The sequence below is a fragment of the Lampetra fluviatilis genome, chromosome 51, assembly GCF_964198595.1.
Source record: "Lampetra fluviatilis chromosome 51, kcLamFluv1.1, whole genome shotgun sequence".
NCBI classification, from domain to species: Eukaryota; Metazoa; Chordata; class Hyperoartia; order Petromyzontiformes; family Petromyzontidae; genus Lampetra; species Lampetra fluviatilis.
In genome coordinates, this window is record NC_136325.1 from 5,684,144 (window position 1) to 5,793,926 (window position 109,783).

The 109,783-nt window shown below is 54.0% G+C and overlaps 2 protein-coding genes across 2 annotated transcripts; both read right to left on the reverse strand.

The window, feature by feature from the left end:
- Positions 1–6,779: 6,779 nt before the first annotated feature.
- LOC144948832 (dedicator of cytokinesis protein 9-like) lies at positions 6,780–78,625 on the reverse strand (the record flags this gene model as incomplete). The annotated part of the gene is made up of 51 exons (XM_078878483.1): positions 6,780–7,174; positions 8,178–8,316; positions 9,308–9,408; positions 10,423–10,613; positions 12,804–13,014; positions 14,796–14,942; positions 19,816–19,929; positions 20,418–20,540; positions 22,753–22,862; positions 23,954–24,073; positions 24,781–24,838; positions 25,175–25,390; positions 27,866–27,979; positions 29,438–29,614; positions 30,069–30,206; positions 30,841–30,950; positions 32,097–32,239; positions 32,739–32,789; positions 33,782–33,848; positions 36,018–36,147; positions 36,660–36,748; positions 38,262–38,355; positions 41,242–41,361; positions 42,250–42,440; positions 42,736–42,847; positions 42,968–43,051; positions 43,850–43,996; positions 44,680–44,751; positions 45,592–45,717; positions 45,956–46,025; positions 46,524–46,765; positions 48,246–48,335; positions 48,850–48,936; positions 50,263–50,384; positions 57,155–57,263; positions 57,487–57,579; positions 57,946–58,011; positions 58,627–58,841; positions 60,175–60,254; positions 64,088–64,267; positions 64,695–64,777; positions 65,425–65,547; positions 68,113–68,349; positions 70,020–70,163; positions 71,275–71,358; positions 72,006–72,073; positions 73,508–73,691; positions 75,058–75,192; positions 75,626–75,721; positions 77,959–78,028; positions 78,438–78,625. Coding segments are annotated over 51 exons (6,384 nt in total), but the record flags the coding sequence as incomplete, so codon positions are not given.
- A 1,184-nt stretch (positions 78,626–79,809) lies between these two features.
- On the reverse strand, positions 79,810–102,604 carry LOC144948833 (dedicator of cytokinesis protein 11-like). Its single transcript, XM_078878484.1, has 3 exons — positions 102,263–102,604; positions 81,845–81,967; positions 79,810–79,992 (listed from the first exon to the last, which is right to left on the reverse strand). The coding sequence occupies exons 1-3, from the start codon at positions 102,365–102,367 to the stop codon at positions 79,810–79,812; spliced, it is 411 nt and encodes a 136-aa protein (XP_078734610.1). The 5' UTR covers positions 102,368–102,604.
- Between the last annotated feature and the right edge of the window lie 7,179 nt (positions 102,605–109,783).

Consider the following 109,783-nt stretch of genomic DNA (forward strand, 5'->3'; position numbering starts at 1 on the left):
GTAAAGTTGCACTTACGAACAAACCGACTTACGAACAGACCTCTGAAACCTAACTCGTTCGTAAGTCGAGGAGTCCCTGTACTGCAAACTTGAATCATTGTTTCTCGCGTCACTCCTCCCAACCTTACCGCCTCCCCCCCCCAGCAAAGAATAAACTCTTGAAAGTGTCCCTGTAATGTGAAAGACAGATTTCGCGAGACAACGGTGACCGTTTCTCGCTGAAAACGTCAGGAGCCTGTTGCCGAGTGCTCCTGAAGGCAGTTTGTACGATGCAATGGACGGTTCAATGTCCCAACTTACAGGCGTCCAGTTCTGCCGGGAGAGCATTCTGCCGTGAGAGCATTAATCAATGCGAACTGTCAGGCGTATTACACTACGTCAGTGTCGCAGAGATATCGCAATAATATCAATATCGCAACGTTACGCTGGCATTGTGTCATAAGCCATGAAACGAATGTAAAAAACAACTTCCATTTACATCGAAAGAAAACAAATAGCTGCTGCCACGCAACGAGACGGATGTTTTATCTCCTTTGCAAAATAAATAAATATCAACAGACTCCGCAGGAAATTAAATAACAAGAATCACCGCCCACTATTGCAATCGCAATCACGGTCGTCACCTCCTTAAAGGACAACTCGAGAAATATTAAAAGTTATTCAGATTGAGAAACTGGTCTGTAATCCGATTAACTAAAAAAAATTACATCGGAAACCGGTATGACAGTCTGTTATAGAGACATCATCAAAACTGGTAATTGTTTTTTTACCCTTTTATCTGGCAACAAAACTGACACCTTTTTTACAAGGAGTCATGTTTGCATAGACCACAATACCTGCAGTCATAATGCAAACAAAAAAACATAACTCTGATAATTATGTATGCACTGTCCTTGAAGTTGATTGGTCCACACCCGAGACAGCTTTCCTTAGAGCCTAGTCTCACGTGGTGTTGGACCAGATGACGCCAAATGGCGCAGGTGTCAGTTTTGTTGCCAGATAAAAGGGAAAAAAAACAATTACATTTTTTACTGGCAAATGCGGTTCCAATCATCAGAACTCTTTCAAAATTATCATTGCCAGCTCAGTGACGCAAGTACATCATTGAGATATCCCCATCAGAGATCGCCCTGCACATTATTGCATGTAGACCCCCGTCGCATACGAGTCAAGTCTGTGGTCTCTGTGTAGCAGGGAATATCAACGCAATTGATTCTACTCTGGTTCGTGTCGTGATGGTTACATCGTTTTCATCTCTGTGGGTATATGCATAACGCGTCGGCGTCTGAGGACGTCGATTTAGAAGGCGATTAAAGTTTGTTCTCCGGAGAATTCCGCCCTTGAAAAGTGACGTTTCCCTTTGTGCCCGAACACATTTATCGTCACTGACACACAAACACAAAGTCAAAGATCCCCCGTATAGCCTTGACAGACTGTAAGGGCAAGTGCTGTTAGCGATCACCTATAAAGGCCGGCACGGCACACGAGGGGGTGGGTGGCCAGCACCACGCCCGACCGCCTTGTCTCCCTAGCGGCGATGTTTACACATCGCACCAGGTACTCATTTGAGGCCGAGTCGACCTAGGGGACGCCCAGGACCGGTTTAGATAATCGTCACCGGTGTTGGCCGTGACCGGGAATCGTACCCGGGTCGCCAGGTTCGTAGCGCAGCGCGCTAACCGCTACACTACCGCTCCCCACAAACGCACACACACAAACAAAGACAAAGATCCCCCGTATAGCCTTAACAGACTGTAGGGGCAAGTTCTGTTAGCGAGCACAAACACACACATGCAAATCGACCCTGAGAAGCACAGAACGCATTAACAAAAAACGGCGACTGACGGCTTTACCTCGGCTGTGGAGTTAAATAACGAATCGAGAGCCCGAGAAATTGCGGTCACAATTAAGTAAAAAAAAAACATGGTGCCCCCCTCGGCAAGAACGTGGCATCGATGAGGGATGAAAGGAAAGGAGGCGTGGGAGCCAACTTGTGATAATAACAACAACAACAAAACCCCACGGCGCACGGCAAAACGTACGAATGATGAAATATTGGCAAGGGTCCCCCTGGCATGGACGTGGGGTTGGTGGCAGGTCAGTAGGAGGGAGAGAGGGCAGTGTTAGCGGCTGGCTTGATACGTGGCGCCTACCGTGGCGAGGATATGTTAACTACCTTTCCTCGTATGCAGGAGGTCGTGGGTTCGATCTCGACCCTGACAATGCCTGCGGTATGTTTGGAGTCTGCGTGTTTCTCTCTCTCTCTCTCTCAACCGTGGGGATTTTTTTCTCCAGGTCCTCCGGTTTTTTACCTCCATATTTAGACTCAACAACGTGCGTTTAGAGTATTTGGCTGATATACATGTTGACGCGATAATGAGTCACTTCGTTGACCTATCATTTGTGGCCAGGTCGCTTCCAAAAAAAAGAGTTACGCAGTCCAGCTCAGTGAGCCTTACCTGGTAAAATACAAAAATAATACTCTTAGGTTGTTTCGGTAAAGTCACGTAGGAAAAAAATATAAATAATAAAAATTATAAAAGAAATAATAGAAATACAATAATAAATCACGACGTTTCGGAGGCAACACAAGCTTCCGTCTTCAGGTGTAACCGTCACAGCACGATTGCTGTATTCTATTATTTAAAAAATGTATATATTATTATTTATTTATTTCCCCTACGTTACTTTACCGAAAAAACCTAAGAGTATGAATCCTTGCAGTCACGAAAGCTTCAAATCCGAGAACTAAAATAAGAGTTTACAGTTTTAGTTTAGACTCGGGGTCAGGGTTGGCGAGTGTGCTCCACCCCTGCACTGATCACCCTCTCCACATCGCTCGCCCCTCCTTTCCGCACCTCCGATTAGCACGGTCGGCGACGTACGGTGCGAAAGAAGTTCAACATACTAACACACACACTGCGCAATGAATCACCTTCTCCGATTGACCACTTTTCAGCGACTGGAGCCCACAGACGACGCGAGTAGCACTGAAGGCGATGTAAATGTTTGAATGAAGATGCTCGCTTTTTGGTTCTTTCGGTAAAGTCACGTAGAAGGGAAGTAATAAAATAATAAAAATAAAACATAATAAAATAAATCTCACGACGTTTCGGCCACAACGCAAGCAGCCGTCCTCAAGTGAAGACCATATCTGTCGGGGAGACAGACCTGGTCTTCAGCTGTCTCCCCGACAGACCTGGTCTTCACCTGAGGACGGCTGCTTGTGTTGTGGCCGAAACGTCGTGAGAATTATTTTATTATGTTTTATTTTTATTATTTTATTACTTCCCTTCTACGTGACTTTACCGAAAGAACCAAGAAAATGAATCCCTGCAGTCACAAAAGCTTCAAATCGAAAAAGATGCTCGCTATTGTTGAAGATGATTGATGATGACACCAGTGATGGTTGGAAGACGGTGGTGGTTGTGATGATGGTGATGATGACAACGACGATTACTTCGAGGGCCGTATTCCTAATCACGGATCGGCTCTGGTTTTCCACTTCGAATGACACGGCTCGGATCAGGCTCAGCTCATGGAGCTACGCTCATTCAAGGCCGGCTCGATTGAGCCAAAGCGAGGTTAGAGCCGAGCCGTGACCCAGCACAGAGGGCCCAGAGATGGCTGTTGACGATCGTGCGTGATTGCCATCAACGTTCATTGTGTAATATAAGTTGCTAATTGTTGAGCGACGTTTGTCTTCGTAGTGAAGATTGTTGTTGATGATGATGATGATATTTACAGGGCATATAAATGTGACCACATCTGGAGGGGCTGCTCTTATCAACGTTGAACGTGTAATATAAGTTGCTTATTGTTGAGCGATGTTTGTCTTCGTAGTGAAGATTGTTGTTGTTGTTGATGATATTTACAGGGCATATAAACCAAGGCGCTGTGCAGTGAACTATGGGACAAGACGGTGGGCGAGGTGAAACGAGATGAGTGGATGGGATATATGTAAAAATAAAAAATAGGTGGTGGTGACGACGACGACGATGATGACGATCGATGCTCGTGACGGTGGCTTCCCGTCGTCACAGTACCAAGTTGTGTACGAAACAACTGAAAACGGCTCGCGAGGAGGAACCACTCACGCGTGAAGTTCGCAACCAGAGGGAACGAAACTGCCGCAGTATCCACAAGTCACACGCATCCTTGGGGAGCCACGGTGGCTAGGAGATGTGAACTCCCTCGCCCGGCGTGCAGGAGGTCGTGGATTCGATCCCGACCCTGGCGCCTGCTGCTGTATATTTGGAGTTTGCGTGTCTCTCTCTCCGAGTCCTCAGTTTTTTTTGTTCTCCCCCCCTCCGCATTTAGAATCAAACCTCACGCGTTCAGATTATTTGGCTGCTATAACTTTGCACACGGCATGAGCCACTTCGTTGGGTTATCATTTGTGGCCAGGTAGCTTATGAAAAAGAGCTATACAGCTCAGTGGGCCTTACTTGGTAACATAAAATAAAATAGTGTAAAATATGATAATTGGGTTTTTACCCTTCTATCTGGCAACAAAACTGACACCTTTTTTACAAGGAGTCATGTTTGCATAGACCACAATACCTGCAGTCATAATGCAAACAGCTTTCCTTAGAGCTGTCTCTGGTGGGACCAATCAACTTCAAGGACAGTGCACATTATCAGAGTTATGTTTTTTGTTTGCATTATGACTGCAGGTATTGTGCTCTATGCAAACATGACTCCTTGTAAAAAAAGGTGTCAGTTTTGTTGCCAGATAGAAGGGTAAAAAAAACAATTATCATATTTTTTACTGGCAAATGAGGTTCCAATGGTAGTTTAAAATAGTTTTCTTATACTGCTGCTGTGTAACCTCTTTTTCTGAGTTTACAATCGGACACTTGTAACTCTTTAAGCCCGCAACACTTCGACACATTCGCAATCGCGACGATACGCGTAATACAGTATTGTGTATCCTCGTACACGTCACTTGGTTTCTGGACGGAAAATGCTACTTTCCACATTCCCGCAGCAGAGCCAGGCCCATTCTGTGCCCCCCCCCTACCCCCACCAATATCGATGGTTAATCGATATGAATCGTATCGAGTGGTCGATAGCCTCGGTCGACGCCACCTATTTGCCTGAGCTTTTATGGCGATGGGTCACGACGGACGGACAAGGGGGGGGCGGGGGGGGTTACATTTCAAGCTGCCCAATTCCTGGGAGCCTCAACGACGACACGTGGCGAGATGGCAGTCGTCGTCCCTCCACCCGTCTCCCCCTCGTCAGCCCCGGGGTCACGCCCGTCAGCCCCGGGGTCACGCTCGTCAGCCCCGGGGTCACGCTCGTCAGCCCCGGGGTCACGCCCGTCAGCCCCGGGGTCACGCTCGTCAGCCCCGGGGTCACGCTCGTCAGCCCCGGGGTCACGCTCGTCAGCCCCGGGGTCACGCTCGTCAGCCCCGGGGTCACGCTCGCCAGTCCCGGGGTCACGCTCGCCAGCCCCGGGGTCACGCCCGTCAGCCCCGGGGTCACGCCCGCATCGGGCCGCATTGAGGCCAGAACATTTACAATCGGGGAGAAATCTTGCCGATTTTACACACGCGAGGTGCTTGCCACAAATGAGCCGTGACACCTTGGTGACATTATCCAGGAGCATTAACCATTGCTCGAGCTCCCGGTCATCCTTAGCAGCGGCGGCTTTTGACTGGCCACCGAACAGAGACGGTCACCGCATCGCACGCTTTTAGATGCGCCTCCGTGGCCGTCTGGAACGCTCTTCCCTCCGATATGAGGAAGTCGCTGGAGCTATGCCACTTTTAAATCATCTCGAGCGAAGACCCATTTCTTTAGAACTGCTCGTTGTCGCGTTCAGTATGTTGTCCTTTCCCCAGCACCTCCCATTAGCACGGTTGGCAACGTACGGTGCGAAAGAAGTTCAACATACACACACGCGTACGCACGCGTGGCTGGAAGCGCCATTTCCTTTGCTGGCAGTGGTCACGTTTCGTTATTTACATCGTACATCGAGGGGTGGCATCCTCATCATCGGCCACTCACGTCACACGATCCGGACTCCTGATTACATCACGCCTGTGATTCTGTGATGACATCACGCCTGTGATGACATCACGCCCATGATTCCGTGATGACATCACGCCTGTGATTCTGCGATGACATCGTGCCTGTGATTGGCACAGGTGCCGCTCGACTATCTTTGGGCAGATTATCTGGAATCATCCCTCCTCCCTCTTTGTCAGGGGAGCCGATATGCAACCGTACCATTAAAAATCACATTTATTTACGTCATTCGACGATTTACGGACGTCCATTTTTGCTGCTTCGCAATGGGAGCCAAGACACCGGGGCAGTCGACGGCCATGCTCCCTCCTCCGTAAACGGTGCCACAGACTCTCTGCTTAACCCTCACCCGCGCTGCAGGTTCACACACGCGGCAGGAGGTTGCCGGGCGACCCAGCGGGAGACGCGGAGGAACGCTGCCCTCGTAGCAGCACACTGCACAGGCAGCAGCACGCTGCACAGGCAGCAGGCAAACACCGCCTCTGGCCTCGGATGCAGCAGATGTGCTCGGAGGCATCTTCATTCATTCATCGCCGGGGTTCATTGCCACTGGTTGTGGCCAATGAGCTTGTTGGTTGTGTTGTGGTTGGTGGTGGTGATTGTGACAGTGGAGTAGTTGGTGGTAGTCGTGATAGTTGGTGGTTGTAGCGGCGGTCGTTGTTGGCGGTGTTAACAGCGGTAGTGATGGCTGTGGTTAGTCGTGAGTGGCGGCAGCGACCGTGGTAGTGGCACGTGCAGCGCGGTTGGCAGTGGCGATGATGGTGATAGTTGTAGGGGAGGTGGCAGTGGTGGCGGTCGTGGCATTTGTGTTGGTGCTATTGCTGCGAGCGCTGTTGCTGATGCTATTAGCAGCTGGTGGTGGCGATGATGGTATTGGTGCAGGTGTTCCTGGCGCGGTCGCGGTGGCGCGCTGCTGGCGCTCCCGGTGGTGGTATTGGTGTCACTGCTGCTGCTGCCGCTGCTGCTGCTGCCACCGGCGCTGCAGGACAAGCCGGCGGGGACGGTGCCCCCGGCCTCACGCGCTGGACGATGACCCCGTGACCCCGCGCAGGCTGGCCGGCTGGCTCACCGCGTTGAAGTACATGTGCACGGAGCCCCTGACGGCGCTGTTGCGCAAGGCCTTCCACTGCGGCATCACCTAGCGAGGGCGCGGGGGGGGGGGTATGAAGGGGGGGGGGCACGGGTGAAGGTCACGGGGCGCGGATGAGGGTCAAGGGGCGGGGGTGAGGGTCAAGGGGCGCAGGCAGCCACCGTCGCGGCTTCGAAAAACGTCGCAACGCCGATGCCGGAGATTGTTTCGGATCGTTTGGCTGCTCCTCTAAATTCCCGCGTGTAATTCCCGCACCTCCGATTAGCCCGGCTGGCAACGTACGGTGCGAAAGAAGTTCTAGATACATACACGCATAGGTGCTGCTCGCGAACAGCTCTTGCCCCGACGGTCTGTCAGGCTACACCGCTGCTACACACTAACAGCACTTGCCCCGACAATGTGTTTCTCGAATGAATGGATTTCTTTAGAGCAGCTTTTTCAACGGATTTACTTAACTTCGACGCCTATGTTTGTCGTGGTCAAATCTTGTAATCAAAAGTTCGTCTACTTCCTGTTGTCCAATGAATTCCAAATTTTGCACACGTACTCAGATCCGGTGACACTGCTGTATCAAAATCGGCATAATTTACTCAATTAATCGGCTCTTTTCAAGCAATTAACATTTTGTATGGACGGCTTATTAATTAAATATTTATTTGGCTACGTCAAAAACGCCGCTGTCCCTAAACTCTGGAATCGCCTCGCCCAAGAAGCAGGCGGCAAGCGTTGATGTGGGAGCAGGTGCCGCATCATTGACGTGCTTATCGACGGAGAGTTAAACGAAGTTGTGAAAAAAAGTTATTCAACTTAATTCCTCTGTTTGCATGTCGTGGTCAAATCTTGTAATCAAAATGTTGTCCACTTCCCGTTGTCCAATCGACTTATTTACTTTTTTAAAGGAGTTTTTTACGTGTTCATTTGTTGCCGTTCACCACCGCGTCTCCGATTTGACGCGGTTGGCCACGTACGGTGCGAAAGGAGTTCAACGCACGAGCACACGCACACACACACACGCATGAGCACATGCGCACACGCACACGCGACGTCTCACCATCTCGCGCAGGATGCTGGACAGCTCCTGCACCATCTCGCCGTACTTGAGCTTCAGCTCCTCGTGGTACTCCTGCTGGTCCTCCTTGATGAGCGTCTCGTTGAGCTCCAGCGCGGAGCCGCACACCACCACGAACTGCCTGCAGGTCGCACGATGATCACCGTCGTCGCCGTGGTTAGCACCAGCGTCGTCACGGTCGTCGTGGTCACAATCGTCGTCATTATCGTCGTCGTCGTCGTCACCGTGATCACCATTGCCGTTGTCACCACCACCATCATCATCACCATCGTCACGGTCGTCGTAATTATCGTAGTCGCCGTCGTCGTCGTCGTCACTGTGATCACCGTCGCCGTTGTCACCACCATCATCATCATCATCGTCACTATCACTGTAATTATTGTCGTCACCGTTGTTACAATCATCGCCGTGGTCGCCATCGCCATCGGCACCACCATCATCACCATCATCGTCAGAATCATCATAATTATCGTCGTCACCATCACTGTCGTCATCATTGTGGTCATCAACATCATCACCGTCAAAGTCACCGTCATCATCGTCGCCATCATCACCACCATCGTCGTCGTCACCATTGGCGTCAAAGTCATCACCACCATCATCCTCATCGCCATCATCGTCACCATCACAATCGTCATCGTAACAATGCTTGGCAAACATCAGCGCCACGCCGCGGCGATCCAAGCGCACGCAAACACGCCAACTAACACCGCGCTGGCCAGAGGCGTAGACCCGTGACCTCTCCATATCATCATTGTTGGCGGTAGGGGGCGAGGCAGTGGGGGGGGCCATCCCGAGGAACTCGTGGGTTCGTTGGGTCCGTCGTGACGCCGACTTAACCTTGCAGGAGGCCTCCTCCGTGTTTCCGACGACGACGATGACGATGATGATGATGATGGACGACGACTACGACAGCACAACGCTTGATAACCACCGCTTTAAGAGTCTTTCTCACCCGCGAAGCTTCAAACTGCAGTTAGACGGCGTGGGACGCACGGCCAGGCTAAGTGTCAGCCGCTAGGCCAGGCTAAGTGTCGGCCGCTAGCTCGGTCCGCTCTACGCGATTCTCTTAACGCGTCCGTGCGTGCGCGCTGCTGCTGCTGCTGCCGCACCTGAAGAGGTCTCGGAGCTCCTCGACGCTCTCCTCCGGGTACTTTGCGCAGTTGCTCTCATCCAGGAACGCTCTGGCGTACGCGAGGGGTCCCGCGTTCACCTGGGCGAGACATTGCCGTGTCAGCAGATCGTCATCATCTTCGTCGTCGTCACACACGATGCTGGGATAAGGACTTCCCAAGCCGTTGTCATCTCTCATGCACCTGCACGACACGCACCTGGCACCTGACGTCTCACCTGCATCATACACACCTGGCACCTGACGTCTCACCTGCATGACACGCACCTGGCACCTGGCGTCTCACCTGCGTCATACACACCTGGCGTCTCACCTGTGTGACACACACCTGACACCTGGCGTCTCACCTGCGTGACACACACCTGGCACCTGACGTCTCACCTGCGTGACACACACCTGACACCTGACGTCTCACCTGCGTGACACGCACCTAACACCTGGCGTCTCACCTGCGTGACACACACCTGGCACCTGGCGTCTCACCTGCGTGACACACACCTGGCACCTGACGTCTCACCTGCGTGACACGCACCTAACACCTGGCGTCTCACCTGCGTGACACACACCTGGCACCTGGCGTCTCACCTGCGTGACACACACCTGGCACCTGACGTCTCACCTGCGTGACACGCACCTGACACCTGACGTCTCACCTGCGTGACACACACCTGACACCTGACGTCTCACCTGCGTGACACGCACCTAACACCTGGCGTCTCACCTGCGTGACACACACCTGGCACCTGGCGTCTCACCTGCGTGACACACACCTGGCACCTGACGTCTCACCTGCGTGACACGCACCTGACACCTGGCGTCTCACCTGCGTGACACGCACCTGACACCTGGCGTCTCACCTGCGTGACACGCACCTAACACCTGGCGTCTCACCTGCGTGACACACTCCTGGCACCTGGCGTCTCACCTGCGTGACACACACCTGGCACCTGGCGTCTCACCTGCGTCATACACACCTGGCACCTGGCGTCTCACCTGCATCATACACACCTGGCACCTGACGTCTCACCTGCGTCATACACACCTGGCACCTGACGTCTCACCTGCGTGACACGCACCTAACACCTGGCGTCTCACCTGCGTGCTGACGCTGCCCTGCAGCTTGAGCTGCAGCTGGATCATGTTGGCAGGCGACTCGGAGCAGAGGGTGCTCAGCTCCTCCACCTTGCTGCGCATGCTGTCCACCGCCACCTGCACGGGCCCCAGCTCCTCGTGCAGGCGCGCCACCACGGGCACGCGCTTGCGCACGTGCGGGAACGTGTGCGACGCTGGGGAGAGTGCGCGGCGGGGAGAGTGCGTGGCGGGGAGGCGTGGAAGTGGGAAGGGTGGTGGTGGTGGACATGGTGGTGGTGGTGGTGATGGTGGTGGTGGCAATGGTGATGATGATGGTGGTGGTGGTCGTGATGGTGGTGGTGGCGATGGTGGTGATGGTGGTGGTGATGATGATGGTGGTGGTGATGATGGTGGTGATGGTGGTGATGATGGTGGTGGTGATGATGATGATGATGGTGGACATGGTGGTGGTGGTGATGGTGGACATGGTGGTGGTGATGATGATGGTGGTGGATATGATGGTGGACATGATGATGGTGGTGGTGGACATGATGGTGGAGGTGATAGTGGGGGACATGGTTTTGGTGGACATGGTTTTGGTGGACATGGTGGTGGTGGTGGTGATTGTGGTGGTGATGGTGGTGGTGGTGGATATGATGGTGGTGGTGGTGGACATGGTGGTGATGATGATGGTGGTGGTGGTAATGATGGTGGTGGTGGACATGGTGGTGGTGATGGTGAATGATGATAACGATGTTGGTAGTGTTGGAGGTTATAGTGTGGGTGGGTGATGGTGATGATATTGTGGTGGTGACATTGGACACGTGGTGGTGGTGTTAGTGGGCATGGTGTTGATGGTGCACGGAAAGAGACAAAGAAAGGATATAAGATTGATATCCTTCAAACTGCACGCCGCCGATACCATGCGAGTACTCTTGACTACAGAAGTATCAAGGCCAACATCCACTTGCATAACCGAGGAATAGATCCGCACGACGCTGTTGTGACGATGCACTTCCACGGCACCACGGCGCGCACACAGCCCAGTGTCCGTGTGTTGGCATCGCGGCAATTTTTGCCGACTGCTGGCAAAAAAAAACAAATGTCACCGCTGCGAAGTTGGCCAATGTTGTTCTTGTGTGCGCGCGTGTGTCCTGTGGGGAGCGGTGGTGCAGCGGTTAGCACGCCGAGCTTCGAATCCAGCGACGCGAGTTCCATTCCCGTTCGCGGCAACAAACACCGGTGGCGATTATCTGAACCGATCCTGGGCATCCCTTAGGGCGACTCAGCCTGAAATTAGTACCTGATGCAATGTGTAAACATCGCCAGTGGGGAGACAAAGGCGGCCGGGCGTGGTGCTGGCCTTCATAGGTACTACTCGTGAACAGCACTTGCCCCAACAGTCTGTTAATGCTATAGGGGGGATCATTCGTTTTTGCCCTGAGCCTCAGCTAGGTCGACTCAGCCTCAAACGAGTACCTGGTGCGATGTGTAAACATGGCCCAGTGGGGAGACAAAGGCGGCCGGGCGTGGCGTTGGCCACCCACCCCCTCGCGCGCCCTTCCGGCCTCCACAGGTGCCGCTCGACAACAGCACTTGCCCCAACGGTCCGCGAAGGCTACATGGGAGATCTTTGCAGTGCACGGGGTGGCGTGGGGCCCTGGTGCAAAGCCATGAATTGAGACTCCCCCTCCCCCCTCCCCCTGTCTGACTCCTCCCCCTCTGCTCGTAGCCCGGCACCTGGGGCCCTCTCCACCGGCCCGTGGGGGCCTCTGTGCAGTTGCACCGCCTGCGCACTCGATGGCCACACCACTGACGAGGAAGCGACCGACGAGGAAGTGTCGCCCCTCGGCTACACCTTGGGGGGTGGTGGGGGGGGTGGTGGGTGGTGGGTGGGTGGGTGGGTTGGTGGGTTGGTGGGTGGGTTGGTGGGTGGTGGGTGTTGGGTGGTGGGAGGGTGGTTGGTGGGGGGGTGGTTGGTGGTGGGTGGGTTGGTGGGTGGGTTGGTGGGTGGGTGGTGGGTGGGTGAGGTGGTGGGTTGGTGGGTGGGTGGGTGGTGGGTTGGTGGGTTGGTGGGTTGGTGGGTGGGTGAGGGTTGGTTGGTTGGTGGGTTGGTGGTTTGGTGGGTGGGTGGTGGGTGGGTTGGTGGTGGGTGGGGTGGTGGGTGGGTTGTTGGGTGGGTGGGTTGGTGGGTGGGTTGGTGGGTGGGTTGGTGGGTTGGTGGGTTGGTGAGGGTTGGTGGGTTGGTGGTTTGGTGGGTGGGTGGGGGGGTGGTGGGTGGGTTGGTGGTGGGTGGGGTGGTTGGTGAGTGGTGGGTGGGTGGTGGGTTGGTGGGTGGGTGGGGGGGTTGGTGGGTTGGTGGGTTGGTGGGGTGGTGGGTTGGTGGGGTGGTGGGTGGCGCTCACTGGTGAGCACGGTGCGGCGCTTGCACTGCTCCGTGACGTCGCCGTGCTTCCGCCCCGAGGCGGTGTAGGGCGTCTCGAACACGAAGCGCCGCACGTTGTGGCCGCGCTCGAAGTCGGTGCGCCGTGCGGCCTGCTCGGCCCCGCTGAAGAAGGGCTGCACGAACGTGATCTGGATGTAGGCGAGGCGCGGGTCCAGCTCCGACGCGTCCACCTGCGGCGGCCAGGAGATGTTAACCGCCTCGCCTGGTACGCAGGAGGTCGTGGGTTCGATCCCCGACCCTGACGCCTGTTGTATGTGGAGTTTGTGTGTTCTCTCTCGCTCATCATCATCACGGTGGCCAGGAGATGTGAACTACCTCGCCTGGTACGCAGGAGGTCGTGGGTTCGATCCCCGACCCTGACCCCTGTTGTATGTGGAGTTTGCGTGTCTCTCTCGCTCATCATCATCACGGTGGCTAGGAGATGTTAACTACCTTGCCTGGTACGAAGAGGTCGTGGGTTCGATCCCGACTCTGACGCCTGTTGTATATATGGAGTTTCCGTGTTATCTTTCTCTCTTATTGTGGTCGCATGGATTTTTCTCCGGACCCTCCAGTTCTTTCCCTCCAACATTTACAACCAATGTCATGCGTTTCAGAGTATTTGGCTGCTATAAATTTCCACCTGAAAAGCCCCTTCATTGAGCTATCATTTGTGGCCAGGTCGCTTCTGAAAAAGAGCTACATAACTCAGTGGGCCTTACCTGGTAAAACGTTTTTTTACGATTTTTTTTTGTAATATAGTATATATAATATAGTATACAGTAAAACCTTGGATTGCAAGCATAATTCGTTCCGGAAACGTGTTTGTAATCCAAAGCACTCGTATATCAGTTGTGATCACGTGACGCTCGGCAAACAAAGCGTGTACACGTACTACTCGTATTGCAAGACCTCGCTCGGTTATCAAATTAAAACACTCGCAGACCAAGTTACTCGCAATCCAAGGTTTTACTGTACCTCCAGAGAGCCCCTGTCCCTGGACGATGATGTCTTAGATCGATTTAAACAACGGGGGAGCGAGTTTCTTAAGCCCCTTTGTCCCCACCCCTGTCCACCCGAGCAAGGCATTCCAATTCAAGTGGGTTAAAACCACGGCGAGTTCCATCGGCGAGTCGCGCGTGTGTTGGGGTAAAGTGGGGCTACTCCCACCTCTACGGAGACCCCCTTGGCCGGCAGTGGAGAGCGGGACCCAAATGCCCTCCTCCAGAGGGGACCTCTGCCCGGCATTGGCGTGACGGAGTCAGAGCGAGGCGGCACTTTTACCTTTCCCCAGACGGTGAGCGAGAACTTGATGCGATTGTCTTGAGCGGTCCATCGTCGTCATCATCGTCATCATCGTCACCATCGTCACCATCGTCACCATCGTCATCATCATCACCAATGTCATCATCGTCATCATCGTCATCATCATCACCATCGTCATCATCGTCACCATCGTCACCATCGTCACCATTGTCGTTATTGTCAATATTATTGTGACACATCCTGACGAGAAGACTCGTGGTGCCCTGGCCCACACAGCGGGAGCGGTGGACGTGCCGCAATGACGATGATGATGAGAATAACGATGATGATGACGATGATGATGACGACAATGATGATGATGATGAAGACAATTGTGATAATGATCATGTTAATAACGATGATCATAATGATGACAATGATGATGGTGTCGATGATGTTGAAGATGACGACGACGATGACAATGATGATGATAATCACGACGATGATGACATTTATGGCTATGATCATGACGACAACGATGATGACGACAACGATCATGATGACAATGATGGCGATGATCATAATGACAATGACGATGACGACCACAATCATGACGACGGTCACAATGATGGCAATCATCATGACGACGATGACGTTGACGACGATGATCGTGACGATGATGACAACGATGGCGATCATCATGACGACGACGACGACGACCTCTCACCGGGTTCGAGTCCTGGATGATGCGCACGTTCTGCGAGCCGAACTTGTCGGCGTAGAGCAGCTGCAGACGCTGGGAGATCTCGGAGAGGCCCGTGAGCTTGGGCTCCTTGTAGATGTACTCCTTCCACTCGTCCTCCTCGAAGTAGCCCTGCGTGGGGGGAGGTGGCCAGAGGGGGTGGACACGGCAATAGACCACGGAGCAAACAGCAACAGCGGCCGCTCGCCACCTAAGGTCAACGTCTCCCGACCATAAAAGTTAATGCTACTACTACTCCACGACATCTGCGCCATCACCTCCCCTGAAGGGCTTCTTCCCCAGTTTCCATATCTAATGTCCAGCTCTCTGACCTGCCGAGTAGCGCTGGCGTTACTCCGGCCACACGCGTGCATCTGCCAGCAGTAAAGTTGCCGTTTTACTCTTTCACAGCAATAGCGGTGTAACATTTCGCCCCCCCCCCCATCCCCCGGAAAATCGATGCAAGCTGACACGGCGACTGGACTGGTGACACAAGCTGACACAGCGACTGGACTGGTGACACAAGCTGACATAGCGACTGGACTGGTGACACAAGCTGACACAGCGACTGGACTGGTGACACAAGCTGACACGGCGACTGAACTGGTGACACAAGCTGACACAGCGACTGGACTGGTGACACAAGCTGACACGGCGACTGGACTGGTGACACAAGCTGACACAGCGACTGGACTGGTGACACAAGCTGACACGGCGACTGGACTTGTGACACAAGCTGACACAGCGACTGGACTGGTGACACAAGCTGACACAGCAACTGAACTGGCGACACAAGCTGACACGGCGACTGAACTGGTGACACAAGCTGACACGGCGACTGGACTGGTGACACAAGCTGACACGGCGACTTGACTGGTGACACAAGCTGACACGGCAACTGAACTGGCGACACAAGCTGACACGGCGACTGAACTGGTGACACAAGCTGACACGGCGACTGGACTGGTGACACAAGCTGACACGGCGACTGGACTGGTGACACAAGCTGACACAGCGACTGAACTGGTGACACAAGCTGACACGGCGACTGGACTGGTGACACAAGCTGACACAGCGACTGAACTGGTGACACAAGCTGACACAGCGACTGGACTGGTGACACAAGCTGACACAGCGACTGAACTGGTGACACAAGCTGACACGGCGACTGGACTGGTGACACAAGCTGACACGGCGACTGAACTGGTGACACAAGCTGACACAGCGACTGGACTGGTGACACAAGCTGACACAGCGACTGGACTGGTGACACAAGCTGACACAGCGACTGGACTGGTGACACAAGCTGACACAGCGACTGAACTGGTGACACAAGCTGACACAGCGACTGGACTGGTGACACAAGCTGACACAGCGACTGAACTGGTGACACAAGCTGACACGGCGACTGGACTGGTGACACAAGCTGACACGGCGACTGAACTGGTGACACAAGCTGACACAGCGACTGGACTGGTGACACAAGCTGACACAGCGACTGAACTGGTGACACAAGCTGACACAGCGACTGGACTGGTGACACAAGCTGACACAGCGACTGGACTGGTGACACAAGCTGACACAGCGACTGGACTGGTAACACAAGCTGACACAACGACTGGACTGGTGACACAAGCTGACACAGCGACTGGACTGGTGACACAAGCTGACACAGCGACTGGACTGGTGACACAAGCTGACACAGCGACTGGACTGGCGACACAAGCTGACACGGCGACTGGACTGGCGACACAAGCTGACACGGCGACTGGACTGACGACACAAGCTGACACGGCGACTGAACTGGTGACACAAGCTGACACAGCGACTGGACTGGCGACACAAGCTGACACAGCAACTGGACTGGTGACACAAGCTGACACGGCGACTGAACTGGTGACACAAGCTGACACAGCGACTGGACTGGCGACACAAGCTGACATAGCGACTGGACTGGTGACACAAGCTGACACGGCGACTGAACTGGTAACACAAGCTGACACAGCGACTGGACTGGCGACACAAGCTGACACGGCGACTGGACTGGTGACACAAGCTGACACAGCAACTGGACTGGTGACACAAGCTGACACGGCGACTGGACTGATGACACAAGCTGACACAGCGACTGAACTGGTGACACAAGCTGACACGGCGACTGGACTAGTGACACAAGCTGACACGGCAACTGGACTGGTCACACAAGCTAACACAGCGACTGAACTGGTGACACAAGCTGACACGGCGACTGAACTGACGACCCAAGCTGACACGGCGACTGAACTGGCGACGCAAGCCGACACGTCAGCTGACACAAGCAAGCGCGGCGACGGTAGCATTGTCTGGGATCATCGGTGCGGTACGGCTATGCAGCTTTGTTGCCCTGGCTGTAACCGGGGCTGCAAATGTAGACGCTGGGATCGAGCTTCATTCAGACGATTGCTTTGCTCAATCGCATCCGGGTCACGACGCTGGAGAGATCATTCACACATTCCCATCGAAAACGTCTCTCGCAGCGAGCGACGCGCCACTTTGTGGCAGAGAACAGCGGCCGGGAAGGTGACGTCACCTGGACAGACCCACCCGGAGCACGTCGTCGCTAGGGCTGGCAGATAAGTGGCAAAGCGGTACGATGGGTTATTCTGGGTCTCGTGCAGTCGTCGGCGACACAGCTGAGACCATCAACTGCCTACGCTGGTGGCCAGGGTAAAACCCGGATTCGAACCCGGGATCTGGATCAGCGGTTGCCGGCCCGGTGCCCCGATGTGGTACCTAGGACTCTCTCATGGCCTAATTACCGCCATTCTTACTCCTGAGTGGTCGGTCAGAAGAAATGAACTACAATGCCTTGCTGATCGCGTTAAGGAGTATAAACTCCGGTCATCATCGCAGCAGCAGCAGCGGCTTTTGGATAGCCGTCGAACAAAGTCACCGCATCGCACGCTTTCAGATGCGCTTCTGAGGCTGTCTGGAACGCTCTTCCTTCCGAACCCACTGGAGCTACGCACTTTTAAATAATCGAGATTGAAAACGCATTTCTTTAGAACTGCCATTTTGCGTTTAGTTTGTTGTCTTTCCCCCGCACCTCCGATTAGCACGGTTGGCTACGTACGGCGCGAAAGAAGTTCAACGTACTCTTTGGGTCTTTCGGTAAAGTTACGTAGAACAAAAACATTTACAAAAAACTACGACGTTTCGATTGCAACACAAGCAATCGTCACCATTTGTAAAAAAAAATGTTCCACGTGACTTTACCGAAAGACCCAAAGAATATGAATTCCTGCAGTCACGAATGCTTTAAGTCAAGATTTAAGTTCAACGTACATGCCCTCCCCATGCCCCGCACTGCTGCACACAAGAAGCGGGAAGCTGTTAGCGGTACAAGCACTCGGCGGTAGTTCTATGAAGCCCGTGAGAAAAAAAAAAGCTTTAGTGTGTTTTGTCGCCAGATTTGTAAAACATTGACCTCACTCCTCGGTGAGACTTACGTACCACGGCCTACACACACGAACGATCACAGAGGAGGAGAGAAAATGAAACGTGAAAATACGCACACAACTTACATCGATCGTGCTCATTGTGAAATGGGAATAGAGTTTGTAGAAACAGATGGCCGGTGGGGAGACCACCATCACAGTACTGGGATCATAGTAATACAGTAAAACCTTGGATTGCGAGTAACTTGGTCTGCGAGTGTTTTGCAAGACGAGCAAATTTTTTAAATAAATATTAATTTGATAAACGAGCGAGGTCTTGCAATACGAGTAGTACGTGTGTACGCTTTGTCTGCCGAGCGTCACGTGATCACAACTGATGTACGAGTGCTTTGGATTACAAACACGTTTCCGGAACGAATAATGCTCGCAATCCAAGGTTTTACTGTACATCATACGAAACAATATTTATTGACATTCCTTTATCGATCCACTGCTGGATGAAGGCCTTCTCCCACACCGTCTGGGACGTGGGGAGGGCGGTATTTGACTATACTTCCCCACGCTGATCAGCGACAGTTGTGTAAATCGACGTGGGACCATACGAGTACAGTACAACAATATATTTTGTTACGGTGCCCTCTGTTGCTGTACGATACATACATGTATATACATCCATAATGGAGATAGTTTTTGCGTTAGATCGCATTAATATAAATGTGTCGTTAAACCCGCCACCACCCGCGACAGCCAATTAGTAAGTTTTGTCACATAAACAGAACGTGCCAGTTCGTTACTAGCTCACCACAGCGGTTGTGGGTTGGCGAGTAAACCCACAACATGTACAATTCGAGTACCGTGATGGCTCATCAGTAATTACAACCAGCATCATCAGGCGATCTTAAATAGACGAGGCTAAATGTGACGCCGTCACTTGTGAGCCAATCGGGTGGATCGTATTTGTCGCGACAGCCTACGTGTGAAAACGTACGTACGTATACAGTACGTAGAATTCTATATCTAATTTGATATGTATAAATATAAATGCAGTTGGGTAGCAGGGGCTCATGGGCAAGCCTGGTGCTGCAGCTTGACCGTGTGTCAATGGGGGGGGGGGGGAGGAGGGGGGGGGAATGGGGGAGAAGGGTTACGGGTGGGGGGCCCCGGCACGACACGGTCAACGTTCAACAAACGTCACACGAACGTCGAGCGAGTAATGCACACAGCCTGCCTTGGCCGACCGTGCGCTCTCTCTCACGCCCGGTGCGCTTGAGCCAAAGCTGGGCAAGCCCATCGCTTAACAACACTTGACTGAAGGTGGGGGAGGGGGGAGGGGGGTGACCGGGGGGGGGGGGCTAGCCCCCTCCAGCACTCCTCCCTCCAATGCTACTACTGTGGCCGCCCCACCGACGCCAACGAGGAGCTCACCAACAACCACGGAGACCCGCACCACCAAAAGCCAGCCCCCTCCTGCCCCCTCCAGCCCCCTCCAGCCCCCAATGCTAGGGCGCTGGCTGCCGACTGCTCGGTGCGTCGAGGGCGAGCGACCGGTTGTGGATGTTGCCTCTCACCTGCCCGAAGAAGGCCACGCGGAAATAGGTGCCCAGCAATCGTCGGCACGTCCGCGTGGCGTCCAGGATCTGGTCGTAGGCCTTGTGCAGGGCCATGTAGAGATCGCTCAGTTTCTGTGCACACCAAGACAAAGATCCCGCCCCGGGCCGCCGTGTAGCCTTTAACGGACTGTCGGGGCAAGCACCGTTCGTAGCAAGTAGCGGGACCTACAAAGGCCGGCGCTGTGGCACGCGAGGGGCTGGGAGGCGGCCAGCACCACGCCCGGCCGCCGCCGTCTCCCCAGTGGCGACGTTTACTATGCGCCGCACCCAGGTACTCAAGGTGGAGGCCCAGGACCGGTTCAAATATTTGTCACCGGCGTTGGCTGCGAGGGGGGGATCGAACGCGGCTTGCCACGGTTCGTAGCGCGGCAGGCTAACCCTTTGCGCCGCCGCTCCCCACCCTGTTCAGACGCGCGCACAGCCACAGGCGTATGTTGCAAGGGGAGTGGTGGGGGTGAGCGTGGGGGTGCCCCCCCACCCCACCCCCCCCATTCTAAAGCTTTGTCTCGGTGGCAGCCGTGTCTGTGTCCTCTTGCGCGACGCGGAGCACCGCCGGGCACCTGGAAGTCGCGGCGGTGCTCGTAGATGGGGATGATCATCTTGTAGATGTCGGCCATGAGCTCGAAGCGCTCGGCACGCTCCAGCATGTGGGCGCAGGTCTCCAGCTGCTCCACCAGCATGTCCTGCGGGCACAGCGGGAAGTCCTCAACGCCAACCACGATGACCTCACCACCAACCACGATGACCTCACCACCAACCACGATGACCTCACCACCAGCCACGATGACCTCATTACCAGCCACGATGACCTCATCACCAGCCACGATGACCTCATCACAAGCCACGATGACCTCATCACCAGCCACGATGACCTCATCAACGACCACGATGACCTCATCACCGACCACGATGACCTCATCACCAACCACGATGACCTCACCACCAGCCACGATGACCTCACCACCAGCCATGATAACCTCACCACCAACCACGATGACCTCACCACCGACCACGATGACCTCATCACCAACCACGATGACCTCACCACCAGCCACGATGACCTCATCACCAACCACGATGACCTCACCACCAACCACGATGACCTCACCACCAGCCACGATGACCTCACCACCAACCACGATGACCTCACCACCAGCCACGATGACCTCATCACCAACCACGATGACCTCACCACCAACCACGATGACCTCACCACCAGCCACGATGACCTCACCACCGACCACGATCACCTCACCACCAGCCACGATGACCTCACCACCAACCACGATGACCTCACCACCAGCCATGATAACCTCACCACCAACCACGATGACCTCACCACCAGCCACGATGACCTCACCACCGACCACGATAACCTCATCACCAACCACGATGACCTCACCACCAGCCACGATGACCTCATCACCGACCACAATGACCTCACCACCAACCACGATGACCTCACCACCAGCCACGATGACCTCATCACCGACCACGATGACCTCATCACCAACCACGATGACCTCATCACCAACCACGATGACCTCACCACCAACCACGATGACCTCACCACCGACCACGATGACCTCATCACCAACCACGATGACCTCATCACCAACCACGATGACCTCACCACCAACCACGATGACCCACCACCAACCACGATGACCTCACCACCGACCACGATGACCTCACCACCAAACAACGATGACCTCATCACCAACCACGATGACCTCATCACCAACCACGATGACCTCATCACCAACCACGATGACCTCACCACCGACCACGATGACCTCATCGCCGACCACGATGACCTCACCACCAACCACGATGACCTCATCACCAACCACGATGACCTCACCACCAGCCACGATGACCTCATCACCAACCACGATGACCTCACCACCATCCACGATGACCTCATCACCAACCATGATGACCTCATCACCAACTACGATGACCTCATCACCAACCACGATGACCTCACCACCAACCACGATGACCTCATCACCAGCCACGATGACCTCACCACCAACCACGATGACCTCATCACCAACCACGATGACCTCATCACCAGCCACGATGACCTCATCACCAACCACGATGACCTCATCACCAACCATGATGACCTCACCACCAACCACGATGACCTCATCACCAACCACGATGACCTCATCACCAACCACGATGACCTCATCACCAACCACGATGACCTCACCACCGACCACGATGACCTCACCACCGACCACGATGACCTCATCACCGACCACGATGACCTCATCACCAACCACGATGACCTCACCACCAACCACGATGACCTCACCACCGACCACGATGACCTCATCACCGACCACGATGACCTCATCACCAACCACGATGACCTCATCACCAAACCCTGCAACTACCTGCGTTTGAAGCGGTAGATCTCAGCCGTTGCCAAATTAAAATAATAACGTTAACAACTATTCTTGCTACAACTTCTACAACTTTCGATTTAAAGCTTTCGTGACTGCAGGGATTCATCTTCTTGGTTCTTTCGGTAAAGTCACGTAGAAGGGAAATAATAAAATAATAAAAATAAAACATAATAAAATAATTCTCACGACGTTTCGGCCACAACGCAAGCAGCCGTCCTCAGGTGAAGAACAGGTCTGTCAGGGAGACAGCGTCTGAACGAGACCTGTTCTCCACCTGAGGACGGCTGCTTGCGTTGTGGCCGAAACGTCGTGAGAAGTATTTTATTATGTTTTATTTTTATTATTTCATTATTTCCCTTCTACGTGACTTTACCGAAAGAACTTCTACAACGCTGCGCGTAATGAAAGGGGGGGGGGGGGGTGGGGGGGCCTGCGACGAGGCGCGTTGTGCGTAGCCATCCCCATCACGACGCACCTCGCTGAAGTGCACGTCCTGGGTGCCGCACTCATCGTCCTCGGCCGTCTCCTCGTCCGTCACGTTGGGCGTGATGCTCTCGAACGCCGCGACGCCCTGCATCAGCACGCCTGGACACACGCACGCACGCCGACAACGACGACGACCGCCATTCACCACCGAGTGCCGGGGGGAACGTAACCGCGATCGCTGCACTTTGGGGCCTACGCGGAGTGGCAGGCGCCCTGCATCAGCGCACACAGGCACTACACGCGCGCACCACACGCGCGCACCACACGCGCACCACACGCACACCAACAACGACCGCCTGCCGGCCAATCACCACCGAGTGCCGGGGGTATCACCGCGATGGCTGATCTTTGGGGCTACACAGAGTGGCATTATACCCGCTGGCAAGTTACGGGAGAAATCCGTGCGTTGTGGGGGTTTAACTAGCAGATGCTAGCAGATGCACCGCCTACAGTCCTCACTGTGCCACCTGGCTTCCGGGCGCCACGGTGGCAAGATGTTAACTCCCTCGCCTGGTATGCAGGAGGTCGTGGGTTCGATTCCGACCCTGACGCCTGCTGTATATCTCTCTCCCCACATGTAGAATCAACATTTGGCTGCTATAAATTTCTACTTGATAAGCCACTTCGTTGAGCTATCATTTGTGGCCAGGTCGCTTCTGAAAAGGAACAACATAGCTCAGTGGGCCTGACCTGGTAAAATATAAATTAGAGCTTAAGTGCAAATAGTTTGTTTTATATGCCCGGCGCACCGCTCGTTGTTGCGAGCGTCGCTCCTCCGCCCTCCGTTGTTAGCTGGAGGGCGGCTGCCTCAAACCGTGCAGAAATATCCTTCAAGAGCCTCCCTCTGCAGGGGGCCGATCTTGACACCGCTGGCACCAGCCATCGGCAAGTCCACTCAGCTCGACATCCTCCAGTACCGCAGCAACCCATCTCTTCTGTAGCCAGTGCCACTCGCTCGCCCCATAGACTCGCAAACTCACTCACCCCCTGGCTCACACATCAGTCCGCCTCTTCGCTCGCGCTGTGCTGCTTGGGCTATGCACGCAGCCTCGCCTGCCGGAGACACTCGCTTGATACGGGGGGCCGTGCCACGCCATCAACTCGCGCGCCGCGCTGATAATAAACGTGCGCTCGCTGACGGCACTTGACCCCCCCCCCGCCCCCCCCCCCCCCCGTTGTTTTGCACTCACTCTGGGTGTCGTGCAGCGTGTTGTTGCTGCTGCTGCTCTCGTCGGGGTCGTCCGCGTTGACGTCGGGGTTTGCGTCGGGCTCCGGCGGTCTCTCCACTCGCCCCTCGGCGTCGCACACACCTGCGGTGAAATGAAATTAAAGTAAAAACGTTTTATTTTTACTACACAAGTAAGCCCTCACTGAGCTGCAGAGGTATTTTTTTTTGTTAGAAGCGACCCTGGCCGTCACAAGATGAGAGATCTACGAAGTGGCTTACTCTTAAACGCACGTTGTTTCTGAACGTGGAGGTGAAAAACTGGACGACCCGGAGAAATTCCACGCGACAACGGGGAGAACACGCAAACTCCAAATATACAGCAGCAGGCGTCAGGGTCGGGATTGAACCCACAACCTCCTGTATACCAGGCGAGGTAGTAAACATATCGCCTCCGTGCCAAGCTTCATAGGTGCTACTCGCTAACAGCACTTGTCCCAACAATCTGTTAAGGCTACACGGGGGAACTTTTTGTCTTTGTGTGTATCTGTGTGTGTGTGTATATCTGTGTGTGTGTATATGTCATCTCAGTCAGTCGACCCGTGGCACCTGGGTCTGCCCCGTGACCTCCTGCCAGCGGGCGTTCGACACTTCACGTGGCCTCAAGGTGCACATAGCCTGGCACAAGCGCCGTGGTGACGTCACCGCCACTTAGTGGCGAATGGCGGTTGTTGCTGTGTGTATTTGTGTGTGTATCTGTATGTGTGTGTGTATCTGTGTGTGTATCTGCATCTGTGTGTGTATCTGTGTGTCTGTGCGTATCTGTGCGTCTGTATTCGTGTGACCGCTCACCTCTCCTCTTCAGATATTTCGCCATGAGTGCCGCGATGTGGATGTGACACATGGCAGCCTGCAGGACACACGCGGCGCCACCGTCATCGCCAGGTCACAGGACATTCAACGCACAAAGCCCACCCCCCCGAGTGACGATAACGAGACCCCATTAAGTCCGACACACGGAGCACCTACGCCGGACCACCTTTGTGTGTTAGTGCTGCTGGTGCTACTGCTGCTGCTGTGTGTGCGAGTACGGCTGCTGTGTGTGTGTTAGTGTTGCTGGTGCTGCTGTGTGTGCGAGTACGGCTGCTGTGTGTGTGTTAGTGTTGCTGGTGCTGCTGTGTGTGCGAGTGCGGCTGGCGCTGCCGGCTATGCACGCAGCGAGCGGCGGCGCCGTCGGCGGCGGCACCTCGGAGAGGTCTCCGTTGCGCTCGTGCATGCGCGCCATGCTCTCGAGCCAGGCCTTGCGCAGCTCGGCCATGCCCGCGTAGGAGGTGGCGAGGCTGTGCTGCAGGTCGACCATCATCTCGGGGTCGCGCTCGTGCTCCTTCATCTGCAGCGTGGCCGTGAGGACGGCGCGCACGCGCTTCGTCAGCTCCTTCACCTGCCCCGCAAACGCGCTGCCCTGCGCACACACACGCGCGCACGGGCGTACATACACGTGCGCACAGAGATCCCACCCCCCACCCCGCATCCCGCATCCCACACCACCCCGTTTAGCCTTTAACGGGCTGTTGGGGCCAGTGCTGTTAGCGAGCAGCACCTGTGAATGTGGGCATGGCACGCAGGCAGGCGGGTGGCCGGCACCACGGCCGGCCACCTTTGGGATGGTGGCGACGGTGACGATGATGATGGCCATGGTGGTGATGACGGTGACGATGACGGTGGTGGCGCTGGTGATGACGGTGGTGGCGGTGGTGATGACGGTGGTGGCGGTGGTGATGACGGTGGTGGCGGTGGTGATGACGGTGATGACGGTGACGATGACGGTGGTGGTGATGACGGTGACGATGATGGTGGTGGCGGTGGTGATGACGGTGGTGGCGGTGGTGATGACGGTGGTGGCGGTGGTGATGACGGTGATGATGATGGTGGTGGCGGTGACGATGACGGTGATGACGGTGGTGATGACGGTGACGATGATGGTGGTGGCGGTGACGATGATGGTGGTGGCGGTGACAATGACGGTGGTGGCGGTGGTGATGAAGGTGACGATGATGGTGGTGGCGGTGGTGATGACGGTGGTGGCGGTGGTGATGACGGTGGTGGCGGTGGTGATGACGGTGGTGGCGGTGGTGATGACGGTGGTGGCGGTGGTGATGATGGTGATGACGGTGACGATGATGGTGGTGGCGGTGGTGATGACGGTGGTGGCGGTGGTGATGACGGTGGTGGCGGTGGTGATGACGGTGGTGGCGGTGGTGATGACGGTGGTGGCGGTGGTGATGACGGTGGTGGCGGTGACAATGACAGTGACGATGACGGTGGTGGCAGTGGTGATGACGGTGGCGATGACGGTGGTGGCGGTGGTGATGACGGTGGTGGCGGTGGTGATGACGGTGGTGGCGGTGGTGATGACGGTGGCGATGACGGTGGTGGCGGTGGTGATGACGGTGGTGGCGGTGGTGATGACGGTGGTGGCGGTGGTGATGACGGTGGTGGCGGTGGTGATGACGGTGACGATGACGATGGTGGCGGTGGTGATGACGGTGACGATGACGGTGGTGGCGGTGGTGATGACGGTGGTGGTGGTGGTGATGACGGTGGTGATGACGGTGGTGGCGGTGGTGATGACGGTGACGATGATGGTGGTGGCGGTGGTGATGACGGTGACGATGATGGCGGTGGTGGTGGTGGTGATGACGGTGGTGGCGGTGGTGATAACGGTGACGATGATGGTGGTGGCGGTGGTGATGACAGTGGTGGCGGTGGTGATGACGGTGACGATGACGGTGGTGGCGGTGGTGATGACGGTGACGATGACGGTGGTGGCGGTGGTGATGACGGTGACGATGATGGTGGTGGTGGTGGTGATGACGGTGGTGGCGGTGGTGATGACGGTGGTGGCGGAGGTGATGGTGGTGGTGGCAGTGGTGATGACGGTGACGATGATGGTGGTGGCGGTGACGATGACGGTGGTGATGACGGTGGTGGCGGTGACGATGACGGTGATGACGGTGGTGATGACGGTGACGATGATGGTGGTGGCGGTAGTGATGACGGTGGTGATGACGGTGGTGGCGGTGACGATGACGGTGGTGGCGGTGGTGATGACGGTGGTGGCGGTGGTGATGACGGTGGTGGCGGTGGTGATGACGGTGGTGATGACGGTGGTGGCGGTGGTGATGACGGTGACGATGATGGTGGTGGCGGTGGTGATGACGGTGACGATGATGGCGGTGGTGGTGGTGGTGATGACGGTGGTGGCGGTGGTGATAACGGTGACGATGATGGTGGTGGCGGTGGTGAGGACAGTGGTGGTGGTGGTGATGACGGTGACGATGACGGTGGTGGTGGTGGTGATGACGGTGACGATGACGGTGGTGGCGGTGGTGATGACGGTGACGATGATGGTGGTGGTGGTGGTGATGACGGTGGTGGCGGTGGTGATGACGGTGGTGGCGGTGGTGATGATGGTGGTGGCAGTGGTGATGACGGTGACGATGATGGTGGTGGTGGTGACGATGACGGTGGTGATGACGGTGGTGGCGGTGACGATGACGGTGATGACGGTGGTGATGACGGTGACGATGATGGTGGTGGCGGTAGTGATGACGGTGGTGATGACGGTGGTGGCGGTGACGATGACGGTGGTGGCGGTGGTGATGACGGTGGTGGCGGTGGTGATGACGGTGACGATGATGGTGGTGGCGGTAGTGATGACGGTGGTGATGACGGTGGTGGCGGTGACGATGACGGTGGTGGCGGTGGTGATGACGGTGGTGGCGGTGGTGATGACGGTGACGATGATGGTGGTGATGATGACGGTGATGACGGTGGTGGCGGTGGTGATGACGGTGGTGGCGGTGGTGATGGTGGTGGCGATGACGGTGATGACGGTGACAATGGAGGTGACGGTGGTGGCGGCGGTGGCGCGTACCCTCACGGTGGTGTCGCTCGCCGCGTACGCGTTGAGCGTGGAGAGCGCGCGCCGGAAGCGGGGGCCGCCCAGGTCCCCGGCCTCGCTCATGAGGCGGCTCACGGCCACGATCACCTGCACGCACGGCGCCGGCAACATCGTCGCGTGTCGGCTCTCGCACCGGAGCCTCGCTTGCAATGGCATCTCGCGCGCATCTCCTCGCCAGTTTACGTGTCGCTCTGTTGCTATATGTGTGCGCATGGTGTGTGTGTGTGTGCGTGGTGTGTGTGGTGTGTGTGGCGTGTGTGTGTGCGTGGTGTGTGTGCGGGGTGTGCGGTAGTGAGCACCTGTGTGTGTGTGTGCGTGTGTGTGCGTACGTGGTGTGTGTGGTGTGGTGTGTGCGCGTCGTGTGTGCACGTGGTGTATGTGCGTGGTGTGTGCGCGTGGTGTGTGTGCGGGGTGTGCGGTGTGAGCACCTGTGTGTGCGTGGTGTGTGTGCGTGGTGTGTGTGTGTGCGTGGTGTGTGTGCGTGGGGTGTGTGCGTGGTGTGTGTGTGCGTGGTGTGTGTGCATGGTGCGTGTGTGTGTGTGTGCGTGGTGTGTGTGCGGGGTGTGTGTGCGTGGGGTGTGTGCGTGGTGTGTGTGTGCGTGGTGTGTGTGCATGGTGCGTGTGTGTGTGTGCGTGGTGTGTGTGCGTGGTGTGTGTGCGTGGTGTGTGTGCGTGGTGTGTGTGCGTGGTGTGTGTGCGTGGTGTGTGTGCGTGGTGTGTGTGCGTGGTGTGTATGCGTGGTGTGTGTGCGTGGTGTGTGTGCGTGGTGTGCGGGGTGAGCACCTGCGTGTGTGTGCGTGGTGCGTGTGCGTGGTGCGTGTGCGTGGTGCGTGTGTGTGGTGTGTGGCGTGTGTGTGTGTGGTGTGTGTGCGTGGGGTGTGTGTGTGGTGCGTGTGTGTGGTGTGTACGTGTGTGTGCGTGGTGTGTGTGCGTGGTGCGTGTGCGTGGTGTGTGTGCGTGGTGTGCAGGGTGAGCACCTGCGTGTGTGTGCGTGGTGTGTGTGCGGGGTGAGCACCTGTGTGTGTGTGCGTGGTGTGTGTGTGTGGTGTATGTGCGTAGTGTGTCTGCGTGATGTGTGTGTGTGGTGCGTGTGTGTGGTGTGTACGTGTGTGTGGGGTGAGCACCTGCGTGTGTGTGCGTGGTGCGTGTGCGTGATGCGTGTGCGTGGTGCGTGTGCGTGGTGCGTGTGCGTGGTGCGTGTGCGTGGTGCGTATGTGGTGTGTGTGTGTGTGTGGTGTGTGTGCGTGGGGTGTGTGTGTGGTGCGTGTGTGTGGTGTGTACGTGTGTGTGCGTGGTGTGTGTGCGTGGTGCATCTGCGTGGTGCGTGTGCGTGGTGCGTGTGCGTGGTGCGTGTGCGTGGTGTGTGTGCGTGCTGTGTGTGCGTGGTGCGTGGTGTGTGTGGGTGGTGTGTATGCGTGGTGTGTGTGCGTGTGCGTGGTGCGTGTGCGTGGTGCGTGTGCGTGGTGCGTGTGCGTGGTGCGTGTGCGTGGTGTGTATGCGTGGTGTGTGTGCGTGGTGTGTGTGTGTGGTGTGCGGGGTGAGCACCTGCGTGTGTGTGCGTGAGAACGCGACGCGCCCCGACATCTCGAAGTTGAGGCGCATGAGGAGGTGCAGCAGCAGGCACGCCTGCGCCCAGCCCAGGCGCGACCCGCAGCAGCGCAGCGCCTCCAGGCACAGCGTGCCGCACAGCTCGCTGCGTCCTCGCAGGAATGCCACCTTGAACTTCGCACAGCACATACCACGCACAGAACATAGTGCACACACAGCACACACACAGCACATACAGCACACACAGAACACACACAGCACGCACAGAACATAGTGCACACATAGCACACGCAGAAAGCACAGCACACACACAGCACACACAACACACACAGCACATACACAACACACACAGCACACACAGACACAGCACACACAGCACACACACAGGACACACAGTATACACAGCACACACACAGCACACAGCACACACAGAACATAGTGCACACACAGCACACACAGCAAGCACAGCACACACACAGCACACACAGCACACACAGACACAGCACACACAGCACACACACAGCACACACAAAAGATAGCAAACAAACATAGCATTCACAGCAGATAGCACACACATAGCACACACGGCACACACAGCACACAGCACACACAGCACATAGCCACGTACCTTGTTGAGGAAAGTGTGCAGGGAAGCGAAGACGTGTCCGAGAGCGACGGCCGACTGGCCAGTGCGCAGCGCCGTCACGTAGACCCCGAAGGCGCGCTGCATCAGCACACCGTCCCCACCGCCCGCCAGCAGTCGCTCCTGCAGACGCGCGCACGGGCACGCACAGGCACGCATATACACACAGACACACACACACACGCATATACACACATAGACACGCACAGACACGCACAGACGCGCACACACGCGCACAGACACGCACACACGCGCACAGACACGCATATAAACACAGACACGCACAGACGCGCACACACACGCAGACACACACAGACACACACAGACACGCACAGACACACACAGGTGTTCGCTAACAGCACGTGGCTCAACAGTGTGTGTAGGCTACAACCGTGGATCTGTGTGTGTGGCAGTGTCTCGTAGGGGAGCGTGCTTGTTCTGGTTAGCGCGCTGCACTGCAAACCCGGCAAACTGAGTTCGATTCCCGCTCACTGCCACCAACACCAGTGACAATAATCTGCAACGGTCCCGGGCCCTCCCCTAGGTCAACTCAGTCTTAAACGAGTACGTGGTGCAGTGTGTAAACATCACCACCGGGGAGACAAAGGCGGTCGGGGGAGTGTTGCTTGCCACCCACCCCTCCGTGAGCCGTGCCGGCCTTCATAGGTGGCTGTTCGCTAACGGCACTTGCCCCAAGAAACTGATTGAGGCTATGCGGAGCGGCAATCTTTGTCCCCGCGTTGGCGACGCGCCGTACCTTGTAGTTGTGCGTGTAGAGCTCCATCGTGTCGAGCACGGTGAGGCAGACCTCCGTGGAGAGGTTCGCGGCTAGCAAGCACTGCTGCTGGGCCTCGACCTCCGAGCCTGCTAGAGGGACAGAGGGAGGGTCACGGGGGGTCACAGAGGGGAGAGAGAGAGGGGTCGTGGAGGGTCACGGAGGGGAGAGAGACAGTGAGGGGTCACGGAGGGTCACGGAGGAGAGAGAGAGGGAGGGGTCACGGAGGGTCACGGAGGGTCACGGAGGGGAGAGAGGGAGGGGTCACGGGGGGGTCACGGAGGAGAGAGAGAAAGAGAGAGGGGTCACGCAGGGTCAGGGAGAGAAAGAGGGAGGGAGGGGTCACGGAGGGGAGAGAAAGAGGGAGGGGTCACGGAGGGTCATGGAAAGAAAGAGGGAGGGAGGGGTCACGGAGGGGAGAGAAGGAGGGAGGGGTCACGGAGGGGAGAGAGAGAGGGAGGGGTCACGGAGGGGTCACGGAGGGGAGAGAAAGAGGGAGGGAGGGGTCACGGAGGGGAGAGAGAGGGAGGGGTCACGGAGGGTCACGGAAGGGTGAGAGATGTTCCACGTGAAGGCAAAAACGCATCCCAACAACAAACTCCTCACGTCCGCACTTCGCATCCCTCGTTCCCAGCCTCAATAGCTGCTCGCTAACAGCACTTGCCCCAACAGTCTGTTAAAGGCTATACGGAGGCATCTTTGTATTTAAGTCTCGACCGAAAGCTTTCCTGACTGCAGGAATTCATAATCTTTGGGTCATTCGGTAAAGCCACGTCGATATCTACGTAGATATCTAAGTGGCATTATATCTTTGTATTTATATTTGTGAATGCATATGCACGAATATCTGTATGTGTGTGTGTGTTTATGTTTGGATGTGTGTCTGGCTTGCAGAGCCCGAGCGTGTGAGTGTGGGGAGCGGTAGTGTAGCGGTTAGTGAGCTGCACTACGAACCTGGCGACCCGGGTTCGATTCCCGCTCACGGCAAACACCAGTGACGATTATCTGAACCGGTCCTGGGCCTCCCCTAGGTCGACTCAGCCTCAAACGAGTACCCGGTGCGGTGTGTAAACATCGCCACTGGGGAGACAAAGGCGGTCGGGCGTGGTGCTGGCCACCCACCCCCTCGCGTACCGTTCTGGCCTTCATAGGTGCACGCTAACAGCACTTGCCCCTACAGCCTGTTAAGGCTATACGGGGGATCTTTGTGTGTGAGTGTCTGCGCTGGCGAGCATTACCCATGCTGTTGCCCAGCAACCCTCCGTGCTGTCTCAGCTGCAGCAGCGTGTGTGGGGGGCGACGCGCTGGCAGCGTCTGAGAGCGCTTCACCTGCGCCCCCGGAAGGGGGGCACACACCTGTGCCGGCGGGCCCTCCCCTGCACTGCACACGCACGCACGGAGACAAAGACAAAGATCCCCCGTGTAGCCTTAACAGACTGTCGGGGCAAGTGCTGTAAGCGAAGCACCTGTTAAGGTTGGCACGGCACACGACGGGGTGGGTGGCCAGCGCCACGCCCCAGCCCAGCCCGCCTTTGTCTCCCACGTGGTGATGCTTACACACCACGCCTGGTACTCATTTGAGGCTGAGTCGACCCGTTCGGATAACCGTCACTGGCGTTTGTGGCCATGAGCGGGAATCAAACTCGGGTCGCCGGGTCCGTAGTGCGGCGCGCACACCGCTACACTGCCGCTCCCCACACGGTTACACACAGCACATGCACAAAGACACACACACACTGCCGTGTAACTCCTGTGACTTTGAAGAATCCTGTTACGGCGCGCAGTGCATTCTGGGAGCCTGCACTTCAGATACATCACATCACACTGTGCACGCTGTGACCCTGACTCGGTTGAATGAGGTGAGTAATGCAGGGAGTTACCTGCTGAGGTAGTGGCGCTTGCCCAGGTATTTAAACTGGTGCAGACACAACCTGCAAGAGAGCACAGGGAGAGGCATCACACACACAGCACACACAACACACAGCATACACACAGCACACATACAGCAAACAGCACACACAGCATACGTATACAACACACACAGCACACACACAGCACACACACACAGCACATACACACACACAGCACACACACAGTTCACAAACAGCTCTCACATATAGCACACGCACACATACACAGCGCACACATGTACACAACACACACAGCACACACACACAGGACACACATGTACCTAAACCCATTTTTTTTAACGAAACCTATTTTGTATTTTACCAGGTAAGGCTCACTGAGCCATGTAGCTTTTTTTCAGAAGTGTCCTGGCCACAAATGAGAGCTCAGCGAAGTGGCTTATCATCACGTGGACATTTATAGCAGCCAAACAGTCTAAACGCGTGTTTCTAAATGCGGAGGGAAAAACAGGAGGACCCCCAAAAAAAATCCACGTGACCACGGGGAGAGAGACACGCAAATTCCAAATATATAGCAGGCGTTAGGGTTGGGATCGAACCCACGACCTCCTGTGAACCATCTCACCACCGTCGCACCCTACACACAGCTCACACACAGCTCTCACATCACATACAGCAGACACACAGCACGCAGCTCGTGAAGGACACTACTGGACAATTGGAGGTAGCCGACCTCCAAGACCATCGGAGGGCGGAGGAACGATGGTCAGAACAACGAGCGGAGCACCGGGCGGCTAAAATGCATCTGCCAGTCATCTCAGGAAATTAACCCAAAACACCTGGGTCTGTACCACGACCTCCTGCCACCAGCGAGTCTTCCACACTTCCCGTGGCCTCAACGTGCACCCAGCCTGGCACAAGCGCCGTGATGATGTCAACGCCACGTAGTGGCGAATAGGGGCTGTTGTTATTGTTGTTTGTGTGGACACGTGTTTCTGTACGGCATACGTATTCTGTCTCAGGGTAGCCTGTGGGCTGCTCTGATTGTTACTCACTCTAGAATCCCGAAGAAGTCCAACATTTCATTGCTGGAGGTCTTCCTCCAATAGTTGAGCAGGGCATCTGTGGGACAAAGACAAAGATTCCCCATGTAGCATCTAACAGACTGTTGGGGCAAGTGTTGTTTGCGAGTAGCACCGATAAAGGCCGACACGGCACACAAGGGAGTAAAAGTTGGTGGCCAGCATCACGCTCGACCGCCTCATTATGTGTGTATGTTGAACTTCTTTCGCGCCGTGCGGAGCCAATCGTGCTAATCGGAGAAGCGGAGGGAGGAAGGACAACAAACTAAACACTAAAAGCACTTCTAAAGAAATGGGTTTTCAACTCAGATTTCAAAGTGGCATAGCTCCTGTGGCTTTCTAATATCGGAAGAAAGAGCGTTCCAGACGGCCGCAGAAACGCATCTGAAAGCACACCATGAAGGACCACTGCCCAAAACCTCGCCGATTACATATCCAGTAATACCTCGTTATTTCGGTATTTGAGCATTCGTAATTGGGGATAATTCGGCATGGCTACGCTTTCGGCATATATAAGGTGTGTTAGCAATTCGCCACGAGCCGAATTTCATTAGCGAACGGTCCAATTTCGGCATGCACGTGGAGAGACGCAGCACGCCACGACCAAAACAACGACTCTGTCTGGTGACGGCACGCGTGGCGAGCGTGGTGAGCGTGGTGAGCGTGGTGAGCGTGGTGAGCGTGGAAAGCGTGGTGAGCGTGGCGAGCGTGGCGAGCGTGGTGAGCGTGGCGAGCGTGGCGAGCGTGGCGAGCGTGGCGAGCGTGGTGAGCGTGGCGAGCGTGGCGAGCGTGGCGAGCGTGGCGAGCGTGGTGAGCGTGGAAAGCGTGGTGAGCGTGGCGAGCGTGGCGAGCGTGGCGAGCGTGGCGAGCGTGGTGAGCGTGGCGAGCGTGGTGAGCGTGGTGAGCGTGGTGAGCGTCAGTGCCGACCCGTCGATTTGGACTTCACTTCGTTGGTGCACTCCGCGCAAGCCAACCCTCTCAGAAATGTCGTCTACACCTACATCGAGAAGTAATAGAGAGAGATTGAAGTATAGATCCATGAGTCTGCGAGACACTTCCAAAGTGTTGGATATAATTGATGCAGGGTGTGTGGCGATGCGTATAGTGCGTGAAGAGTTTGGAAAACAAATGTGGGCAGGAGGCACAGGAAAGTATCATTGGCCATAATTCGGAATATTGGATAATTCGGTAACGCCAGAGCCCAACATGTGTCGAATTAACAAGGGTTTAATATTCTTTGGGTCTTTCGGTAAAGGTACGTAAATAGGTTCACAACACAAGCAATCATTATCCTGATGACGATTGCTTGTGTTGCGATCGAAACGTCGTAGTTTTTTGTTCTTTTCTTTGAACCTATCCAGGTGACTTTACCGTAAGACCCAGAGAATATGAATCCCTGCAGTCACGAAAGCTTTAAGTCAAGGTTTAACAAGGGGTGACTGGATATCGTTCCTCTTCAGGCCACGTGCAGCGTTATTGACGAATATGTTGAGACATTTGGTTAACCGTTTTCAAAAGCTTGTCACGTGCCATTCGGGCAGTAGGTGGTGGTGGGGGAGGCTGGGTAGGGGGGGTAGTGAAGGGAGGGGCTAGGTAGGGGGTGGCTAGGGGAGGGGCTGGATATGGGGTGGCTAGGGGAGGGGCTGGGTAGGGGGGGTAGTGAGGGGAGGGGCTGAGTAGGGGGGTAGTGAGGGGAGGGGCTGGGTAGGGGGGTAGTGAGGAGAGGGGCTGGGTAGGGGGTGGCGAGAGGAGGGGCTGGGTAGGGGGTGGCTAGGGGAGGGGCTGGGTAGGGGGTAGTGAGGGGAGGGGCTGGGTAGGGGGTAGTGAGGGGAGGGGCTGGGTAGGGGGGTAGTGAGGGGAGGGGTTGGATAGGGGGGTAGTAAGGGGAGGGGCTGGGTAGGGGGTAGTGAGGGGAGGGGCTGGGTAAGGGGGTGGCGAGGGGAGGGGCTGGGTAGGGGGTGGCGGGGGGAGGGGCTGGGTAAGGGGGTGGTGAGGGGAGGGGCTGGGTAAGGGGGTACTGAGGGGAGGGGCTGGGTAGGGGGTGGCGGGGGGAGGGGCTGGGTAGAGGGGGTAGTGAGTGGAGGGGCTGGGTATGGGGTGGCGGGGGGAGGGGCTGGGTAGAGGGGGTAGTGAGTGGAGGGGCTGGGTAAGGGGGTGGCGAGGGGCTGGGTAGGGGGGTGACGAGGGGAGGGGCTGGGTAGGGGGTCACCTGGGGGGGCGTGCTTCAGCACGTGCAGGAAGCACAGCAGCAGCGTCTGCACATCCACCACGTGCAGCACGTCCGGCCGCAGCACGAGCGCCGCCGCCTGTGGACGGTGACGCACACCACCACACACACGGCACACACACACGCACACCACACACACACGACACACATACAACACACACACGACACACCACCACACACGATACACACACACACGCCAGCCCACACACACACACGATACACCACACACACACGACACACATACAACACACACGACACACACGCACATGGCACACGCACATGGTACACCACACACACGACACACACGCATGCCACACCACACGACATACCACACACACACACACACGACACACACGCGCACATACGCCACACACACGCACGATACACACGCACAATACACACGCATGCCACACATGCCACACGCACGCCACACACGACACACACATGCCATGAGAGTGATGAGTAGAGTGAGCGTTAGGGCAGGGCTGCAGCTGAAGGAGTCAACTGATCCACGGTGTTGATGATGAGAGATGATCATGAGAGATGATGATGAGAGATGATGATGATGATGATGATTGGTGAGTAGAGTGAGCGTTAGGGCAGGGCTGCAGCTGAAGGAGTTACCTGATCCATGGTGTTCCTGCGTTCGTGGAGGCTCGAGTTGGAGTCGGAGCTCGCGACCGAGAGGCGAGAATCTCCCCTCTTGGCTCCCACTGAAAGACAAAGGTCCCCCGTGTAGCCTTAACAGATTGTCGTGGCAAGTGCTGTTAGCGAGCGCCTATGAAGGCCGGCACGGCACACGAGGGGGTGGGCGGACAGCACCACGCCCGGCCGCCATTTATCTCCCAGGTGGCGGTGTATACACATCGCACCAGCCACTCATTTGAGGCTGAGTCGACCTGGGGGAGAGCCAGGACCAGTTCAAGTAATCGTCACTGTGGTGCTCGCCGTGAGCGAGAATCAAAATCGGGTCGCCGGGTTCGGAGGTCAAATGAAGCAATATTCGAAAACGTTCCCAGTTTCACGTACTTAGGCAGCCATCTCTCCAGCAATGTCTTGATTGTGAAATCCAGCATCGGATTACCCCAGGGTCTTTGAAGACCACGACATCACCACCACCAAGGCCAAAGTAGCTGTGAATAATGCTGTGATCATTCCAACCCTCTTATGTGGTGGTGCTAAAAAACCTGGACCGCCTATCGTAAACACGTCAAATCTCTCGAAATGTTCCATCAATGCTGTCTCAGGAAAATACTAAACGTCGCCTGGGAAGAAAGACGAACTAATATCGGTGTCCTGGATCGATCCAACTCATCCAGCATAGAGGCCATCATCATGATGAAGCATCAACTCAGATGGGCAGGTCACCTTGCGAGGATGAATGGCTTCCTAAGCAAATCTTCTATTCCCAGCTCAGCGATGGATCACGTTGCCCCCGGAGATCAAATGAAGCGTTTCCGTGACAACCTTAAAATGCACCTCAAGCGAAGCCACACAAATCCAAACAACTGGGAAATCCATGCTCTTGATAGACCATCATGGATGGCCAATATTAACAATGGAACTCAGCATTTTGAGGCCAAGCGAAGAGAGTTGATAGCCAGGAAAAGAGCGCGCCACAAAGCAACATACACCAGAGACAGAGACAACAACGAGTGTGAGCTCCAGGATGGAACATCCTGGTGCCCCCCCCCACTGTGCCCAGATCTGCAGGTCACGGATTGGCCTGTTCAGCCATCTCGGGACCCATGGACAGCCAGGTCCACCTCACAACACGGACAAGTTGAGACACATGGAGGGGCATCTTTACTCGACTACGAGGAATCCCAGAAGAATGTAAAGCACCACCACTCCCCCACACATTGATACAAGACAAAGACAAAGATCCCCCGTATAGCCTTAACAGACGGTTGGGGCAAGTGCTGCTAGTGAGCACCTATGAAGGCCGGAATGGCACACGAGGGGTGGGGGCGGCCAGCATCACGCCCGACCGCCTTTGTCTCCCTAGCGGCGATGTTTACACCCCACAGCAGGTACTCATTTGAGGCTGAGTCGATCTAGGGGATGCCCATGACCGCTTCAAGTAACCGTCACTGGTGTTGGCCGTGAACGGGAATCGAACTCGGGTCACCGGCTTCGTAGCGCAGCGCGCTAACCGCTACGCCACCGCTCCCCAAACACAAACACACGCACAGGGAGGTGCACTGCTCACTGAGCTCTGCTCACCGCTCAGTGTGGAGGGGAAGGTGAAGGCTGCCACCTCCAGGGTGTTGGAAGCGCTCTTGGGCAGCGCGTGATTCAGAACGTCTTCCCTGGGGCTCTGCAATTGGCATCACCGTAGCATCAACGTCAACGATGAATGTGTGAAGGCCTCACTGCTGTGTCAAGGCTCCGTGCACAGGAGGGCCCTGCAAGATCCGACGGTATCCCTCCGGTGCTCGCCGAGCTGTACTGGATTTATTTGGATTTAAAGCTTTCGTGACTGCAGGGATTCATCTTCTTGGTTCTTTCCGTAAAGTCACGTAGAAGGGAAATAATAAAATAATAGAAATAAAACATAATAAAATAATTCTCACGACGTTTCGGCCACAACGCAAGGACGGCTGCTTGCGTTGTGGCCGAAACGTCGTGAGAATTATTTTATTGCGTTTTATTTTTATTATTTTATTACTTCCCTTCTACGTGACTTTACCGAAAAAACCAAGAAGAAGAAGCTGTACTGGCTTCCTCTTGCCGAACGAATACGTCAATAGGTGGCACTGATTACACACGAAGTGCTTGCCACAAATGAACCACAATTCCTCGCTGATCTCGTCAAGGCAACCAGCAGCGGCTTTTGGCCGGACATCGAACAAAGGCGATGGTCGCCGCATCGCGTGGCAGAGGTGTGGACTCGAGTCATGTGACTTGGACTCGAGTCAGACTCGAGTCATGAATTTGATGACTTGCGACTCGACTTGGACTTGCATAACAATGACTTTGTCCCACCTATGAGATGTGGACTCGAGTCATATGACTTGGACTCGAGTCAGACTCGAGTCATGAATTTGATGACTTGCGACTCGACTTGGACTTGCATAACAATGACTTTGTCCCACCTATGAGATGTGGACTCGAGTCATGTGACTTGGACTCGAGTCAGACTCGAGTCATGAATTTGATGACTTGCGACTCGACTTGGACTTGCATAACAATGACTTTGTCCCACCTATGAGATGTGGACTCGAGTCATGTGACTTGGACTCGAGTCAGACTCGAGTCATGAATTTGATGACTTGCGACTCGACTTGGACTTGCATAACAATGACTTTGTCCCACCTATGAGATGTGGACTCGAGTCATGTGACTTGGACTCGAGTCAGACTCGAGTCATGAATTTGATGACTTGCGACTCGACTTGGACTTGCATAACAATGACTTTGTCCCACCTATGAGATGTGGACTCGAGTCATGTGACTTGGACTCGAGTCAGACTCGAGTCATGAATTTGATGACTTGCGACTCGACTTGGACTTGCATAACAATGACTTTGTCCCACCTCTGTCGCGTGGCACTTTCAGATGCGCTTCTGTGGCCGTCTGGAACGCTCTTCCTTCCCATGTTAGGAAGCCACTGGGGCTATGCCACTTTTAAATCATCTAGATTGAAAACTCATTTCTTTAGAACTGCTTTTTATGTTTAGTTTGTTGTCCTTCCCCCGCACCTCCAATTTGCACGGTTGGTTATGTACGGTGCGAATGCAGTTCAACATACATTAATAACGACAACAATAATAGTCAGAGCCAATGACAATGGTTTATTAAGGCAAGCGTCACTGAGTGGGGCTTTGTTGTTGAGGTCTTCTGTATGTTTACCAATGTCTACCTCTCCCCTCTCATCTCACTCGGCTCCCCTCCACGCACTCTCCTACCTCTCCCCTCTCATCTCACTCTACTCCCCTCCACACACTAACCTACCCCTCTCATCTCACTCTACTCTCCTCCACACACTCTCCTACCTCTCCCCTCTCATCTCACTCTACTCTCCTCCACACACTCTCCTAACTCTCCCTCTCATCTCACTCTACTCTCCTCCACACACTCTCCTACCTCTCCCCTCTCATCTCACTCGGCTCCCCTCCACGCACTCTCCTACCTCTCCCTCTCATCTCACTCTACTCCCCTCCACGCACTCTCCTACCTCTCCCCTCTCATCTCACTCTACTCCACTCCACACACTCTCCTACCTCTCATCTCACTCGGCTCCCCTCCACGCACGTTCCTACCTCTCCCCTCTCATCTCACTCTACTCCCCTCCACGCACTCTCCTACCTCTCCCCTCTCATCTCACTCCACTCCCCTCCACGCACTCTCCTACCTCTCCCCTCTCATCTCACTCCACTCCCCTCCACACACTCTCCCACCTCTCCCCTCTCATCTCACTCTACTCCCCTCCACGCACTCTCCTACCTCTCCCTCTCATCTCACTCAGCTCCCCTTCACGCACTCTCCTACCTCTCCCTCTCATCTCACTCAGCTCCCCTCCACGCACTCTCCTACCTCTCCCTCTCATCTCACTCCACTCCCCTCCACGCACTCTCCTACCTCTCCCCTCTCATCTCACTCCACTCCCCTCCACACACTCTCCCACCTCTCCCCTCTCATCTCACTCTACTCCCCTCCACGCACTCTCCTACCTCTCCCTCTCATCTCACTCAGCTCCCCTTCACGCACTCTCCTACCTCTCCCTCTCATCTCACTCAGCTCCCCTCCACGCACTCTCCTACCTCTCCCTCTCATCTCACTCCACTCCCCTCCACGCACTCTCCTACCTCTCCCTCTCATCTCACTCAGCTCCCCTCCACGCACTCTCCTACCTCTCCCTCTCATCTCACTCAGCTCCCCTTCACGCACTCTCCTACCTCTCCCTCTCATCTCACTCAGCTCCCCTCCACGCACTCTCCTACCTCTCCCTCTCATCTCACTCCACTCCCCTCCACGCACTCTCCTACCTCTCCCCTCTCATCTCACTCTACTCCCCTCCACGCACTCTCCTACCTCTCATCTCACTCGGCTCCCTTCCACGCACGCTCCTACCTCCCCCCTCTCAATGGCTAGCCAAAAGCTGCTGTGATTCAAATCTCTGGGGATCGTGGTGATGGCTTTGGAGGCTTCTCCACTGCACTGTGGAGGCTGGTAGAGCCTGGTGCTGCTGCTGCTGCTGGTACCGGCTGTGGGATGGGGTTGCTGTCGGAGGTGACCACCGCCTGGAAGCACATGCGGGTGTAGTTGTCGTGCAGGATGGAGAGGATCGGCAGGTACAGCATCGCCACACGGGATTGCTGGGCCTGCAAAAGACAAAGATCACCCGCGTAGCCTCAACGGACTGGTTGGTGCAAGTGCTGCTCAGTGAGCAGCGGCTATGAAGGCCTGCACGGCACACCGGTGGGTGGGTGGCCAGCACCACGCCCGACCGCCTTTAATTTTACACACTGAACCAGGTACTAATTTAAGGCTGAGTCGACCTAGGGGAGGCCCAGGACAAGTTCAGATAGTGCAGCGCATTAACTGCTGCGCCACCGCTGAGTTTGCAGACACACACAACTATGTGATGGGAACGTCACCACAGTGCTTGCGCCAGGCTAGGTGCACTTTGAGGCCGTCACGTGACACGTAAACGTCTCTCGCTGCTGGCAGGAGGTCACGGACACAGACCCAGGTGTTATGGGTTGACCGATGTGCCAGCCTAAGTGCAGGACGTCACGACACAAACTCAGGTGTTATGGGTTGGACTGATGTGCCAGGCTGGGTGCAGAAGGTCACGGGCACAGACCCAGGTGTTATGGGTTGACTCCTATGCCGTGCTGGGTGAGTGAGCGAGCGTGAGGGCGAGCGAGCGAGCGTGAGGGCGAGCGAGCGTGAGGGCGAGCGAGCGTGAGGGCGAGCGAGCGTGAGGGCGAGCGAGCGTGAGGGCGAGCGAGCGTGAGGGCGAGCGTCAGAACGAGCGTGAGGGCGAGCGAGCGAGCGTGAGTGCGAGCGAGCGGGGGAGGAGCCCTCGAGCCGGAGCGCGACTCGCGGCCGCTCACGAGGCTCGCCGGAACAGCAGCGACCTCCCGGTGACCTTCAATGCGAGAGACACGGAACCTCGCCGCGTGGGCCTGGGTGGTGGCGGCGGGGGGGAGGTGGCGGGGGGGGGGGGGCGGTGCGGTGGCGGCATGAGGACGACGCCGACTCACGGGCTGCGCGTAGCGGTCGTCCAGCGAGTGCTTGGCGAGCAGCGAGCGCACCACCCCGAGCGCCGCTCGTCGTGACGACTCGCCCCCCAGCGTCTCCCCCGCCGCCACCGCCGCCTCGCGCAGCAGCATCCCGGCCAGCACGCGGCGCCGGCAGAAGTCGTCGCCCGCGCGGAACTCCCACGGAGCCAGCACTGGGAGGGGGGGGGGGGTGGGGGGGGCGGCGGGGGAGGGGGGGGAATGGGGGGGGGGGTATGGTTGAGATGGGGGGGATACGGGAGAGACGGGGATAATGATGATGGGTATCGTCATTAAAACATTTCCCAAGCTCTGTGTTTTGCGGTTATTTTTCGACGCGGGACGTTGCCCGCGATGCCGAGCGAGCCTAATGACGACCGCCCCCCCCGCCTGCCCCCCCCCCGCCTGCCCCCCATCCCCCGCCTGCCCCCCACTTAGGCGAGCGGTGCGAGGCTCCGGCTGCCCCCCCACCTTGTGGGCGCTGCGCTGGTCCGGGCTCCGCGTGCACCGGCAGGTTGAGCGGCACGTAGTGCTCGTAGTTGCACACGATCTGCAGGAACTCGATGCGGAAGTCGAACGTCCTCTGCGGTGACGGCACGACGGAGACGGTGTCAGCTGGGGGGGGGGGGGCGGGAGAGGGGGGGGGGCGGGAGAGGGGGGGGGGGCGGGGGAGGGTGGGGGGGTGGTGGAGCGACGGTCTCACCTTGGAGTCCATGATGGGGAAGCTCGTGATGTAAGAGTTGATGAGGCGGAAGACGAATCCGCGGTCCATGAGAGTGAAGCAGCGCTGTGGGGGGCACACGCGGTCTCGGATCGTCACCGCGGCACTGGAGTCACGGGGTTAAGGTGCAGCCCTGCAATTCCCTGCTCACGCCGCGTGCTCGGGGATGTGGCCTACATCAGATGGGGGCTCTAAAGAGCACCACTTTCGAGGGTATGGAGACGCAGTGAAGGTGATGGAGACGCAGTGAAGGTGATGGAGACGCAGTGAAGGTGATGGAGACGCAGTGAAGATGATGATGAAGGATAAACAGTGAAGATGATGGAGACGCAGTGAAGATGATGATGAAGGATAAACAGTGAAGATGATGGAGACGCAGTGAAGATGATGATGAAGGATAAACAGTGAAGATGATGGAGACGCAGTGAAGATAATGATGAAGGATAAACAGTGAAGATGATGGAGACGCAGTGAAGATGATCGAGACGCAGTGAAGATGATGATGAAGGATAAACAGTGAAGATGATGGAGATGCAGTGAAGGTGATGGAGACGCAGTGAAGGTGATGGAGACGCAGTGAAGGTGATGGAGACGCAGTGAAGATGATGGAGACGCAGTGAAGATGATGATGAAGGATAAACAGTGAAGGTGATGCAGACGCAGTGAAGATCATGGAGACGCAGTGAAGATGATGGAGACGCAGTGATGATGATGATGATGAAGGATAAACAGTGAGGATGCAGTGAAGACACTGATCACCACGATGACGATAAGACACAGGGCGACGACGACGGAGACGCAGCGATGATCACGGCGACGCAGCGGCGGCGACGACGGGCACGCGCACAGGGAAGCGCCACTGACCATCAGGAAGGCGGCAAGGCTGACGTTGGCGCTGCGAGCCTCCTCGCCCGTGTCCCGGTGAATCCTCGGCACATGCTTGCTCAGCTGCGTCACCATCGAGTCGAGGTTGCGGTGGAACGAGGCCGGGAAGCGCTCGCTCCGCTTCAGCTGCGACGCGCGCGCGGGCAAACACAAGTAGGGCGCAGCGGTTCGGTGCCGAGATCGGCAGACAAGCCACCGCCTCCGGCGTTGCGGTGAAGCAGCCTCGCTCAGGATGACGGGGGTGGCCGGGTAGCGGCTCGGAGAAGGCAAAATGCTGAGCCGCCGCCGCTGGCGGTTAAGGACCTCGAGGTTTCAAACATCCGCGAGTTTATCCAATCAGAACCGGAATGTTTATTCGCAGGAGAAATCCGTTTAGCTGTGAAGGCGCTTTTCGCACAGATGTGCAGTAGGGGCACGGGGTCAGATCGTCACAGCGACAAACGATACGAAAACAGGGAGAAGTAAAGGTAAGCACATCACTAAACACATTTAACAACAAATATTTTAACCAGGTAAAGCCCAGCGATAGCTCAACGAAGTGGCTTACCACGTGGACGTGTATAGCAGCAGCCAAATGCTCTAGAGAATCTATGAACCTAAAGCAGAGATGAAGGGGGGTAGGGTGGGGGGGGATCTCCATGTTCGTTCATGTCGACCAGCAGCCGTGGGTTTCACATCGGGGTGACCGAGCCGGACGATTGCGTGTGGAGTAGCTGAGTGGGGGGGGGGGGGGGGTTATGAGGAGTAGTGAGTGATGAGGGGGTTATGTGGGCCGAGGTGTGACCGCGAGACGCTCGTCAGCTGCTTACCGACAGCCGCTGGTTCTCGATGACGTGCTGAGCCATGGACTTGCTGATGATCCCGAAGAAAAACCACAGGTGCTGTTGGACACGGAGGAGAGAAGTCAAAAGGAACACCGTAAGATACAGTGAGCGAGTGTGGGTGAGTGTGGGTGAGTGTGAGCGAGTGTGGGCGAGTGTGAGTGAGTGTCAGTGTGAGCGAGTGTGAGCGAGTGTGGGTGAGTATGGTGAGTGTGAGCGAGTGTGGGTGAGTGTAGGTGAGTGTGAGCGAGTGTGGGTGAGTGTGGGCGAGTGTGAGCGAGTGTGGGTGGGTGAGTTTGAGCGAGTGTGGGTGAGTGTGAGCGAGTGTGGGTGAGGGTGGGTGAGTGTGGGTGAGTGTGGGTGGGTGAATGTGAGCGAGTGTGGGTAATTGTGGGTGAGTGTGAGCGAGTGTGAGTGAGTGTGGGTGAGTGTGGGTGAGTGAGGGTGAGTGTGGGTGAGTGTGAGCGAGTGTGGGCGAGTGTGGGTGAGTGTGGGTGAGTGTGAGCGAGTGTGGGTGAGTGTGGGTGAGTATGGGTGAGTGTGGGTGAGTGTGGGTGAGCGTGGGCGAGTGTGTGTGTGTGGGTGGAAGCAGTAGTGTCGCGGTTAGCGCTACGCTGCGCTACGAACTTGGCCACCCGGGTTCAATTCCCGCTCACGGCCAACACCAGTGACGATCATCTGAACTTGTCCTGGCCCTCCCCTAGGTCGACTCAGCCTCAAATGAGTCCGTGGTGCAATGTGTAAACATCGCCACCAGGGAGACAAAGGCGGCCGGGCGTGGTGCTGGCCACCCACCCCCTCGTGTGCCGTGGCGGCCTTCATAGGTGCTCGCTAACAGCACTTGCCCCTACAGTCTGTGAAGGCTACACGGGGGATCTTTGTGTGGCTGGGCGAGCGTGCCTTCAGCAGCTTGCTGTTGAGCTGCTGGTCCACGGAGGAGCCGAGAAGCAGCTCCATGGTCCTCACGAGCTCCTCGTGCGTCGTGCGGCCACTCTGCTCGTCCCACGGCTCCGCCTTGAACACGTACTGCGAGCACGAGGCCATCGGCACCGTCGTCATCACCATCGTCATCACAACCGTCTCCATCGTCATCATCTCCATCATCATCACCACCACTATCATGTTCATCATTGCCGTCATCACCAGCATCATCATCACCAAACATCACCATTGTAATAGTCACCATAGTCATCGCCATTGCCATCATCATCATCACGACCATCGCGGCTTCTGTGCATGCGGTGAGTGGCAGGCGCATCCTCACCCGAGTGTACGAGTGCAGGTGGTGGTCCTGCTCCTCCTCGTGGCACCGGTCCACAAAGTGCACCAGGAAGCTGCGCGGCCACACACACGGCACACACACATGGTACACACACACACGGCACACACACGCGGCACACACACACACGACACACACACACACGGCACACACACACGCGGTACACACACACGCAGCACATACACACACACGCGGCACACACACGCGGTACACACACACGCAGCACATACACACACACACGGCACACACACGCGGTACACACACACGCAGCACATACACACACACACGGCACACACACGCGGTACACACACACGCAGCACATACACACACACGCGGCACACACACGCGGTACACACACACGCAGCACATACACACACACACGGCACACACACGCGGTACACACACACATGGTACACGTGCATGCAGCACACACAGACACGGCACACAGACGCGGCACACACACGCGGCACACACACACGCGGCACACACACACACGCGGTACACACACACACAAATGGCCCATTACTGAGTGACCCATTACTGAGTGACCCACCCATTACCGAGTGACCCATTACTGAGTGGCCCATGACTGAGTGGTCCAGTGAAAATCAGTGGCCCATTGACGAGAGGCCCATTACCGAGTGCCCCAGTGTAGGTGAGTGGACCATTGCGGAGGAACCTGGTGGTGGTGAGCAGAATCTCCTCCTGGGCGGTGAGCGTGAGCAAGCGGAAGAGCTGTGTGAGCAACGTGGGCATGAAGCTGATCATGGCGTGGCCTTCGATGGCGTTGAGGCTCTGAGAAGGGTAAGTGAGGTGAGGGCAGAGCGGTGGGGAGGTGAGGGGAGAGATCGCAACATCACTGCAACATCCGACATCTCCACAAATTACCACCAGCCACGCTGCGAACTCGGGCCAAACGAGTTCCATCCCTGGCCGCAGCCAACGTCGGTGGCAGGTGAATGATATCTCAACCGGCGTTTTGACCCCCTGCTCCGTCAACTGGGCCTTCAATGAGGACCCGGCATGAAGTTCAATAATCGGCACAGTGGGAGAGGACGATGAGCGGGTGCGGTGCTGACTGCACCACGAAGGCCTCGATAGACCCCCTAACTACACCACGCTGTGCCCATGCAAGGCCCCAATAGGCCGCTAGCTACACCACGGCGTGCCCATGCAAGGCCCCAATAGGCCGCTAGCTACACCCGCTGTGCCCATGCAAGGCCTCAATAGGCCGCTAGCTGCACCACGCTGTGCCCATGCAAGGCCCCAATAGGCCGCTAGCTACACCCGCTGTGCCCATGCAAGGCCTCAATAGGCCCGCTAGCTACACCACGGCGTGCCCATGCAAGGCCTCAATAGGCCGCTAGCTACACCACGGCGTGCCCATGCAAGGCCCCAATAGGCCGCTAGCTACACCACGGCGTGCCCATGCAAGGCCTCAATAGGCCGCTAGCTACACCACGGCGTGCCCATGCAAGGCCCCAATAGGCCGCTAGCTACACCACGGCGTGCCCATGCAAGGCCCCAATAGGCCGCTAGCTACACCACGGCGTGCCCATGCAAGGCCTCAATAGGCCGCTAGCTACACCACGGCGTGCCCATGCAAGGCCCCAATAGGCCGCTAGCTACACCCGCTGTGCCCATGCAAGGCCTCAATAGGCCGCTAGCTGCACCACGCTGTGCCCATGCAAGGCCCCAATAGGCCGCTAGCTACACCCGCTGTGCCCATGCAAGGCCTCAATAGGCCCGCTAGCTACACCACGGCGTGCCCATGCAAGGCCTCAATAGGCCGCTAGCTACACCACGGCGTGCCCATGCAAGGCCCCAATAGGCCGCTAGCTACACCACGGCGTGCCCATGCAAGGCCTCAATAGGCCGCTAGCTACACCACGGCGTGCCCATGCAAGGCCCCAATAGGCCGCTAGCTACACCACGGCGTGCCCATGCAAGGCCCCAATAGGCCGCTAGCTACACCACGGCGTGCCCATGCAAGGCCTCAATAGGCCCGCTAGCTACACCACGGCGTGCCCATGCAAGGCCTCAATAGGCCGCTAGCTACACCACGGCGTGCCCATGCAAGGCCCCAATAGGCCGCTAGCTACACCACGGCGTGCCCATGCAAGGCCCCAATAGGCCCGCTAGCTACACCACGGCGTGCCCATGCAAGGCCTCAATAGGCTCTGGCCAGTAAGCCCTTCCTCTCGGCAGTACATAACGCTGCACGGGGGACGCGCGTGTGCATGCGTGCGTGCGTGCGTCTGTGCGTAGCGCGCACCTTTATGGAGTTGAGCAGGTCTCTAGGTGCGGTGAGCGTGCCGTACTTGGTGAACTCGCACTGCTGCATGAAGTTGTGAAGATATTGATCCTGTGCACGCAAACATCATGGTCGGTTATCGTATGTGCACAACGTGTGTGTGTACATGTGCGCTACGAACACGGCGACCCGAATTCGATTCCCGCTCACAGCCAACACTGGTGACGATCATCTGATATTGGTTCTGCAGGGGAAGGACAACAAACTAAGCAGAAAAATTCTACTGAGTTTATATTTAAAAGTGCATAGCTCCAGTTGCTTCCTAATATCGGAAGGAAGGGCATTCCAGACGGCCGCAGGAGTGCATCTGAAAGGGCGCGATACGGTTACCGTCTTTGTTGGATGCCTATGTACACATGTTGTATGTTTGTCGAACTTCTTTCGCATTGTACATAGCCAACCGCGCTAATCGGAGGTGCCGGGGATTTAAAAAACGGGCTCGGAAGGTGTTTACTGTAACTTAAACAGCGCTAAGGCGTTCGCGAGGCCGCCTATACGGCCGAATGAAAGTGTGGACTGCCGCACGCGTGGCAGGGAAGTGCGTGAGCCCCGAGCGTGGCCACACCTTGGTGTAGATGCTGGAGACGAGGTGCGTGCTCACGGTGAGGAGCCTCTTCCCTCCCTCCACCCACTTCACCTCCGGGCCCACAAACTGCACAGAGACAGCGACACAACGACAACAGCAACAGCCGTCACCACGACGCTCCTGCCAGGCCGGGTGCGCCCACGGGAATTGTAGAACAGCTCTCTGCTGGCAGGAAGTCACGGGCCAGAACCGGGTGCCATGAATTGACTGACTGAGATGACCGGCAGATGCACTGCCTGCGCTCCCCAATGTGCCAATTCTCTGCGTATTATCCGCCCGGCGCTCCGCTCGTGTTGAGCTCATCGTTACGTGTGCTTGTTCCTTTGGATATGATGCATGGCATTGTGGTGCATAAGTTATCTCTCCAGCTGTCTGGTTATGGCAGGCAAGAGTTTAATATCCAACACATACAATAAATATATCCCTCCTTGCACCCCTCCACTGGAATCAACTTACCCTGCACATCGAGCAGCACTGCCCATAGACTCAACAATGCACCATAGACTCAACACTGCCCATAGACTCAACAATGCACCATAGACTCAACACTGCCCATAAACTCAACACTGCCCACAGACTCAACACTACCCATAAACTCAACACTGCTTATAGACTCAAAACTACCCATAGACTCAACACTTACCAAAGACTCAGCACTGCACCATACCATCAGCACTGCACCATAGACTCAGCACTGCCCATAAACTCAACACTGCCCATAGACTCAGCACTGCCCATATACTCAACAATGCACCATAGACTCAACACTGCCCATAGACTCAACACTGCCCATAGACTCAACAATGCACCATAGACTCAACACTGCCCATAAACTCAACACTGCCCACAGACTCAACACTACCCATAAACTCAACACTGCTTATAGACTCAAAACTACCCATAGACTCAAAACTTACCAAAGACTCAGCACTGCCCATAAACTCAACACTGCCCATAGACTCAGCACTGCCCATAGACTCAACACTTACCAAAGACTCAGCACTGCGCTATACCATCAGCACTGCACCATAGACTCAGCACTGCCCATAAACTCAACACTGCCCATAGACTCAGCACTGCCCATAGACTCAACACTTACCAAAGACTCAGCACTGTGCTATACCATCAGCACTGCACCATAGACTCAGCACTGCCCATATACTCAGCACTGCCCCTAGACTCAACAATGCACCACAGACTCAATACTGCCCATAAACTCAGCACTGCCCATAGACTCAACACTACCCATAGACTCAACACTTCCCAAAGACTCAGCACTGCACCATAGCATCAGCACTGCACCATAGACTCAGCACTGCCCACAGCTGTTGGAGGAGGGCGGAGGGAGAGGAGGGTGAGAGGAGGGGGCTAATGTCGTGCGGGAAGCGCTACCTTGCCGAGGCCGATGTTCTGGCAGGAGAGGTACCCGGCGGGCAGCGTGACGCTCACGGCGAGCTGGGAGACGCCGGTCCGCACGCGGCCCTCACGCAGCAACGGCAGCCACGCATAGCCCACTGTGCACAGCGCACGGGGGGGGGGGGGGCGCACACATGATGCTTACAGCACATGGAGCTCACAGCAAAGCACACAGTGCAAACAGCTCACCGTGCTCACAGCACATGATGCTTACAGCACCCAACACTGACACACGGCATGCTGACACACAGCACTGACACACGGCATGCTGACACACAGCACTGACACACGGCGTGCTGACACACAGCTCTGACACACGGCATGCTGACACACAGCACTGACACACGGCATGCTGACACACAGCATTGACACACGGCATGCTGACACACAGCACTGACACACGGCATGCTGACACACAGCACTGACACACGGCATGCTGACACACAGCACTGACACACGGCATGCTAACACACAGCACTGACACACGGCATGCTGACACACAGCACTGACACACGGCATGCTGACACACAGCACTGACACACGGCATGCTAACACACAGCTCTGACACACGGCGTGCTAACACACAGCACTGACACACGGCATGCTGACACACAGCACTGACACACGGCATGCTGACACACAGCACTGACACACGGCATGCTGACACACAGCACTGACACACGGCATGCTGACACACAGCACTGACACACGGCATGCTGACACACAGCACTGACACACGGCATGTTGACACACAGCACTGACACACGGCATGCTGACACACAGCACTGACACACGGCATGCTGACACACAGCACTGACACACGGCATGCTGACACACAGCACTGACACACGCAATGCTGACACACAGCACTGACACACGGCGTGCTGACACACAGCACTGACACACGGCGTGCTGACACACAGCACTGACACACGGCGTGCTGACACACAGCACTGACACACGGCATGCTGACACACAGCACTGACACACGGCATGCTGACACACAGCACTGACACACGGCATGCTGACACACAGCACTGACACACGGCATGCTGACACACAGCACTGACACACGGCATGCTGACACACAGCACTGACACACGGCATGCTAACACACAGCTCTGACACACGGCGTGCTAACACACAGCACTGACACACGGCATGCTGACACACAGCACTGACACACGGCATGCTGACACACAGCACTGACACACGGCATGCTAACACACAGCACTGACACACGGCATGCTGACACACAGCACTGACACACGGCATGCTGACACACAGCACTGACACACGGCATGCTGACACACAGCACTGACACACGGCATGCTGACACACAGCACTGACACACGGCATGCTAACACACAGCACTGACACACGGCATGCTAACACACAGCACTGACACACGGCATGCTAACACACAGCACTGACACACAGCATGCTAACACACAGCACTGACACACGGCATGCTGACACACGGCGTGCTAACACACAGCACTGACACACGGCATGCTGACACACAGCACTGACACACGCAATGCTGACACACAGCACTGACACACGGCATGCTAACACACAGCACTGACACACGGCATGCTGACACACAGCACTGACACACGGCATGCTGACACACAGCACTGACACACGGCATGCTAACACACAGCACTGACACACGGCATGCTGACACACAGCACTGACACACGGCATGCTGACACACAGCACTGACACACGGCATGCTGACACACAGCACTGACACACGGCATGCTGACACACAGCACTGACACACGCAATGCTGACACACAGCACTGACACACGGCATGCTAACACACAGCACTGACACACGGCATGCTGACACACAGCACTGACACACGGCATGCTGACACACAGCACTGACACACGGCATGCTGACACACAGCACTGACACACGGCATGCTAACACACAGCACTGACACACGGCATGCTAACACACAGCACTGACACACAGCATGCTAACACACAGCACTGACACACGGCATGCTGACACACGGCGTGCTAACACACAGCACTGACACACGGCATGCTGACACACAGCACTGACACACGGCATGCTGACACACGGCATGCTGACACACAGCACTGACACACGGCGTGCTAACACACAGCACTGACACACGGCGTGCTAACGCACAGCACTGACACACGGCATGCTAACACACAGCACTGACACACGGCATGCTAACACACAGCACTGACACACGGCATGCTAACACACAGCACTGACACACGGCATGCTAACACACAGCACTGACACACGGCATGCTAACACACAGCACTGACACACGGCATGCTAACACACAGCACTGACACACGGCATGCTAACGCACAGCACTGACACACGGCATGCTAACACACAGCACTGACACACGGCATGCTAACACACAGCACTGACACACGGCATGCTAACACACAGCACTGACACACGGCATGCTGACACACAGCACTGACACATGGCATGCTAACACACAGCACTGACACACGGCATGCTGACACACAGCACTGACACACGGCATGCTAACGCACAGCACTGACACACGGCATGCTAACGCACAGCACTGACACACGGCATGCTGACACACAGCACTGACACACGGCATGCTAACGCACAGCACTGACACACGGCATGCTGACACACAGCACTGACACACGGCATGCTAACGCACAGCACTGACACACGGCATGCTAACGCACAGCACTGACACACGGCATGCTGACACACAGCACTGACACACGGCGTGCTAACACACAGCACTGACACACGGCGTGCTAACACACAGCACTGACACACGGCATGCTGACACACAGCACTGACACACGGCATGCTAACACACAGCTCTGACACACGGCATGCTAACACACAGCACTGACACACGGCATGCTGACACACAGCACTGACACACGGCATGCTGACACACAGCACTGACACACGGCATGCTAACACACAGCACTGACACACGGCATGCTGACACACAGCACTGACACACGGCATGCTGACACACAGCACTGACACACGGCATGCTAACACACAGCACTGACACACGGCATGCTGACACACAGCACTGACACACGGCATGCTGACACACGGCATGCTAACACACAGCACTGACACACGGCATGCTGACACACAGCACTGACACACGGCATGCTAACACACAGCACTGACACACGGCATGCTGACACACGGCATGCTAACACACAGCACTGACACACGGCATGCTGACACACAGCACTGACACACGGCATGCTAACACACAGCACTGACACACGGCATGCTAACACACAGCACTGACACACGGCATGCTAACACACAGCACTGACACACGGCATGTTGACACACAGCACTGACACACGGCATGCTGACACACAGCACTGACACACGGCATGCTGACACACAGCACTGACACACGGCATGCTGACACACAGCACTGACACACGCAATGCTGACACACAGCACTGACACACGGCATGCTGACACACAGCACTGACACACGGCGTGCTGACACACAGCACTGACACACGGCGTGCTGACACACAGCACTGACACACGGCGTGCTGACACACAGCACTGACACACGGCGTGCTGACACACAGCACTGACACACGGCGTGCTGACACACAGCACTGACACACGGCGTGCTGACACACAGCACTGACACACGGCATGCTGACACACAGCACTGACACACGGCATGCTGACACACAGCACTGACACACGGCATGCTGACACACAGCACTGACACACGGCATGCTGACACACAGCACTGACACACGGCATGCTAACACACAGCACTGACACACGGCATGCTGACACACAGCTCTGACACACGGCATGCTAACACACAGCACTGACACACGGCATGCTGACACACGGCATGCTAACACACAGCACTGACACATGGCGTGCTAACACACAGCACTGACACACGGCATGCTAACACACAGCACTGACACACAGCATGCTAACACACAGCACTGACACACGGCATGCTGACACACGGCATGCTAACACACAGCACTGACACACGGCGTGCTAACACACAGCACTGACACACGGCATGCTAACACACAGCACTGACACACGGCATGCTAACACACAGCACTGACACACGGCATGCTGACACACAGCACTGACACACGGCATGCTAACACACAGCACTGACACACGGCGTGCTAACACACAGCACTGACACACGGCATGCTAACACACAGCACTGACACACGGCATGCTGACACACAGCACTGACACACGGCATGCTAACACACAGCACTGACACACGGCATGCTAACACACAGCACTGACACACGGCGTGCTAAGACACAGCACTGACACACGGCATGCTAACACACAGCACTGACACACGGCGTGCTAACACACAGCACTGACACACGGCATGCTAACACGCAGCACTGACACACGGCATGCTAACACACAGCACTGACACACGGCATGCTAACACACAGCACTGACACACGGCATGCTAACACACAGCACTGACACACGGCATGCTAACACACAGCTCTGACACACGGCATGCTAACACACAGCACTGACACACGGCATGCTAACACACAGCACTGACACACGGCATGCTGACACACAGCATGCTAACACACAGCACTGACACACGGCATGCTAACACACAGCACTGACACACGGCATGCTGACACACGGCATGCTAACACACAGCACTGACACACGGCATGCTGACACACAGCACTGACACACGGCATGCTAACGCACAGCACTGACACACGGCATGCTGACACACAGCACTGACACACGGCATGCTAACACACAGCACTGACACACGGCATGCTAACACACAGCACTGACACACGGCATGCTGACACACAGCACTGACACACGGCATGCTGACACACAGCACTGACACACGGCATGCTGACACACAGCACTGACACACGGCATGCTAACACACAGCACTGACACACGGCATGCTGACACACAGCACTGACACACGGCATGCTAACACACAGCACTGACACACGGCATGCTAACACACAGCTCTGACACACGGCATGCTAACACACAGCACTGACACACGGCATGCTAACACACAGCACTGACACACGGCATGCTGACACACAGCATGCTAACACACAGCACTGACACACGGCATGCTAACACACAGCACTGACACACGGCATGCTGACACACGGCATGCTAACACACAGCACTGACACACGGCATGCTGACACACAGCACTGACACACGGCATGCTGACACACAGCACTGACACACGGCATGCTAACACACAGCACTGACACACGGCATGCTGACACACAGCACTGACACACGGCATGCTAACACACAGCACTGACACACGGCATGCTAACACACAGCACTGACACACGGCATGCTGACACACAGCACTGACACACGGCATGCTAACACACAGCACTGACACACGGCATGCTAACACACAGCACTGACACACGGCATGCTGACACACAGCACTGACACACGGCATGCTAACACACAGCACTGACACACGGCATGCTAACACACAGCACTGACACACGGCATGCTGACACACAGCACTGACACACGGCATGCTGACACACAGCACTGACACATGGCATGCTGACACACAGCACTGACACACGGCGTGCTGACACACAGCACTGACACACGGCGTGCTGACACACAGCACTGACACACGGCGTGCTGACACACAGCACTGACACACGGCATGCTGACACACAGCACTGACACACGGCATGCTGACACACAGCACTGACACACGGCATGCTGACACACAGCACTGACACACGGCATGCTAACACACAGCACTGACACACGGCATGCTAACACACAGCACTGACACACGGCATGCTGACACACAGCACTGACACATGGCATGCTGACACACAGCACTGACACACGGCATGCTAACACACAGCACTGACACACGGCATGCTAACACACAGCACTGACACACGGCATGCTAACACACAGCACTGACACACGGCATGCTAACACACAGCACTGACACACAGCGTGCTAACACACAGCACTGACACACGGCATGCTAACACACAGCACTGACACACGGCATGCTGACACACAGCACTGACACACGGCATGCTGACACACAGCACTGACACACGGCGTGCTAACACACAGCACTGACACACGGCATGCTGACACACAGCACTGACACACAGCATGCTAACACACAGCTCTGACACACGGCATGCTAACACACAGCACTGACACACGGCATGCTAACACACAGCACTGACACACGGCATGCTAACACACAGCACTGACACACGGCATGCTAACACACAGCACTGACACACGGCATGCTGACACACAGCACTGACACACGGCATGCTGACACACAGCACTGACACACGGCATGCTGACACACAGCACTGACACACGGCGTGCTGACACACAGCACTGACACACGGCATGCTGACACACAGCACTGACACACGGCATGCTAACACACAGCACTGACACACGGCATGCTGACACACAGCACTGACACACGGCATGCTGACACACAGCACTGACACACGGCATGCTGACACACAGCACTGACACACGGCATGCTGACACACAGCACTGACACACGGCATGCTGACACACAGCACTGACACACGGCATGCTGACACACAGCACTGACACACGGCATGCTGACACACAGCACTGACACACGGCATGCTAACACACAGCACTGACACACGGCATGCTAACACAACGCACTGACACACGGCATGCTAACACACAGCACTGACACACGGCATGCTAACACAACGCACTGGAGGAGGAGGAGGTGGAGGGGGCGAGCGCTCTCACCTTCGGCCTCGGCCGTGTCCCTGCGCTTGCCCAGGTCGCAGCTGATGTGCGAGAAGGTGAACAGCAGGTGATGCTTGCCGTGCAGGTGAACCGGCAGCTCCAGCTTCACCTGGGCACAGGGAGACGACGCCCGGCGCACCGCGGGTGAAGCTAGCGAGCGACTATTTTACGTCAGGACGCGTCGTGAGAACAGCTGACAGAGGAGACATTGAGCAGCATAGTGGAGGTCGAGAGAAGGCGAAATGGGCAGCACCCCCCCCGCCACCCCCCCCCCGCCACCCCCCCCCCGCCCCCCCGGCCGACGACTGTGTAACAAGCATGACGGCACTGACCTCGTCACAGAAGTCGGGGCACTGCTGGTGGTGCAGGACGGCCGTGTTGGCGCTGCTGATGAACGCCGGCTGCCCTGCCTTGCCGTAGATGCACTGCGCCGCAAACACAGACGCCACGGTGGCCAGGAGATGTTAACTACCTCGCCTGGTACGCAGGAGGTCGTGGGTTTGATCCCTACCCTGGCGCCTGCTGCTGTATATTTGGAGTTTGCGGTGTCTCTCTCTCTCTCTCCCCGCGGTCGCGTGGATTTATCTCCGGGTCCCTCCGGTTTTTCTCTCCACATTTAGAATCAACACCACTCGTTTGAGAGTGTTTGGCTGCTGTTCTCTAGGGTTTGGGGTTGCGTCACGCTGCCCGCGGTCACCGCCGCTGTGCGTGAAAGCGGTGACGCCACCATGGTCGCGAGCGATGGGGGTGGGCGGTGGGAGGGTGTGGGGGGGTGGGGGGGACGATCGCACCTTGAGCGGCAGTGTCCCTTCTTCGTCCGAGTCCCGGAACTCCACGTGAATGGCGATGTTCCTCGCCTGCACGTCGCACGGTCACGGGGTTAGACAGCGGCAGAGCTACAATCCCGTGAGCACCAGAGGTCGCAACCGGGTACCCGATACCCGTACCCTACCCAATACCCGTACCCTACCCGATACCCGTACCCTACCCGATACCCGTACCCTACCCGATACCCGGCTACCCGTACCCGGCCGGGTATCGGGTAGGGTACAGGTAACCCGTATGCGGCCGGGTACGGGTATGGGAACCCGTTTGCGACCCTGGTGCGGCCGGGTACGGAATCAAAACCCGTTTGCGACCTCTGGCGAGCACCCCTCCCTCCCCCATCCCATGAGCCCCCCCCCCGCTTCCCATGAGCCTCCCCCCTCCCATCCCGTGAGCGCCATCAAGAGGGGCGAGCTAGGAGAGTGCGTGCAGTGGAGTTAGAGCGAGATGAGAGAGGAGGGGAGAGGTAGCAGAGTGGAGCTCGTGGAGAATCTTGAAAGACGGCGAGCGAGATCTTGACATTGCAGGCGGCGCGGGCTGCCTAGCGCACAGGCTGCCTAACGCGCGGAGGAGGAGTAGGTGCCTGGGGTTCCGTGCGGCGACGCAGCCTCCGCAGGTCCGCTCCGAACGAGTCGACGGGGACTCACCTTGGGGAAGATCTTCTGCGCGTCGTACTTGAGTCGCTGCGGGTACACGTAGAGGCGGTTGGCGTACTCCGAGTAGGGGTGAGCGTGCCGCGCTGTCTCCGCCGGGAAGTCGTCCACCTCCCGCACGCACGGCCGCTTCCCGACGCCGCCGTTGCTGCCGGTCTCCGAGAGACGCCACCCGGCCGTGACGGGCGACAGCCCCGGTGTCAGCATGTCTGAGGGACCAGACATCGGGCCGTGGCATCGTTGTTGTTGTTGTCGTCGTCGTCATCTACATCATCGCGATCTAAACTAAAACTCAACTGTTTTATTTTACTAGCTTTAACCCACTGAGCTCTTTTTCAAAAGCGACCTGACCACAAATTATAGCTCAATGAAGTGGCTTATCGCGTGGACATTTACAGCAGACAAATACTCTGAATGCACATTGATTCTAAATGTGGAGGGTAAAAACCGGAGGACCCGGAGAAAAATCCTCGTGGCCACGGGGACAGAAACGCAAACTGCAAATATACAGCAGCAGGCGTTTGGTTCGAGATCGAACCCACGACCTCCTGTACACCAGGCGAGAGAGTTAACATCTCTTAGCCACCGTAATGATGATAAGAGAGAGAGACACACAAACTCCAAATATACAGCAGGCGTTTGGGTCGAGATCGAACCCACGACCTCCTGTACACCAGGCGAGAGAATTAACATCTTGCCACCGACTATCCGTACAAACTCGGCATCTGCGGCTGGTGGTTTATATTAGGACTGTCCACGTTGCTGGAACACCGTTACCCGCTCACCTTCACTCACCCTCTTCATTATCACTTTATCCAAAACACAGCGCCTACTTGCACCTGTACCTAAACGTCTTCCAGCGTCCCTTGCTCCCATATGTCTGCGCTGTCTTTCACTGTTAGACTAGGGGGGGGTGGGGAAGCGGTAGTGCAGTAGCGGTTAGCGCTGCACTACGAACCCGGCCATCCGCGTTCGATTCCCGCCCACGATCAACATTGGTGACAAATATCTGAACCGGTTCTGCCTCAAACAAGTACGTGGTGCGGTGTGTATACATCGCCACTAGGGAGACGTACGGTGAGAAAGAATTCAACATGCATAGCATGGTTGACTACATACGGTGCGAAAGAAGTTCAACATAGGACGGGTGGCTATGTACGATGTGAAATAATTCAACACACATAGTATGGTTGGCTACGTACGGTGCGAAAGAGGTTCAACATAAATTTGTATTTAAAGCTTTCGTGACTGCAGGGATTCATCTTCTTGGTTCTTTCGGTAAATTCACGTAGAAGGGAAATAATAGACGTTTCGGCCACAACGCAAGCAGCCGTCCTCAGGTGAAGAACAGGTCTGTCGGAAACGTCTATTATTTCCCTTCTACGTGACTTTACCGAAAGAACCAAGAAGAGGTTCAACATACGTACGTACGTCTCCCGTTTAAAAATATCCGGGAAACTGGCAAATCGGGACCCTCCGTGTAACAAAACCAAATGAAACTTAAACAAGTGTGATATGAATGCATTTGAAAGCAGGTCTTACTGGGCTGTTCTGCCGGCAGACTCTCCACAGTAACTTTGATGCTGCCTGGAATCGTTTGAAGTTTCGACATTTTTTCTGACCTGCAGACAACACACGCAGAGCAAAGACAAAGATCCCCCGTATAGCTTTAACAGACTGTTGGGGCAAGTGCTGTTAGCGAGCACCGATGAAGGCCGGCACGACACACGACGGGGGTAGATGGCCAACACCACGCCCGGCCGCCTTTGTCTCCCTAGTGGCGATGTTTACACACCGCACCAAGTACTCATTTGAGGCTGAGTCGACCTAGGGGAGGCCCAGGACCGGTTCAGATAATCGTCACTGGTGTTGGCAGTGAGCGGGAATCGAACTCGGGTGGCCGGGTTCGTAGCGCAACGCGCTCCCCACCAACAACACACGCAGAACACACACACACACAGTCTCTCTCGGCACATTCACGTGTGCGCACATACGTACTTAGACGCAACACCGATATGCAATCACATCACAAAAATGACATAAGCAGAGGACGCTAAAGCGTGCACAACAACACAAACAGTCGCCCCTCACCCCCTACGTCACCGCAGCACCTGTGCCAGGCTAGGTGCACTTCGAGGCCACGTGGAGTGTCAAAAGCTCGGTGCTGGTAGGAGGGGGTCCCGGGACAAGGCCTGGTGCCATGATGTAAACTGACTGAGATGACGGGCGCATGCACCACCTGTGCTGCCCACTGTGCCACCCCGCCGCATGTGTTCATCATCCACCCACGCTCCGCTCTTTATTGCGAGCGTCGCTCCTTCACCCGTTTGTGAGAGACGGACGGAGACAAGGCATCGACGCTTTTCACCTTCGTTGTAAAACAACAGGGAATTCCCTTTTCGCGATTTTGGGTTGAAAACATTCTATACCTATTTGTGACATGGCCACAAATTATAGCCCAACGAAGTTGCTTGTGATGGGGACATTTATAGCAGCCAAATACTCTGAACGCACGTAGGGAAAATCGTAGGGAACCAGAGAAAAATCCACAGGACCACGGGGAAAGAGACACGCAAACTCCAAATATCCAACAGGCATCAGGGTCGGGATCGAACCCACGTGCAGACTCAGATTCACGCGAAGACTCGTAGACTCACGAGGAGACGCATAGACTCACGTAGAGACTCATAGACTCACGTAGAGACCCATAGACTCACATAGAGACTCATAGACTCACGTAGAGACTCATAGACTCACGTAGAGACCCATAGACTCACGTGGAGACGCATAGACTCACGTAGAGACTCATAGACTCACGTAGAGACTCATAGACTCACGTGGAGACTCATAGACTCACGTAGAGACTCATAGACTCACATAGAGACACATAGACTCACGTGGAGACTCATAGACTCACGTAGAGACTCATAGACTCACGTGGAGACTCATAGACTCACGTAGAGACCCATAGACTCACGTGGAGACTCATAGACTCACGTAGAGACTCATAGACTCACGTAGAGACCCATAGACTCACGTAGAGACCCATAGACTCACGTGGAGACTCATAGACTCACGTAGAGACTCATAGACTCACGTAGAGACTCATAGACTCACGTAGAGACTCATAGACTCACGTGGAGACTCATAGACTCACGTAGAGACTCATAGACTCACGTAGAGACCCATAGACTCACGTAGAGACTCATAGACTCACGTAGAGACTCATAGACTCACGTGGAGACTCATAGACTCACGTAGAGACTCATAGACTCACGTGGAGACTCATAGACTCACGAAGAGACCCATAGACTCACGTGGAGACTCAGACTCACGAAGAGACCCATAGACTCACGTGGAGACGCATAGACTCACGTAGAGACTCATAGACTCACGTGGAGACTCATAGACTCACGTAGAGACTCATAGACTCACGTGGAGACTCATAGACTCACGTAGAGACTCATAGACTCACGTGGAGACTCATAGACTAACGTGGAGACTCATAGACTCACGTAGAGACTCATAGACTCACGTGGAGACTCATAGACTCACGTAGAGACTCATAGACTCACGTGGAGACTCATAGACTCACGTAGAGACTCATAGACTCACGTGGAGACTCATAGACTCACGTGGAGACTCATAGACTCATGTGGAGACTCATAGACTCACGTGGAGACTCATAGACTCACGTAGAGACTCATAGACTCACGTAGAGACTCATAGACTCATGTGGAGACTCATAGACTCACGTGGAGACTCATAGACTCACGTAGAGACTCATAGACTCATGTGGAGACTCATAGACTCACGTGGAGACGCATAGACTCACGTGGAGACTCATAGACTCACGTAGAGACTCATAGACTCATGTGGAGACTCATAGACTCACGTGGAGACGCATAGACTCACGTAGAGACCCATAGACTCACATAGAGACTCATAGACTCATGTGGAGACTCATAGACTCACGTGGAGACTCATAGACTCACGTGGAGACTCATAGACTCATGTGGAGACTCGTAGACTCACGTGGAGACGCATAGACTCACGTGGAGACTCATAGACTCACGTAGAGACCCATAGACTCATGTGGAGACTCATAGACTCACGTGGAGACGCATAGACTCACGTGGAGACTCATAGACTCACGTGGAGACGCATAGACTCACGTGGAGACTCATAGACTCACGTAGAGACTCATAGACTCACGTGGAGACTCATAGACTCACGTGGAGACTCATAGACTCACGTGGAGACTCATAGACTCACGTGGAGACGCATAGACTCACGTGGAGACTCATAGACTCACGTGGAGACTCATAGACTCACGTGGAGACTCATAGACTCACGTAGAGACTCATAGACTCACGTGGAGACTCATAGACTCACGTGGAGACTCATAGACTCACGTGGAGACTCATAGACTAGCGTAGAGACTCATAGACTCACGTAGAGACCCATAGACTCACGTAGAGACTCATAGACTCACGTGGAGACCCATAGACTCACGTAGAGACTCATAGACTCACGTGGAGACTCATAGACTCACGTGGAGACGCATAGACTCACGTGGAGACTCATAGACTCACATAGAGACTCATAGACTCACGTGGAGACCCATAGACTCACGTAGAGACTCATAGACTCACGTGGAGACTCATAGACTCACGTGGAGACTCATAGACTCACGTGGAGACTCATAGACTCACGTGGAGACGCATAGACTCACGTGGAGACTCATAGACTCACGTGGAGACTCATAGACTCACGTGGAGACTCATAGACTCACGTAGAGACTCATAGACTCACGTGGAGACTCATAGACTCACGTGGAGACTCATAGACTCACGTGGAGACTCATAGACTAGCGTAGAGACTCATAGACTCACGTAGAGACCCATAGACTCACGTAGAGACTCATAGACTCACGTGGAGACCCATAGACTCACGTAGAGACTCATAGACTCACGTGGAGACTCATAGACTCACGTGGAGACGCATAGACTCACGTGGAGACTCATAGACTCACATAGAGACTCATAGACTCACGTGGAGACCCATAGACTCACGTAGAGACTCATAGACTCACGTGGAGACTCATAGACTAGCGTAGAGACTCATAGACTCACATAGAGACTCATAGACTCACGTGGAGACCCATAGACTCACGTAGAGACTCATAGACTCACGTGGAGACTCATAGACTCACGTGGAGACGCATAGACTCACGTGGAGACTCATAGACTCACGTAGAGACCCATAGACTCACGTAGAGACTCATAGACTCACGTGGAGACTCATAGACTCACGTGGAGACTCATAGTCTCACGTAGAGACTCATAGACTCACGTAGAGACTCATAGACTCACGTAGAGACTCATAGACTCGCACAAATACCCAATGGTCGACTAAGCGGTCGGCAGCTCTGTGCCGGTGAGCGCCGTGGCACCGCGCTGGGGGCAAATCGTCCGCGTCGCGCCACCGTGCGCCCCTCCGCGTCGCGTACTTGTGCACGTCGACGAGCGCACGGAGCCAGTCGTCGCTCGACGTCCTGCCCGCGTCCTGGCGGAAGAGCGGGGAGAAGGAGGCGGCCTTGTCCAGCGCCCCGTTGACGTCGCGGAAGAGAGGCCTGCGGCGCGCGCGCGGGAGGGTGGCGGGGGGGGGTACGAGGAGGGGGAGACGGAGGGGGCGGGTGGGTGCAGGAGCGCACGCGAGCGGTGCCCAGCACGGTGACGCGAGGCTGCGACGACGACGGTGATGTGTGCGTGTCGAACTTTTTTCGCGCCGTGCGTAGCCAAGCGTGCCAGTCGGAGGTGCGGGGGAAGGACAGCAAACTAAAATTAAAAAGCAGCTCTAAAGAAATGAGTTTTCAATCCAGATCATTTAAACACGCATCGCTCCCAATGGTTTCCTAATATCAGGGGGAAGAGCATTCCAGACGGCCGCAGAAGCGCACCTGAAAGCGTGCAATGCGGTGACCGTCTTGATGATGACAATGATGATGATGACGATGGCGGTTATGACGTTGGTACGAGTGCGTGTGCGTGTGAGCGCACCTGAACGCCCAGCTGAATGGCATGTGATACTGGCCCATACGGCCACAGTACTGCCGCATTTGCTTCACCAACTTCTGGGCAACCTGGACGGGCAGGGAGTGGGGGTGAGAGGGAGAGGATGGTGCAACTATTGTTGATGTTACCAGCTAAGGCCCCACTGAGCCATGTAGCTCTTTTTCAGAAGCAACCTGGCCCCATATAGCAAACACACACAGCACACACACAGCACACACACACAGCACACACACAGCATACACACACAGCACACACAGCACACACAGCACACACACACAGCTCACACACAGCACACACAGCACACACACACAGCTCACACACAGCTCACACAGCACACACAGTTCACACACAGCACACACAGTACACACACAGCACACACAGCATACACACACAGTTGACACACAGCACACACAAACAGCTCACACACACAGTTGACACACAGCACACACAGCACACACACAGCTCACACACACAGCACGCACACAGCACACACACAGCTCACACACAGCACACACAAACACAGCACACCACACTTGCCGTCCAGAATTCGCCCGGTTTGGTTTGACCTCCCGGCGCAGCGCGAGCGAACCGCGTGGGGTTGTCCGACGACGACGCGCCAGTATCGGTCGACGGCAAAATAAAAAAAAGTGTTTGAGAGATGGCGCAGCGTGCCCGGCAGGGTCGGGGTGGGGAGCGGTGGGGGGGGGGTCACCACCTTGCCCGTGTCGTCGGCGCGGAGGTACGGCTCGGTGCACTGCGCCACGCTGCCCTGCAGCACCTTCTCCACGCGCACGAGCAGCAGCACGTCCGGGTGCGGGTCGCACACCGTGAACACGGCCTGCAGCGCACGCACACACACGCGCGCGTTACACACACACGCACACGTTACACACACGCACGCGTTACACACACACGCACACGTTACACACACACACACGCGTTACGCACACACGCACACGTTACACACACACGCACGTTACACACACACACGTTGCACACACACACACACGTTACACACACACACACACGTTACACACACACACGTTACACACACACGCGTTACACACACACACGTTACACACACATGCACACGTTACACACACACACGTTACACACACACGCGTTACACACACACGCGTTACACACACATGCACACGTTACACACACACACGTTACACACATACACGTTACACACACAGACGTTACACACACACACGTTACACACATACACGTTACACACACAGACGTTACACACACACACGTTACACACACACACGTTACACACACAGACGTCACACACGCACACGTTACACACACACGCGTTACACACACACGCGTTACACACACATGCACACGTTACACACACACACGTTACACACACACACGTTACACACACAGACGTTACACACACACGCGTTACACACACACACGTTGCACACACAGACGTTACACACACACACGTTACACACACACACGTTACACACACACACGTTGCACACACAGACGTTACACACACACACGTTACACACACACACGTTACACACACACACGTTGCACACACAGACGTTACACACACACACGTTACACACACACACGTTACACACACACACGTTACACACACAGACGTTACACACACACGCGTTACACACACATGCACACGTTGCACACACACACGTTACACACATACACGTTACACACACAGACGTTACACACACACACGTTACACACACACACGTTACACACACAGACGTTACACACACACGCGTTACACACACATGCACACGTTACACACACACACGTTGCACACACACACGTTACACACACACACACACGTTACACACACACACGTTACACACACATGCACACGTTACACACACACACGTTGCACACACACACGTTACACACACACACACACGTTGCACACACACACGTTACACACACATGCACACGTTACACACACACACGTTACACACACACACGTTACACACACACTACACATACACACGTTACACACACGTTACACACACGTTACACACAAACACGTTATACACATATTACACATACACACGTTACACACACGTTACACATACACACGTTACACACATGTTACACACAAACACGTTACACACATATTACACATACACACGTTACACACACACAATACATTCATTCTAGATTTGAAGCTTTCGTGACTGCAATGATTCATATTCTCAGGTTTTTTCGGTAAAGTCACGTAGGTAAAAACATTAAAATTAATGAAAGTAAAATAAAACAAAACAAAATAAAATTCACGACGTTTCGGAGGCAACACAAGTCTCCGTCATCAGGTGGGACCGTCACTTGTGTTGCCTCCGAAACGTCGTGAATTTTATTTTGTTTTGTTTTATTTTACTTTCATTAATTTTAATGTTTTTACCTACGTGACTTTACCGAAAAAACCTGAGAATAACAATACATTCACACATTACACACACATTAAACACACACATTGCACACACGCGTGCATTACACATAGACATTACACACACACACGTTACACACACACGCGTTACACACACACATATTACACACACAGACATATACAAAGACAAATATCCCCCGTATAGTCTTAGCAGACCGTTGGGGCAAGTATTGTTCGTGAGAACCTATGAAGGCTTTGCACGGGACACGAAGGGGTGGGTGGGTGGGTGGCCAGCACCACGCCCAAACCGCCTTTGTCTCCCCAGTGGCGATGGCCGTACCCAACAGAGCTCAAGAGTGAACTGGTCAGGGTCGGTCATGATCCAGCCCTCACCGAATCACTCAGTGGCTCGCTGGGTTAGTCTCCACCTATCGATAACGTGTTTACACACCGCACCAGGTGCTCATTTGAGGCCGAGTCTTCGTATCGGAGGCCCAAGAGCTTTTCAGATAATCGTCACCGGTGTTGGCCGTGAGCGGGAATTGAACACGGGTCGCCGGGTTCGTAGCGCAGCGTGCTAGCCACTACACTACCGCTCCCCACAACAAAGATCCCCCATATAGCCTTAACAGACTGTAGGGGCAAGTGCTGTTAGCGAGCACCTATGAAGGCCGCAACGGTACACGAGGGGGTGGGTGGCCAGCACCACGCCCGACCACCTTTGTCTCCCTAGTGGCGATGTTTACACACCGCACCAGGTACTCATTTGAGGCTGAGTCGACCTAGGCGAGGCCCAGGACTGGTTCAGATAATCGTCACCGGTGTTGGCCGTGAGCGGGAATCAAACTCGGGTCGCCGGGTTCATAGCGTAGCACAGCGCGCTAACCGCTACACCACCGCTCCCCACAACAGACACACACACTCACTCATACACAAAGACACGTTACACACACACGCACATTACACATATCACCGGCGCTCCCACCGCGAGCCCAAACTCGCCTGAGTGGGGTACAGCAGCGCCTCGGTGGGCAGGCTAGGCGGGGCAGGCTCCCCGGGCCGCCGGGCCTGTCCGCCGGCGGCCGTCGCCACGTCGCCGTTGGCCTGCACCGCGGGCGACGCGCCGCCGCCCAGCAGCTCCCGCACGGCCGGGGGGTTGAGGTCGGCGTGGAAGTCGGCCGAGATCTTCCTCGCCGTGCGAAGGTCGTACAGGGCCAGCGTGATGAAGAACGGCTCCACCTGGGGAGCGGAGGCGAGATGTTAACTACCTCGCTCCTTCTTTTTGGTTCTTTTGGTAAAGTCGCGTAGAAGGGAAATAATAAAATAATAAAAATAAAACATAATAAAATACAATTCTCACGACGTTTCGGCCACAACGCAAGCAGCCGTCCTCAGGTGAAGAACAGGTCTGTCGGAAAGACAGCGTCTGAATGAAACACCACCAGGCTTGGCAGCGTATATTTAAGCTGGGTTGGAGGGGGAAAAGCGCCTTGACAAAGGAATTTACATATCAAGAGGAATTTAGCATATTTATGGGAAATGCAGATATGGGATTAGTCACTACTTATGGAATGCGTAGGAGGTGGGTAGGGGGTTTCAAAGTCATATTATGCCCGTGCATTATGCAGTATGCAGGATTAGCAGCATCAAAGGGAGGGAGTAGGGTTAGCTTAATAAAGGGAAGGAATGTTAATAGTATGGAGCTGCAGCAGCTATACCACCACGTAAAAAAATAAAATATAAACTACATCTGTGTCATCAATATACTAAATATACTCTCCAATAAGCTGAGCTACTAACAGTTAGTCATACATTACAATTCTATGTCGCAAAAAATATAATATGCCTCCAGCTAAACTTTTTTACCTCGCTCCGTATGCAGGAGGTCGTGGGTTCGATCCCGACCCTGACGCCTGTTGTATGTTTGGAGTTTGCGCGTTCTCTCTCTATCTCTGCCCGTGGGCGTGCGGATTTTTCTCCGGATCCTCCGGTTTTTCCCTCCACATTTGGAATCGACGTGCATTTAGAGTATTTGGCTGCTATACATTTCCACGTGATAAGCCACTTCGTTGAGCTATCATTTGTGGCCAGGTCACTTCTGAAAAAGAGCTACATAGCTTAGTGGGCCTTACCTGGTAAAATAACATTCTTTCTATTCGTTTTAGTTTTACTTCATCCTGTACTCAACTAGCCAATGAGTGACCAAAGAAGAAGTTAGAAAAAGTTTTGACTTAATACTTTCGTGACTGCAGGAATTCATATTCTTTGGTTCTTTCGGTAAAGTCACGTGGAATAAAAAATATTACAATTATAATAAAATTAAAATAACCACGACGTTTCGGTCGCACATAGAAGACCACCTGATGATGCAGGTGGTGATGAGAAGGAAACTGGCACTATTTGTAGGGTGGACAACAACAGAAAAAATAAAAGTGTGTTTGTTGTTGTTGTTCGGACAAAATGTAAGGAATCGGAAAGAGAGGAAGACCTGACGGAGAATGGCTTGAGGAAGACATGACAGGTTGGTGCCAGAAAGATGTGGCCACTACTTGAGCCATATTGACGCAAAGGCCGAGGAAAGTGGAAGCAAATGACGAAATGCACAGTGGACACCTACGGGGTGTCCACTGTGAGTGACAAGTCGTAAACAGCAGTGGCCTGCAAGTGAACATAAGCCTGCCAGTAGCTGGGGGGGGGGCAATGCTGTAATTCTTTCCTTCCCAAATACATAATTCAGGAGTTATAATTTTTTTAGAACCGCAACTCTCCGCGTCGCTGGGTCCCTCTCACGGTGATCTTGCCAATGGCGCAATTTTTTTATTTTTCATAACAAAAAAAATTACATATACAAGTTTATTTTTGATGTGTTTTTTGTTGTTGTTGTTTTTTTTATGTGGGGTGATCCGTACGTTGCTCTTGACGCCTCCGCTGTCGGAGAAGCAGGCCTGCACGGCGAGGTTGAAGCCCAGGCAGGAGACGAGAAGCCGCGTCGCTCTCTTCTCCCGCGGCGGCCTCGCCTCCCGCTCCGCCTCGCCCACCATGGGGCTCATCCTCTGCGGGCAGGATGGAGGGGTGGGGGGGCGGCACCGGTGCAGCGAGGTCACAGGGGAGGCGTTAAAGAGCAGCTCAAGCCAACAAGCAATCCCGCTCGGCACAGAAGCTAAACGACTGAATCGTTTTTATTTTTTTACCGGTAATGTTCAACGTGTTTCGCACCGGAGGTGGAGTGGAAAGGACAACAAACTGACACCCAAATAGCGGTTCTGAAGTAATTCGTTCTCAATTAAGATTATTTGAAAGTGCATAGCTCCAGCGGCTTCCTAATATCGGAAGGAAGAGCGTTCCAGACGGCCGCGGAAGCGCTTCTGAAAGCGTGCGATGCAGTTGCCGTCTTTCGTGCGATGGCTAGCCAGAAGCCGCTGCTGTGAGGATGATCGGATTTAGCGTGATGGTGATTGCTCCTTGACGAGGTCAGCAAGGGTATTGTGGTTCATTTGTGGCAAGCACTTTGTGTGCAATGAATGTGACCTTGTAAAATAAAAGGTAAAGACCACTGAGCTGTATAGCTCGTATTCAGATGCGACTTGGCCACAAATAATAGCTCAACAAAGTGGCTTGCATCATGTGGAAGTGTATCGCGGTCAAGATAATCGAAGCCCATATATCTCCAAACGTGGAGGGAAAAACCAGAGGCACCCGGAGAAAAATCCACACGACCACGGGAAGAGAAAAATATAACAGCAGCGGTCAGGGCCGGGCTCGAACCCACGACCTCCTGCATGGCAGGAGAGGTAGTTAACATCCCGCCAAATTCCTCAGAGCACGGTAGGCCTCGGCAAGGTAAGGTAAAAGTGTAAAAACAACGAGCCTACCTTTACCCTACCTTTTACCTTACCACAATACAATCACTCTACCCTACCTTTAACCCTTTAGCAGTTAAGGTAAAAGGTAAAAAGCAACGAGCCTACCTTTTACCCTACCTTTTACCCTTACCCCTTGGCATGTCGACACCTTTACCCTTTACCCTTTTACCCGGTAAAAAGGGTACAATTACCTTACCTTGTCGAGGCCTAGAGCACGGCAATACCAGTAAACAGCTGGACGAAAACGTTCGCGACACGAACCCGGCGAGCGATCGCGGAGTGAAACGATCGTTGGGACTACCTGCATCTCGGGGGTGAGCACGAACACGTTCAGCCGGCCCTCCTTCCTGCTCACCCTCGTCGTCTCCTCGTGCGTCTTGGCATCCTGCGCGCAGGAGACATCGCACCCCCGACATGATCCCCCCATTCCGCCGGGCTACTCGGCATCTCGCCGCGCAGAAACCACCCCGGTCTAGGTGGAGCTCTCGGGAGGTGCACCACTTTGCCGCCGGGGGAGAATGGCCCTGGCAGACGAGCGGGCGGCAGCGGGCCTAACTTAACGGTTAGTGGCAACCGGGAATGACCGGTGGAGAGCCGAGTCTGGTGCGTGTTAAACATCGACATGTGGCCGGTGATAGAATAAGAATGGTCACTGTAGCAGCTCTGTACCATGACCGGCAGTGAGACTCACCCTGAGACTCACCCTGAGACTCACCCCGAGACTCACCCTGACACTCATCCTGACACTCACCCTGAGACTCACCCTGACACTCACCCTGAGACTCACCCTGAGACTCACCCTGAGACTCACCCTGACACTCACCCTGACACTCACCCTGAGACTCACCCTGACACTCACCCTGACACTCACCCTGAGACTCACCCTGACACTCACCCTGAGACTCACCCTGAGACTCACCCTGAGACTCATCCTGACACTCACCCTGAGACTCACCCTGAGACTCACCCTGACACTCACCCTGATACTCACCCCGAGACTCAGCGTGAGTCTGGTCAGTACGCGAGACTCACCGTGACGAGCTGCAGCTGAATATCGGAGCTCTCGCACGACTCCGCTGCATCAGGGCAATCGCTGTCATCTGCACAAGAGCACACGGTGGACAAATCGCTAAGAAATCACCACCACCATCCCCTCTACAACGCTCATCAACGCCACCATAAATACAGCCATAAACAAAACAACCAGTATTATCCCTACAACCAGCATCACCAACGCCATCATAACCACCACTATTGGGACTATCACCACCACTGTCATCATTGACACCACCAGACAAAAGGCAAATATCCCCCGTGTAGCCATACAGACTGTTGGAGCGAGTGCTGTTAGCGGGCGCCTATTAAGGCCTACATGGCACACGAGGGGGCGGTATGGTCAGTACCACGCCAGATCATGTTTAATTAGGACAACCACCACTATCATCAACACCAACGCTGCTGGGGAAAGTGCTATTAATCAACACCACCACTATCGACAATACAATGACCACAACACACAATTATTCATGCACTCCCACTCTGCTTGTGTACACTGATGTAGCGTTCTATGGTCGTGTTTCTGAGCATCTTTGCAACATCCTTTCAGCAATATCCTTGAACTCGTTAAACCCACTTTGCTTTGACATCCCATCCGTACGGCATGGAGCCTTCATGCAAACAGATGTACGAATCACAACTGGTCTCTGTTGGGGTCTCTAGACAATAGACAGACAGACTGGTCTCTGATGGGGTCTCTAGACAATAGACTGACAGACCTGGTCACTGATGGGGTCTCTAGACAATAGACTGACAGACCGGTCTCTGATGGGGTCTCTAGATAATAGACTGACAGACTGGTCTCTGATGGAGTCTCTAGACAATAGACTGACAGACTGGTCTCTGATGGGGTCCCTAGACAATAGACTGACAGACTGGTCTCTGATGGGGTCTCTAGACAATAGACTGACAGACTGGTCTCTGATGGAGTCTCTAGACAATAGACTGACAGACTGGTCTCTGATGGGGTCTCTAGACAATAGACTGACAGACCTGGTCACTGATGGGGTCTCGAAACAATAGACTGACCGATCGGTGGTCTAATGGGGTGTCTAGACAATAGACAAACAGAGTGGTCTCTGATGGGGTCTCTAAACAATAGACAGACAGTCCTAGTCTCTGTTGGGGTCTCGAGACAATAGACTGACAGACTGGTCTCTGTTGTGGTCTCTAGACAATAGACAGACAGAGCGGTCTCTGATGGGGTCTCTAAACAACAGACAGACAGTCCCAGACACTGATGAGGTCTCTAAACAATAGACAGAGTGGTCTCTGATGCGGTCTCTGATAGGATCTCTAAACAATAGACAGACAGTCCCAGACACTGATGAGGTCTCTAAACAACAGACAGTCCTAGTCTCCGTTGGGCTCTCTAGACATTAGGCAGTCCCCGACACCGATGAGGCCCTCGGGACAACAGACAGACAGAGCGTCTCTCTGCCGGCAAAGAACAAGAGAGACTCCGGACGTCCACGCACCTCGACTCCTCCTGTCCACCTCCTGGGCCTTGTTTTCCTGCATGGCCGCCTCGAACTGGCCCTGCAGCACCTTGTGGAGCAGGGCCCTCCACTCGTCCACCTCGGCATCGCTCTCCGCCGCCAGCACCACGCTGCTGCGGTCCATCATCTTGAGCTCGAACGCGTGGCGCCGCAGCCTCGCGTTCTGACGACAACCGCGGCGGCAAAGCGACGGCGTCAGGCGGGGACACGCCGGTGGTGGGGGTGGTGGTGGGGGGGAGCAGAAGGTTGCGCTTCTAGCGGCGGACGCTGTGGGCCGCGATGACGATGGCAGCGGGGCGTTCAGGACGCGCGCTGGCGGAGGCTTGGTTCACGTTTGCCGCAGTGGCTAGGAGATATCAGCGACCTCGGCTGGTATGCAGGAGGTCGTGGGTTCGAAGCCGACCCTAAGGCCTGCTGTTTGCGTCTCTCGCTCATCATCATTACGGTGGCTAGGAGATGTTAGTGACCTCGCCTGGTACGCAGGAGGTCGTGGGTTCGAACCTGACCCTAAGGCCTGCTGTTTATTTGGGGTTTGCGTCTCTCTCTCATCATCATTACGGTGGCTAGGAGATGTTAGTGACCTCGCCTGGTACGCAGGAGGTCGAAGATTCGAACCTGACCCTAAGGCCTGCTGCTGTATATTTGGGGTTTGTATCTCTCTCTCATCATCATCACAGTGGCTCGGAAATGTTAGCGACCTCGCCTGGTATGCAGGAGGTCGTGGGTTCGAACCTGACCCTGACGCCCGTTGTTCTCTCTGTCCCTCATCGTGGCCACGTAGATTTTTCTTCTCCGGGTCCTCCGGTTTTTCCCCTCCAGATTTAGAATCGACGTCACGTTTGTCAAGAGTATTTGGCTGTGAAAAATTTCCAAGCGAGAAGCCACTTCGTTGAGCGATCATTTGTGGCCAGGTCACTTCTCAAACAAGGCTGTACAGCTCAGTGGACCTTACCTGGTCAAATAATAATACATTTATCTTCTTGGTTCTTTCAGTAAAGTCACGTAGAAGGGAAATAATTTTGCTGTTTTTCACACCTGATGATGATTGCTTGTGTTGCAGTTGAAACGTCGTGAGAATTTTATTGTTTAATATTTGTATTATTTTATTATTTCCCTTCTACGTGACTTTACCGAAAGAACCAAGAAGATGAATCCCTGCAGTCACGAAAGATTTAAATCGAAATAATAAATTGTTTAGTTTCAGTTTTTTGCCGAATTTAGTAAAAAAATCCTCGCAAACTAAGCAATTAGGAAAGGCAAATATAAATGGGAGCATCACCCCCCACTAGTGGCAGGCTTATGCCCCTTTGCAGGCCGCCGCTGCATACTACTTGCCGCTCACGGAGACAGCTGACAGTGGGGGTCACCTAGGTCCACGCAGCGCCGTGTGTACACACTCACCAACCTTCACGCCCGTCGTCCTGCCCGCAGCCGGGCCCTGCCCCCCCACACCCCACACCCCCCCACCCCCCCACACCCCCCCCACCCACCCCCCCCCCCCCACCACCCCTCGCCCACCGGGTTCCTACCGGCACGACGCCCAGGCACGCGTCCAGGAAGATGGAGCCCTTGGCCTCGGCCAGGCTCTTGTCGTCCTTGTAGAAGTTGAGCGCGTACGACCCGTCCGGCTGCTGGCTCAGGTGGAAGAACCTCCGCTTGAACGTCTGCGCGGGGACAAAAACGGACGGTGGGGACAAAGGAGCAGCCCTGCAATTGCCTGCTCGTGCCACTTGCTGATAGCAGTGCTACCAGTGGAGAGCAGTGCTACCAGCTGATAGCAATAGTACCAGCTGATACTACAGGCTGATAGCAATGCGATCAGCTGATAGCAATAGTACCAGCTGATACTACTAGCTGATAGCAATGCGATCAGCTGATAGCAATAGTACCAGCTGATACTACTAGCTGATAGCAATGCGATCAGCTGATAGCAATATTACCAGCTGATACTACTAGCTGATAGCAATGTGATCAGCTGATAGCAATCGTACCAGCTGATACTATCAGCTGATAGCAGCACAGCCAGTGGATAGCAATGCTACCTGCTGTGCGGTGAGGATTCCAATCTGGGCCCAGGCCTCCGAGCGCATCGCTCACCTTCATGGTCACGCTGCTCGTGCTCGTGAAGTTGCCCTTGTAGAGCCAGCCCTGCTTGGTGACGCCACTTCTCAGCGAGGCCACGGACACGGAATCCTGGGCGACACACGCAGAGGTCACACACGAATACGGAAGCCTGGGCGACACGCGCAGAGGTCACGCACGGACACGGAATCCTGGGCGACATGCACAGAGGTCACGCACAGACACGGAACGGTGGATGACACGCACAGAGGTCACGCACAGACACGGAAGCCTGGGCGACACGCGCGCAGAGGTCACGCACAGACACGGAATCCTGGGCGACATGCACAGAGGTCACGCACAGACACGGAACGGTGGATGACACGCACAGAGGTCACGCACGGACACGGAACGGTGGATGACACGCACAGAGGTCACGCACAGACACGGAACGGTGGACTACGCGCGCAGAGGTCACGCACAGACACGGAAAGGTGGACGACACGCGCAGAGGTCACGCACAGACACGGAACAGTGGACGACACGCACAGAGGTTACGCACAGACACGGAACGGTGGACTACGCACACAGAGGTCATGCACGCACACGGAAAGGTGGACGACACGGACAGAGGTCACGCACGGACACGGAAGCCTGGGCGACACGCACAGAGGTCATGCACAGACACGGAAAGGTGGACGACACGCACAGAGGTCACGCACGGACACGGAAAGGTGGACGACACGCGCAGAGGTCACGCACGCACACGGAAAGGTGGACGACACGCACAGAGGTCATGCACAGACACGGAAAGGTGGACGACACGCACAGAGGTCATGCACAGACACGGAAAGGTGGACGACATGCACAGAGGTCACGCACGCACACGGAAAGGTGGACGACACGCGCAGAGGTCACGCACGCACACGGAAAGGTGGACGACACGCACAGAGGTCACGCACGCACATGGAAAGGTGGACGACACGCACAGAGGTCATGCACAGACACGGAAAGGTGGACGACACGCACAGAGGTCACGCACGGACACGGAAGCCTGGGCGACACGCGCAGAGGTCATGCACACACAGGGAATTTCTACCAATGATGTGGTTCGCATCGTGTCATGCGATGAGGAATTTGGAAATCTCACGAAACTGTGTGGGGGCCATTCTGTCAAAGAACAGCCGCGACGTGGAATGAAAAACTAAAATCGTTCAAAAAGTGGCATTATTATCCTTTACACAGCAGTGGGCGTACTTTCCCACCAACATTCCTATGAAATCCCGGTCAAAACACTGATGCTCATTTTAATTCTCAAGAGCTGAAATTCAGCCAAAATGAAGTGCAAAACCAAATTTAAATCGATGTTTTTTTTTTCCGTGCAGCCATTGGCGATTGAGCGGAGACCACCAACTTACTTTACCTGTGAAGCCGGTTTCACCACAACTCCATCAACGTGCGTCCATGGGTGCCTGTGTATGGACCAGTGATGTGTATGCAAGCCTAAAACTAAAAAAAATATGTTTTATTTTATTTTACCAGGTACGGCCCACTGAGCTACTGTATATATCTCTTTATTATCAGAAGCTTCCTAGCCATCACATGATAGCTTAACGAAGTGGCTTAACGAAGTGGCTTATCATCACGTGGAAGTTTATAGCAGCCAAATGCTCTAAACGCCTGGTTTTAAGAAGGTCATTGGTTCAATCCCGACCATGATGCCTGTATATTTGGAGGTTGCGTGTCCCTCTCCCCGTGACCACGTGGATTTTTCTCCGGGTCCTCCGCTTTTTCCCGTCCACATTTATAATCTACGTGCACTTAGAGTATCTGGCTGCTATAAATGTCCACACGATGATAAGCCAAATGTTGAGCAATCATTTGTGATGGTCACGTGGCTTCTGAAAAAGAGCTATACAGCACCTCAGTGGGCCTTACCTGGTAAAATAAACAAGTCTAGATTTGTTTTTATAGTTTTAGAAGTTGTGTTGTTTTCCCAGCCACTCTCTGCACGCCGATTGCACGTCTCGCGTCACGGCGCTGCTGTGTGTACACGGCCGCTGTGACCTAGGTGACCCCCAGTGCCAGCTGTCCCCCATGATAGATAAGTAGTGCACGGCAGTGGCCTGCAAGTGGGCATGCATAAGCCTGCCAGTAGGGAAGGGCTGTGGCGATACTGCCGTTTGTTTTTCTTTTGATTGCCCATCCCAATTATGTAATGTGTGAGCAAGAATGAATTTGGTTAAACAAAGAGAGCCAACTTTTATTTCTTTTTTTAAACGGGAGAAAAAAACTAAATCGGTGCGAAAAAATAAATGCGGAGGATTCAATTGGGCAAAGTGGCCATCGCTCCGCCAAGGGCATCTCACCTCGTCGTTCTCTGTGACCTCATCGATCTCGAACTGGTGACTCACGAGCCGGTCCGTCTGCAGGTCCTTTCTGTTTACAGAACAACCGCACGACCGCCGCGGCGTTGAAACCAAAACTGCGAGACGCTATCGGGAAATCTAAACACAACGACACCCGGCGTTGAAACTGAAACGTGAAATACTATCATGAAATCTAAACGCCGCGAGGCTTAGCGTTAAAACAAAAACGCGAGACCCATCGAAAAGTCTGAACGCGAGACCCGGCCTTAAAACAAAAACGCGAGACCATCGAGAAATCTGAACGTGACACCCGGCCTTAAAACCAAAACATGAGACCCAACGAGAAATTTGAAACCGAGACCCGGCCTTAAAACGAAAACGCGAAACTCGATGTAAAATGTTACGCAAGCCCCCATCACGAAATCTCAAACACGAGATCGCAACGCCGCGAGGAGTGGAGAGAGGAGCCTGCGGCCTACCTGGGAAGACGATGCACGTCCCCCGAGTAGGGCTCGTACTTGTACTTGATGACATGCCAGTCCGAGTTGTAGGTCTTGATGCACTGCGAAAGCGGATGGAGGCCAGATTGTGACAGGCGGAAAGAGAGAGAAAGAGAGAGAGCAACGGTTTGGGAGCACGGGCAGCCACCGGGCGTCACGGTGATGAGATGTTAACTCCCTCGACTGGTACACAGGAGGTTGTGGGTTCGATCCCGACCCTGACGCCTGCTGTATATTTGGAGTCTGCGTCTCTCTCTCATCGTCATCATGGTGGCTAGTAGATGTTAACTACCTCGCCTGGTATGAAAGAGGTCGTGGGTTCGATCCCGACCCTGACGCCTGCTGTATATTTGGAGTCTGCGTATCTCTCTCATCGTCATCACGGTGGCTAGGAGATGTTAACTACCTCGCCTGGTATGCAGGAGGTCGTGGGTTTGATCCCGACCCTGACGCCTGCTGCTGTATATTTAGAGTTTGCGTGTCTATCTCTCCCGTGGTGGCATGGATTTTTCTCCGGGTCTTCCAGTGTTTCCCTCCACATATATAATCAACGTGAGCTCAGAGTATTTGGCTGCTATGAAATTCCACACGACAATGAGCCACTTCGTTGAGAATATCATTTGTGATAGCCAAGTCGCTTCTAAGCCCTATTAAATAGTTCAGCCTTACATGTTCTACTGAACTGGTTAAATGTCTACAAAGAGTCTCGTACACCATGCAGCGGCCGATGGACCGCCGACCGCGAAGCCCTGAGATTTTGACCTCATAGCACTGCCTTCAGCTGATAGCATCAACTGATAGTACTTCTATCAGCTGGTAGTATCAGCTGGTAGCATCAGCTGGTAGCATCAGCTGGAAGTATCAGCGTGGTAGCACTGCCATCAGCTGGTAGTATCAGATGGTAGTATCAGCTGGTACTATCAGCTGGTAGCATCAGCTAGTAGCACTGCTATCAGCTGGTAGTATCAGCTGGTAGCACTGCCATCAGCTGGTAGTACTTCTATCAGCTGGCAGTATCAGCTGGTAGTATCAGCTGGTACTATCAGCTGGTAGCATCAGCTAGTAGCACTGCTATCAGCTGGTAGTATCAGCTGGTAGCACTGCCATCAGATGGTAGTATTTATATCAGCTGGTAGTGTCAGCTGGTAGTATCAGCTGTAAGCATCAGCTAGTAGCACTGCCATCAGCTGGTAATATCAGCTGGTAACAGCAGCGGGTACCATCAGTTAGTAGCACTGCCACCACCTGGTAGTATCAGCTGGAAGTATCAGCTGGTAGCATCAGCTGGTAGCATCAGCTGTTAGCATCAGCTGGTAGCATCAGCCAGTAGCACTGCCATCAGCTGGTAGTATCAGCTGGTAGTATCAGCTGGTAGCATCAGCCGGTAGCACTGCTGACGATGCCGACGTTGGCGTCTCCGCCGCCGCGCCGCTTGTGGCCTCACCTCGCGCACGAGGAGGCTGGTGGCGTCGGCGCCGTCCAGCTCCGGGACGGCGGAACGCAGAGTCCTCCGCTCCCGGGGCTCCGTCGCGGGCTGCGTGGCGACAAGGGGTGGTGGTGGGGGGGTGGTGGGGGGGGTGGTGGAGTGGGGTGGTGGGGGGGGGTGGCGGGGGGGGCGGTGGGTTGGTGGTGGTGGGGGGGTGGTGGGGGTGGGGTGGTGGTGGGGGGGTGGTGGGGTGGGTGGTGGTGTTGGGGGGGTGGTGGGGTGGTGGTGTTGGGGGGGTGGTGGGGTGGGGGTGGTGGGGTGGTGGGGTGGTGGGGGGGTAGTGGGGTGGTGGTGTTGGGGAGGTGGCGGGGGGGCGGTGGGTTGGTGGTGGTGGGGGGGTGGTGGTGTTGGGGGGGTGGTGGGGGGGTGGGGTGGTGGGGTGGTGGTGGGGGGGTGGTGGGGTGGGTGGTGGGGGGGTGTGGGGGGCGGTGGTGGGGGGGTAGTGGGGGGGTCGTGGGGTGGGTGGTGGTGGGGGGGTGGGGGAACGGGGACTTACAGTCAGCAAGCTCCTCTTAACCCTTTCCCCCCCCCCGTTCCGATGAGACACGTGAAACGTCATCAAGTTTTTCTTCCGACACCGTTGCGATAACGTGCACGTCCTAAAGTAAAGTCATTTCTCACATTAACATCACTGGCCCCACCCACTCCGTGTATGACCCTTGGGCTACACCCATTTTAAACCTTTAAAACAGCCTGCCTCAGCAGCTTTTCCCCTCTGTTTTCCTCCCGATGACGACCGCTTGTGTTGCGATCGAAACGTCGTAGTTTCCTGCTATTTCCTTCGAACCTATCTACGTGACTTTACCGAAAGACCCAATGAACGTAAAGTAACTTCGTCGGTTCGTCTTGAGGTCGGTGCGACGTACCGAGCCTCCCCACGAGGCCACGCGGGAGTGAGTGCGGCACGGTTCGGCGCCAGCTAGCGTAGAGTGCGGCGGTCGTGTCGCTGCGGTTCTCTGCGACGAGTAACGACATCTTCAAGAACGACGGCGCTACGACGCCTCTTTGCATGGCAGGCGGTCGAGCCGGTACGCACGAAGCTCCGCCTGTAAGGGGCGACCCTCCCGGTCGGTCACCATCGGCGGTCGGTCGCGAGGTGAGTTGCGAAGCGATTCCCTCTCACCGGCTTCGCTGGCCTCGATGTGTTGGCGAATCTGGTGACATTGCGTTGATGATGATGATGCTCGTTTAAATGTCAATTGTATTGTCAATGAATCTGACGTGGTGATGCTGATGATGCTGCTGATAATCCTGCTGCTGCTGCTGATAATGATGATGGTGATTCTGATGACGATGCTGATGATGATGCTGCTGATGATGATGCTAATAATGCTGATGACATTGCTGATGATGATGATGCTGATGATGATGATACTGATGATGCTGATAATGAGATGCTGATGCTGCCGATACTGATAATGCTGCTAATCCTGCTGCTGCTGATAATGGTGATGGTGATTCTGGTGATGATGCAGATGATGATGCTGCTGATGATGCTAATAATGCTGATGACATTGCTGCTGATTATGATGATGATGCTGATGATGATGCAGCTATATGTGTGTGTGGGGCAGGCTATGGGGAACGGTGGCAAAGCGGTTAGAGCGCTACGCAACGGACCCTGCGACCTGAGTTCGAGTCTCGCTCACGGCCAAGACCAGTGATGATCGTGTGAACCGGTCTTGGGCCTCCTCTATGTCGACCCAGCCTCAAATGAGTACGGGTGCGGTGTGTAACCATCGCCACCCTGGGAAACAAAAGTCGCCCGGGCGTGGTGCTGGCCACCCACTCCTTCGTGTGCCGTGCCGGCCGTCATAGGTGTTGCTACTCGCTGACAGCACTTGCCCCAACAGTCTGCGAAGGCTACACGGGGGATCTGCGCCTTTGCGGGAAGGCTTACCGTGACGTCGTCCTCCGGGAAGAGCACGAGATGCCGCAGCTCCACTCCCTCGGCGGAGTCGCCCAGAGCGCCCACCACCCTCTCCACCACGCCCTCATAGTCCACCAGCTCCACCTGCTGGGCCTGGGGAACAAAGTGGACACCATCAGCGTCTCCGTCAGCGTCACCATCATCGTCACCATCAACACCACCAACAACATCGCCACCATCAACACCACCAACAACACCGCTACCATCATCGTCACCAACAACACTGACACAATCAGCGTCACCATCAACACCACCAACAACAACACGGACACTGCCAGCGTCACCGTCAACACCACCATCACCATCAACACCATCACCATCACCATCAACACCATCAGCATCACCATCAACACCACCAACAACAACACGGACACCTCCAGCGTCACCATCAACGTCACCATCAACACCACCATCAACATAAACACCATCACCATCAACATCACCATCACCATAAACACCATCAGCGTCACCATCAACACCACCATCAACATAAACACCATCACCATCAACACCACCATCACCATAAACACCATCAGCGTCACCATCAACACCACCAACAACAACACCGACACCGCCAGCGTCACCGACAACACGAACAACATCAACACCATCATCGATGGGAGGCCCCAGAGGATCAGCTGGTGGCAGCTGATCCCATATAAGGGCACCGCGGTCCACGCGCATGCACAAAGATTCCCCCGTGTGGCCTCAACAGACTGTTGGGGCAAGCGCTGGACCAGCACCACGCCCGGCCGCCTTTGTCTCTCCAGTGGCGATGTTTTCAAATCGCACCAGGTACTACTTTGAGGCTGAGTCGACCTAGGGGAGGCCCAGGACCGGTTCAAATGATCGTCACCGGTGTTGGTGGCCGTGAACGGGAATCGAACTGGGATCGCCGGGGTTCGTAGCGCTGACCGCCACACTACCGCTGCTACTCGGGCGCTCCTGTGAAGGCCGGCACGGCACACGAGGGGGGGTCGGTGGCCAGCACCACGCCCGGCCGCCTTTGTCTCCCCAGTGACGATGTTTTCACACCGCACCAGGTACTCATTTGAGGGCCGAGTCGACCTAGGGGGAGGCCGGGGATTCGTGGCGCGGCGCAACGCACGCGTGGCGAGCACGCACATTCACCGGACAGCCACCGTGCCGCTGGCACGGTGGTCACCGATGACGCCACGAAATTTCCAGCTGCGGTTTGCGTCCCACACTCGGAACACGCGCGCACGCGTGTCCGCGTGTTCGCAGGGACGCGCACACGCGCTAGTTTCCCAGACTTTTGGGGCAAGTGCTGTTAGCGAGTAAGGCACCGATGAAGGCCGGGCGAGTTTGCCAGAAACCACGGCCGCCCGTCCGCCTTTGTCTCCCCAGCGGCGATGTTTCACACACCGCAGCATGTACTCACTAGGGTGGCCGTGAGCGGGAATCGAACTCGGGGTGGCCGTGGTTCGTAGCGCGGGGCGCTGACCACTGCGCCACTAAAGCTTCCGGGAAAGCATTCGTGTAAACTTTACAAAAGTATTCAATATTTGATTCTAAAAATGCACGATTCGAGTGTGCGTGCGTGTGTGTGTCGTGGACGTCGGAGAGCACTGGACGAATCGCGACATCGCAGCATCAACGTTTTCCAGGCAAAGGATGAAAAATAAAGAGAAGGTTTTAACCCTTTCCGCCCGCCGTACCTTTCTTCATTATTGACAACTTGCATCTCAGCACACAGCAGTTGCCTGCGCAGCGCGACTCACGACCTCCTCTTGATACCAAGATCCAGGATGGTCATCGTGTCTATGCGCCGCTTTCTCGGTGGCAGCCCCAACAGTCTGGAACGCCGTCACCCCTCTGCACATTCGCAGCATCACCTCAATCGCCTCCTTCAAGAGACACTTTAAAACTCACCTTTACAATCACGCGCTTTCGAGCGACTCTGAGCTTGGCTCCGCGCCTCTGAGTTGCGGCAGTTACGTCCGCAAATTTGCGCGCGTTACAAATTGCATTATTATTATTAAGGTGTTCAAACAGCAAACGGATACCTTTTGCAAGGAATCAGAAAATGGCAAAGACATCGAACGCCTTGAGGTCACACTCACGTGCCGAGTCTGACCTTCAATTGAACGTTCAGGATTTTTCCGACCAATACGATTTCACATTCACGCTGCGACCGAACTGACACAAACGCAAACTTTGCTGTGAATGATCTGACCTTGGGAAGCAAAGAGGCAGCCCTGCAATACCCTGCTCACCTCGCTGCCCCAAGACGGTAATTGGCCTACTCTTCCATACTGGCGAGGACGTCGTGGAAGGCGTTGCCACCTGTCCTCGCCACTGGCGGCATTCGCAGCTCCCCCCGTGGCGCTAACAAAGTGAGCTTGATAACAAGAGGCAAAGGTGCCCTGCTGCATTGACCTCGCAAACACGTGGACAACACTGACGGATGAAACGCTACGGACGTTGCAGCGTGGAGACAAAGTGCCACCTGCTTGGGGTGAAAGCCGAGAAGGGGGGAAGAAATGAGGAGCCACGCGCATTTGTTAATACCGCCGTGTGTGTGTGTGTGTCCTTAAACATACTTGCTTATAAAACAGGCGACGTTTCGAGCAATGACCCCCTGTCTTCCTAGCACATAGAGAGGTCAGAGAGGTAGAGTGGATAGAGAGTTGAAAGCGACACTTTTTGCAACGGGGTAGGTGGGAGAGTGTATTCTAGATTTGAAGCTTTCGTGACTGCGAGGATTCATACTCTTAGTTCTTTCGGTAAAGTCACGTAGGTAAAAAATGAAATTAATATTAATAAAAAATAAAACAATAAAATCACGACGTTTCGGAGGAAAGTCTCCGTCATCAGGTGGGACCGTCACAGCCAGATTTGCTGCATCAAGACTTGTGTTGCCTCCGAAACGTCGTGATTTTCTTTTTTCTTTTTATTAATTTTAATTTCATTTTTTACCTACGTGACTTTACCGAAAGAACTAAGAGTAGGGAGAGTGTATGTATGTATGTATGAATGTAAAAACTTATTTCGCTCCGTACGTAGTCAACCGTGCTTATCGGGGGTGCAGGGGAAGGACAACAAACTAAGGGGCCGTCCATAAATGACGTCACGCGATTTGGACGATTTTTTACCCCCCCCTCCCCTTCGTCACACATCGTTAGAAATGTCTGACCCCCCCCCCCCCCAGGTGCGTGACGTCATTTATCGACGGCCCCGAAACACAAAAAGCAGTTCTAAAGAAATGAGTTTTCAGTCGAGATGACTCAAGCGTGCATAGCTCCCAGTGCCTTCCTAACATGGGAAGAGCGTTCCAGACGGCCCGCAGAAGCGCATTGGAAAGCGCCACGCGATGCGGTGAGCCTTTTGGTTTGAGGGCCGGACAAAAGGCCGCTGCTGCTGCTACTGCTGCTGCTGTGAGGGTGACCAGAGTTTGCGTGACGATGGTTTATGTTTCCTGATGAAATCAGCAAGGTGTTTGTGGTTCGTTTGTGGCGAGCGCTTTGCGTGTGTGTGTGATGAGTGGGCGGGTGGGTGAGTGTGTGATGGGTGAGTGAGTGTGTGATGAGTGGGCGGGTGGGTGAGTGTGTAATGAGTGAGTGGGTGAGTGAGTGTGTAATGTGTGAGTGAGTGAGTGTGTGATGGGTGAGTGAGTGAGTGAGTGTGTGATGGGTGAGTGAGTGTGTGATGAGTGGGCGGGTGGGTGAGTGTGTAATGAGTGAGTGGGTGAGTGAGTGTGTAATGAGTGGGCGAGTGAGTGAGTGTGTGAGTGTGTGAGTGTGTGATGAGTGAGTGAGTGTGTGATGAGTGAGTGAGTGTGTAATGAGTGAGTGAGTGAGTGTGTGAGTGAGTGAGTGTGTGATGAGTGGGCGGGTGGGTGAGTGTGTAATGAGTGAGTGGGTGAGTGAGTGTGTGAGTGTGTGAGAGTGTAATGAGTGAGTGGGTGAGTGAGTGTGTGATGAGTGGGCGGGTGGGTGAGTGTGTAATGAGTGAGTGGGTGAGTGAGTGTGTAATGAGTGGGTGAGTGAGTGAGTGTGTAATGAGTGAGTGAGTGTGTGATGAGTGAGTGAGTGTGCAATGAGTGAGTGGGTGAGTAAGTGTGTAATGAGTAGGTGAGTGAGTGTGTGCGTAATGAGTGGGTGAGTGAGTGAGTGTGTAATGAGTGAGTGGGTGAGTGAGTGTGTGAGTGTGTGAGTGTGTAATGAGTGAGTGGGTGAGTGAGTGTGTGAGTGTGTGAGTGTGTAATGAGTGAGTGGGTGAGTGAATGTGTAATGAGTGGGCGAGTGAGTGAGTGTGTAATGAGTGAGTGAGTGTGTGATGAGTGAGTGAGTGTGCAATGAGTGAGTGGGTGAGTAAGTGTGTAATGAGTAGGTGAGTGAGTGAGTGTGTAATGAGTGGGTGAGTGAGTGAGTGTGTAATGAGTGAGTGGGTGTGTAATGAGTGAGTGGGTGAGTGAGTGTGTAATGAGTGGGTGAGTGAGTGAGTGTGTAATGAGTGAGTGAGTGTGTGATGAGTGAGTGAGTGTGCAATGAGTGAGTGGGTGAGTAAGTGTGTAATGAGTAGGTGAGTGAGTGAGTGTGTAATGAGTGGGTGAGTGAGTGAGTGTGTAATGAGTGAGTGGGTGTGTAATGAGTGAGTGGGTGAGTGAGTGTGTAATGAGTGGGTGAGTGAGTGAGTGTGTAATGAGTGAGTGAGTGTGTGATGAGTGAGTGAGTGTGCAATGAGTGAGTGGGTGAGTAAGTGTGTAATGAGTAGGTGAGTGAGTGTGTGCGTAATGAGTGGGTGAGTGAGTGAGTGAGGGTGTGATGAGTGAGTGGGTGAGTGAGGGTGTGATGAGTGAGTGGGTGAGTGAGTGTGTGATGAGTGAGTGAGTGTGTGATGAGTGGGCGGGTGGATGAGTGTGTAATGAGTGAGTGGGTGGGTGAGTGTGTAATGAGTGAGTGAGTGAGTGTGTGATGAGTGGGTGAGTGAGTGTGTGATGGGTGAGTGGGTGTGTAATGAGTGGGTGAGTGAGTGAGTGAGTGTGTGATGAGTGAGTGAGTGTGTGACGAGTGGGTGGGTGGGTGAGTGTGTAATGAGTGAGTGGGTGAGTGTGTAATGAGTGGGTGAGTGGGTGAGTGAGTGAGTGTGTGATGAGTGAGTGAGTGTGTGATGAGTGGGTGGGTGGGTAAGTGTGAAATAAGTGAGTGGGTGAGTGAGTGGTAGGTGAGTGAGTGGTAGGTGAGTGGTAGGTGAGTGAGTGGGTGAGTGGTAAGTGAGTGAGTGGGTGAGTAGGTGAGTGAGTGGTAGGTGAGTCTGTAGGTGAGTGAGTGGTAGGTGAGTGGGTGAGTGAGTAGGTGAGTGAGTGAGTAGGTGAGTGAGTGAGTGAGTGGTAGGTGAGTGAGTGGGTGAGTCGGTAGGTGAGTGAGTGAGTGAGTAGGTGAGTGAGTGAGTGAGTGGTAGGTGAGTGAGTGAGTGGTAGGTGAGTGAGTGGTAGGTGAGTGAGTGAGTGAGTGGTAGGTGAGTAGGTGAGTGAGTAGGTGGGTGAGTGGGTGAGTCGGTAGGTGAGTGAGTGAGTGGTAGGTGAGTGTGTGAGTGAGTAGGTGAGTGAGTGGGTGAGTCGGTAGGTGAGTGAGTGAGTGAGTGGTAGGTGAGTGAGTGAGTGAGTAGGTGAGTGAGTGAGCGGTAGGTGAGTGAGTGAGTGGTAGGTGAGTGAGTAGGTGAGTGAGTGGGTGAGTCGGTAGGTGAGTGAGTGAGTGAGTGGTAGGTGAGTGGGTGAGTGAGTCTGTAGGTGAGTGGGTGAGTCTGTAGGTGAGTGAGTCTGTAGGTGAGTGAATGAGTGGTAGGTGAGTGAGTTTCCACGCATATCTGTGGTGGGGGGGGGTGGTGGTTTCTTCCCGGGGAAGTGCTCCCTGCTCTCGTTGCCACTCCGTTTCCCTCCGCAATCACGTGGGGCCCGAACAGGAAACCCTCGGTACAGTGAGCCCCTTCAATACGTTTACATTCAATTTAACGGCTCATAATCCATATTTACCGTACATGCAATACATTGTTGATTTGAGGGAGGGGGGGGTTGGTAGGTGGTGGGGTTTATTTTTAAATCCTTTATATTAAGTTCGCTTGCTTGCTTGCCTGCGCGCTTACGACCGTGCAAATATTTCGGTCGTTTTTTAACCCACTTTATCGTGATCCAATCGAGCTGACATTTTGCACACAGACTCGTTGTGCATGACAATTTATTTTCGTGAAACATTTTTTCCTAAATTTTCCACTTTTTAGGAAAAACATTTTTTCATATTTAATTAAAAATACCAATGTGATAAAAATGAAACTCTTACTCAAGAAAAACAGAAATGAATAATACAATAAAACCGATGCCACGCATATAAAGGATTTATAGTAAAAAACTTTGTTTTTACGGGTTAATTTTTTCGGAATCAAAATATTTATACCGGCAGGAGGAATCCGAAGATCTATAAAGGGCTTTGGTGTCACAGATGTCCGTTAGAGGCCACGGGATCAGAACGTTGCCAACAACAAACACGACAGCGGTTGCGAAGCGCAAGAGAGTTAAACAAATCACCCAAACGCAAACAAATGCAACACTAAACCACCCCTATCCTAGCCCCACTGACATATTAACTTTATTTTGTTTCAAATAAAAAATTAACCCGTAAAAACAAAGTTTTTCACTATAAATCCTTTATATGCGTGGCGGCTAGAGTCCTCTCGTCCTTTGGCTTGAGATGGCTGCTACCTATGGGTCAGATGATTGCCTGCCACCATTAAGCAATTGGTAATTAAATATAATTTATTTTTTCCTAAAAAGTGTCAAATTTTGGAGAAAAAAAATTTCACGAAAATAAATTGTCACGCACAACGAGTCTGTGTGCAAAATGTCAGCTCGATTGGATCACGGGAAGTGGGTTAAAAAACGACCGAAAGATTTGCACGGTCGTAAGCGCGCAAGCAAGCAAGCAAGTGAACTTAATATAAAGGATTTAATAATATAGAGCGGCGCCTAAGAGACAAACAGATCTAAAATTGATCAAGCTTTTCCATCGATGCTCCTGCCATTCTGATTATTTCGCCAGGATATTCCTCCCCACCTCCGATTAGGGGCCGTCCATAAATGACGTCACGCGATTTTGGACGATGTTTGAGCCCCCCCCCTCCCTTCGTCACACGGCGTCACAAAAAGTCAGACCCCCCCCCCTCAAATATGACGTCACAAAGCTCTGCCCTCCCCCCCCAAATAAAAGATGCTTCAAATCGCTTTAAACTATTGTCATTGTAGTGCGTATTTAATGTGGCGCTGCACTCTTATGTGGTAGGAGAAAACATTTATAGGTTCGTGACGTCATTTATGGACGGCCCCTTAGCACGGTTGGCTACGTACGGTGCGAAAGAAGTTCAAACGTGCATACGCACGAGTCTTTAGGGAATGTAATAAACCCTTACGAATACACACATGGTCATGGCATTGTATTGTTACAGTACAATTTAAAAAACTGATTATTGTTGATTGTGAGAAGCGGAACGTGGTTCACTCCGAGTGATAATAAAAGCGGTGATTTTGCTTATTTAATTCTTTTTAACACGATAATAAGTTTGTGTTAAGATGGTAAAACACCAAACTGAAACCTTGTACAAGGAGTCATGTCTGCATTAACCACAATACTTGTGGTCAGAATGCAAACAAAATACATACTCTGATAATAAATGCATTATCCTTGAAACTGATTGGTCCACACCAGAGACAGCTTTCTTTTGAGCCTCGTCTCAAACGGTGTTAGACCAGAGGACGCCAAAAGGCGTACACAGCACAAAGACAATGCCACTATCAGAGTAATGAGAGCTCGGGGTAGAGCAGCTACATCATGGGAACTCCTTTGCCAGTACCAAAATATGATAATAGGTTTTTCCCTTTTTTTCTGGCAACAAAACAGTTGTGTTAAAATGTTAAAACACCAAACTGAAACCTTTTACAAGGAATCATGTCTGCATTAACACGTTGGCTTTCGCGACAAATATTAACCATAACAGAGGGGTTTTTTTGGCGGGTTAGTATCGCGTCAATATAAATGTGTCGTTAAACCCGCCACCACCCGACGCAGCCAATCAGTGAGGTTTGTCGCGTAAACAGAACGCGTCAATTCGTTACTAGTACAGCACCACCGGTTGTGCGTTGGAGAGATAATCTTGTACTCGAATTGCAAATGTTGTGGATTTACTCTCCAACACACCGGTGGTGCTGTACTAGTGACGAATTGGCACTTTCTGTTTACGTGACAAACCTTACTAATCGGCTGTGTCGGGTGGTGGCGGGTTTAACGACACATTCATATTTACGCGATCTAACCCGCCAAAAAAAACCTCTATGATGGTTAATTCATTATATTTCTACTTTTAGCTCTGCTGCAGCACCTTGTGACCCTTTCCGGGTGATGGACGCTTCCAAATGACGAGTTACTATTTATTATTCATTTGCAACGTGCACAGTTTCGTGACGACAAAAAAACACAAAACAAGAATAGCTCCAATTTAAAGCTTTCGTGACTGCAGGGATTCACCGAAAGAGCCAAGAAGATAAGAATAGCTTTTTACCCTTTCTGGCAATAAAGGATAAAGCCTATTATTATTTTCATACTTTTGACACTGGCACAAGAAAAGGTCCCACACATTTCACCCCTTTGCGACTCTGGGGGGGTGCCCAGGGCTAGTGACTGCCGTCCTGACGTGCCGAGCCACCCATGGAGGTTATTGAAAGTTGAGGTGAGGGGGAGGTTGACATGCAGCGATGGTTACATTCCACACTTCAGGAAAACCCCGTTCTTTCGTGCATGGGGGGGGTCCCTGCTCTGAGCTCAGAGCCTCGCTCCAGGATCTCAAGTCCGTCGGCCCTTCTCCCAGCTTCGTTGTCAACAAGCGTAAACCATCAATCACGTGACCGCCGGTCATCCTCGCAGCGGGTTTTGGCGATCGATCGAACAAAATGAGGGTCGCCGCGTCGCGCGCTTTCAGACGCGCTTCTGCGGCCGTCTGGAAAGCTCTGCCGATGTTAGGCTCGTCGGATTTCCTGTCGAAATCAACATTCTGACTCCCTCCTCAGGCCCGGCTACACAGATGGGAGCAGCCTGCGGTGGCTAGGAGATGTTAACTCCCTCGCCTGGTATGCAGGAGGTCGTGGGTTCGATTCGAACCCTGACGCCTGCTGTGTATTTGGAGTCTGCGTGCTTCTCCCGCCCCTCCGGGGAGGGAAAGTGTCTGACGCCGATTGGATTGAAGAAAGCCACGGGCCTAGGCTATGGTGGATAGGAGATGTGAACTACCTCGCCTGGTATGCAAGAGGTCGTGCGTTCTATCCAGATCCTGACAATTTGGAGTTTGCGTGTCTCCCTCCTCCGTGATCGCGTGGATTTGTTCCTCCGGGTTATTCTGGCTTTTCCCTCCACATTTAGAATCAACTTCATGCGTTCAGAGTATTTGGGCTGCTTACACATTTCCACACGACGATAAGCCACTTCACTGAGCTATCATTTGTGATCGCCAGGTCGCTTGTGAAAGACAGCTAGCTATTCAGCTCAAGTTGGCCTTACCTGGTCAAATAAACAAAGTTTTTTTTTTATGAAAGAGTTTAAACTTGGTGGTGAATTTGACGCTGCTACTGCTTTCGCGAGGATGCAATTCCACAACGATTTGTAAAGCAGCCACGGAGGTAGCGGCGCTCTCTGTGAGTCGAGTCGAGGGACGAGCTCCTGAGTTGGTGTCTCGTGGGGGTTGACTGAGGCCCGTGGTTGGAGGAGGACCGACAGATTCACGTGGAAGGCCGTGGATTCCAGCGCAGAGATGACGGGACGGCCGTATTGAACACTCGGTGACGCATAGCTTTCGATTTAAAGCTTTCGTGACTGTAGGGATTCATATTCTTCGTTCTTTCGGTAAAGTCACGTAGAAGGGAAATAATAAAATAATACAAATTAAACATAATATGATAAAATTCTCACGACGTTTCGGCCACAACGCAAGCAGCCGTCCTGTTCTTCACCTGAGGACGGCTGCTTGCGTTGTGGCCGAAACGTCGTGGGAATTTTTGCTGTTCCCGAAAGTATAGATCTCAATGTTTCGGCCGACACGCCTTGCTCAGGAAATGTTTGAGGTTCGCAGCCTTTTTGGAAGTGATGTCACATTATAAAACTAAACTTTTTCTATTTTTCCGGGTAAGGCTCCACTGAGCTATGTAGCTCTTTTTCAGAAGCGACCTGGCCACAAGCGATCGCTCATCGAAGTGGCTTATCATGGTGTGGACATTTATCGAAGCCAAAAATACCCTAAACGCACGTTGCTAAACTTGGAGGGAAAAACCGGAGGACCCAGAAAAAAATCCACACGACCACAAGTAGAGAGACACGCAAACTCCAAATATAGAGCAGGCGTTTGGGTCGGGATCAAACCCACGACCTCCTGCATACAAGGCGAGGGAGATAACATCTCCTAACCACCATCCACAAATCCGTCCCAGCCCCCCCCACCGACCCACTGGCACCGTGTCACGCTATCCTGACACATCAGGCAGCCGGTCTCTCCCCCAACCCCCAACAAATTCGCGGAACGTCTTGTTGGAAACCACGTGGGCTGGCTGTGTGTGTGTGATGGCTTTTTTTTTGCCGGCGGCGTTATCGCATTTTGAGGGGAGCCCAGGTGTTTCCTCCAGCGCCGACCGCCCCACACTCTCACTGTAACTGTGTGACTACGCGAGTAACCGCACCGTTACCGGGAAGCAAGAGGCCCATTTGCTGGCACACGAAGTAAGAGCCAAGAGCCGAAGCGGAGGGTCTGGGAAAGGGATTTTTTGGGGATTTCGATCGAGAGAGTGACCGGGAGGGGTGCGGGGAGGGAAAGTGTCTGGCACCGATTCGATTGGAGAAAGCCACGGGCTATGGTGGATAGGAGATGTGAACTACCTCGCCTGGTATGCAAGAGGTCGTGGGTTCTATCCCGACCCTGACAATTTGGAGTTTGCGTGTCTCCCTCCTCCGTGATCGCGTGGATTTGTTCCTCCGGGTTCCTCTGGCTTTTCCCTCCACATTTAGACTCAACATCATGCGTTTAGAGTATTTTGGCTGCTATAAATTTCCACACGAAAGAACCAAGAATATAAGATGATACGCCACTTCGTTAAGCTATCCTTTGTGGTCAGGTCGCTTCTGAAAAAAAGCAACATATCTTTCGGTAAAGTCACGTGACTTTACCGAAAGAACCAAAGAGTATGGATTCCTGCAGTCACGAAAACTTCAAATCTAAAAAAAAAACGTAGTTTAGGGCATTTACTCATCAATTGCAATGCCATAGGCTCGTGATGTTTGAACCACACGTGTATTCGTCAATGCTTTCCGCATCGCTGTGATGCTATGACTGCACTTGGAGTATTTGGCATGATAAGATAGAAGCCGCTTCGTTGAGCGATGATTTGTGATAGCCAGATCGCTTCTGACAAAAGAACGTCATCCCCTTGTCGTGACGATTGACGCTTTTTGTCCTCTGCCAACGGAGAGCTGAATGTCTATTCAAACGAACTTACAAACAACAAAAAAACGCCTGTTTGTACTTCCTTACAGCTGTTGTCATATCGAGGACAGAGGCACGCAGTTCCTGCCTGTACGTAGGATGAACTGCTATCGCAACGTGCGTAGCCAACCGTGCCAATCGGAGGCGCGAAATACCTCGCCGCACCCGACAGAGCTCGAGAGTGAACCGGCCAGGGCAGATCACGATCCAGCCCTCACCGATTCGCTCCGGTCGCTCGCTGTTTACACAACGCACCGGACACTTAATTGAGGCCGAGTCGACCCAGGGGAGTGCCCAGGACCAGTTCCAGATAATCGTCATTCGTGTTGACCGTGAGCGGGAATCGAATTCGCGTCGCCGGACAGTACTGTTACTCGTTGTGTGAACTTCATTGATTCCTACAGCCACATCAAGGACTCCCCCCCCCCCCAAATTGTAAAATTGTAGCTCCAGCCAGTGTCTCTATAACCGGTCTTGGGCCTCCCCTAGGTCGACTCAGCCGCAAATGAGTACCTGGTGTGGTGTGTAAACATTGTCAATGGGAAGACAAAGGCGGCTGGGCGTGGTGCTGGCCACCCACCCCCTCGTGTGCCGTGCCAGCCTTCATAGGTGCTCGCTAACACCACTTGCCCCAACATCCTGTGAAGGCTATATGGGTGATCGTTGCGTGAAGTGGTGGTGCTGTCGTTAGCACACTGCACTACCGAAACCGAGCGTGCCCGAGTTAGATTCCGACTCACGACCAATAACAGTGGCGAATATTAGAAACGGTTCTGGGCCTCCCCTAGGTCAACTCAGACTTAAACGAGTACCTGGTGCAATGTATACATTATCACTGGGGAGACAAAGGCGTACGGGCGTAGTGTTGGCAACCCACCCCCTCGTGTGCCGTGCCGACCTTTATAGGTGCTTGCTAACAGCACTTGCCCCAACAGTCTGTTAAGGCTACACGGGGGACCTTTGAGTGGCTTCCTGATGCACAAGGTTTTTTGGAGGTCAGTTCGTTGTCTTTCCACATTCATATTTACGCGATATAACCCCCTCCAAAAAAACTCGATTATGGATAATGTTGGTCGCGAAAGCCTATGTGCTAAATTACAGCCGACTGGTTAGCGGACTGAAATACGTACCCGGCAACTTGGGTTCGATTCCTGGCCATGGTCAAAATCAGCAGCGAGAATTATCTGAACTGACCCTGGGTCTCGCCCTAGGATGAAGCAGCCTCAAAAAAAATTTGTCCCGGGTACGAGGGTTAAAGGTCAGCGCTGGGGAGACAAAGGCGGCCGGGCAGGCGTAGTTGTCTATCGACACCGGCGTGCTGTGGAGGCCACGCTGGCTTTAACAGGCACTGCCTGTGTGAGCACTTGCCGCAGCAGTCTGTGTGTGTGTGTACAGCATACAGACTAATGCCATGTAAGGTTTGTATGGATGTATGTTAAACGTATTTCGCAGCGTACGTAGCCAACCGTGCTAATCGGAGTTGCGGGGGAAGGACAAGAAACTGAACCCCGAAAGGCAGTTCTAAAGAAATGCCTTTTCAATCTGGACGATTTCATAGTGCGTAAGGCTCCCTGTGGCATCCTAACATCGGCAGAGCTTTCCAGACGGCCGCAGAAGCGCGTCTGAAAGCGCGCGATGCGGCGACCGTCATTTTGTTCGATCGATCGCCAAAACCCGCTGCGAGGATGACCGGCGTTCGCGTGATTGATGTTTTACGCTCGTTGACAACGAAGCTGGGAAAAGGGCCGACCGACTTCAGATCCTGGAGCAGAGGAAAATGCGAGGATCTGAGCTCAGAGCAGGGACCCCCCCCCCCATGCACGAAAGAACGGGTTTTTCCTGAAGTGTGGAATGTAAACATCGCTGCATGTCAACCTCCCCCTCACCTCAACTTTCAATATCCTTTATAATAGAGGATTTTTTTGGGGTTAGATTGTGTAAGTATAGATGTGTTGTTAAACCCGCCACCACCCAACGCAGCCAATCAGTAAGGTAAACAGAACGTGCCAATTCGTTACTGGTGCATCACATCGGTGTGTTGGACAGTAAACCCACAACATTGCTGAACTAGTTCCGAATTGCCACTTTCTGTTTACGTGACAAAGCTTACAGATTGGCTGTGTCGGGTGGTGGCGGGTTTAACGACACATTCAAATTACTCGATGTGACCCAAAAAAAAACCTCTCATGGATATTGGTCGCGAGAGCCAACGTTTCAATGCCCTATCTACAAATGTCTGCAAAACTAGATTCCGTTTCTACCAATAGTTATGTTTCCTCGTTCTCCCCCTCAAAGGGCGAACATTTGTGAATAGCCAATCGTCAACTTCCTCAATGCCTCTCCGTGTACCCACTGCATGGCTATCACGTCTTGAATCAAGTCCGTTTGTATTCTCTTTCCCCCCAAATTATAATTGTATTTCCCTTCTTTTCGCGCGGAACCTTTTTCACGGTTTTGTACGGTGAAATCTTGAGTCTCGCGTCTTTATAAGTGCAGCCTGTTCTATAACGCGGTGTATGCGTTCCTGAAAAAAACGCGTTATGGGAGAATTTCATTATAATAAATGATGTAAAGCAGAGTCTGCGATAACGCGTGAGATGCGTACGCAGGTCGAACATAGACTGAGGCGCCGTGGATAGCATCTAGAAGCATCCAGCAGCATCCCAATGTCTTGTGTGACGATGCTACCCCAAGGTAGCCGTTACGACCGCTTAATCCGACTCGCGCGACGTCGTTCCGTTCGCTCGATCGCGTTACACCCGATTCGCAGTCCGCGTTATGTAAAAAGCAACGTGTTTCCGAACACATTCGTCGCGTTATATCCAATTCGCGTTATGAAAGCCGCACGAATTGTAGCAGAACTGACTGCACTGTATATCGTCTTCCTCAACCAGTAGTTTCAGCCAATTTGCCGTTTCCTCGATAACCTTGAATGCTCCTTCTTGGTTCTTTCGGTAATATAAATAAAACATAATAAAATAATTCTCACGACGTTTCGGCCACAACGCAAGCAGCCATCCTCAGGTGAAGAACAGGTCTGTCGGAAAGACAGCGTCCGACAGACCTGTTCTTCACCTGAGGACGGCTGCTTGCATTGTGACCGAAACGTCGTGAGAATTGTATTTTATTATGTTTTTTTAAATTTAATTATTTCCCTTCTACGTGACTTTACCGAAAGAACCAAGAAGATGAATCCCTGCAGTCACGAAAGCTTTAAATCGAAATTTAACCTTGAATGCACTAATCCATTACTAAAAAAAAACCTAACGTCTGTTTCACCGGTTTTTTTACCGTGCGAATAAAGTCTATTTTAAGATCACCATTTGGGGCTCCTCCACGTACATGCCCCAGATGCCTTCTTTAAACAATAACAATGTACTTGTTCTTTAATTTTATGGCTGTGATTTCAAAAAAAAAAAAGATGCTCATCTCTCTCTTTTCTCATTCCAGTTACAAACGTTGCCAATTATATTCGCTTTCCGACAGCCCTGTTCTTCACCTGAGGACGGCTGCTTGCATCGTGGCCGAAACGTCGTGAGAATTGTATTTTATTATGTTTTATTTTTATTATTTTATTATTTCCCTTCTACGTGACTTTATCGAAAGAACCAAGAAGATGAATTGTATTCTTGTCCCTGCAAGTCATAAAGTACATTAAAGCTCGGATCATAGTGGATATTCTTTATGGGTTACCATTAAGACAGACAGACAAATCGAGCGACGGAGCTAGTGTATCATAAATGCTTTAAACCTCGGTGGGAAATGCGTGAACATTTTTTAAATCCCAGAATTTTAGTGTAACTTCATCTCCGGGGTGCCGTTCAAATCGTGCGGCTGGCACGTCTGTGACAAAGCATTGCTCACGAGTCACAAAGAGGCACGGGCTGCCGTCCGCTCACACGAAGGGCGCATTCGTCAAATACCTGCAATGCGAAGTTTGCAGTGATATCACTTTTCCACTGTTCGCTATCAGATTTCACCATCTGACGATTGTCACGGAATCAGTTTCCTGTAGCTTTTCATTTGTAAGTGAACCTGGCATTTGTGTTGACCTGATTGTGTGCTGTGCTGTTTCTCTTTTAACTAGCGCCAATAAGGATGCTTTTTTTTTTACAATTTATTCTTCCGCATTTCACACAACCTGCCCATCGAGTCCTCTAATCATTACAACTTTACAATCTGTGTAAAAATGCAACTCGCGTGCTGTGTCAGGTACACATTAAGCAACCAAATGTTTCACTGAACTCCAAAAAATGTTATGCTGCATAAACCACCACGCCATCAATTCCTCCGAAACGCATTTTTCACTCCGCCAACGAAACGGACGACAGCTTTTTGCGCGTAACTCTCAGGAATCATTTTTCTATTTAAAGCTTTCGTGACTGCAGGGATTCATCTTCTTCTTGGTTCTTTCGGTAAAGTCACGTAGAAGGGAAGTAATAAAATAATAAAAATTAAACATAATAAAATAATTCTCACGACGTTTCGGCAACAACGCAGGAATCAGTCCGTCAGTCGGGGAAAAAAAACCGAGCTGAGCAATGGTAATCGCGATAGACAAATACACGCTGAGAAACCCGCGATGATATATTTCCACGCGTCGCCCGTGCCCAGCGGTGGCGCGTTCGTACGCTCTCCGTCGCAGAGGTTTCTCAGTTCGAATCCGGCGGTGGCCCCTGATTAATACCGCGCTGCGCGCCGTCCCAAAATGTACGCGCCGCATGCTGCACAACGGACATTCGGGATCGCCCGGTATGATGTTGCCAGAGCGGCCCGGCCATTGCGTGCAGGGGGTCAGAGTTCACAGTGGCCAAATTGCACAGGGAGCAATTGTTGCTTCATTGCCGTGAAGGTTTGGAGAGGCCACTCCTGAACAGAGTCACGAGACTCGATGACGCTTCCCTGTGCAAAGCAGCGTTAATAATAATGATGAGAACATAAACCCAGGTGCTCCGTCCCAACGTGTCACCACTGGACTGACAGACCACAACGGCTCACAGTTCTCCAATCTCCCTCCAACCGCAATGGTACAACAACAAAATGAAAACGAATGGATTCAGCCCGATCCCATACAACTCATCTCTACTGGGAAGACCACTCTGCCCACTGCATTAGCCGCCTCAATTATTCATCACGCCTCTATTTTTATACTCTTGGCTCCGTGTGGCTGCGCGACGCTACCCAGCTTGAAAAAAAACCCGCGACTTTCTATCCGCGAGCGCCGATTCTCTGCGGGCGGGTAACCTTTAACGCGAGCGCAGGAAAACCCAACGGGGGAGGACACGACCTCCGGTGCGTCCAGTGCGTTTGAACGGTTGGCTACATACAATGGGAAATAAGTTCAACAGGCGTACATACAATGACACGGAAAGCTGCCATCCAGACAATCAGAGGAGGACCCGGAATATTTGCCGATCCTAGCCAAGGTGGCGCAACGAGTAACGCTCGTGCCTCACAGCAAAGAGGGCCATTGTTTGATTGGCAACGCGGGTGCCCTTCTGTGTGGTGTTTAAATGTTCTCCAGTTTCCTTCCATTGCTTAAAAAATATATAATTTACATTCCTTGCATATGGCAGCAGTATGTTCGGGAGCTAAGTACCAATGTCGAGGTCTGCTAGCCATGACGAGGGCACTTCAGGAGAAAGTTTGTGAAGATTTGCTATTCCTCCTCCATTGAAGGAGCGTACACTGCAGGGTGGCCCAGATGTTTTGTGACCGCCATTTAATTCTCTAAAACGTAATCTTTGTTTTTTTATTTAATCAAAGGTTTATTTAAAACAGAAATGAATATGCAAAGGAAAAACATGTCAGGGGTCAATTCATCAGGGGGTCAGAGGACATCTGGACCACCCTGTCCGGCGGTTTACGACACGCTCCACAGTTTGGGTTGCATGGTTTCGGTGGCACCATGGACGCATAGATGACGGCGTTAGCTGCGTTTAAGTGTGACACGAAAACGCGTCACAGGCGGGCCACTAGAAGCCTACCGCTAGAAGCCTACCGCTAGAGGCCTACCTCTAGAAGCCGACCGCTAGAAGCCGACCGCTAGAAGTCTACCGCTAGAAGCCTACCGCTAGAAGCCTACCGCCAGAAGCCTACCGCCAGTAGCCTACCGCTAGAAGCCGACCGCTAGAAGCCTACTGCTAGAAGTCTACCGCTAGAGGCCTACCGCTAGAAGCCGACCGCCAGAAGCCTACCGCCAGAAGCCTACCGCCAGAGGCCTACCGCCAGAGGCCTACCGCCAGACGCCTACCGCCAGAGGCCTACCGCCAGAGGCCTACCGCCAGAGGCCTACCGCCAGACGCCTACCGCTAGAGGCCTACCGCCAGAGGCCTACCGCCAGAGGTCTACCGCTAGAAGCCTACCGCTAAAAGCCTACCGCTAGAGGCCTACTGCTAGAGGACTACCGCTAGAGGACTACCGCTAGAGGCCTACCGCTAGAGGCCTACCGCTAGAGGCCTACCGCTAGAAGCCTACCGTTAGAGGCCTACCGCTAGAGGACTACCACTAGAGGCCTACCGCTAAAGGCCTACTGTTAGAGGCCTACCGCTAAAGGCCTAACGCTAGAGGCCTACCGCTAGAGGTCTACCGCTAGAGGTCTACCGCTAGAGGCCTACCGCTAGAAGTCTACCACTAGAAGCCTACTGCTAGAATTCTAGATTTGAAGCTTTCGTGACTGCAAGGATTCATACTCTTTGGTTTTTTCGTTTCAGTCATGTAGGTAAAAAATAAAATAAAATAAATGCCTACCGCTAGAAGTTTACCATCTCGCACCCATCGGCCCCTGCCGCTAAAATATTGACTCGTGGTCCGCGTGAGAAGCACGCACACTTCATGCGTGTGGCATGACATGCCGCTAACACGGAAGGTGGCCCATGGTCGAGACTAACTATGAGGAGGCCACTGGGAGCTATGCACTTTTTAAGTCGAAATTGAAAACTCGTTTCTTCAGAAATTCTTTTTTGTACTTAGTTTGTTGTCCTTCCCCTGCACCTCCGATTAGCACATTTGGTTACGTACGGTGCAAAATAAATTCAACATACATACAAACAGACTGCAGTATTATCCCAATTGAGTAATCTTGGAATTTGGAAATATTTGGACCATTATGCGGCTTGTTAGTTTCGAAACAGATGACGCGCGATATTTTCTCGTTCAACACACGCAGGGTAATAACCAAGGCGGCCCGACGGGTTCGAGCCATGGACCTCTGTGACGAGCGGTGAGCGTGCTTCCGCTTGGGCCGTGCCGGTTACCTGTACCTCGGGGTAGCAACCCACGGGAGAATGCCAACTCCAGATAAGCGTGCGGCCTGAACTCCTTTTCACCTGTTAATCGTCACCAGCCCTCTCACTCCACCACAGCCACACACGCAACCACACTCTCAAACATATACATGCAAACAAAGGTCCCCCGTATAGCTTTGACAGACTGTTGGGGCAAGTGCTGTTAGCGAGCACCTATGAAGCCCAGCACAGCACACAAGCGGGTGGGTATCTCTCCAGTGGCGATGTTTGCACACTGCACCGGGTACTGATTTGAGGCTGAGTCGACCTAGGGGAGGCAGGCCCAGGACCGGTTCAGATAATCGTCACTGGTGTTGCCCGTGAGTGGGAATCGAACCCGGGTCGCCAGTTTCGTAGTGTAGCGCACTAACCGCTACACCACCGCTCAAACAACACACACACACACACCGCTAAATTGTAATCTCCTCTCTAACAGATACGGCACAGAAAGTGTTGTTACATTATATATATACCGTGCAGCAGTGCGCCCCAGCGGCAGGCGATCTATTTAGCTTTGGAAAGAACTTCAGGGAGAACCTGGAGAAAACCAATGCAGAACTGGGGGAGAGGATACAAAATCCACCCTGAAAAGTGTCAGTATCAGGAATCGAACCCAGGACCTTCTGGCTGCGAGGCACGGGCGTCACCATTGCGTCAGCCTGCCCGCCCAAATGTAAAAAAAACATTCCGTCGTTTGTATTTTGTTCATGACGTGCCCTCTCCCCCCTTGATATATCTACGTCACTCTCCTGCCGCAATGAGTTTGGAAGCTCCCGGTTGCTTACCCCAATGCTGCCATGAAATTCTTAGCTCCCTCGACGAACTCAAGAGTAAAAATGTGTCCAGGTATACGGCATAGTCCGTGCAAATTGCACCTCGCGATCGCTGGGGGGTCCACAGCCAGGCGGTAATCCGGCGCTACCGGCAATCGCCCATGCTCTGCCGTCCTCTACGTATGTGCCCGAACCTCCTCTGTATTTGGGGGGGGGGGGTCGTAGAATGGCACGAGGACCCCCGGCACGGCCGCTTGCAGTCCCCCACGGGGGGCTCGACTCGGTGTACTCACGTCCCGAGTGGAACTCTGGAGTACTCGGGGTGTCCTCACGTCGGAGCGTGAGACGGTGGACTTACAGAACTCCGGTACTCACATCAGAGCGTGACTCTGTGTCGTAGAGGAGCGGAACCCAGTGTACTCACGGAACAACTCAGTGTACCCACGGAACGCAGTGACCGCACGTTGGAACGGAACTCAGTGTACTCATGGAACAACTCAGTGTACCCACAAAACTGAGTGTACTCACGTTGGAGCAGAAGTCAGTGTACTCACGGAACAACTCAGTGTACCCACGGAACGCAGTGACCGCACGTTGGAACAGAACTCAGTGTACTCATGGAACAACTCAGTGTACCCACAAAACTGAGTGTACTCACGTTGGAGCAGAAGTCAGTGTACTCACGGAACAACTCAGTTTACCCACGAAACAACTCATTGTACTCACGTCGGAGTGGAACTCAATGTCCTCACGGAACAACTCAGTGTACTCACGTTGGAGCGGAAACTCAGTGTACTCACGTCGGAGCTGAGCACCACGGAGGGCACGACGGCGTCGCGGCGGAGCGACATGCGGTCCCTGTGCCCCGTGAAGGAGGCGTCCCTCTTCACTCGCCGGCTGGACATCGCTCGCGTCTCCCAAGCGCGTCTCCCACACGCTCGTGCCTCTCGCCAACTCACAAACAACGCTCCTGCTCCTGCTGCTGCTGGGGCTTGGCTGGGTTTCCACGGCTTGCTCGCGTGTTTTTATTGTCTTTCATAAACCGGGTTTTCGTTAGTTCTTTTTTGTTGGTAGGGGGGGAGAGGGGGCTGGGGTTTGGTTCGTTCGCTTTTGGTTTGTTCACCCCCCCCCTCCGCCCCCTCCGCCCCCTCCGCCCCCTCCGCCCCCTCCGCCCCCCGGTTACTGAGGGGTTGGCGCAAGAATCGCCGCAGCCGCCGCCGTCCGAAACTGAAAGTTTGCAACGGGAAAGAAAAACAAAAACAAAGGCGCGTTGTTACGATGACCATCTCAAACGGGCAGTCACACACGGGGGCTGTAAAGGTCGAAGGGCAGCCCTCGTCGCAGTGGCTTGCTCACGACGCTGCTGGCAGAAGGACCTCCGCTCGGGCGTATTCTAAACGAAACTTTTATTTTTTACTTTAACCAGGTAGGGCCCCCCGCTAAGTTGTGTAGCTCTTTTTCAGAAGCGACCTGGCTACCACAAGTGAAAGCTCAACGAAGTGGCTTATCATCATCACGTGGGCAATGTAGAGCAGCAGCCAAATGCTGCACTCGGGCGGATTTTTAACTAAAACTAAACAATTGTTGTTATCTTACCAGGTCAGGCACGCTGAGCTACGTAGCACATTTTTTTTTAAGTCCAAATGCTCTAAACGCACGTGGAGGGGGAAACCGGAGGGCCCAGAGAAAAATCCACGCGACCACGGAGAGAGAGACACGCAAACTCCAAATATACAGCAGCAGGCGTCAGGGTCAGGATCGAACCCACGACCTCCTGTATAGCAGGCGAGATGTCTTGAGAGCAAATGGGGGGGAGGGACACCCATGTTTTACCCCAACACACGCAAGTTTCCATCAACAACAACAACAAATATAAGAGTTAAGCAAGCCAATAATTAAGCAAATATCGATTTATGATAATTCATTACAACGTTCCCAAAATAATCCCTGCTTTGTCTAGGGCACCGATGCACAGCGGCCATATGTTATGATTGTTTAATTGTAGCACAGTTACAAAGAATACTATACTCGTGAATTATTCATCATGGCATCAGTAGCCAAACGTGGCTGTGAATTTCAAATGAATGTCAACTGTCAAGCCGCGTGCGATATGATAATCATGCCAATCCACGTGTGCGACTGTGTGTGTCTGTGGTCGTGTGTGTGTGTCTGTGTGTGTGTCTGTGTGTATGTGTCTGTGTGTGTGTCTGTGTATGGGGGAGCGGTAGTGTAGCGGTTAGCGCGCTGCGCTATGAACCCGGCCACCCGAGTTCGATTCCCGTTCACGGCCAACACCAGTGATGAACCGGTCCTGGGCCTCCCCTAGGTCGACTCAGCCTCGAATGAGTACCTGGTGCGGTGTGTAAACATCGCCACTGGGGAGACAAAGGTGGTCGGGCGTGGTGCTGTCCACCCACCTCCTCGTGTGCCGCGCCGGCCTTCATAGATGCTTACTAACAGCACTTGCCCCAACTGTCTGTTAAGGCTATACGGGGGATCTTTGTATGTTGAACCTATTTCGCACCGTAACTATCCAAACGTGCTAATATGAGTTGCGGGGTAAAAACAACAAACTAAACACAAAAAGCAGCTCAAACTAAATGAGTTTTCAATCTAGCTGATTTAAATGTGCATAGCTCCACTGCCTTCTCACTGTCAGAAGGAAGAGCGTTCCAGACGGCCGCAGAAGCGCATCTGAAAGCGCCACGCGATGCGGTAACCGCCGCCTTTGTTCGAAGGCCACCAGCCAAAAGCCCCCGCTGCTGCTGCTGCTGCGATGAGCGGAGTTCCCTTGATGATAGTTTACCCTCCTTGTCGACAGCGTTTGCCGGTACGTTTAGGCGTCACCGTGTTTTGTTTTATGTCGCTGGGCGAGCGGTGGCACCGCGTGCGTGGCGCGCGCGCGTGTTAGCCCCAGGGAGAGGCCCTCCCCTGTGCCAAACACGCGACCACACGCTTTGACTCTGTCCCCCGATTGCGCTTTCACAGCAGCAACAGAGCAAAAGCATTCCCCTGTCAGTCACCCGCCTGGTGTAGCTGTCGAGTGTGCAGGCGGTGGAGAGGGCCCCAGGTGCCGGGCTACGAGCCGAGGATGAATTGGACATGGGGAAGCGGGGGGGGGGAAGTCCAAATCCATGGCTTACACGAGAGCCCATGCCACTCAGCGCACTACAAAGATCCCCCGTGTAGCCTTCACGGACTGTTGGGGCAAGTGCTGTCGTCGAGTGGCACCTGTGAAGGGCGGCACTGTGGCACACAAGGGGGTGGGTTGGCCAACACTACGCCCGGCCGCCTTTGTCTCCCCAGTGGCGATGATTACACACCGCAACCAGGTACACATTTGAGGCCGAGTCGACCTAGGGGAGGCCCAGGACCGGGTCAGATAATCGTCGCCGGTGTTGGCCGCGAGCGGGAATCTAATTCGGGTCGCTGGGTTCACAACGCAGATCGCTAAGCGCTACGCCACTGTTGCAAACCACAAATGCCTCTTTACATTTTTTCAAGAGACCATTTACAGAGCCAGGTGTCACCGATTCTACCTCACCTTTCCGTCACCTCCGATTGCCACGGTTGGCTACGTACCGCGCTCGAAAAGAAGTTCAACACAGCCAGCTGGCACAATTCTTGCACGGATCTGCTCTGAATAGCCTCATCATCATCATCACCACCACGACCACCATTGTAGGAATCGCTCAGTGTCGACAGGTTGGCACCTGTCCGGGTTTGGCCAGGTACAGTAAACCAGGTACAGTTCGGAGAAGTGGCATCCGTGCTAGGGTGGCGGTAGGAATTTATTCGTGCCGAGATCCTTCACCGGTAATTTGGGTTGAAGCATATTTGCAGGAACACCGCAGTTATGGCTTTTTGTGATAAAAGCCCGAGAAATATTTCAGTTTTTTTGGTCTAAACTGCAAACAAAAAAATGGACGGATGGATATACCCTCCACGCAAGTGAATGGACTTGAGAAATTACTCGCGCGCACCAACCGTGAGTATTTAATCGGGAACCAGGATGGAAGAGGTAAAACGTGTTGTTGTTGATGTTGCTGTTAAATCCCCCACAACATTAAAGTAGCCGCGTGCGCCGTGTAACCGTGAGTTGACGCTGTGTAAATATTTGAAGGACCCAACGAAGATCAGTGGGACCGTTTTTTTCCCTTCTTGTTGCTGCTTCTTTTGACAACTCGAAGGTGGGGGGCGGTGGGGGCGGTGGGGGGGAGCAGTGACACATCGAGGGACGTGAGCGAGTGACTTTTAAGTTCGTGTGCCTGAGACTCCGTCGTCGCCCTGCCCTGCTGAAGTCGCACGAAGTTCGCGGGGCGGCTGAGTGTCATGAAGGCCTCGCCCTCAACGCTTGCCCGAGGCTAACCCCCACCAACACCCCACCACCACCAATACCCCACCACCTACAATACCCCACCACCACCAACACCCCACCACCACCACCCCACCATCACCACCACACCACCACCACAACCCCACCACCACCACCCCACCACCACCCCACCATCAGCACCCCACCACCACCACCACCCCACCATCAGCACCCCACCATGAGCACCCCACCACCATCACCACCCCACCACCACCACCAACCCACCACCACCACCAACCCACCACCACCCCACCACCACCACCCCACCATCAGCACCCCACCATGAGCACCCCACCATGAGCACCCCACCACCACCACCCCACCACCACCAATACCCCACCACCACCAATACCCCACCATCAGCACCCCACCATGAGCACCCCACCACCATCACCACCCCACCACCACCACCCCACCACCACCACCAACCCACCACCACCCCACCACCACCACCCCACCATCAGCACCCCACCACCACCAATACCCCACCACCCCACCACCACCGTACCACCACCACCGTACCACCACCACCCCACCAATACCCCACCACCACCACCCCAAAACCACCCCACTACCACCCCACCACTTCCTAATACTGCACTGCTGTACATTTTCAATACTGTACAGGATGGTCCAGATGTATTGTGACCCCCCCCCCATTTAATTATTATTTAAAAATTGAAAGTACGGTTTATTTAAAACGGAAATGAATATACGAAGGAAAATTTAATGTTAGGGGTTTAGTAATTGTGGGGGGGGGGGGGTCACATAACTTCTGGTCCACTCTGTCCAATCACTGCAGTAACAACGTCTTTGTTGGCCAGGGGTCGGCAACCAACATAACAAGAGGAGACAGGTGTTTTTTTTCGAAATTCGGTTAAACGAAAAGAAAAAAAACCTCAACATTTCAAGAGCCGCACTGCAACGTGAACGCGAGACGGTGCCGGGGGTCATCATCAACGTCACTAAGCGGCCCTTAAAGAGCCGCACGCGCCGCTCAAGAGCCGCGGATTGACGCGGGTTGACGCGGGTTGACGTGGGTTGCCGACCCCTTGTTGGTGCCCAAAGCGGTGGCCGTCAAGCTTGAGACTCCACTGCCGCCTCGGACATTCTGGGATTCTGGGCCAGGATCTCGGCAGTGCCCAAGCACAAAGCCCCGTGGGCCAACCGCCCATGCCACCCATGCCACCCGATGCCACCCAATGCCACCCATGCCACCAAAGCCACCCATGTCATCAAATGCCACCCAATGCCACCCAATGCCACCCAATGCCACCCATGCCACCAATGCCACCCATGTCATCAAATGCCACCCAATGCCACCCAATGCCACCCAATGCCACCCATGCCACCCAATGCCATCCAATGCCACCCAATGCCACCCAATGCCACCCAATGCCACCCATGTCATCAATGCCACCCATGCCACCCAATGCCACTCATGTTATCACTGCCACCCATGCCACCCAATGCCACCCATGTCATCAATGCCACCCATGTCATCAATGCCACCCATGCTACCCATGCCACCCAATGCCACCCAATGCCACCCAATGCCACCCATGCCACACATGCCACCAATGCCACCCATGTCATCAAATGCCACCCAATGCCACCCAATGCCACCCAATGCCACCCATGCCACCCAATGCCATCCAATGCCACCCAATGCCACCCATGTCATCAATGCCACCCATGCCACCCAATGCCACTCATGTTATCAATGCCACCCATGCCACCCAATGCCACCAATGTCATCAATGCCACCCATGTCATCAATGCCACCCATGCTACCCATGCCACCCAATGCCACCCAATGCAACCCAATGCCACCCATACCACCCATGCCACCAATGCCACCCATGTCATCAAATGCCACCCAATGCCACCCAATGCCACCCATGCCACCCAATGCCATCCAATGCCACCCAATGCCACCCAATGCCACCCAATACCACCCATGTCATCAATGCCACCCATGCCACCCAATGCCACCCATGTCATCAATGCCACCAATGGCACGCAATGCCACCCATGTCATCAATGCCACCCATGCTACCCACGCCGCCCACGCCACTCATTTCAACTTGACCTCTCGCCACTGCCTCTGACGCGTGTTCCCTGAAATTACCGCAAGCGGATGAATCCCGTTTCCCGCGTGTTACAGAAAGGGGCTTTTTGGGAGGAGGGGAGGAGGGAGGCTACTAAAAATAAAATAAAACATCGATTGCTATGTTTTTGTATAACTCCCCAAAGCTGGAAAAGTTTACCAGTGCAGAGATAAAGCGATGGTGAAAGCGTGACGCTGAGCAGCAACATCGCAGATTTCTATACTCTGATGATATGATGTTATCCGTGGCTGACGTCAAGCTAAACATGGGCTAAATGGTATTCATGGAAGTAACTGGGGTCTATGCAAACATAACTCCTTGTAAAAAAAGGTGTCAGTTTTGTTGCCAGATAGAAGGGTAAAAAAACAATTATAATATTTTTTACTGGCAAATGAGGTTCCAATGGTGTAAATGCTTGCCCCGAGCTCTCATACTCTGATGGTTCATTGTCTTTGAGTTGTGCGCCTTTTGGCGTCATCTGGTCCAACACCACGTGAGACTAGGCTCTAAGGAAAGCTGTCTCGGGTGTGGACCAATCAACTTCAAGGACAGTGCACATTATCAGAGTTATGTTTTTGTTTGCATTATGACTGCAGGTATTGTGGTCGATACAAACATGACTCCTTGTAAAAAAGGTGTCAGTTTTGTTGCCAGATAAAAGGGTAAAAAACCAATTATAACTGGGGTTTGTAAAATAATAAAAAAAACCCAAATATATACCGGTGCACCCCGCCCATGAACGAGCCAGATATTTTGAGGGCCTACTGCAGACACCGCCCTAATGAACACCACTCAGGGTGACTGAACTTCAATGAAATGTGTAAAATTAGCAATTGGGTGAAAATGTCACGCTCTACCGTACTGTTAATCCAACACCGAAATCCACCCCCTGTGTACACTGGTGGGTGGAGTAGTGGCACTGCGGTTAGCGCACTGCACTGTAAACTTGAGTCACCCTACTTAGTTCGATTCGCGGCGAACATCGGTGCTACGTGATAACTGAACCGGTCCTTGCGTTACCAACCTGCAATAACCAGCACGGTGAAGTATGGTCAAACAACCCCCATCATGACCCGACACGGCATTAACACATTCCTGCGGAGGGAGCTGCTAGGAACGTTGGGTTGCTCGGTCAATGGCCAGGGTCAACGGCGGCGTGGTGTATTCCGCAAATATGCCCGACTGTGAGGGCGGGCACAAGCCGGCGTGAGTAGGTTAAACGTTGAGTTTTATATTGGCACCACGGGGTGACCAGCCCCTCCCCACCCAGCCCCATCCCTCCCACCCCCCACCCAGCCCCACCCTCCCCACCCAGCCCCTCCCCACCCTCCCCACCCAGCCCCTCTCCACCCTCCCCTCCCCACCCAGCCCCTCCCTGCACGACGGACGGATACAATAATCCCGTGGGCTGGTGGAACCAGTGGGTTCCTACCAGTAAAAACACTTCAACGAACAGTGGAGTGACAAAGCACTGTAAACTATTATTATAATTCATCATTATTATCATCATTATTGTTGTGTTCGCTTCGTGTCGATCGGCAGGTCCGCGTTAGTTGGTCACCACATGACGCGCATTTAGGGCGCGCTTCCGCGGCCGTCTGGAACGCTCTTCTTTCCGATATTAGAAAAGCCACTGGAGCTAAGCGCTTTTAAATCATCATCTAGATCAGGGGTGGGGAACCTTTTTACTGCCAAGGGCCATTGGGATATTTATAACATATTCTTAGGTTTTTTTCGGTAAAGCCACGTAGGTAAAAATTTAAAATTAATAAAAGTAAAATAAAAATAACAATCACGACGTTTCGGAGGCAACACAAGCCTCCGTCTTCAGGTGG

Excerpts from the sequence above, each read along its gene's own strand:
- LOC144948833 (XM_078878484.1), bottom strand. The coding sequence starts at position 102,367 with ATGTCCAGCCGGCGAGTGAAGAGGGACGCCTCCTTCACGGGGCACAGG. Across the intron at positions 81,968-102,262 it reads CCGTGGTGCTCAGCTCCGAC|GCCCAGCAGGTGGAGCTGGT; the intron begins GTGAGTACACTG and ends TTTGTTCCCCAG. Across the intron at positions 79,993-81,844 it reads TCCCGGAGGACGACGTCACG|CCCGCGACGGAGCCCCGGGA; the intron begins GTAAGCCTTCCC and ends GTCGCCACGCAG.